The sequence below is a fragment of the Podarcis melisellensis genome, assembly GCF_964234715.1.
Source record: "Podarcis melisellensis genome assembly, chromosome: 9".
Taxonomy (NCBI): domain Eukaryota; kingdom Metazoa; phylum Chordata; class Lepidosauria; order Squamata; family Lacertidae; genus Podarcis; species Podarcis melisellensis.
In genome coordinates this window covers 59,438,107-59,571,557 of record NC_138541.1, presented here as the reverse complement: position 1 = coordinate 59,571,557, position 133,451 = coordinate 59,438,107, and the positions used below count along the sequence as shown (strand labels likewise).

General features: G+C 42.8%; 6 protein-coding genes and 1 long non-coding RNA gene across 12 annotated transcripts in view; 3 read left to right on the top strand and 4 right to left on the bottom strand.

Annotated features, from left to right (window-relative positions):
• The window catches only part of SGCB (sarcoglycan beta), a 9,995-nt gene extending 3,888 nt beyond the window's left edge, over positions 1-6,107 (top strand). The window contains exons 3-6 of the mRNA XM_081924601.1: positions 1,079-1,264; positions 1,726-1,917; positions 2,651-2,782; positions 5,291-6,107. Coding sequence (XP_081780727.1) covers positions 1,079-1,264; positions 1,726-1,917; positions 2,651-2,782; positions 5,291-5,494 — 714 coding nt within the window. The 3' untranslated portion in view covers positions 5,495-6,107. The remainder of the gene's footprint in view (positions 1-1,078; positions 1,265-1,725; positions 1,918-2,650; positions 2,783-5,290) is intronic.
• Positions 6,108-12,774: 6,667 nt separating this feature from the next.
• Positions 12,775-32,788, bottom strand: DCUN1D4 (defective in cullin neddylation 1 domain containing 4). Of its 3 annotated transcripts, none has more exons than XM_081926302.1 (11): positions 32,632-32,788; positions 22,583-22,653; positions 21,903-21,942; positions 19,352-19,466; positions 18,297-18,388; positions 17,625-17,695; positions 16,471-16,562; positions 15,951-16,059; positions 14,875-14,979; positions 13,695-13,797; positions 12,775-13,569 (listed from the first exon to the last, which is right to left on the bottom strand). In XM_081926302.1, the coding sequence occupies exons 1-11, from the start codon at positions 32,654-32,656 to the stop codon at positions 13,514-13,516; spliced, it is 879 nt and encodes a 292-aa protein (XP_081782428.1). In that variant the 5' UTR covers positions 32,657-32,788; the 3' UTR covers positions 12,775-13,513. The 3 variants fall into 3 exon arrangements, with proteins under 3 accessions (XP_081782428.1, XP_081782429.1, XP_081782430.1); XM_081926303.1 differs by having other exon boundaries at positions 12,775-13,088; XM_081926304.1 differs by lacking the exon at positions 32,632-32,788 and adding an exon at positions 32,019-32,145.
• Positions 32,789-35,441: 2,653 nt separating this feature from the next.
• CWH43 (cell wall biogenesis 43 C-terminal homolog) lies at positions 35,442-70,694 on the bottom strand. 3 transcript variants are annotated; one of them, XM_081924487.1, is made up of 18 exons: positions 67,978-70,694; positions 66,962-67,011; positions 63,156-63,250; positions 57,082-57,273; positions 54,161-54,281; positions 53,823-53,977; positions 52,647-52,848; positions 51,102-51,190; positions 49,546-49,800; positions 48,773-48,898; positions 47,170-47,249; positions 44,889-44,994; positions 43,112-43,247; positions 42,113-42,262; positions 40,400-40,544; positions 38,839-38,900; positions 36,833-36,988; positions 35,442-35,648 (listed from the first exon to the last, which is right to left on the bottom strand). In XM_081924487.1, exons 4-18 carry the CDS (start codon positions 57,233-57,235, stop codon positions 35,558-35,560), a joined length of 2,028 nt encoding a protein of 675 aa, XP_081780613.1. In that variant the 5' UTR covers positions 57,236-57,273; positions 63,156-63,250; positions 66,962-67,011; positions 67,978-70,694; the 3' UTR covers positions 35,442-35,557. The 3 variants fall into 3 exon arrangements, 2 of the variants coding, with proteins under 2 accessions (XP_081780613.1, XP_081780614.1); XM_081924488.1 differs by lacking the exon at positions 67,978-70,694 and having other exon boundaries at positions 49,717-49,800; positions 66,962-67,607; XR_014171514.1 differs by lacking the exons at positions 35,442-35,648; positions 67,978-70,694 and having other exon boundaries at positions 36,935-36,988; positions 40,400-40,464; positions 66,962-67,607.
• OCIAD2 (OCIA domain containing 2) lies at positions 64,580-76,513 on the top strand. The gene is made up of 8 exons (XM_081924661.1): positions 64,580-64,797; positions 66,543-66,654; positions 67,700-67,790; positions 70,810-70,863; positions 72,355-72,402; positions 74,448-74,553; positions 75,017-75,103; positions 76,377-76,513. The coding sequence occupies exons 2-7, from the start codon at positions 66,595-66,597 to the stop codon at positions 75,096-75,098; spliced, it is 441 nt and encodes a 146-aa protein (XP_081780787.1). The 5' UTR covers positions 64,580-64,797; positions 66,543-66,594; the 3' UTR covers positions 75,099-75,103; positions 76,377-76,513.
• Positions 76,514-78,998: 2,485 nt separating this feature from the next.
• On the bottom strand, positions 78,999-90,473 carry OCIAD1 (OCIA domain containing 1). The gene is made up of 8 exons (XM_081924629.1): positions 90,273-90,473; positions 88,505-88,589; positions 87,321-87,374; positions 85,855-85,902; positions 84,052-84,178; positions 81,802-82,010; positions 80,421-80,573; positions 78,999-79,165 (listed from the first exon to the last, which is right to left on the bottom strand). The coding sequence occupies exons 1-8, from the start codon at positions 90,333-90,335 to the stop codon at positions 79,128-79,130; spliced, it is 777 nt and encodes a 258-aa protein (XP_081780755.1). The 5' UTR covers positions 90,336-90,473; the 3' UTR covers positions 78,999-79,127.
• A 13,772-nt stretch (positions 90,474-104,245) lies between these two features.
• Positions 104,246-133,451, top strand: part of FRYL (FRY like transcription coactivator) — a 146,581-nt gene continuing 117,375 nt past the window's right edge. For both annotated transcript variants that reach the window (XM_081924280.1, XM_081924279.1), the window contains exon 1: positions 104,246-104,546. The gene's annotated coding sequence lies outside the window, so the exon portion shown is untranslated. The remainder of the gene's footprint in view (positions 104,547-133,451) is intronic.
• On the bottom strand, positions 106,102-113,021 carry LOC309377450. Its single transcript, XR_014171584.1, has 3 exons — positions 112,380-113,021; positions 110,159-110,413; positions 106,102-106,655 (listed from the first exon to the last, which is right to left on the bottom strand). It is a non-coding gene; the product is annotated as an uncharacterized lncRNA (long non-coding RNA).

Below are 133,451 nucleotides of genomic sequence, written 5' to 3'. Positions count from 1 at the left end.
ATATAGCCAAAGGCCTTTACAACGACACAGAATAAAAGGAAACTTTCATCTAAAATCATACATGCAACCTGTAGTAGTTTACAACATAAAAAGAAATTTACAACATTCAGACTTAAGATTGGAGTGCATTCACATAGCTGGAACAGAGCTTCTTGGCTGCCAGCACAAATTTGGCTACCTGGTATGTAATATAGAGATGCTTATCTGCTAGGAATTCAACTGTCACTTCCTGTGCGATTGACCTGGAAGCCAGTTAAGAATTGGTGATAGAAATTTTCCTCTGGGTGTTATATACAGGGGGCAAATCAGCAGATAGCATGTGACGTCCTCTACCTGATTGCATCCATATATACATTTGCGATCCATATGGAACATTCCCCGATGTTTCCCCTCTAAATATTCTGAGGGCATCTGTTGGAATCTTAGTTCTACAAAGGCCCTGCATAGTTGTGGGAAGGTCAGAGTCTCAAAGTAACAGGGCCTTGAGTGATTGGTCTTAATTTTGGGGTACCAAGTGGAGTAGCGGGCAACAATGATGGATGCTCTGTCTTGGTTGGCATCCTGATCAAAAATCCAATTTCTAAGGTCACGCGGGCTAAGAGTTAAGACTGGGCTGCTCTTTTTTTCCTATCCTAAAGAAGTACAAGTATTGTTTTTAAATATAAATTATTTACAGCCTGATCATATATACTTATAAAGAGCACTGAGTTCAATTAGGATTGGTGAATTAATTTTGGTTGTCGAATTTCCTTTCACACACATGCATGAAGATGCCCTCTTTTTAAGTTAGAACCACGCAGTTTGTGAGCCACCAAATTGAACACAATCCAACAGTTAAATATTGTGGCCTGCCAGGAATCTGACAACCAGAATTTTGTTTTGAGTCCCAGGCAAACCAGAGATTGATTGAGCATCTAGTGGGTTGGCATACATGACTGGTGGGCTGTTTTCAGCTTTGTGAAAGTTTTGTGGGCCTGTTTTCAAGAACATGTTCTTCTCAAAGGTATCTGATCCAAGCACTGGCATGACAATTTCAGAATTTACTTACATTAAAAAAAAAATTAATTTACTCTTTTAGATCACACTCATCATCTGGACTGTAATTCGCATTGGACCCAGCGGCTGTGACAGCATGGAGTTTCATGATAGCGGCTTATTGCGATTTAAACAAGACTCTGACATGGGAATTATACATCCATTGTATAAGAGCACAGTCGGAGGTCGGCGTAATGAGGATTTGGTGATTGTTGGAGAGAACCAGCCAGTAAGTATATCTTCTATTGTGTATTGCTTTCAACATCTGAGCTTCTACTTTGGATATCCGTCAGGTATACCAGAAACAGAACTTTCATAGTAGAAGTGCATACATACTCTCCCTTTGCCAGGGAGGCCCACCTGGCTCCAACACCGTTATGTTTTCAGACCCTAGGTTAAAAGCCTGGCTTGTTTTATTTTTGATTGGTGGGAAATGTTCTCAGGGTGGTAATTTGATTTTGTGTTGCTGGCTGCTATTGCTTTCTCCATTGTGGTAGTATTTTTTGTATTGCTGATCCTGTAAATTGTTGCTTTGTTTTTATTTGTTGCAAGCTACTTATTCATTGATTAAAAAAAGATATTTAGTCTTAAGTTGTTTGTTGACAGGAAGCCACAGTGCTACCAAGCACTGTAAAAGTAGCAGATTACCTTTGTTACATTTAACACAACACATCTCATTTGTTTCTGCAGATTGTGTTTCAGCAAGGGGAAACAAAACTTAGTGTTGCAAAGAATGGAACCTCAATTACAAGTGATATTGGTATGGAATTTGTTGACCCACGGACTCAGAATACTTTGTTTAGCACTGACTATAATACTCACGAGTTTCATTTGCCAACCGGAGTAAAAATTTTGAATGTTCAAAAAGCATCTACGGAGAGGGTATGATCTCTGTTTACTTTTCTCTGCAAGTTACATGATGCATGCTGTAAATCTTAAGCTCAAACCTTTATTTGCATTATAGCTAACATTCCATATAAAAATATGAAGCATATGACTAAGTTATTTATTTTAAGCATTTAAAAATGGCCTGTGTTTGTACATATTCAGTAGAGACTGAAGGTCTACTAGTATATTATAAACCAGAGATAGGGAACTGGTTCTGGTCAGTGGCCTGATTCAGTAGTGACCAACCCTCTATGGCCACTTTGAAAAGTGGGTGGAGCCACCCACCCATCAATCACCTGCTGTCATATGATGCCAGGTCATTGAAAATTCAGTATTCTTCCTTTGCAACAACAGCTTAAAAGTCCAGTGTGTATGTGGTGTTGGGAGGGAAAGTATATATGTGCTTTGCCCACAACCACTCCTCACACCCCGTGGGGAACACAGTCCTCAGAGAAGTAGTGGTAAGAAGATCCCCTACCCCTGCAATATATATAACTGCTGTCTAAATGAGGCCACAAATACAGATTGCAGTTAACTGTTATCAGTCAATAACATTGATATGTGGTCAGTCTCTGCAGAATCGCAGCCTCCGTCCAACAAATGTTTTAACAGTTGAGCAGTGGTGTTTAAAAAGCAAGGCCAATTTTGTAGGAAGGTGAGTTTTTGTGTATAAAACAAAACTATTTTTTAGAAAATGCTTTGCACGGCTGTTCTCTTTTTTTCTCAGATTACCAGCAATGCTACCAGTGATCTGAATATAAAGGTTGATGGACGTGCCATTGTCCGTGGAAATGAAGGTGTTTTCATCATGGGCAAAACCATCGAGTTTCATATGGGGGGCAATATGGAACTGAAAGCAGTGAGTAATTCCAGGATATTCAGTTTGTATAAATGGATTCAGTGAGCTATATATATGGCTGCAACCAAGTTAAAGAAATCAGATTTGATTTGGTTCATCTACTCATCTATAGATTTAAAATGGCATATTTTTTAAAAGCCTTATATTATAGCTCACTGTTACGGGTCTCAAATTTGACCTATAGGTATACATACACCTTCTAGGTTAAAACACATAACTGCTTTGTCAGCTTAATACAGTTACTTCTGGCAAGTTAAACACGACTATTAGATAAAGCTATGTGCACATACTCCATATCCCATGTTTTAAAACAAAAACTTGTATTGGAATATTCCTATTCCAAAACTAAAACAAAACAGCTCCTTCTCTTTCTTTTAGACATATTTGCCTGGAAAGAAAAAAAGGAGGAAAATGTGTTGTTTTTTAGGCTAACATTTTGTTAGCGGAACAAAATTTAATTTACACATGAGAAACCTCATAAAACAGTCTCTCTAGGTGTTATGCAGAAAAGCAAATGCATAACAACAAACAATGCTACAATAATTACAACTCTTCCTTTCCATAAAGGACCTTGTTTGACCAAAACAAGTTATGCAGAGTTGCCCGTTGCCAACAATAGCTGGCAAGACGCAGCACACCATTAATTGCTGCCCTTTTGCTAAGATGCAGAGGAGACAGTGCATGGCAAGCTCAACCTTGCATGGCTCTACAAAGCTACTCCCAGTCTCCACTAAGCAGATATTGCAGCAACCACCATTCAAGGAAGTGCAGACTGTCCTCTTTTAAAGAGAAGAAATGTTCTGTCTCATGTCTGGCAACAGCAGCATAGAGAAAGAGCCTAGTAAAGAGAGAGGCAGGTGCACAGCCTCAGAAAAGAGGTTGGTTGGGTGCGGAAACATGATGAATAAGGACTGTAAGTTAGATACGGGAACAAAAATTTAAAGGATTCATTGGATTGGTTATAGTTGCAGCTCTAGTTATTCAAAATATGTCTATCCCACCTGTCCAACATTACAGGTGGCTTAGAATGAAGATTGAATGATTTAAAAAAAAACACTGAAAAAATGAAAATAAAATAATGCAACAGCAACAAATCCTTATTAAAATTCAGTGGCCCAAAGGCCTTTGGAACAGTCACTGAAAGGCTAAAAGATAACAACTCCGAACATCATCCAAGACTTCATTCCAGAGCCTTGGAGAAAACAGAGTAAAGGTCCATGTTCCTTGCCACACCGAGTATAAATTTAGCCAGAGTATTCAAAGTGCAACACTGTCATATATTTGTGCAGTAGGTGAGTTTACTTTTGGCTTTCTCCCTCTGAGATCCCAGCCACAGAGAATAAGTTTAGGCACACAGCTTACCAAAGCAAGAATCGCTGCTGCTTCTGCTGCTGCAGCTGTACTTTCTCCGGTACGGAAGCACAGTGCAAATAATTGAGAGTGAAGGATATGTGTATAACTACCCTATATTCTAGTTATCCCAAAGGATCTAGAACTGTCCCACCAGGACAAGGCTGCAGGAGTGGGTTTATTAAAGACAGACCAATGGGGAAGAAATGAATGCTGTAGCAGTTGAGTATAGATCAAAGGCCAGTTATTCAAAACTGCTGCAATGGAGCCTTGACAGGGATGGGTAACAGGCTAGTTCTAGTCCTTGCCCTCTTTCACATGTATTCACTAATAAATCATATCATCCTATTCCACATTAATCTATTTTTTGAAATTCACATGAGAATTCATATTAAAATATGTATTTTCTCTCAAAATATGCAGCTGCTTTTTTGAACTGAAAACTATACCAGAACAATCAGAAGAGGGGAGGGCTGGTGGATAACTTAAGTTTTGTGATGCACATTAAGCCAGAAGGTACAACGATCCAGTGTTCGAAACTCCCAATGTTTTAGGCGGTCTGGGTGCAGCCTGTGATTTCAGATTAAAACTGCAGAGTGGAAGGAAAGGAGGCCCTTTTTCTGCCTCCCCACTTCCAGCTACTCTCTGAAGACTGGATAAGAGACCCTCTTAAGAATACTAGGGGGGCGGGCAAGGGAAGGACTGAACCATGCGAAAAATGAACATAATATTTTAACTGCAGTTCATTCATTTTCAGCTTGTATTCTTGTTATGAAAAACTGTGCCTAGACATTCCATTGTTGTGCCCATAACCTAGGCTTAAGGTGCCATGTAGCTCCTAGCTTTCATATCTGTTTCTAACACAGCAAAGATCCCTTAGCTATCCCACAGCTGAATGGTAGAGCCTGTCCTTTTCACGCAGAAGGGTCCTTGGTTTAATCCCTGGCATCCCCAGTTAATGAGTAGTAGGACTAGGAATGTCATTTGTCAGATACAAGGGCCACTGCCTGTCAAGAGTAGACCACATTAAGCTGAGTGGTCAAACTCCAAACAAGGAAGCTTCTTATAGTCAGTTTCTTTAACGTTAAGATATTAAAATAGATACATTTATTCAATTGGAAATACTGTTGCTAACTTCTGCAAATGTTTCTTTGGTAGGATAAGAGCATTGTTCTAAATGGAAGTGTGATGGTCAACACAGCTCGACTGCCGAGTCCTTCACATGGGGAGAAATTAAACAATGGTGACTGGGAACGCTACAAGCTTTGCATGTGCTCCGACGGGACTCTATTCCGCATTCCAGTGAAGAGCCGCAACATGGGTTGCCAAACCTCAGTTAATCCCTGCGGTAATACATATTAAAAGCAAAACAGGGCACTATCAAACGAGGAGGAGCTTAGGTTTAAAACAGTTGCATGTTTGCAAGCTTTTTTGTTGTTGTTTTCACCATGCTTGTAAAAGAACTACATGAAGCACTTTTTTTAACCCAGGACACTGCATTGAACAGATTCTTTTAAACATGAGTCGTATCATCAGACCATTTGTGCTACATATTACAGTATTTCAGTAAGGTACTTAAGTACATTCATCACTCCAGAAGTACTTTAGGATATAGCTGAATCGGAGTCACTGAAATCTTTGTGAAAGGTCTAATGGTACAAATCTCTGGCTTCTCTCACCTTTGCAAGAGTACTTTCTGCAAGTGGTGAGAACCTTTGGATGTGCACAGATCAGTATATGCATGTGAGAATAGGATGGCCTCATCCATTACTGGCATGTGGGCTTCTGAAAATTGGCTAAGTGGTAAACATGGCCTTGGGCCAAAAATGGCTAGCCATGTCTTGGCTAAAGGTTGTGTGCCTACATGGCAGTCTTCATTCATGTGCCCCCTAGCGGTGCATGATCTACTCACATACCCCACCCTTTGTTTTCATATATTGCCTCAACAGAATATGCTGAGCAGTATTTGTGGGGGGGAAACACGTCTGAACTGTGGTGCTTTGAATCCTTTAGGATTATGCAGAGACTCTTCACCAACAGCGCAAGTGTCTGTATAAATAGGTTGGCATTTCATCTGGGCAAATATCACAAATGAGATTAGTTTTTTAAAAGACTTCGGGTGCTTCAGGGTGTTGAGTACATTCTGTTTGATCTCCCTTTTTAGCCCCTCCTGTGGGTTGTCTCTGTGCAAAATATTTATAAGAAAGGAGAGGCTCTACAGGAACAAAATTCAGGAACAGTTATGAAATATTTTGAAGTACAGGGCGCCATCAATGTATTGGCTTCCCTCTGCTGTCTTCATAGGTTCGTCATTTTATTTGAGTATTATAAATTATTTTTAAAGCCTGCTTTTAGCAATAGTAACAAACAGCTTATTTTCCCACAGAGAAAAATAACATTCTTGAGATAAATAATTTTAATTTAAACTGCTTTTTAAATAAGAAAAAAATTGGAAGGCAGTTTTGAGACTAATTGGGAGATTTTAAAAAAATAAACCCTCATGTTGGCAGGGTATAAGTGCAAACCTGAATGCACATTCTGTAGAGAAAGAAAATGGTGATACATTTATCTGCGTGAACAGCATTCAAAGCTGTACTGAAAAATACGATAGGGGCTATTCTATAACTACCCTCTACAACTAATTCCAATGCAAATTTGTTATCCTGTGACCAATCACTTCATAGTGCATACACATAAAATACAGTTAATTCACTGTAGCACTTCATTGGTACGGGTTGGATATATTTAACTGTCATTATGAAATGGAGTATTAAAACTACTAAACCAAATTAGAACAGCTCCTGTTAATGGGTTGTGTTTATATTAGTTACTTTGTTACTTTTGAACTTTAAATTATTACTTTTAATTCCTCTTTTAACGTGCTATTTATGTATTAGCCCTATACAGTGATAACAATACTGATTTACATTATCTCAGGACTCACAGCAGTGACATAAGGTACGTGAAATGCTTTGAACACATGACATGTGTTATATAAGTGGTAAATATTAGTACAGCTTCAGCCTCTTCATGCCCTGGAAGAATGGGGTTAAAAGCAAAAACCCTCAGGTAGCTAAATGGTGCCATCAAAATTCGCAGGATAATTTGTATGCTAATCATATGCTAGAGTTTTGATGCATTTTATCAGAGTTGAATGAGTCAAGCAACCAGGCAATGGTTCATTTTGGTTCTGACTCATGGCAGTAGATAGCCTCCTAACAGCATAGTTTAGGCCACTTTGACTACAAAATAGCAGGAACCGTAACATGAAATGCAAAGGTTGGCAAAGGACTTACTTTAAATATTAACAAAAGCAAACATAGTATCAACAGATTAAAGTCAGTGAAATATCTTCCTTTTAGTAGAATTTTAGGACTGACAATATTTGGAAGGCAAGAGTTGTTCTGGCTTGAATCCAAAGAAGTCCATGCATGCATCTGAAGTACTTTTGAACACACAGGGCCTTCGCTAATGTTTATTTCCCATGGCAGCCCTTCAGGAGAGCATCAGGTGTTACTCTGGAAGCTGACACAACTTTCAGCATCTGCCATTGGGGGATAAGGGTAGAGCGGAATGAAAGGTCCAACATATATGTAAGAGACATGGGAACAATGAAGAAAGCTCATTTATAAGAGGCATTTGGCTCAGAGCATCCCTTCACAGGATACCAGTCTGCTTAAAACTGTTGATCCTATGGTTAAGCCAGTTAACCTGCAAGTGCTACAATGTGCCAAAACTAAATTTAGAGAGCAAGGTCCTAAAGGAAAACCCAAATAGTAGCAATAAACCTTAAAGAGTTTTTAATTGAACACTCCTAAACCATCTCTGCGAATGTATTTTTTCACTGTGGTGCTGTTGCTATTTATTTGCACATTTTTTTACTAAAAAGTTACTTTATACAAAATGAAAGTGTTATTATTGGTTTTTAACTTGCTGTGCTGCTTTCTGTGTGTGGCTGTTGTTGTTTTTTAGGACAGGACTTTTCTAATCCTTTTATGCCTTCGATTCTGATGAGCTGTATACAAACTATACCTCTGCAATGAGGAGCAGTTTGGACATCTAACAATTGCTAAGAGATGTTCTCCTGTACACCTTTGTAAACTTTGTTTCAAAATAAAAACTATATGGGATAGTATATTTGAAACGGTAACATAAATCTACCCTCATAAATCTTAAGTTGGGTATTATAGCAGCTGTGTATAAGCCACACACACTTTGGGTAGTCTTTGACAAGCCATTCTCGCATATCCTTCCCGCCAACGATGCAAAATAATAATAGTGGACTGCCTAGTTCAGGGATAGGCAGCCTAAGGCCCAGGGGCCAGATGTGGCCCAATCGCCTTCTAAATCTGGCCCGTGGATGGTCCGGGAATCAGCGTGTTTTAACATGAGTAGAATGTGTCCTTTTATTTAAAATGCACCTCTGGGTTATTTGTGGGGCATAGGAATTTCCCCCCCCCCAAAATATAGTCCGGCCCACCACATGTTCTGAGGGATGATGGACTGGCCGCTGCTGAAAACAGTTGCTGACCCCTGGCCTAGTTGATAGATTTTAAGGATTGCTGAATGGTTGTGCAAAAGACTGCAAACACTAAACAGACTTGTGCAATTTGCAACCTTACAAAAGTTGAAACATAGCAACATATTGTAGTTTACTTAAATGATCAACTAATTTCCCCAAGGCAAGAACAGACAATAAGTTGTAGTGGGACTGTCGGTCACAAGATTTGTTTGTTCTTATATGCTGTATAGATACTAAATATTGTACACCTGTATAAAATTATACTCTTTTTGCACATACGATCAAAAGTGCGGATAGCCACAGAAATCAACTTCTGAAACCAAAAAACACAAATACTGTTTTATTTGTGGGATGTTGGTTTTACACAAAAATTGCAGAGTACCAAACTCAGGTTAGGTAGTATAACAGTACTTCAGTCAATTTGAGCCACAGGACTTTTAAATAAGCACACCTCAAGTTTGCAATATGGAAATGGCTAAGACATAAAAAGCTGTCAGTGTCGTCGGGTAAACTACTGTCTCTGCCAAAACAGTGCGTCACAAAAAGAATTGTAACACCACCATTTCCCCTCCCCGCCCCCATTCCTGTTGGTGGACTCTATGCATTTACACAACTATATGAAATGACAAAGTCTAAGGCTTTCAAGAGGTATTAGCAGTTGTAATTAGCCCGGGCATAAAGCAGATCCTTACAGAGTATTTAAGCACTGTTTGATTCATGATTCAGGGAAGAGAAATCCTAATAAGTTAATGACATTCTAGTACCTCTAAAGGGGGACAGAGAAACCCCCCACCAATGCTCAGTAACTAGAATACAGATACTTACAGATTATTTTTTTAAAAAATCTGTATGTAGATACTTTAAAAAGGTATAAATTAGTTATGCAACACAATGCACCTGCTACTTGAGAGACAGATGTGTACTGATTAAAATTACATATACATCGTATGTTTTTATGATGCATTTATACTATTGTAGATTCTAATAGGCAACACTTTCCAAGTTTAGTTTCCTTTAAGTTACAAAAGAAGAAATGGATTTGCACTACACTAATCAAAATCACTTCAGATTACGAGGACCAAATTCCATATTCAGTATTCAATCTATTTGGCAAAAAAAGGAAAATTATACTGGTATGTGGTACAGTATTGCCCAAGAATTTTATTTATTTATTTATTTTAATTCTTAAAGTCAGTCATGTGTGCCAACAAATTACATCTTTGGTATTACATAAGGATCCTATCTGACAGCATCTGGAGTCCAATTTCACTTTGGACCAGTTTCCCACTCATGTATTAGTTTACATACTAGGTCTTTAAAAAAAAAAACTTACATCAATCATTTTTATTTTACATCAGAATAATGCACATACAACATCTTGCCAGAATGATTTTTGTAGAAAAGGCAGGGACATTTTCTGCAGACATTTGAACAGCCACTCTTAAAAAAAAAAGCATACCAAACATACTACTTAGGAATTTCAATGATTTAAGCTTATGAAAAATGAACAGCTTGTCTGAAAGCTGCTGTTTACTTGAAAAATGTTACACAAGCAACATGGAAAAGTTTTAAGCTCCAACAGAGCTCACTTTTCTGTTGGAGAAAGAAGTCAATACTGTCACATGATAGAAGGCTGTGTGCCATTTAAAGCCATCCAAGAAGCAGACATATGAAAATCTGTTAAATTATGTCAGTACATTAAATCATAAACTGGACTATGAGCAATGGATCTTGCTTTTCATTTTCCTCTAATTTGGTTACGTATACAGTGGTGCCCTGCAAGACGAACGCCTCGCAAGACGGAAAACCCGCTAGACGAAAGGGTTTTCCGTTTTGGAGGCGCTTCGCAAAACGAATTTCCCTATGGGGTTGCTTCGCAAGGCAAAAAAATCTTGCGAGTCCCCGCGGTTTTTCCCCGCTTCCCCCCCCTTTCCTAAGCCGCTAAACAGCTGATCCGCTGATAAGCCGCTTAACAGCTGATCGCTAGAAGCCGTTAGACCGCTGTAGCACTAATCCACTAAGCTGTCAATGGGCTTGCTTCGCAAGACGAAAAAACCGCTAGACGAAGAGAATCGCGGAACGGATTCTTTTCGTCTTGCGAGGCACCACTGTATCAATAAGAAAGCTTTTGTTCTAAATTGATGCTTAGCTACATTTAGGGAAACAGGTTAACCTGTGCCACTCCAGAATTTGCTGGACTCCCATCAGCTCTAGCATGCAAAGCAAGCGATCAGGGGATGATGCTGGCAGCCGCATTGCAGCAATATCCGGGAGAGCAAAAGGTTGACCCAACCCTGTTTCAGAGCCTGCCTTTCACTGCAAAATTCAAGGGCAAGTTCTCACTTTTTCTTCTTGGGATATTTCTAGCAGAGTATAAGATACAAAAGCAGCTTGTTGAACTAGGTCTGGCATATAAAATTATATGCACCCCTGCACTTCACAGGGCCTCCAAAGCAACATTATGCGAGAAAGGAAGCGCTTGCGATGAAAATTGGGGTGGAAAGAAGATTGCAGCATAGTACTACTTCACACAGAGAGAGAAATGCTTTGCACATGTACCTTGAATCCTGGCTTGTGACTTGTAGCAAAACTGACTGTTTGGAGGCAATAAATTTTAATCCACCCAATGCCTGTACATGTTGCACCAGTAACTTCAGAATCCAGAACCCATCTATTCCCATTTGCTGTTTCAGCTGTAAAGGAAAGACAGATTTTACAGCGTGGTCTCTTCACAATTTGATGAGGTGCTTTTGTTTTGTACTCTAGTAGTCATATCCAAGCATAAAAATTTAAAGTGAGACTCTGTCCCAAAAGCCCGTTATCTGATACTTTTATGGACCTTATTTATAATACTTTTTATCTTTAAACTAGATTGCACAAATGGCTGGATCACGGCATCTCAGCAAAATGGCTTGCAATAAAGCCTGCATTCCCCCACACCTTCCCTTGAGAGCTTCACAAGCTTTTCTTTATGGCTATGCCAACTGTAATACATGTTAGCACATTTTTAAAACAACATGATTTAATAAGCAACTTGACTACTGCACGTTGCCTTGTGGAAATATCGCAACCTGCAGATAACACTGCATGTTTTATACAAGCAAGCAACTATAGGATCCGTTCCTTTTTTGTATTTGTTTTCAATAGAACAAGTTAAACAAAAGGGTAAGATTTTACTAACACTGTATTTTATTTATATCCATAATGGCTGATTTTGTGAATAGCTTTCAAACGTCTAAATTCTAATACAACCATCACAGCAGGGATACAGAGAGCTGTACACAGTGAGAGTTTTCAACCTCACTATTCTGGTGGTAGACCTCCAAACACCTTCTGCCCTCCCAAAAGTTAAGGGTCATAATATTCCATGTTGTGATACCACTGGAAACAGATAAATTTCAGCACCCTCTTCAGCTCAGAATTATACTGGACTGGGATCTAAATAGGCTGAATTCAATGAAACACTGATTTACAAGTACCTAGTCCTAAAAGGTTGCTGCTTACCAATAATTTAAGCAATTTAATGATAAAATAAAGGAATTTGCATTGATTTTACATTTAGGCTGAGCTCTGAGAGTTCAAAACAACACGTTTACTTATGGTTCAACTTCCTCTAACAACAAAAAGAAAGCCTGCTAATGTTTTATTGCAAACTCCATTTTTAGCACTCTGTCCATTAATTTAACATTCACCATTGGATTTTTGGAAGTATTTCCGCAGTCTGCTACCCACTAAGTAAACTTTGTCAAAAATTCAGTATTAAACTTTATAATGAAGGCTGAGGCAGAGATAACATGAAAAGACATTTCTTAGCACATTAATTCGGCTTCCTCAAGCAAGCAATGGCTTGAACTTTCATGTACAGACAGATAAGAGTGGTCCCAAATGAGTGACAATGCTGGTGATTAGTGAGCCCATTGCCTGCAACAGGCATTCTGCTAGGAAATCCAATCCCTGGAATAAAAGATGCCATTGCCTTCTTTAGATTCCCATGTTTGCAAGGCTTTTCGGTTCAGATTTAACAAGAAATTCAGACCTTGAAACTCAGGCTTCATTTTGCTTTCATCATCAATACAGTCAAAACACTAGAACAGCAAAACTGAAATAAAGAAATATGCCATTTTACAAGTCTAAAACCCTTTTTTAATCAGATTTAATCTGCACCTATTTGCGAACTACAAGGAGTCTGAATATTAGGACGTCAGCAGTATCACCAAGTGGAATTCCTTGTGGCACGTACGACTCTAGTCAAGCTATTACACTTTTAACAGGTTTTCAATAAAAAGACAGCCAATACTTGCTTACTAAACAAAACTGAAGTTGGGCATCTGCATGTGAAGAAATCATACTGCAGGATATCCTCTCAAAAATTGGCATCTTGTCGCTAACTGGCAATAGTTCCACGTGGTAACAGTCTCAACAATCACTTTTTTCCTGAAATGTTACATCCGAGACCAAATTAAAATTAAAAATTAAGTTACATGGTTATTTAATGCAACTAGAAATATGCCACAAAATTATTTTTACAATACACTTCTGGAGTAACTCCTAGGTGAAGCTTTTTTTATACACATATACAAAATTTAGACAGCAATATACACATAAATCACAGTGAGGATGCTGGTTAAGTTCACCATCTGTAGTGTAGATACAAAAATGCAAAGCAGCCTTCGAAGAGAACAATGCTACACAGCAAGCAGAGCTGGCCTCTTAAACAGCAAAACACCAAAAGGTCCCCAAAAACGGGATGCAGTGCAGGAAAAGCAGCATGCGCTTTTATACAAATAGCAGTTTATGGCTAATGGTCGACATAACTGTAGTAACAGGGACTCTTGAGCGGCTGTGCATAGTTAAAATTCCTATGTCATTTGTTTCTCTTTATACCACTCCACAAATTCATCCAGCAACACTGGCCCTGCAAGAAATAAAGCCACAAATAAAAAAAAACCTTTTACACAGAAAAAGAAAAGTCTGGAATGAACAGCTTCTGGAAAGTAAGATATGGTACAATAGATTGTAGCTTTTCATGCAAATACGTACATGCTCCATCTTCATCATAATTGCTGAGGTCAAGATTAATGGTTCGGCTGAACTCCAGAACATTGCACCATTGGTCCTTGTTGATGACCTTGTATTTAGATTGCTGATTAAAAAAAGAGGAGCAGTTACTGAAATCGGAAATGACTGACTTTTAAACTACTGTATATTGTTTGGCTTTGTGGTCACTTCAGAGATTCAAAATGCCTTTTGGATGAAACGGTCGGCACTCAAGGATGTTACGAAAGCCCATTTTAAGACTATAACAAGCAAGCTTAAAACACTGGAACCTAAGTACCAGAGCTGTAATGTGGTGTCAGGAATAACGCTCCTCAAGAGCGTTAGAGCTGAGAGCCAGCGTGGTGTAGTGGTTAAGAGCGGTGGACTCGTAATCTGGTGAATCGGGTTTGATTCCCCACTCCTCCACATGCAGCTGCTGGATAACCTTGGGCCAGTCACACTTTTCTGAAGTCTCTCAGAAGTCTCACAGAGTGTTTGTTGTGGGGGAGGAAGGGAAAGAGGATTGTTAGCCGCTTTGAGACTCCTTAGGTTAGTGATAAAGCGGGATATTAAATCCAAACTCCTCCTCAAAAATCAGGTATCAGAAAACATTATTTGCAAAAAAAAAAAAGCTTTGTCACTTTCAAAGACTATGCACGACACACATCTATTTATTTTGTAGAGCTAAAAATGAAATGTGTGCTAGTGAGCTTTTGCTTGATTTCGGAAAGTTACAGGCAATATTTTTAGCTTCTTATTGAGAGTATGTCTGTCTATGAGTGTGCAGTGGCACTGCTGAACATCAAAAGGGGTGATAAAGTAAACATCTCCAAGACACCTTAATAATTTACATCATACTTCGGAAAAGTCACATACAATACTAGATGTCCAAAACAGTTTGTGTACACCATCAGTCATCCTTACCCTACAAGGTAAATCACTCTTGCCCATATATTAAAGAAGGGCAGCAGAGGCCGACTCAAACTCAAAAGTTGATTACAACTTCAGCTATTTCAGAAATTACGCACACACACACACACAAAATTTGCCTGTAAGCTTGCAAAACAATTCAAATATTCAACTCAGGTAGTAAAACTAAAACTGCTAATTCCCAGTTTTAACTCTTGGTATAGCATCTTTTAAAAACAGTATAAAAAACATAAAAAGGTGTTTCTACTTGTACCTCTAGGAACTGATGAAATACTGGAAAGAGAGGCCATGTTTTTCCTAAGAGAAGTCCTAACATACACTTGGCAGTGTTTATATCTAGACTTCGCTGGTCCTTTTCCTGTCAAAGAGAGAGAGAGAAATAAGCTAGGTTTATGTACAATGTTCTTCATTTGAACTAGAAACCATGTCAGTTTATGCTTTACAAAATGTAACTATATTTCAATTCTCTTCATTTGGTTCCCTCTTGCTTTTTGCTTGTTTAAAATACACACAGTGAAGCCATACCTCCTGGGGAACTGCTGTTAGCATTTAATGCATATATCCATTCTGTCTGCAAATCAGAGCATCAACTTCCTAACCTGGGTAGCCAATTAAACAATGTATTCACCTTTGATGAGTTACTATTTTGGAATACTGTCCACTCTATAATGGTACATTCCTTTTCCTCTCCTGCAAAATTCAGCTGGTGATAGCAATTACTCAACCTGTGCTTGGCATTTCTCGGTGTCTGGGAGCTTAAGAAGGGTCAATATGTTGGGACTCCAACCCTGTCAGCCTCAAGACACTTTAGTCAATGGTCCAGATGCCCTCTAGCAGTGGCAAAGGTCTGGAATGTGGAAATAGTTTGAGTCCACTGGGTTCTCATTTTTGGACTGTGAAATGGATTGGGCCAATGTGGTAGTTAAGAGGGAAACAGATTGCAGGAACGACTCTTGACCAACTGTATTATTCCTGTAGAGAACCAGGCCAGGGAGATTTGTGATGGGTTTAGGTGGTCTGCTACTCTGAAAAAATGAAGATTTCAGTACTAAGAGCTCTAGAAAGAAAGCAAATATGCTTAGGCATCAAAGTGAGAACCCATAAAAATTAAGACAAGAGCCAAGAGCGGTAACACCAATTTGGAAATGATTCAAATGAGTGACTTGGAAGATTAATATAAAACTGTAAAAATGCAAATGGAATTTTGCACACTGAAGGAAACTTGACTGGAAATCATTAACACGGGTGTATAAACGTCTCTTCATGAAAGAAACCATACAAGAATTCATAAAAATGGGGTGATCAGAATGTGAACTCCAAGCTACTCACACGTGCAAAGTCAAATGCATATCTGTAAATAAGTTTAAAATTTGTAGGCTCATTTAATAAAGATCTCAAATAATCCAAAGAATTTCTTAGCTTCTCTGTTGTATCACATCTGTAAAAATAAAAATAAAATACCAATTTAAATTCCGCACTGCTAACCATCAAGCTGTTTTCTGGCCCTGAACCCAATAGTACTTTGAATTTATAAACTGCCTTTCAAAAAAAAAGCAATACAGTTACAGCAAAAATATAGTCTGTATTATAGCAGGTAAATCAGTCTGTAACCGAGAACGATGATGGTTCTTTCACATACAGTTCATTAGCATTCAGTAAAGCAGCTACGAACATTTGAAACCATTTAAGACATATATAAGTATAATTTAAGAGGCCCAAAAGGCATACGGAGAATTGCTGGATTATAAGACAGCACAGTTTCTATTTCTGCGCAGGGTGAAGTTAAAGTTCACAAAATGACAATGCACCACTGCTCAATTTATTTCACATTTGCTGATGAAATACTTACTGCAGGGATGTCATTCCTTTTAACCATTCTTGCAACGTAAAGTAACCCATGTTCTGAGCATCCAGCTTCCAGGCTAAAACAAGCATAACTACCTGGTTGAAAAACAAAACACAAAACTTGTATTACAATTTCCTGAATTGTAATTCACCCTTTTTGCCAACCCCAGCAACCTGTATACTAGGCCAAAGATGCCACCTGCTTTATCTATACCAAAGGCGATGCTCTACTCAGCTCCTACCCCCATCCAGCTCTCCCACCCAAGAAAAACGAAAGGGATCCAATATCTAACTCCTTTTAAGATAGCAAATATGTGAACGTGCAAATGAAGAATGACACCTGAAGCAAAGAAAAGCCTCTGCGGTACAACATTTGGCAGCAGCTAAATGTTGTACAATTGCTGTATTTTCAGTGGAATAAAGGCCAACAATCAAACAGATCCAGCACTTCCACTTGCAAAATTTAGACAAGTGGGAAGGAGCAGCTAAGATGCAAAGAAGGGGAGAATGATCCAAGCATCTCAAAGGCTTCACTGCTAAACTTCCCAAAAGAAGGAGTGAAAGAACCCTCCTCCTGTGTTTCAGAATGAGGTGTATAATAATAGCTGCTCTGTCCTAGGCCTCTGTTGCTGTTCGGAAGAGGAAGAAGAAGGGGTTGAACACTTAACCTGTCCCACAGGCAAAAGGCTGAGCTGCAAAGTAAGGGCAGGTCTAGGGAATCGAGACTATATTGGGAGCCAGATAGAAAGTTCCTGGGTACAGAATGTTGTCTAATCCTTATTGTCTAAATTTGTGTCATTTGTTAAGCCATGACTATTTTTGCCATTGGTCTCAACTTTTTGGAGATTTATTTTCAAACAAAACAAGGCAAAAACATTTTATATTCAAAACCAAATAAGAATATAATGCATGGTGAGCTGGCCAAAGAAAGAAAGGCTTCTGGAAAGTTGCCTCTTCTAACAGGAACACAACCCTTCTCTTTACTGTAACATTTGAAATAGTTGCAATGCATAAGTTGCTCATGGTCTGGAAATAACCTGAGTGAGTAAACGAATGAATGAAAAACCCAAATCCTGTATTACAAGGACTATGCTTCCTCCCTTCTCATCATCTGAAAGCAAGCAAGCTCTCTGCCATCTGTAATAACTCTGAACGTACATTTTCTGGTTCAACCCCAATGTCCTCACAGAATTTCTCCATTCCTTCAGGACCCACAATATCATCTGTTCCTATAAGTAAATGAGATTGTGTTACTTCCATTTGTAATCACAGACCTGTAATTTTTTAATAGACCATATTATAAGGTTGGAGACAGTGCAGTGCCACAAGTATGTGACAGTTCAAATACTGTTCCACGTATGCATGCATGTATATGTATGTATGCTTATTTGAAAGGCTGTCTCCTACCAAGTAGTGTCTCAATCAAAATCAAGCCCTATCCTTTCAACTTTGCAGATTTATATTCATTAACAGAGAAGCAGCTAGCCAAAGGTTAACCAGGCAACTTAAATTTGACTTCAAATTTGCAGCCTTGTATATCCTGTGATTAACCTCTTTAATGCAGCGAGCAAATGTATTTTTAAAAACTTTATACAATTTAAAGTCAACATTCTAGTTGCATTGGCATTGAAAATATGTGTTCACTAACTTCTTTATTCTTTCAGGAGGCTGAGTGCATCTGAACTATTTTAATGGATGCTTTTCATAATCTACAATTTTTTTGTTACAAAACATATTTATATTCAAATTGGAGTTGATATTTGAATATTTTTCTTGAAGTTTCAACATTATCTGGGCAACCAGCAATAAGCAATATATATATTCGCTAACCTGCATATTCATAGAACCATTCTAAGCACCTCTTGCTCGAGAACATGTCATCTTCCGTCTTTATTCTAGTAGAATCATATTTTCTGTACATTCTAGTGCAGGGGAAGAGGTAAATAACGTAATATATAAATTCTATAATATATATAGATTTATATAAGAATGTATTACCAAGCTGGCCTCTTCCTCCTATCTAATCCACTAATTTTCAGAACTTTGAGGCAATTAAAAGAATCACAAAATAATCTACAACTAAACAGAACATTCCTACAGAACATATATGGATGCCTATATCAGAACTTAAAGCCCTAACACTTGACATATTTGTTGAAGGAGGAAGGGCGTAAGTGGAACTGATTTACCCCCCTCTCACCTCCAAAGATATTCCAAACCCCTCTGAGTTTTCAACTTCTAAGTCTCTCATTGGAGATATAAGGGAACACATGCAGAATTATCCTAGACTGATAGCTGATACATACAAGTCAACAGCCTTACACATTTAGAAACTATGTTGTTCAAAACCATGACCCAAAGATTCATGTCCTTCCTCCACACAAGCAAGAGGAGCAGTGAAATCTCTTGTGCCGCTGTCACCAATGTCCATATACATAAAGGCAAACTATGGTTTGTTGCTGCATCTAAATGTTTTTATTCTGGCCTATATAATTTCAGTAGACTAACTTTTCAAGAAACAGGGACAGGGGTGAAGCGGAAAGAAAGTAATCGGACTCGTATGTAAATTCAAAATCTAGCCGTCATATTTGCATTCCATAGGACACTATCGTTTTCCATAATAATCAAATGTGTGTCAAATCTACAAATTGAATCCTTAAAAATGCTTCATCCTAAATAGTTTCCTTTGAGAGAAAGAACTGTCTCCCCATTGAGTTATTACAAAATCATGCCTCAAAGAAAATAGGCATACTAAAATAAAATAAAACCTACTACCTCCGCTTAGTAAACCAGAGTTGAGTTAAATACGAGTCCACACCTCCTGACTTACTGTCCATACAAAAGTAATGACTCCTGAATCAAATAATCCAAGTAAGATCACGTACCCATCATGTCTACTTTTTTTAGCTGATAGGTCATCTCCAGCTGCAGGTCGCCTCTTTTTTCTTGGAGGCATCACTTTGCTAAAGCAGTCTGATGAACTGCACGACCTGAGACTTCCTGTGGAATAATTGAGGAAAGCAAGACAAGGGTTCAAACAGATGCAAAGCCTACTGGAAAAGCATATGAGGCAACAGACACATTGAAAACACAAACTGTAAAACAATAAATCATCACACGATAAGCAGAACAGCAACAAAGGTCAAAGCACGCTAAATTCTCAACTCTTTCAATACGGCAAGAGATAAACAGATTGGAAATTAAAAAGCACAGGTAAATAAAATTTTAAAACATATGGGGCAGGCATACAGCGATGATGCAAAAGCTGGGCATCACCACTGAGAAGGCCTGGTTTATAGTCACCGAGCATTACAAATCCGCAGGAGGGGAACCAAAGATATCAGAGAACAGGCAGGTTCAATGAGGCCTTGAGGTAACCTATAAAATCCTGCATAGTTTGGGACAGGAGTACCACCAGCACTTTGCACTGGAGTCCGTGAAACTCTTATAACCAGCAAGATATAACTTTTGTAGGTCACAATCCAGCTATTCAGTTTTTAATTACCTTAAGTTTCCAAGGGATCTACAAAGGTACTTCCACATATAACAAATCACAGTAGCCTGTGCTGGATGTTACTAGGATACACATGCCAAGACTACATCTGCCTACAAGGGTTGCCACTTGGGGATTCAGAATAGGGGCCAGATCCAACAGAACTTCCAAGCTGGACTCCTGGTGTTAGCTGCCCATGTGGGGCAGGTTTAACCACACTTCTTCAGTCACACAGACCACTGATCTAAAGCACCCCTATCTTCTGTATTTCATTCTATTAGCCCTCATCTAGTCTGTTACCAATCCCAGGCACCTATTCTGTACTTCTACCAGAGTCTAATGGAAAAGAGAAATAGACCCGGGAGTATTCCTAGAGCTTACTCTTGTACAGCCACAAGAGGTGTTGTGTGGTATTTAGAATTTAAAATACAAAACACATCTAGTTTTTATAAAACTGGTATATTTGTGCAGCTGCATCTTATCTTCAGGCGCAAAGACCAAAGCAAAAGTAGAATCAGCAAAGCAACCATATTCAGGCATCATCAGAACACCAGGCAGGTGGTGTTCTTATTCATTCCTAATGATTTAATTTAGCCATTTTAAAAAAAAACACCAAATCCTATGCAACCTACTGAAATACGGGACTTGCCTCCTTTCTCTTTCCAACTTGAATGTTGCTTCATGAAGGTAAGACACTTTCCCAGCTGCCCCCAGCCTTGCATCACCTCTACATCCTGCATCTACCAACTCCTGACTCATTATTAACACATATCATCCCTTCCAACATACCGTATTTTTCGTCCCATAGGACGCTCCGTCCCATAGGACGCACCTACTTTTTGGGGGGGGAAATAAAGGGGGGGAAATCCTTTATTTCCCCCCAAAACCAGGTCGGGGAACAGTGGGATGGCGGCGCTGCGCCTCCCCGCTGTCCCCCGAGCTTGTGGGGCTGGCCGATGTCTGCCCGGCGCAAGGGGTGCTCTGCTTCAGGGTGCCCCACGCGCCGGGCAGCAGGCTGCTATCCGCAGCATGGGGAGCCCTGCGGGGAACTCGCACACACATTTCCCCTTCATTTTTGGAGGGGAAAAAGTGCGTCCTGTAAATAAAAGTATAGAGGGAAAGGGGGGTCAGCACACAGTTATGTTGCCCTTGCCCCTGCAATGCCCTCAGCTTGTGTTTCCCTCCCTCTGTTCCAAAACAGTGGAAAATCATGGAAAAGCTTGGGCGTATACAACTTAACCTGTAAGCAAGCACAAGGTGCAAGAGCACCACAGATCATCTTTACTGCTTACAAGTTAAAACAAGTGCCTTAAAGGTGAATCGTAATGCTTTTTGATGCATGAGTGAAAAAGCTGAAAGGCTTTTTGATCCTAACTTTAAAATTATAATAAGCCATCTAAGTGAAGGGGCATAGTTCAGTAACAGAAGTCATGCTCTGCATAAAGAAGGTGCAAAGATCTCTGCCAGATGACTGGGAGAACCACAGCCAAATACTATCAAGCCAAGGAAACCAATGGACCGGCTTAGTACAATACAGCTTAATATGCTCATAACACTCATTCACACAATCCATTTGTCTACACTAATGCTATAAAATACAGGTATTAAGGTAATTTCCACAATCTTCCACTGTAGTGCAAGCACCTTCCACTATAAAAGGTGCTATTCTGAGATGTCACGTTTTAAAATTCAACAACAGTTTTCAAAGTAACTTTTCCCCCCAAAGACTGGATTTTTTTTGGAAAAGGGGTTGCTAGGAATGGCCAACTCTTGAACCTGAATCCTTACATAGCCTAGCAAATCTTACAAGCTAACTGACTGTCCCTCGTTTTTAATGTTAATGCTCCTTCCTCGTTGGTGTTAATTTCTACATTCAGGAAGGTTCCCCCTATACCTAAGATTCCTAAAACACACGACAGTATAATTTGTATAAAACTCTCTACCTGTTTGGTGATCGTCTTGACCAACGTCTTCTGTCAAATTCTGTAAAATATTAAATCAATGCAGTTAACTAGGAGTTTAGCTATTTTCAAATTGCACCAGCTATCCAATTTCTTCTTACAATTTCCCATCCCATCCCATCCTATCCATCTTGTCACATGCTACCCCTCACCTGCACAATTACTCTGGGAAGATAAAACAGACACACCTCATCTTACTCAGGAGGAAAGGGGAGGATGTGCATGCCACAGGATCCTGCAGCCATTAGGTAAAGGTCATCTGAAATAAAATCCATGGTGCATCTAGCAATGTGGTCAGGAGGAAATCTGAGTGGGAAGGAGGTTTCATCTTCCCTACTTGTGGATATGTGCTTTGAATAAAGTCTCCCTTCAATCCTTGTCCTTTGTACAAATTTCAGCAATTTGTCTTTCCATTGTGTTGAAAAAATTCCTAGGGTTTATAGCAAGAAGCTGTCATGGCTTCATCTCCAAATGCTGAGTATACATAAAGAAAATTAAGAGGGATAGATGTTTGAAAAATCATTTTCAATATTTTTTTGCATGTCTACTTGATGTACATCTATTTACAAAGGTACAGCCAGCTCTGGATAATCATGTCAGGACACTTTCTAGTCAGACAGAACTATATATAAGTAGTAGATTTAAAAAATGCAAGTGATTACCAGCCTATTAAGAGTGTGGTAAATCTTATGAATATTTGCCAGTGTTGATAGATGAGAGTTCAGCTGAAAATCTAGAGAGAAATAAAAACATTTTTTCTTATTTTGGTTATGTCACCTTTTAGAATGCTTAATAAACACATTTCAAAAGTACTGCAGATAAAGCTAAAAGTCTTAATTTTGAAATGCCTTTCTCCTGTCATACAATACAGTCAAGGTGTGTGTGTGTGTGTGTGTGTGTATGGCTTTTTTGAATTCCATTAAATGACATATCGGAATGTTATTTGAGTTCCCTATCTCCTTCTGCAATAGCAATACTAATACTACATCTCAAACCAGTGTTCAAAATTCACCAGGCGCATTTTGCACCTGTCTAGTGGCACTTGCGACCAAGTACAGATGCCTGGGTGCCAGGATGGTGCCTGTCACCTCCACCGTCTGGAGCTGCATGCCTTGGGATCATAGGATCTTGACTGATTTCACACACTAATACCCCATCCTGTAGAATTCTATCAGTTATATTTTATCCACACAATCAGAATGAATTTCAGGAACCAAACGTCGTACTGGTCCATTCAAGGAAAGTGAAACTACTATGAGCATTGCCTGCAATACCACTGTAATCATTCACAACACAGATTTGCCTCAGTGTAATTGACGTTTTGGTGACAAATGTCTCTAGGTATGTGTAGAGCATGGGTAGGCAAACTAAGGCCCAGGGGCCGGATCTGATCCAATCACCTTCTAAATCCGGCCCGCGGACGGTCTGGGAATCAGCATGTTTCTACATGAGTAGAATGTGCCCTTTTATTTAAAATGCATCTCTGGGTTGTTTGTGGGGCCTGCCTAGTGTTTTTACATGAGCAGAATGTGTGCTTTTATTTAAAATGCATCTCTGAAAAGGTCTGCTGACCCCTGGTGTAGAGGCAAGTCATCAGAAGGTATCACCTTAAAAGTTTTATAGTAATGTGAAGCATCTGGCAATGATAGTCCTTTCTGGAAGAGCAGCACTACAGAATGTCTTACAGCAGGAAAAAATTCTGACTTGCTTAAGAGCAGCCACACTGCCTTCCAAATTAAATTATTTGCAGGTAGGTTCTTCATAGGATTGTATAACTAATTTATTTTAACATTAGCTTTTGGTCAGATCATTATTATTACTTTTTACATTAGAACATAATGTCACACACCCCACAGCCCCCGAAAAAGCTATTACATTACCCTATGCAGTTGTACCTTGGTTCTTGAACACCTTGGTACTCATACGTTTTGGCTTCCAAATGCCGCAAACCCGGAAGTGAGTGTTCCAGTTTGCGAGCGTTTTTTTGGAAGCCGAACGTCTGACATGGGTTCCAATTGAGTGCAGGAAGCTCCTGCAGCCAATCAGAAGCCACACCTTGGTTTTTGAAAGTTGAATGGACTTCCGGAATGGATTACATTTGAGAACCAAGGTATGAATATTTCACTTGGCTTGCTTCAACTCTCAAAACATACAAAATGTAGAACGTGATGGGGAAAAGTTTTCCATCTTCAAGAGCATAAAGTTATTCTTAGCTCTGCAAAACATATCTGGAATAAAAGGTTTGCTATGTATCCATATGAATTTGAACACCTATCTAGGCCATCTATGCACTTACGTTAGAACTGAATTAGAATGGTCAATCAAATTATTGCTGATGTCACAAAAGACACGCTATAAGGTTCTAACCTGATGTACAGAAACAGTGTTGTCTTTCATCATGAACAACCTGAGCCTAGTATGGCTCTATGAGTAAAAAGCGACAGTTTATACAAGTCATAGCCATAGATAGCAGAAGTTGTGGATTGTTAGGCACTGGGTAATTCTTTGAACCAAAGAAACATCATAATCAGAGGGAAGGTGTCCTGTATCTAGCAGCTGCTTTGATATCCCAATCTTTGTATCTTGTGAACTGCTTTGTTCCAGCTGGGAAGAGATTTCTGCAACCCTCCCATTATTTTATTAAAGGCAGACCAACAAAACATAGCAACACATTACTCCTAATTTTATACCATATTGTTTCTCAAATAAGTCCCTTGATGTGCTCATTCTTGAAGACGATGGGCTGTATCCAACTAAGTTTTACTCAGAGTAGACACAATGAAATTAATGGACCCAAGTTAGTTATGAATTCTACGATTCTATGATTTCATGGTGACATATTTTAGTTCAAAATCAACACTGCCTAATTTAAGAACTGGAGTAAGCACAACAGATATTTTCAAGATGAGAGAATCTGAAACTTCACAAGGAAGTTGTAGAATGCAACTATAAAATAAGTTCAAGTCATTCATGCAACAAAGCATCTATGCTACATTTCAACTGAGTCCCCACAAGGGGCTGCCTTTAAAGACTTTTCAGAAACATTAACTGATTAAAAATATAACCATCAAATGATTACCTGGGAGGATCAGGTTAGACTGTAGCATTTTTGTATTAAGCCATCTTCATTGTCTGAGGTGTGAAAGGGGGAAACGGGAATTTTCTATGTGCCACCAAAGCTTATGAATGCTCTCTGAAGGGGAGATCTGCCTAGCCCTATTCGTGTTCCAGTGGATGGTGAGAACCCTTTTATTCAAATAAACCTTTGGCTCTTTTTTATTGAAGGATTTTAAAGGCTGAGTTGTATGGAAGCTTTCATTTTACAGATTTTTTTAGATGTAAAAGCAACAATTTTATTACAGTTAAAAGCCATCAGTACATCTCTAGAGGTTTTGAGGTTTTTATTTATTGTGTTTATTGTAATTGGTTTAATATTTCTATTATCTGTAAATGGCTTTGAGTTATTTCTATGAGTAAAGCAACTAATACAAATAATAAAAGCAGCAACATGATGTGACCATGTTGTTTACCATGTCAGGCCTACTATTTATATCACAAAACGGTGGAAGAAAAAAACATGAACTTAAAACACTTCTTCTGCTTTCCTATTCTCTTCCTGATGCTCATAATGTTCCTTCCGTGTTCCACAGTTGGGGATTCAACACATGAAGTGACTGACATTTTAAATATGAAACCTGAAGTAATTTTTCAAAGCCATTGCGTTGCACTAATACAAATTATTTTCATCATGTTATTCCCAATGAGGCTTGCTATATCTACAGTGGTACCTCGCAAGACGAACGCCTCGCAAGACGGAAAACCCGCTAGACGAAAGGGTTTTCCGTTTTGGAGGCGCTTCGCAAAACGAATTTCCCTATGGGCTTGCTTCGCAAGACGACAGCCCATAGGGAAATCTCCGGGACAGCGGGGAAGCGCAGCGCGTCTTCCCCGCTGTCCTCGGACCTCCTCCGAAGGCTGGCGGCGGGGCGGGGACAGCTCCTCCCGCCGCCGCCGGGCTTCGGAACGATGCCCCAATGCCGGGCGGCGGGCGGGAACGCCTCCCCCCGCCGCCCGCCATCGGGACCATGCCCCGATGCCGGGCGGCGGGGACGAGGCGGGGCATGGTCACCGCCGCCGGCGTTTAAAAGCACTCTGGGGAAAGCAGCGAAGCGCGCTGCTTTCCCCGAGCATCGGGAAGTCCGGCGGGGGTCCTTGGGATTCCCTCCCAGCCCCCGCCTTTAAAAGCACTCCGGGGAAAGCAGCAAAGCGCGGCGTGCTTTGTTGCTTTCCCCGGAGTGCTTTTAAACGCGGGCGGCTGGGGGGGGGGAATCCCTAGGACCCTCGCCGGACTTCAAAAGAGCTGCGGGAAGTCCGGGGGGTCCAAGGGATTCCCTCCCCACCGCCCACCTTTAGAAGCGCTCGGGGAAAGCAGCAAAGCGCGGCGCGCTTTGTTGCTTTCCCCGGAGTGCTTTTAAACGCGGGCGGCTGGGGGGGGAATCCCTAGGACCCTCGCCGGACTTCAAAAGAGCTGCGGGAAGTCCGGGGGGTCCAAGGGATTCCCTCCCCACCGCCCACCTTTAGAAGCGCTCGGGGAAAGCAGCAAAGCGCGGCGCGCTTTGTTGCTTTCCCCGGAGTGCTTTTAAACGCGGGCGGCTGGGGGGGGGGAATCCCTAGGACCCTCGCCGGACTTCAAAAGAGCTGCGGGAAGTCCGGGGGGTCCAAGGGATTCCCTCCCCAACGCCCACCTTTAGAAGCGCTCGGGGAAAGCAGCAAAGCGCGGCGCGCTTTGTTGCTTTCCCCGGAGTGCTTTTAAACGCGGGCGGCTGGGGGGGGGAATCCCTTGGACCCTCGCCGGACTTCAAAAGAGCTTCGGGAAGTCCGGCGGGGGTCCAAGGGATTCCCTCACCGCCGCCCACCTTTAGAAGCGCTCGGGGAAAGCAGCAAAGCGCGGCGCGCTTTGTTGCTTTCCCCGGAGTGCTTTTAAACGCGGGCGGCTGGGGGGGGGAATCCCTTGGACCCTCGCCGGACTTCAAAAGAGCTTCGGGAAGTCCGGCGGGGGTCCAAGGGATTCCCTCACCGCCGCCCACCTTTAGAAGCGCTCGGGGAAAGCAGCGCGCTTCGCTGCTTTCCCCAGAGTCCTTTTAAACGCAGGCGGCAGTGAGGGAATCCCTTGGACCCCCTCCGGACTTCCCACAGCTCTTTTGAAGTCCGGTGGGGGGAGAAGGGCTTTTCTTCCTACCCCCAGCCTTCAGAACAGCCTACTGAAGGCTGGCGGTGGGAAGAAAAGCCCTTGTCCCCCCCACCCAGCCTTCAGAAGAGGTCGGGGGACAGACTGTCCCCGGACCTGGTCTGAAGGCGGTTTCCCTAGGAACGCATTAATTGATTTTCAATGCATTCCTATGGGAAACCGTGCTTCGCAAGAAGAAAAACTCGCAAGAAGAAAAAACTCGTGGAACGAATTAATTTCGTCTTGCGAGGCACCACTGTACTTAACAGCTCACTTGTGCAAAGTCTTCCAGTTTGGGCTCATATCAAATCATAACAAACTCCAGCAAATATTAGGTAACTGGATCAACTCTATGGTGGCCTCTATTCCTATAAGGGCAGGAACATAACCTTCCAGAATTGAAGAATGTAAGTCAGAGGCCAACAAATTTACCGGGGGCGGGGATTTACATGTACAGTTATTTCAACAATTATTCAATCAAATTAGATAAAATGCCTTTTAAGTTTGTTAAAGTTAAAAACCTGTATGTTACATACTACAATATTTAAAACTCACATGAGTGTTTCCAGAAGTTACATAAGTGGATGACTACTCAGGGCATTGCCTCCCCTTTGCTCCCCACTGCAGACCCCTACCCCCCCCAAAGCATCCCAGAATGTTAGGATACCTTTAGAAAAGGTCTGGAATATGGAGTGAAGGGGGAATCTTGCACAAGCTGTCTCTTCCTGATTTTCAGAGAGCTGTCCTGCAGGCCTCCTAACTGCTGCACAGTGGCGTACCATGGGTTGCTAGTGCCCAGGGCCACGCCAAGGGGACGTGGGAGGGAAACGGGCGGAGTACGCTTGCACATTCAACTGCCTAATAGCATCTGTGCCAACCAAGAGATTGCAGTTGCAGTTGCAGATATAAGAAGAGAAGAGCCAGTCCGTTGTCTGGAGAGGCCACTTCCTGGTTCGCATCAAGAAGCATTCAGCTGCATTGAAGAAGCACCAGGTGTTGCAATATTGTGCCCCTAACAATTTTGCGCGTGGGGAAACTGCCCCTGTGCCCTGCATGCTACACTACTAGTCCTGCAAGAAACCTTTTATGGTACAGGGGGCTTACATGGGGAGAAAGGGGGCAAGAAACTTCACTAGTGCCCTCCTGAGCGTAGAATTTTTGGACACAACTTGCAGTATTTCAAAATTCTAATTTAAAATAATATACAGTGGTGCCCCGGAAGACGAATGCCTCGCTAAACGGAAAAACCCCAAGACGAAAGGGTTTTCCGTTTTTTAGCGGCTTCGCAAGACGAATTTCCCTATGGGCTTGCTTCGCAAGACGAAAGCCCATAGGGAAATCTCCGGGGACAGCGGGGAAGCGCAGCGCGCCTTCTCCTCTGTTCCCGGACCTGTCCTAAGGCTTGCGGTGGGAGGTCCGGGAACAGAGGACAAGGCACGAAGGGCTTCTCCTCTGTTCCCGGGACTTGCGGTGGGAAGAGGGTTTTTCCTCCCCACCGCAAGCCTTCAGGACAGGTCCGGGAACAGAGGGGAAGGTTGCTCCCCCCCGCCTGCCTTCAAAAGCCGTCCGGGAGCATTTTAAAATCGCCCCGGGGCAGCGATTTCTTTGTCCCCCCTGCCTGCCTTCCCGGGGGCTTTTAAATCACCCCAGGACATCGGAGAATTCCTCCGCTGTCCCGGGGCGATTTTAAAATGCTGTCCCGGGGTTTTTAAAATGCTGGCGGGTGGCAGCGAAGGATTCGCTGCCGCCCGCCAGCATTTTAAGTCCCGGGAAGGCAGGCGGGGGGGGAGCAAAGACTTTCGCCCCCCGCCGGCCTTCAGAAGAGGTCGGGGGACAGACTGTCCCGGACCTGGTCTGAAGGCGGTTTCCATAGGAACGCATTGATTGATTTTCAATGCATTCCTATGGGAAACCGTGCTTCGCAAGACGAAAAACTCGCAAGACAAAAAGACTTGCGGAACGAATTAATTTCGTCTTGCGAGGCACCACTGTAATACAATAGAAAACAAGGATACGTGTGAGGCTTTCTTTTTTAACGAAAGTTTACTTGAATGTGACAGAAACTGATTCAATAGCTGCTATTTTCTTAAAGTTCTCTTTACTAACTTTCCAAATATATGGGGTTCTAAATTTGTATTACAGTGGGACCTTAAGAATCAAACCCCTAATACAAAATATGATTACTTAAAATCAAGTTCAATGGGAATTACTTCCTCGCATGTACGCTTGAGAGAATATACATGTTTACTTGAAACTAAGCGCCTCTACCTTCAATAGAACTTACTCTCCAATAAGTGCTTATAAGATGACAAGCCCAAGAAGCCTCCAGCAGAATCTTCAAAGAACATGCTGGGAATTTAAGAGAGCCAATTCCAGCCAAACATGTTTCGACTACTTTGTTTTAGACTACAGTACAACATTGCTCCCCTATTTCCAGATAAAGTTTGTGATACAATCAAACCTCGCCTCCGTTATCGTACGTTTCGGCTCCCGAATGCCAAAAACCCGGAAGTAAATGCTCCGGTTTTTGAACATCTGCGGAACCGGAACGTCTGACATTGCTTCCCCTTGAGTGCAAGAAGCTCTTGCCACCAATCAGAAGCCGCGTCTCTGTTGTCGAATGTTTCAGAAGTTGAACGGTCTTCCGGAACGGAATACGTTCGACAACCAATGTTTGACTGTACTTGTTTCAAAACTGACTTGGTCAGAGCCATGGTGCTTCATGTATAAAATTTCCCTCACAACCATTTCCACATATCCAAATATTCCCCTTATTGTTGAGCAGGGGCTTTGAGGACAATGAATGTAGTTCAACATAAAGACAAGGGATCTAGTTTTACATAAAACAGTGAAATTATACAAATACATATCTGAGCATTCACTGAAAGAATGAGGAATGATTAACACTATCACACGAGCTTCAGAATCAGCTCTCTGTACTAGAAATTGGAATATTTCAAAGTCCTTCATCCTCTCCTACCTTAGACACAATCAGGCATGTATTTCAACAGTTTGAAAAAAAGGGCTGAAAGAGAATTTTATTTCTGATAAATTCAGCAATTTAGACTTCATGGGCCAAAGAATATCTAATATGAATGAAAAGTGTGAATAAGATACTTCATAACCTGAACGCTGCATGTGCAACACTAGAACAGAAAATTTTAGTATCTCCATCTGAAAAAATCACTGAGTGATAAGTCTGAAAGTATAGTTTAAGAGTTACTTTACAAAAAACATTTTTGTTCATATTTCAAGTAAAACTCAATTAAAGGCTTTTAAAATATTAGAAGAGGGAGATGCTTTAGAGAAAACACTGACACCAAATCCTCTTGCTAGGCCAGCAATTACAGTTCTTTGGTTTATAATATTACTAAGCATGTTTACTCAGAAGCAACTTCTAGTGAATTCAACTAGGCTTACATATACTTCCATGTACATAGGACTGTATCCCAATTTATATGTGGGGTGATCCTCACCAAACTCAATGAGATTTGCCTCTTAGTAGATATGTACAGGACTGTAGTGTAAAACTGTTAAGCTTTTGAAATGACTGAGTTAGCAAAAAGGGCACTGAAGAATTATGGTTTTCTTGCCCATGGACACTGTCCAGTCTAAAAATATTTTGCTTGTTCTGCTAAATATGTAGCTTCAGTAGCTGTTAAAACAAAAACCTGAGGTGGCTTCTTCCACTTCTGCCAGAAGGCATAGGAGATTGACTATGACTATGCTTCTATGTTATTTATAATTTTGGCTTAACTGCCGTACAGTTCTGAAAAGCATGTGGGAATACTGAAAATGTATAACCCTTTAAAATGTATAAAAATAATGGAGGGCATCACAAAAGCTTTTTACAAAGCTATTCCTCAGCAACCGGAACAGATCTTGGAAATGCATTTTGAAAAGCTTGCTTTATTTTTGCTTTTAAGTACCCTAATCTAAGCTTTCATCATACAGCAGATTTTAAAGGAAATTTAGTTTCAATTTCATATAAGCAGCGAGATGCATTATGGACTGGAGTATTTATTACCTGCCTTACTTCCAAAGAGTAGGGAAAAAACTGCAGGAAGACAACAAGCCTCTCCAGCAAGACTGTTATGTTCCACATTACCTTTGGAAATAAAGAGTTTAGGTTCCAAAAATCATTCACATAATTTAACCTTTACACAAAATTCAACTGTGCCTGAACATTATGCCAGCTAAATCTGCTTTGACTGGCTGCCTTTGTTTGCCTTAGTGATTTTGTAGATGGGTGTTCTCCTGAAGACCTGTGAGCAATATTTTAAGACTGGGGTATTACTGTGTTGGATCATGTAGGGGATACAGCGATGGGAGACTTGAAAGAAAAACTCAAAAAAATAAGGAAAAACAGAAAGAAGGAAAGAAAAACTGGTCTATAACAGTCTATAGAAGCAATCAATTGTTAAAGAGACAGATAAATTATTTGTCTCCGGGAAACAATACTTTGCAGCAATGTAAATTGTGCAGATCAACTGCAAGAACAAATTTACTTGAAGGGAGTTAGTGGCTTTAACAGAACCGCCTTCCAAAGCAACATGCCTAGGAAGAGGGCCAAGGGCTCACGGCCACCCCCACCACTTCTCCAGAATGCAGACAATGACAATCTGTCAAGAGGGAACTTTGCCCAGCGCAAGCGAAACACTGGAGAAATAGAGAGGTTTGGACAAGTTAAAGAGCAAAATGTCATCGGGATGCAAGGGACTGGCCCTTCTGCTCCTCCAACGCCGCTTATTCCTTCCCCAAGGGAGCAGGTAGACACACACACACACATCCCTCCAAGCCCCAGCCCCCGATTCCCGAAGCATGCACGACCCACCAAGACAGAATCCACGCCCCCCCCCTGGCCAACCTACCGACTCTTTCCTCCAGGGCAGAGAGTTCTGGGTCGCTCTCAGGCTGCAACCCACTGACCCAAAAAGAGGGGTGAGCGGAGGAGGAAAGAAGGGGGTGGACAAGGAGAGAGAGGAGAAAGACCGTTGGCAGCGCGCTTGGCTCTGGGAGTTGTAGTGCGCAGCTCGCGCCGTGCAGCGCAGAGGCCGGGAGGCGAGGACTCCAACTCCCACAATGCAACGCGGGATAAAGAGAAGGGGAGAGGAGGGGTGGGGGAGGGGGCGCTTGCTCCTTCTGCCCCCTTTCACGACGGGGCCCCCCAAGAAGCAGGCCCCTCCGCTCCTCCTCCTCCTCTCTTTCGGTCGGGGCGGCTGAGGGGAGACCACCGGGCGCGGAGAACAATCGCCGTCCGGAAGAACGAACTGCGTCACAGCCATTTCCTCCCCCCTCCCCGTATTTCCCCCCCCCACCCGCCGCCGCCCGTTAAGATTCCCTTCCCTTTTCCCCTCAGCCTTTAAACGCGCCCGCCCCACCCCCCGTGAGAACATTCCCCTCACGCAACCGTCGCTCAGCGGTCGCCTAGCAACCCCGCCCCCCCTCGGCCCCCACACCGAGCGAAACCTCCACGCTACTTACTGACAGCGGCGGCATCCGAGTGCATTTTTGTGCAGCGCCGGCACACGCGCTGCCCCGAGCGGGCGGTCCGACCGGCCTCCTCCTCACTCGCTACTCCGTGCGACTCTCCCCGAAGGCAAGAGGCCCCGCCCTCTCGCCCCGCCCACGCCCACACCCCATTGGCTCTCAGTCTCCTCGCTCGCGGCCGCCGACGCCATGCCGATGGGCCGACCCGCTTGCCACTCCAGCCCGGCCCGGCGTTGCGCCCCCCGACGGCTCCGCCCAACCCCGGCCGCCGCGCCTCCTCATTGGCCGGTGTGTCTGCGAAAGAGCCGCCCCCGCCCCTCTGCTGCTATTGGTCCGCCGCTGCCGCCCCTGGAGAAGTACGGAGGGCGAGCCTCCGGTTCTGATTGGGCGGGACGGGCCCACAGGCCGCGCCTACCTCGCGAATTGATTGACTGAGCGGAGTGGAACGCGAGCCATTGAAGGCATGGGGAGTTTGGGGAGCGGCTTCTAGCTGTCATGGTTGAGGATGGTTTGGGCGCTTCGGAATAATAAGAGGCGCTGCATCAGAATATGGATAAGGGGCTTGAAGCCTTATAAAGCCTTTTTTTTAAAAAAAGACGCATTTGTGGAAACTCATTTTTGTGCAATCATTTTGGATTGCATTCTTTTCCCAATAATAATAATAATCAGTGCTTTTTTCCTAAAAAAATCTTTTTCCAATAATAATAATAATAATCAGTGCTTTTTTTCTTTAAAAAATGTTTAGGGGTACTCTCATTTTCCCACTCACATTGCCTCTCATTGAGGCCAAACTTAGAATCACAAAATGTTTAGTAATGTGTGTACCCCTGTGTCCCCCCAGAAAAAAGCACTGTTGATAATAATAATAATAATAATAATAATAATAATAATAATAATAATAATGGGCTTAATAAAGGAAAGGAAAATAGACACTAACAATCCCAAGTGTTGTGTGTGAATGTCAAGGGCCAGTGCTACATGCCCTGCAGATGGCACTCATGGCGTTTGCCATTGAAACAGAGATGAAAGGAATTGAACACTGCACCACACACACACACAGTGCCTTTGTTAGACCAACTTCACTCTGAGTATGATTAAACAAGCTTTCAAAATTCACAGATCCTTTCGCCAGGGATGAAAGCAAGCCATCTGCAGTCTATGCACAAAGAAACGTCACACCCGCAGTTGCTTAGCTTCTTCAACTCAACCCATCTGAATGATTTCTAGTACGTCAAACTCTGTTATTGCATGTGTGTTTGCAGTATTTAAAAAAGTGACGTGAACCGTCTATCAGCTATATTGAACAGCTAAATAAATTTCCTCATTATTCATTCTCTCTCTGAAATAACTCTCTCTCTGGTTGTGTTTATGTTTTATGTCTGAAAGCACGCAAATAAAGTGTAAAAAATAATTGCAGCTTTACCTGCTTTACCTTTACTCTCACAAGGGTAAAAGATGCTGGCAATTTCAAAACAAAACAAAACAAAACAAGGATTTCTCTCTAATCTTTGTAACAACTTCTGCTGTGAACTAAAAGTTTCCTATTATTTTTAAAAAATGAGATTTTGTGTCAGTTGGTTTCAACATATTCCTTAGCACAATAGCAGCAAAATGCAATACCTGCAACAGATATGTGCAGGACACCTCTACTATTCAGTATATGTTTTCAGAGTCCCAAAGTTGTAAAAAGTCCAACCAACTCCATTTAGGATACTTGCAGGGACAATAGGATAAAAACTAATGACTCCTGTGGGTAGGGCAATGTCATACAAGGTGCACCAATACTGTAAATGGATAAAGCAAAGGTTTAGAATGTATAACAGAGAACAGAGCCAGAACAAAAAAGACCTTCACTAGCTACAGTGGCTGTACTGGGACAGAAAATGCCATTTTAGGAAAATGCCATTTCAGTCACTAAAGAGTGACTGAATAGTTGAGTTTGGGAAGCAATTTCCAGATGACCGTTGCCAGCTGGAGAAGCTTCAGAAGATGTTTTGAAGTTGCATGCCATAGCACCAATTCCATGCTTCAACTAGCATAAACAGAGTAAAATAGGCAACACAGTGTATATACTGTCCAACTTAAAGTAGGGAGTTATGAAGAGAGCCAGCCCCACTTGCACCCACTCCTAGGAAACGAGAGTCTTACTATGACCTAGCTTTCAAAGTATGCAGCAAGTTTCTAAGCAGCACAGAGATGCATTGTCTCCACTATTCATTAGAGGACCATACTTCTGATATATACTTGGCCCCTAGAGGACAAAGAGATGCATTGCACTAAAGCCCAGCCTGGCAACAAATTGAATACAGTGCTACCTCAGTTTAAGAACAGTCCGGTTTAAGAACAATTTGGTTTACAAACTCTGCAAAACTGGAAATAGTGTCCCAGTTTGAGAACTTTACCTCATCTAAGAACAGAATCCGAATGGTGGACGGGCACCGGTGGCAGGAATGCCTCATTAGGGAAAGCACGCCTCGGTTTAAGAACAGTTTTGGTTTAAGAACGGACTTCCGAAACGGATTAAGTTAGTAAACCGAGGTACCACTGTACAGTATAGGAAATTCTCTTCTACAAATATAATCACCATTTTCATATGCAAACTCTACTTTTCTGAATGCATTAAGTAGTTAGCGGTGGCATTGAACACAAACAGACAGACACACAAAACAACACACATTTGCTGCCAAATCAAACCAAACGGTATACTGTGAAAAGCTGGATGCTGTGGCCTGAATTACACACATTTACACATGTTGCTTATTTCACATGGTTTACTTTGTTTCTCGTGTGCAAGGCAAGGATGATCCATTTGGTTTAAGTCCATGAGACATGAATGTAGACGTGGCTCAGTCCTGAGTCATTGGTTTTCACAGTGCAGTGGGTGTCCTCCTTTTTGCCAACCTGTTGGCGCGCCATTCTTCTAGCAGCTAGCTTGCTTAAAGTACTTTGGTGTGCTCATGTGAAAACGATGGTTCATCTCATAATTGTGGCCATCTTGATAGCATCCAAACCTGTACAAAAATAATGCGTGAGACTTTCACTGTATAAGCATCTTTCTCCTTCCCTAATTGTGCAGCTTTATAGCAAAAAAGAAAAATGTCATTAGTAATATCAGGGTAGAAAATAAATTGAAATTAGGTTATTTAATTTTACTTTCCTCCCTCACTGCCCCAGTACACAGGTTTCCTTCTGCCTTTGGACACATATCTGGTGGAATTAAGCCCCACTGAATTCACTGAGACTTACTTCTGAGTAAATATGCATATACTGTGGTTGTGCTACATGATTCTTTGATTTCATTGAGACCTGGTGCATAAAGAACTATCCATAATGATAGAACAAGTATCATTCAAATGAGACCTGCAGCAAAATGCTGCAGTGTTGAATACTTTTGTTGGCACTGTGATCTAAACCACAGAGCCTAGGGCTTGCCAAGCAGAAGGTTGGTGGTTTGAATCCCCGCAACAGGGTGAGCTCCCGTTGCTTGGTCCCTGCTCCTGCCACCCTAGCAGTTCGAAAGCACGTCAAAGTGCAAGTAGATAAAAAGGTACCGCTCCAGCGGGAAGGTAAACAGCGTTTCCATGCACTGCTCTGGTTCGCCAGAAGCGGCTTAGTCATGCTGGCCACATGACCCGGAAGCTGTCTGCGGACAAACGCCGGCTCCCTCAGCCTATACAGCGAGATGAGCATCGCAACCCCAGAGTCGGCCACAACTGGACCTAACGGTCAGGCGTACCTTTACCTTTTACTAGCCAGCCATTTTCTCTTCCAGGATACTCAATTTCAGTTTCTTCACATGCACAAGCCACTTTTCTCTATTTTATGCCCAACATAAATTCTGAGTATTCACTATTCTCTTTGGGAGTGAGGTGCTCCCTTAGGCATTTTTTTTGTCTCATATATATATATATATATATATATATATAATTTGGCAAACTAAATATGCTGACTCTGGTTTCTCAGTGGCCCCATGTTGGCTACAATCCTGCCCATACTTGCCAGCTGAATTCATTCTCTGAGAGAGCGATTCTCAAAAAAAGAATTACGTACAAAAAAGGAATCTCTTTACTGCAAGTCATAAGTACAGGCTGCTAAACGTACGGATTCCCATATTTCATGTTCACAAAACTGATGGCAATTTCAAAGCCACTCACTTGAAAACATTGTGGCACATTTTAATTGTAAATGCACTAACCTTGTGGCAAAATGTGTTTCCTTCGATACTTCACTGGGGTCAATGGTGAGTTTGTCATTGTCCATATAATTATCTGGGTCATCTGGGATTCTAAATTTTGCCATTTGAAGTTCAGAGTCACTCAGATGAGCATGAGAAATTCGAGCATAGCCCAGCCTGCCATAAATGCAAATAATTTTTTTCAATGAAGTAAAACATCTCATTCATTTTAAATTTTTACTCATACAAGATTTCCAAATAGCCTTTGTGACTGTTTGCCATTCGATAATATAAATGGCAGGTTTCGGTATCTAATTAACTGCTTCTCAAGCTATTAATAGAATAAAATTATGGAATTGTAGAGTTGGAGGAGACCCCAAGGGTCATCTAGTCCAACCCCCTGCAATGCAGGAATCCAGCCCATAGCAGTTCTTGGGTGAGCTTGAAGCACTACACAAATCGCCTGGTTAACAGCCGGACACACTGACCCATTGCACCACTTGTTGTTGTTGTTTAGTCGTTTAGTCGTGTCCGACTCTTCCTAACCCCATGGACCAGAGCACGCCAGGCACTCCTCTCTTCCATTGCCTCCCGCAGTTTGGTCAGGCTCATGTTTGTAGCTTTGACAACACTGTCCAACCACCTCGTCCTCTGTCGTCCCCTTCTCCTTGTGCCCTCCATCTTTCCCAACATCAGGGTCTTTTCCAGGGAGTCTTCTCTTCTCATGAGGTGGCCAAAGTATTGGAGCCTCAGCTTCACGCCACTAGCTGCTCAGCACAACATTGCACCACTAGCTGCTCTAAAAGCACAACTCAGGCCCCATCTGTGCTATACACACCACTTTAAACAGCCGTAGTTCCCTCCTCGCCAAATAATAATGGGAATAGTAGCTTGTTGAGGGTGCTGACTCCCACAGAGCTACAATTCCCAGAGTTCCCTGGGAAGAGGGACTGATGGTTAACCACTCTGGCAATTGTAGCTCAAAGGGGGGGAGGATAGGAGTCTCCTGACAAGTCTCAGCACTCTTAACAAACTAACTTTCCCAGGATTCTTTGGGGGAAGCCATGACTGTTTAAAATGGTATGATACTGCTTTAAATTTATAGTGCAGATGAGGGCTCAGTTTGCACCAGTAAGGAATAATTTGACCTGCAGACAAAATTAATACCATTTTAAGAAAGTTGCATCCACTTTCAACAAATACAAATGAATGGTAATCATTCATTTCTATAGGAAAAGGTTAAAGAGATGGAGACATTCCCATTTACTGTGTACTCACTGCGTTTCCAGTACAGTCGTACCTTGGTTTTCGGACAGAATCCATTCCAAAAGTCCATTCGACTTCCAAAAACATTCAGAAACCAAGGCGCGGCTTCCGATTGGCTGCAGGAGCTTCCTGCACTCAACTGGAAGCCACGGAAGCAATGTCGGACGTTCAGCTTCCAAAGAACATTCGCAAACTGAAACACTCACTTCTGAGTTTGCAGCGTTCAGGAGCCAAAACGTTTGAGTTGCAAGTTGTTCGACAACCAAGGTATGACTGTACTGTGTTCTTAATGCATGTTCGCACAATGCTATCCAAAAGACGTGTATCCTGTACCTGATTATAAGATACAGCTTCACACCTTCCAAATTCATCTCTAGTCAAGGTTTGAACACCCTTGCATAGAGTAAATCTATCCCTACCCCATAAACACCCCCACCCCAGTGTGTACACAAACAGAAATGAATTAAAGCTGTACTGATGTTGAACAGCTGGAAGGGGAGAACAACTTCCATTTTCTGCAAGGTGGTACGTGAGATAAGAGTCGCACCCCATAAACATCCTTGAATGGACTTAACCGTCAAGGGGTCCTTTACCTTTTAATGTGAACACACCCTGTGTCACAGTCTGATGATACAATACCTGCCCCTCAAACTGGTCACTCAAAAATACAGAGCACGATACATGAAATGGCAGCTGAGTGTATGAGACAAGAAGAGAGCGAGGATCCGTAGGCAAATAACCAAGGTATCTATTTAACGTACCTTATTAATCCACGATACATTATATAACTGCACCATCTATCTTGATCTGTGTTGTCGATATCCTAAGCAGCAGTAAAACAAATGCAAGAGGAAATGGTTCGTGAAAAAGGTTTCAGCAGATGCAAACAAAGTCACTGTGTTTATATGTTTCAGATGATGAAGCTATGAATTTGCAAAACCAGACAAACTACTAGTATTGAACTATTTTATTTTAAAATATTAGCCTGTGGGGATTGGGCAAATCATTGTAAGATTGAGGCAACTCTTCCTGTGCTCATGCTTTCCTAGCTATAATCACAGCGTCCACATACTAGAGAGTGATATCAGCAGACTCTTAGTAACCCAAGTGTTTGCAGATGCTTAAATACAGTAATCAAAATAGCCCCATAGGAACTCAGGGGCATGGAATACTGAGAGATTGAGGGTGCAGTGGGGGGAACTTAGATAGTGAACATTGGGCCCCTGGAGAAATTGGTTGACAGAGCATTGCATAAGCGGTCAGAACAGAAGTCGATCTATGATATGGCTCTAGTATCAGATGATACAGTATTTGAAAAAGGCTAAATGACAGAAGCAATAATTGATGAGTGATTAGTTGCAACCTCGTCACATGAGAGGAGAGGTGGTTGTAAACAGTAGTTAAGGATGCTCTAAGCCTGAATGCTTCTTTGCTGACACCTCAGTTTGTTAACCTGGAAGGAAATCTGGATGTGGTTGAGTGTTTGTAGCTGTAAGTAAGTAAGCAAGTGGGGGGGGGACCCCCCTTTATGGACTTCTGACACACCTATTGAAAAACCCAAAGTGTGAACCAGAAGCATGTGCTTTGGGCTGCTTAAGAATATGCGGGAGGGGTGGGGAAGAAAAACAATATAGACCAATTCTACTTATAAAGGCTTGGTCTTTAAATATGTAGTGAACTATGATAGTGTTTGGAGTACAGTGGTACCTCGGGTTACAGACGCTTCAGGTTACAGATGCTTCAGGATACAGACTCCGCTAACCCAGAAATAGTACGTTGGGTTAAGAACTTCGCTGCAGGATGAGAACAGAAACCGCGCAGCGGCAACGGGAGGCCCCATTAGCTAAAGTGGTGCTTCAGGTTAAGAACAGTTTCAGGTTAAGAACGGACCTCTGGAACAAATTAAGTACTTAACTCGAGGTACCACTGTATTGAATGTTAAATAAGTGGGAGAGCTGAAGGGAGCATGGAACAGCAGCTATGGAGGGTAGGGATTTTTTTGTGGTTAGGTGAGAAAGCAGATGACGTGGATGAAATTGGGTTTAGGAGATGATTTGTTCTAATCACTTTCATTTCAGTCTTCCATTGACTATGCATTTCTCTTCATTGTTCTTTAGATGAGCACTCTGCTATCCAGCCTGGGTAATTGTCCACACAGTGCTTTTTGCACATTAAGATTCTGACCATCTTTTTTAAAACTAATGCATGCACAGTTTCATTTTAATTTACTATTATGCCATAAATATGCACCCAGACCACCAAACGGTATTGTTACCGATCTTGTATTGTTACAAAAATGATTTAGGATCATAACTGTAATACCTTAACGTTGCCATTTTCAATTATTTGCAAGTAATCTCTGGAACCAGGAGCTGAAGTGATGTATCCTAGAAACACAACCTGGTTAGAGCTCATCTTCAATAAATTCGAAACAGCTATTGCTTGAAGCTCTCTATCTGAGTCTTCTCTGGGGGTGGGAAATAAGATACGATTCTTATTTGAAGGAAATGGTAAGAATTGCAATCATAAAATACGATTCATCTTTCTAGGGAAATTGCAATTTCTAGGGAGAGTGGAGGAATCACAAATATTTCTGCTAACAACTGCTATCCATTATATTTGTTGCTGATCACATTTGTGACCTATCCATTCTCAAAAATGTTCAAGGGGGAATACATGTAGTTACCCCATTTTATCTTCACAGCAGCCATGTGAGGTTGGTTAGGCTGAGAACTAGCAACATGCCCAAGACATGGTCTATATGGTTGAGCACAGATTTGAGTCCAGGTCTTCTCCCATCCAGCACCCCGCCATTTTAATCATGAGCAAGCTCCATTAAAGATTGAAACTAATGCAAACAACTCCAGGGCTCCAATATCAGCCAAGTTATTTTCCCGTTCCCACCCTTGGTTTGCTTTCCATCTAGCTTGATTAAGCATTCCGGAAAACTCAAAGCTTGTACACTATTTTGTAACATTTTGCCTGGCCTAATAATCATAATAACCCAGCCACTCTGAGCGGCTTCCAACAAAATATTAAAATACAATAGTCTATTAAACATTAAAAGCTTCCCTAAACAGGGCTGCCTTCAGATGTCTTCTAAAAGTCTGGTAGTTTATTTCCTTGACATCTGGTGGGAGAGACCTCAGACACTGAGGTCCAGTGCCAAAGACCTTCTGGCAGTTCCCTCGCTGTGAGAAGGCAAGTTACAGGGAACCAGGCAGAGGGCCTTCTCAGTAGTGGCACCCGCCCTGTGGAACACCCTCCCACCAGATGTCAAGGAAATAAACTACCAGACTTTTAAAAGACATCTGAAGGCAGCCCTGTTTAGGGAAGCTTTTAATGTTTAATGCTGTATTGTGTTTTTAATATTTGGTTGGAAGCCACCCAGAAAGAATCTTGTTTATTTGTTTTTTATACATGACTTTGAATGTAAACACTAATTTGTAAAGACAAATAAATTTTCTGTTTTAAAAAAACTACTCAAAAGAACATGACCCGGTTGATTCTAATCTTCAGTACTGGATGACATCCATCCATTACCGATATCAGTACCGTATTTTCCGCTCTATAAGACGCACTTTTCCCCTCCTAAAAAGTAAGGGGAAATGTGTGTGCGTCTTATGGAGCAAATGCAGGCTCCATGGCTTCACGATGCTTTCGCTGAAGCCAGGAGAGCAAGAGGGATTAGTGCGCACCGATCCCTCTTGTTCTCCTGGCTTCGCTTTGCTGGAGAGGTGCCGCACAGCTTTCCCTCTCTGCGCAGCGCCCCTTCAGCGAAGCGGGAGGAGAAATGGAAGGGGCTCAGTTTCTCCTGCCGCTTCGCTGAAGGGGCACTGCACAGGTAGGGAGAGATTTTTTCCCCCTTGTTCTCCTCCTCTAAAACTAGAAAATATGGTTGGGTGCGTCTTATAGAGTGAAAAATGCGGTATTTTTCTCAGATGTAGCTGGAATAATAATAATAAAATAGTAGTAGTAGTAGTATCTTAAATAGTTGGCTTATTTTCTGTTCACACAAGCAATTTTCATACATACTCCTCATTTCCAAAATGAGCAACCACAAAATCCACCAGTTTCCCTGTGAAGTTCACAGTCATGGAGATGGCTGGTGCTATCTCTCCCTCGGGAGAAGGGAGAAGGTGGTGTCTGGACTTCACAACTGGGTATCTTGACAGAACCATCATCCTGCATTACAATAAAGTAAAATTATTGAACAGAGCTAGTTCCAAAGCACAATGCAAACTAAAACCAGCACCTGCAGTTCATTGACCCAAGGCAGTCGTCCAAGGTATCACCACTGGGTAGGAGACTTAATGAGCTAGGATGGGAGAACAGGGCAAAAGAGGCTGACTCAGGAAACTGGGTAATCATCTCATAGCTAAATAGGATTGAAAGCCTGTGCAGGATTCAATAAAAGATAAGGGTGAAAATTATGGGATGTTGTGGCTTTAGGTCCAGGAACAGATAATGTTCTATGGCATGGCGGGGAAATCATGTAAGCCAACAAGTTCCTCTTTCACTTCCATATCATCATACTAAGAAGTTATAGATGAGAATTCAAGGTACATCTTCTCCACATCTCACCCAATTTAATACCAAGACTGCAGCTTGAATAAAATGAGAAGTTGTGGTTAAGCAAAATATGAAGCAAAATCTCATAGCCACACTGGAGGAAGAGACGGGCAGGGGGGTGGGATCTTGCAAGCCTGGAATTCACAGAGACTGCTTCGTGTCATGTAAAATTATGGTTTAGCGAAATCCAAACTAGACCTGTAGAGGACTGAGAGTTGGCTAAAGGCATGTTCAGGATGCAGGACATGCCCTATGGGATATGGGATAATGAAGGCATGTTATGAAATGCCATAATTCACGAGTATCTGCATCCAAAAAAGAAAGAAAGAAAGAAACCCAGAAAAATGATATAACTTGATATCACACTTGATATAAACACAATAGCATCCTCATTACAATGCATCAAATAGCTATGTCTTTAATCACCTATTGCACCTCTGTAATCAAATACAGTTCACTCACCCCCAAGTATGATCTCGAGTACTTGGGCCAAAATCTGTGTAAAAACCAAGTTTCTCTCCCAACCACATGGTTGGATCATTGTTCCCAATGAATAGCTTAGAAGCATCACTCTCCACAATAGTAATAAAATCTGCCCCTGGGAAACAAAACAATGGGTTGAGAAGTGTAGCTATATTAATATACCTTCAGTATTGATTGATTGATTGAAAAGAGAGGCAAGGAAACAGTGGGAAACTGGGTTGTAATCTCTTAAAATCAACCGTTTCAATTTTTTCTGTCAAAATGCAAAGAACGAAACATATTATTGATTCTGCCATCTCTGCATTGTCTCATTGACTCTTTTGGTAAAAGGCTTTAGTATGCAAGGGGGGGGGATAAAATGATCTCATCTTCTCACTCCACAGGAGCAATACTGGTTTTTGTGAAAGACAATATCTAATACAAATATCTAATAGAAAAAACTATGTCTCCTTGTGTTACTCACCTGAATGACGTTTCTGCTTCCCCCCCCATAACATTAGTATGACATAATAGCAATCATAATTAACAACAAAAATAATTATAGCAACTGAAGGTTGTTCCCATTCTAGCCCAGAGCTCTGATTTCTTGGTTCTATACCCCTCTGCCACAGGTGGAAGAGTCTATCATGGAAGACAAGAGAGGCATAATGCACAAGCTACCGTATTTTTCGCACCATAGGGCGCACCGGACCATAGGGCGCACCCAGTTTTTTGGGGGGGAAATAAAGGGGAAAAAATTATTCCCCCCCCCAGGTGCGGGGCTGGGGCGGGGGAAGCTCGAGCTTCCCCCGACCCCAGCCCCCAAACAGGCAGCTCTCCGCAAGCAGCGGGAGCGCTCCCGCTGCTTGCGGAGAGGTCCGCGAAGCCTGGACGCGCTGAGCTCAGCGCGCCCAGGCTTCGGCATGCAGGCACCTCTCCGCAAGCAGCGGGAGCGTTCCCGCTGCCTGCGGAGAGGTCCGCGAAGCCTGGACGCGCTGAGCTCAGCGCGCCCAGGCTTCGGCATGCAGGCAACTCTCCGCAAGCAGCGGGAGCCCAGCGCTGGGCTCCCGCTGCTTGCGGAGAGGTCCGCGAAGCCTGGACACGCTGAGCTCAGCGCGCCCAGGCTTCGGCATGCAGGCACCTCTCCGCAAGCAGCGGGAGCGCTCCCGCTGCTTGCGGAGAGGTCCGCGAAGCCTGGACGCGCTGAGCTCAGCGCGCCCAGGCTTCGGCATGCAGGCACCTCTCCGCAAGCAGCGGGAGCGTTCCCGCTGCTTGCAGAGAGGTCCGCGAAGCCTGGACGCGCTGAGCTCAGCGCGCCCAGGCTTCGGCATGCAGGCACCTCTCCGCAAGCAGCGGGAGCGTTCCCGCTGCTTGCGGAGAGGTCCGCGAAGCCTGGACGCGCTGAGCTCAGCGCGCCCAGGCTTCGGCATGCAGGCAACTCTCCGCAAGCAGCGGGAGCCCAGCGCTGGGCTCCCGCTGCTTGCGGAGAGGTGTGCGAAGCCTGGACACGCTGAGCTCAGCGCGCCCAGGCTTCGGCATGCAGGCAACTCTCCGCAAGCAGCGGGAGCCCAGCGCTGGGCTCCCGCTGCTTGCGGAGAGGTGTGCGAAGCCTGGAGAGCTGAGGGGTCGGTGCGCACCGACCCCTCTCACTCTCCAGGCTTCAGCGAAAGCCTGCATTCGCACCATAGGACGCACACACATTTCCCCTTCATTTTTGGAGGGGAAAAAGTGCGTCCTATGGTGCGAAAAATACGGTATATGATTTTGTTGAAAGTACCTGTTTGATTCAGAAGGACGACCGATCGCTCTAAGCTGGACCACCCATCATTATCATAGCCAAACCTGAATGGCCAAATCAGGGCTGAAAAGTTTTTCTTTGGAGGCTACAGATAAATCAGAAGGGAAAACAAAAAATTCAGTCTCACTACATTTACAAACACGTTCTTTGACTAGTGTGCGAGCAATACAAAAGTGGCTGATAGGATTACAGAGGTAGGTATAATATACGCATAATAAAAAGGTAAAGGTAAAGGGACCCCTGGCCATTAGGTCCAGTCGTGGCTGACTCGGGGGTTACAGCACTCATCTCACTTTATTGGCCAAGGTAGCCAGCATACAGCTTCTGGGTCATGTGGCCAGCATGACTAAGCCACTTCTGGCGAACCAGAGCAGCACACGGAAACACCGTTTACCTTCCTGCTGGAACGGTACCTATTTATCTACTTGCACTTTGCCGTGCTTTCGAACTTCTAGGTTGGCAGAAGCAGGGACAAGCAACGGGAGCTTACCCCGTCACAGGGATTTGAACCGCTGACATTCTAGAGTCCTAGGCTCTGTGGTATAACCCACAGCGCCACCCGCATCCCTTATACACATAACATTTGCCCGAAAATAGAGAAAATAAAGGAACGCAGGACAAAAGGAAAGAATCTTCCCTAGATGTATCCAAGTCAAAGTACATGTAACATCTTTCTCCTGTATCTCCTTCCCCTATTGCTTTCCTCACTGCAAGCTCTTTGAAACAGGAACCTATCTTGTTTGCTAGTGAAAACTGGTAAGGTGCCATATATAATGATACGTACATCATACAATAAGGACAAAATATGGAGGAGTTGTAAAAATAAGTTCTTCCAAAATTATGACCTAGTATAGGCTAGGGGAATGATCTGATTTAAAATTATTTTCAGTAACTCTTATTTAGGTCCAGTCTAGGATCTGTTGTGGGTGCTGTGACTTTTGCAGGTACGTCTATCATTTTGTAGCTGAATGGGTGACCATACTCCGTCGAAAAGTGCTGAGCGCTGAAGCCCTACAGAAACTTTGAATTGTCATCATTTTGTATAATAATCAAGGCACAGCACATGTTGAGTACTGTGAATTCGTCCTTAAAGATTAGGGGTCAGCAAATTTTTTCAGCCAGGCAGCCGGTCCACTGTCCCTCAGACCTTGTGGGGGGCCGGACTATTTTTTTTTGGGGGGGAAATGAACAAATTCCTATGCCCCACAAATAAACCACTAAAGGTAAAGGTACCTCTGACTGTTAGGTCCAGTCGCGGAAGACTTTGGGGTTGTGTGTTCATCTTGCTCTATAGGCCAAGGGAGCTGGCGTTTGTCCGCAGACAGCTTCTGGGTCATGTGGCCAGCATGACTGAGCTGCTTCTGGAGAACCAGAACAGTGCATGGAAATGCCGTTTACCTTCCCACCGGAGCGGTAACTATTTATCTACTTGCACTTTGACATGCTTTCTAACTGCTAGGTTGGCAGGAGCTGGGACCGAACAATGGGAGCTTACCCCGTTGCAGGGATTCGAACCACTAACCCTCTGATTGGCAAGTCCTAGACTCAGTGGTTTAGACCACAGCGCCACCCACGTCCCTCACAAATAACCCAGAGACGCATTTTAAATAAAAGCACACATTCAACTCATGTAAAAACACGCTGATTCCTGGACAGTCCTTGGGTGGATTTAGAAGGTGATTGGGCCGGATCCGGCCCCCAGACCTTAGTTTGCCTACCCATGCTAAAGATTGTTTCTGCACTAGTATTTCCATGTCAAGATGTAAGTATTATAAATGATAGAGTCATACCTCCATTTACGTAACCCTCTGGTTACGTAAACTTCGGGATTCGAGTGCAGCAAACAGTGGCATAGCGTGGGGGCTGCAGGGGGGACCGGCCGCACCGGGCGCAACATCTGGGGGTTAGGGGGCGCAAATCCACGGGTTAGGGGGTGCAAATTACTTGCCTTGCCCCAGGTGCTGACAACCCACCCTATGCCACTGGCAGCAAACCCAGAAATGTTTATTGGTTTTGCCCCACATGCATGCACAGAAGCAGTCCTCAGGTTGCGGAAACCTCGGGATCCTACCGGACCTCCGGAATGGATCCTGTCCGCAACCGGAGGTACCACTGTATTTCATTCTGATTTTGCAGTTTGAACTGAGTGAGTTGTGTGTGTACCACTTAGAGATTATTGCAATTAAGCAGTATATCTGTCAAAATAAAATAAACAGATAAAATCAAATTTAAATGGATTAAAAGTAAATAAATGACTCACCCCATGTCCTAATTTTTTCTCATAAGCTTTATATCGCAATCCTAATCCCAGCAGGCCTACCCCAACGAACAGCCACAGAGCTAGAAAAAAATCAATAGTGTGTATATTAGTATAAGGGAGCAATAATAAAAATTGATTTGGGGGAATCTACAAATATCAACTATTAATAGCATGTCAGGAATAGTGCCCAACTTATATTGAGCTGGCAAATTCTTACAAAGGCAGTTTTCACAGTCCTTCACTTTATCCTTTGTGAAATATGCTGGCAACATTTGCTCTTGCCCATTTCCCTGGGATCTTTTTTTTAGAGAGTGTGCATTGGTTATGCATGTCCAGTTTGGGGAAAACGTTAAATGGAGACATGGACACACCAGGTGAAAACATCCCATCCTGGACTGCCAACTAGTGTGGATGGGAAACAATGGTTTAGGAATCAGAGACAGAATATTTAAATCCCTCATCTATGGACACCCTTGTATGGACACACACTTAAAAATTTCATCTGAGCTTCCTGTTGTGCAAGATAACATCCTTGGATGGACATAACCTGGTTCTCCTTTGGACCAATTTAGGAGCTTTAGTCCTCCTGATAAGGGATACATTTTAATGGTGAAAATATGTTTCCTCTCACAGATAAGTGGTATGTCAGAACTGTGGATGGATCATAACCATAACTCTTGCTGTTGTTGTTGTTTAGTCGTTTAGTCGTTTAGTCGTGTCCGACTCTTCGTGACCCCATGGACCAGAGCACGCCAGGCACTTCTGTCTTCCACTGCCTCCCGCAGTTTGGTCAAACTCATGCTGGTAGCTTCGAGAACACTATCCAACCATCTCGTCCTCTGTCGTCCCCTTCTCCTTGTGCCCTCCATCTTTCCCAACATCAGGGTCTTTTCCAGGGAGTCTTCTCTTCTCATGAGGTGGCCAAAGTACTGGAGCCTCAGCTTCAGGATCTGTTCTTCCAGTGAGCACTCATGGCTGATTTCCTTTAACTCTTGCTACCAGCTGCCAAATCAATGCATTCCAGGACGACGACCAGGAACAGAACTAGCTGACTAGTAACTTGATTTTTGTTTAGTTTTATTATATACAGCAGAATAAAACACAGCTTTGTTCAAGTTACTATATATACACGGACGAGATTCAAACTCCTATTCCAAACTCAACACTCCAACAACCAAACTGCTGTGTCATAAGGGAGAACTTAGCCAATCACCACCTGTTGCTAGACTTTCCTGTCTCAAAGCAGAAGTTCTCACGTACTCTGTTTAACTTGGCTTGTAGCCAACACACTAATTGTCTACTCAAAAGCTGCACATACTCAATGTCTCAACAAGAACTTGCAAACATATCCACTGAACTCTTGGACTGATGAACAATGTTCAGCAATACAGTGATGTTGCAAAGATACTAATTTGGCAATAATTCAGTTGTTACAGATGACTTTTTAGGCAGGATTCTTGAGTGCATCATCTAAACTCGGATGTGGCCTAACACTTTGTTTATGCCTGAAGCACCCAAACAAACCCTCTAGCCTTGTGCATTTAATGACCTGTAAGTCTATCTGGCAATTTGTTTTTGAGAAATGAAGCAAAGTTATACTTACATAATTTGATGTATTTTTCACTTTCATGGAAGAACGGTTTATCACTACTTTTTACCCTAAACACAGAGTGAAGATCCTTCCTGCATTCAACTAGTGTGCCTATGACAATAAACAGCATGGTGAACCCTGTAATCAAAATATAACAGATGGGGGGAGGGGTTATGACCAGCGGGAAGGGAAACTTGCACAAGAATACTCCAATATGATATTGTCAGTCAGCCAGCTTGTAAGTACATAGAAGGTGAAGAGTTTAGCAATTTGCAAAGCTGATTCCTAATTCATCGCTTATGCATTAAGCCAACACAATAAACAGGACAAGGTGAGCATTTGGAACAGCCAGCATAAAATCTAATGTCCCCATTGGCTGATCCCAACTTTGCTTTCGTGGCCAAAATGACACTACTACACACAGAGAGAGGCAGGAAGGGGAGGGAAGATATCAGCAGGCTTTGGAGAAACTTCAACGTTTGCAGAAGTAAAAAAAAAAAATGGGGGGGACTTATGGGGTGGAATCAGAAAACAGTCCAATGAGGAATAAGCATGCTCAGTGCTCATGGAATGCTGAATATTTTTTGCCAGGGGGCGGGGCAGAAAACCAGGGAGGGAGGGAGAGTGGAATGCAATGGAGTATACTGAACAGGGGCACTCCACGCTGCAACTTTGTCAAAGTACAGAAAGAACTGTGAAACCATTCTCGATTGTATTTTACAGTCTTTAGATACCCAAACCAATGAAATCCGATGACTTTTCTTGGCTAAGAAGAGCAAACATACCCAAAAGAATATGAGAGCTTTCTCTAGCATAGATTCCACCAGGCACAAATTTATAAGCTGTGCACCACACACAGAAGAATGTTTCTAGCACAAGTATGAGCATGGCTGTACTCATGACTTTCCCAGGATGTAAACAGCTAACGAAGCATCCGGTTATGCGAGGCCACACACACATTGTAAAGACAGCTAGGAGGTCGCCAGCAATGGCTGCATACCACGTTCGTAAGCCAAGCAGACCAGCTGCTCCTGCTGCACCTATTAAAAAACAGACAAAAAAATTATGCCAAAGTCATGAAACATTGCTATGTATTGTCATTCTGATCAATATGGCACCACTGTCATTTGGTTGTCGGTTCTACTCAGAGTAGGTCTAGTACTCTAGAACATAAGCTAGTCATGTCTATTAATTTTGATGGTTCTGCTCTGACTAGAACTAATGTTGGCTACAACACACAGTGATAAATATGGCACCATAAAATCTCATGGAAACAACCCCTTTATAAATATAACGCAGTATCAATATCCCCTTTATTATAATAAAACATCCCCATGAATAAAAACCATCACAGACCTTATTATAACGGGGATCGGAGTAAACAGTAAAGGGTTCCCAAGACTAATAATGTCCTCAAACCAGTCTGATAGTTCTCCAGTTATTTAAATACTTTCTGTTGGATTGCTATCTCTTGGAACCCAAAGAGATTCTGAAGCAGTTGACCCAACATTTGGTAATACACTGTTCTGAAAAATTGCTAAGTCAGGAAGGTGGAATTATCCAAGATGAATGGTAACCACTGTGATGACTAAGATGATCTCAGTATAGAAACTACTACTAGGGCAGAAACTGCACAGATGAGGATCAAGGTTTCACCCAGGAATGCCTAGACGCTATCAGCTTACCCAAGTATGGTAAACTAATTATGGATTAGAGTTTCCAAGCAAGCTTGAGTTCTAACACCTAACATGATAAATGTTGTTTCTGTTCCTCCAACCATGAGCTAAAAACACATACATACTTCTTGCCACCTGCTGTATAAGACAGTACAGTGGTACCTCGGGTTACATACACTTCAGGTTACATAAACTTCAGGTTACAGACTCTGCTAACCCAAAAATAGTACCTCGGGTTAAGAACTTTGCTTCAGGATGAGAACAGAAATCGTGCAGTGGCGGTGCGGCAGCAGAGGGAGGCCCCATTAGTGGTGCTTCAGGTTAAGAACAGCTTCAGGTTATGAACGAACTTCCGGAACGAATTAAGTACTTAACCTGAGGTACCACTGTATACGAAAGCCCCCTGGATGGAGAAATAATTACGTAGATCCTTAAACCACTTACTGTGCAGTATCGACTTCAAAATGAAAGAACTATTCCATGACTAACGCATTCATATATCACCTAAAAATGACTCTCAGATGAACTCAAGTTGTGAATTTTACCATGGGCAAGATCCCCAAGTCTATACAGTTCAGCAAATGAAGAACGTATGTCTCCCTTCCCCATTCCTACTAATGACATGTCTTTAAAAGGCTTAGGGACTGCAGAACATTTATTCTTACCTATAAGGCACCAACAACACAGGGCGCAGGTAGACCAAGGCCAGAAAGACAGCATTAGTCCATGAGCCAGTCCTAAGAGAACGGCGCCTCTGTAAAAATGAGAGAACAGAGAATTATTGCATTTTTCGAAAGAAACAACTCAAAGAGAAGGCACAAGCTAAACTTAATTCCTTTCTTTTCCTCTGGCCTGAATCTGAAGAGGATTTGGATAAGCAAGTTGTTATGGATAGACTAGCTAAATATTTCCCAGCCAGTTACAGTCAGTTTTATTGTAACAAGCAGTGCCCGACTTTATAGGAAGGGTGGAGTAGGAAGGAGGTGCAATTTGACAGCCATGTCTGAGATTTTGCCCCCTCTTTCAACTGTATGCTAGACTGCAGACCATTTATGTTACCAGCAGTCCACAAGCTTCACCCAGGTGGTCCATGGCATGTCTGTGGATTTGTGGTTGAGGATGGGAAATGGCAGATCCACTGCATTCAATATTCACATTGATTTTTAACTGCAACCAGTGGAGTGGACATAATCCTATTTTCCCAGCCAGCACAGTTTTCTGTTATCTGAATAGGGCTCCTGAGACACACAGATGCTCTTACGAAGGCTGTATTAGTAATAGTAACAACAACAACAACAATAGCAATTTATTATTTATACCCCTCCCATCTAGCTGGGTTTCCAGAGCCACTCTGGGTGGATCCCAACAGAATATTAGAAACACGATAAAACATCAGACATTAAAAACTTCCCTAAATAGGGCTGCCTTCAGATGTCTTCCAAAGGTCAGGTAGTTGTTTATTTCCTTAACATCTGAGGGGAGGATGTTCCACAGGGCAGGCGCCACTACCAAGAAGGCCCTTGTCTGGTTCCCTGTAACCTCACTTCTCGCAGTGAGGGAACCGCCAGAAGGCCCTCGGAGCTGGACCTCAGTGTCCGGGCAGAACAATGGGGGTGGAAACACTCCTTCAGGTATACTGGACCAAGGCCGTTTAGGGCTTTAAATGTCAGCACCAACACTTTGAATTGTGCTCAGAAACGTGCTGTGAGCCAATGTAGGTCTTTCAGGATCGGTGTTATATAGTCTCGTTGAATTTGTAGGGACTTGCATCTAACTAAAGGTGCTTTGAATTGTGCTACACCCTACCTAAAAACCCCAATAGCTTCGCTATCAAGGAATGTGAGCTGGTAACCATTCCAAATATGAAAGACAAAACATGGAAATGGTTTTATCAACCTTATAACCTGATACCCTCAGGCAGTAAAAAATTAAATAACACAATGATGGTAATAATTTACTTGCCACCCTACACCCAAAATGAGAACTTAGCCCCACCCCTCCCAATTGTATCATGCATCTCTTTAGTCCCAAGGAGATGAGGCACATGTGTGTCATTAAAGCCAATACCAGTTTATATGTAGGGATTACTGTCTAGGGTTGCTTTGGAACTTGTTGTCGTTACCAGAATTTCATGACCTCCAAGCTCCACCTGTTTGGGATTTGATATTTTTAACTTGCTTAATAAAATACTAGGAGAGCACACACTTTACCCATGTGGATTAGGATCTGGCCCAGGTTGCGGGTGTCCACTCACTGCCCATCTAGAAACTAGAGAGACCTCTCCAAAAATCCAGAAGGTGAGGAACATTAGGCTGCCAAAAGCTGTCCCTGACAAAAACCAGTTGGAACCATGAATGGTTTCCTTTGCTGCGTTTCCAATCTTGTTTGCTTCTTGTTTTTGGCTTTTAGTACCTTAAAAAAGTGGAAAACATTGATTCAGCAAATCAAGGACTCAGCTACACAGCTGCAAATAAAATGTTTTAAAAGTGTTGTAAAGTGCAATATACAAATGCAACACTAGATGGCGACAGCAAGCTATGCAAAATTCAATCTATTTTTCAAAACGTTTTTTAACAAGCATTTCACTGCGTTTTTTTTATATGCGTGTAGATTACACCCAAGAGTATGAAGTCATAAGTGTTCAGAAATTTCTAAGAAGATTTTTACATAACACAAACACGGTTAAGAGGGTCTCTAATGGCAATTCTAATAGTATAAACACCGACAACTGCGAAACACTGGCCTGCGAGCATTCCAATTGGAGAACAGCTCTTACCAAAGGTGTCATGGACTTTGAAGACACTCGAATTCAGGACGAAAGGGAGAAACGTGCTAAGAGGAAGGCACACTTGGGAAACCCTCACTGTGATCAACTCCCACCCAGAAACCTATGTCCCCACAGTGGAAGGATGTGTAGATCCAGATTTGGCCTCCCCAGTCACTTACAGACTCACTCTTAAGATCGTGTTCATGGAAGACAATCTTACTCGGCTATGAGAAATCGCCAAAGAATAAAGAAGAAGGAGTGATGGTGATGGGAGGAATCGAGGCAGGTATCAGGGGTGATCCCTTCAGAGGCACAGAGTCCCCAGCAATTGCTTGAGGATGCTTCCTCCTGATGCCAGGCCTGATAATAGAGGAAGTTGGAGGTTAGGGTGCCCGTGAGGCAGCGGAGGAAGGCAAAAGTCCTGAGGAACAGAGAGGAAAATGAAACAGAGGCAAGGGGAATTAAAGATGGGGTTGGACAGGGAGATAAATTAGGATTACCATTCGCCCACTCACTCAGTCGTAGCTCATATTTATGGTCATGCTTTTCCACACATACCACCCCCAAAATTCTGCTGAGGGTATACAAAGAAAGGGATGGCTTCATTTTGAATTGTCACCTGTATATGTTCGCTCAAGTGCTGCTACGAAGCCTAGGACAGTTATAATAACATTGGCAGTTGTACAGTTCCATACTGGGTTTAACGATGTATAGCAAATCCGAAGAACAAGAAGAAGAATTTTTCCTAGTATAAATCCCCAGATTCTGCAGTATCTGTAAAAGCAGAACATTTAAACATATATATTTCTAAGGAATGTGCAAACAAATAAGCTAAACTAGCTGTAGTATTAGGTATAAATCTGCTTTAAGATTAAAGCTTTTTCACGGTTTTCGATTACTGTCAAAGAAGATAGCTTGCTACTTATAATGCAAGACTTGCGCCCTCTTTCACAATACCTTTGTAAAGAATTGCCAGACCACCATGTTACTGTTTGAACTAACAACGATGAAGAAACACCCAGGGCCAAGATCAAGAGTCGAAGGTAAGCATTTGGAGCGTGGTATGAAAGAATGCTCCCTGTAAAGAGAAACACATTAATAAAATTAAAATAAAAATTGTATAATATAGCTACAGTTGAGCACTATTAACACCTATTTGTTCCAATGGGAGAGTAAAGTATGCAACTGTCTCCCTCTTTGAAATCAGTGAACTTAGAGGTTCTTAGATGATGCCCTAAACAAATAAAGGTAATTATCACACACACCCCTTAATAATTTCATTGCCTGATCGTTTGCATGCTTTCTCAAAAGCAGTAAACCTCCACAGAATCCAGCTGTTACAGTGTTGTTGGTTGAGAATTCTATTGGCTGCTCTACCTCAGCTTGAATAAAGACCTGTTCATTGTCCTATTCTCTAAGAGCTGAGGGCCATGTTCAGCAAACTCATGCAGTAGAGTCCATATATATATATATATATATATATATATATATATATATATATATATATAGTTGCATGTAGAAAACTAGTGAATCTGGGAGAGGGTAAATTCCTAAATGAGCGGTTAGCAAATTTCTCTTGACTCAATTCAGAACCATTCCGGTAAGAACAAAGTTTCTCAATGTGCAGTGGGGAAAAGTTTCTCTGTTATCTGAGAGAGCTCCCCTGTCAGGTGTATGTGCATATTCCTCTTAAAGAAGATAAGAGAATTTTAGATACAGGTGTCTCCCCACTTATGCACGGTGCCGGAAAAAAATTAAATAAAATGATTTGAATTGCAAAAAGGCGTGAAATAATAATAATAATAATAATAATAATAATAATAATAATAATAATTTATTATTTATACCCCGCCCATCTGGCTGGGCCTCCCCAGCCACTCTGGGCGGCTTCCATAGAAACCAAAAATACACTAAAATATCAAAAGGGGGGGGGAAACAAAAAACGGGCTGAAAAGAGCAGGAAAACTGCAAAAATGGCACGAGCACCATCAGCAAGTGAAATCTGACCCACAGCCAAGCACTTCAGGGCAGAAGCGGATCTACAGTACTATAAAACCGATGAAGCTTTTAAACTTCAGGACTCCTAATCCTGAAGCGACTTTAGTTCACATTGCTTTAAAATGTTGGGTCTACTCTAGGAGATCCCTTATGAGTTGCCCGACACAAATTGATTAATGTTTTGTTGTATATATTTCAACCATCCCAAAGTTTGAGAGACAGTAGCAATGAAGTTGTAAAGGTGTGCTGATCTGTTGTGGAACAACTCCATTGCAGAAGATAACAGTGGTTACCCAGACCTCATTGCTGGTTGTGAAGGAGGGGGGCATGACAGCTTGAGCTTCAGAGCCCCTGAAATGTAGGTCTGCCACTCCTGTCTACCTCTGAATCACAGCCAGGCACTTTGGGGTACCAGTCTACCCTCCTTTTTGTCATTTCCACATCGTCCTCCAGCGATGAGGAAAACTGAGAGCCACCACTGGAACCGTTCATGCCAGTCTGGGAAACACTGCTGGCTTTTTAAAAGGGTTTCCAGAGGTTTAGAGAGTGTTTACAGGCTTTTTAGATGGTGTTCCCCACTATACGCGATTTCACGTATACAGTGGTACCTCAGATTAAGTACTTAATTCGTTCCAGAGGTCCGTATTTAACCTGAAACTGTTCTTAACCTGAAGCACCACTTTAGCTAATGGGGCCTCCTGCTGCTGCTGCTGCTGCTGCCGCGCCGCCGGAGCCCAATTTCTGTTCTCATCCTGAAGCAAAGTTCTTAACCTGAAGCACTATTTCTGGGTTAGCTGAGTCTGTAACCTGAAGCGTATGTATCCTGAAGCATATGTAACCTGAGGTATCACTGTACACACAATAACCGGGAATGTAACCCCTGTGTAAGTTGGGAGACACTTGCTTAGAAGAAGAACAATGACGTATTTTTATTTTTTGCTAGAAAGAGTAATGTGAGTTGGCCCAACTGGTCAGGTGATCTGAACACAGAAAAAAATTAGTGTTTCACCGGGATATTAAAAGTTCATATGAAATGACTTTTGTTCATATGCCTAAAAGCAACTAGCTATGCAAACACTGATATGACATTTGCATAATCAAATATTACGTTTCAAGTTTAAGGAGAATCTTTAGAAGAAATGGCACTCCATTATTAACATAGCTGAGAATGATTTGTATTCCAAACCAGGCAATTACAGCTTTATGATGGGGAGGCAGAATAGAAAGGTGTTAAATCAATAGATACACTGGCCTGGTCCCATTTTTGTCAGTAAGATTTATTCTGCAGGCCCACACCCTGAAACTTGAAAGTAGGATAAACCCTGATACTTGAAAGTAGTCCCACCGGTAGCTGTGGAATGCCTTAGTGAATGTGCTGAATTTTAACTGTCTCTATTCTCTTTCCTAGAAGGCTGATCGCCACAGAATTGATGCTTTTGAATTATGATGCCGGAGGAGACTCTTGAGAGTCCCATGGACTGCAAGAAGATCAAACCGATCCATTCTTAAGGAAATCAGCCCTGAGTGCTCACTGGAAGGACAGATTGTGAAGCTGAGGCTCCAATACTTTGGCCACCTCATGAGAAGAGAAGACTCCCTGGAAAAGACCCTGATGTTGGGAAAGATGGAGGGCACAAGGACAAGGGGATGACAGAGGACGAGATGGTTGGACAGTGTTCTCAAAGCTACCAGCATGAGTTTGACCAAACTGTGGGAGGAAGTGAAAGACAGGAATGCCTGGCGTGCTCTGGTCCATGGGGTCACGAAGAGATGGACACAACTAAACGACTAAACAACAACATCGTTCGAAAAGTTCGGCCTGACACCTTGTTGTTGCCAAGCTTTTCGAAGACACTTTAGAATTTCAGAAGTGGACTTACCAATCATGGTCAGCCTTAGCAAGGCTAGAATGTGCTTCTTGTTGGCCAACCTCCAGAGTGGACCAATCATCAGAAACATCGGAGAGAGGAAAGCAAGAGCAAAAACCTCTAAGCCAGTAAGTTCCAATGTTTGTAAAGGGAAAAAATATATCATTGGTGGAAGGGCATGATAAAGAGACCAGGAAGCATAACCTGAAAGAAATGAGAAAATTGCAGAGTGAAATTTATCTGATTTTCTAAATACTGTTATGAGTTTGTGCGGAAGCCTTCTAACCCTGGTTCCAGCAAATGTTAAAATATAAGCCAGGTTAGCTTCCTTTGTTGAGGTGATAGCCTGGGTGATGAGCCATTAAGGGTAACAAAGGAAAGGGGTTCTTTGCGAGAGGGGAAATGGGTGAGCCTCCTCCACCAGCTCACAGTAAATTAGAAGGATGAAGCAGGGTTAAGATTAGAGTTTTGCAACGATGTGATTTAGAAAAAAGCAGCAAGCTAGAGAGAGTCGTGGCTGATTTCTGCCTGAATCCAAGGTTGTGGCTAGGGGAGAAACAGAGTTAGCGACTTAGTCCTGCTGGCCACATGACCCGGAAGCTGTACGTGGCTCCCTCGGCCAGTAAAGTGAGATGAATGCCGCAACCCCAGAGTCAGCCACGACTGGACCTAATGGTCAGGGGTCCCTTTACCTTTACCTTACTCTGAAACACAGAGCTTTAAATGCAATGCTTAGAAAGACCTTCACCCCCTGCAACAAGTGTGGATAAGCCCTGAGCCATTATGGGTAGTTGTGAGCCTGACTTTGTCTCCAAATTTACACTGCTATTCTTTTATAACCTTCACCCCCTGCAACACACAAACACTAGTTAGAGATCCCAGTCTTGCAGGTAAATTTTCAATTACACAAAACAAGAAATCATTCATCCAGCAGCAACTATACTACTACTTTTTTGGAGAGCCAATTCTCCAATTCTTATTCATTAGCAATTTAGATTGAAAATATTAATCGAAGCAGATGTGTTTTTTCCCTAACCTGGAACGTAGGATATTTGCTCTAGAAATATTCCCTTTAAAAAAACAACAACAGAGCAATTTGTCAACATAACAACACTTTTAGACTCTGAAATCAACTGGGAGGAGTGTCAAATCAAACTAGGAGATGCTTTTAAAACAACAGTGAATTAAAAAGACGCTTACAATTATTATCTCGGAGCTTTTAAGTATTCAACATAGGCTGGAAATATTACATACCCAGGAATGTTTCCATCAGGATTTCTTTCCAAAGATAAGCCATTCCTTCTCTATATATTTCTCTCCCTTTGCTGTCTACAACTTTTATACCAATCCCAGGCAACTGAGAAAAGACTTTCCTCAAGATGGATTTAGGTTTTTATGGAGGCTAATGTCAGAGCTAGAGTGTTAGACCTGCCCTAGCCAATCCACACCTGTTGTAAAACTGCTTCTTGTGGGACGGAGCCAAAAGCACCTGAGCCCAACAGCAACATCTAGTGTCAAAGAAAGGAGATGCTCCTGACGATTCCCTGTGAATGCCAAGCAGCTGCCACATTTGGCACACTTTAGAACTCGGAACATGAATGGAGCTACACACCTTCTGCGTTTTTTACTGCCGATTCCTTTGAGACGAACTGCCAATTTACTTTATTCTCATGCAGGCCCCACCCATGTATAACCTCAGTCATGTTATTTTATTGCATTGCAGGGGTGAGAGTTGGGGGGGGGGTTGTTTCTCAGCTTGTCAGGCAATGGAATCTTCCCTCTTTTCCTACAACAAGCCGACTTGGCATTGTTTCTATGAGAAACGGAAAGCTCAGAGCCTCCAAGTGTCCTTATTTTCCAGGGACAGTCCTGGATTTACAGAAGCCGTCCCAGTTTCTGATTTGATCCCAGAATGTCCTGCTTTTCCTTAAAGGTAAAGGGACCCCTGACCAATTAAGACATACCCTCCAACATTTCTCCGATGAAAATAGGGACGGCCCATTCCATATGGATAATTTTACTATTTATACCCCACACATCTTACTGGGTTGGCCTAGCCACTCTGGGCAGCTTCCAACATATACTGTATAGAAACAGAATAAAACATTAAACATTTTTTAAAAACCTTCCCTATGCCTTCAGATGGCTCGGAGGTCGGATAACTCCAACCGTCCAACATTTCTCCAATGAAAATAGGGATGTCCCAAGGAAAAATGGGACATTCTGGGATCAAATCAGAAACTGGGACGGCTTCTCTAAATCAGGAACATCCCTGGAAAATAGGGACATTTGGAGGGTCTGTGAGGAGGATAGTTACCATCTAACAGTATCACCCAGGCAGCTCCACCGGCTTCAGCATAAAACATCTGGAGGGCACCAGGTTGAAAAAGGCTGCCCTGTCCAGGATGAAATACAACATGTCTTGCTCCCAGAAATATGTGCCTAGGATTGCTAACTACAAGTTCATTTAATTACCTTGTTTGCTTACTAAAGTATTGTCCTAAGTTTTAGGGGCCACAGTCTCTGGGTGCAAATCACCCATCAATCCTGGATTTAGCAAAAGTTTGATTAAACTGTACCAAACATGGAAATCCATGGTCTCGGCTTAGGCTAACAAGCCAGGCCAGCCGGGCAGATTGTGGGCTGTGTGCAAAAGACCACTTTAAAACATTGCAAGGTCACTTTTTCTCGTTGTGTTTCAAAACAGATTTGCAGTCCACTGTACACATCCACACAGTTTGCTGTGTACTGAAGCTGTCGACCCTGTCTCTGCCTCTGGAAATAAACTTCACATCCTTTGTATATGCACGCAGGTGTTTATTTACTGTTTCAACTATACACACTTTGGATTTACTGCACGTAGAGTAAGCTCATGAAGTTATGAAGTCTGTTTGAAGCTGTTTGAAGCTGGCCTGGGGCAAAGCACATTAAAACGCAGTATTTCCGGAGAAACTGCAAGATGCCTGCGCACTGAGGGCACTGCTGCGTGTACATGGATTGAAAATACAGGGATGGGAGTACACCGGAGGCAGGGTAAAGGGTAATGTGTACACAGACTCAGTGTCAATGTGAACGCATGAAATATGTAGAAGTCATTGTTATGGCAGATACTTATCTGAGCAAGGGAAAAAACGCTTGTTGTAGCATGTTTGAGTAAAGCTGGCAATACGTACAACATCCCCTCGGGATCAGATTTTATAAGTTGATTTATAATCAGATTAAGTCACGTGGCAGTCACAAATGAGGAAAACACAGTGGCAAGCTTTGAGGCTCACCCTGTATCTATCTAGCTGTTCAGGCTGTTATAACAGGCACATTCAGAGCTGATTTCAGTGTTTGACATAGTCTGCTTCTAGTAGCCTTCGAGTACTTATAGCTTGTAAATGTAGCTAAAACAGAAATTAAAGCTTTTTGTAAGATAAAGGAAGTCAAAGTCCACTCTCAATGTCAATAGGTTTGCATTACTTCCTCAATTCTGGCCCATCACTTATTGCCAGAAGAATTAAGTACCGTAATTAGCAAAATGTACTGTGGGGACATTCTTCCTTGCCCTAGTCTGCAATCATTTTGCACCAGAAGCCATGAGGTTTAGTGTCTGGTTGTTGTTGTTGTTTTGCAGTTTTACCAATTGCCTGCTTGCTCCTTATTTTTTTCCCTTTCACCCTGCAGTGACATTGACACTTCACATAATAACCCCTTAAATATGCCACATCATAACAATCTAAGGATTGCTTCGTGATTTTAAGAGCGTACAGCTCACTCAGCTACAAACCTATGTAAACACATTACTGTTACTCAGGAGACAAGGAATTAAAATGAGTTTTCGTTTTAACAAATGTACTGTCGTGAAAATACATATTCTCTGCATAGCTACAATGCATTTCTATATAGGACCTGCCTTCCCAAAATGTGTTCAGATTTCTTACAAATCATGTAAGACACCAAGTCCATCCAAGGGCTTGTGCAAACATTCCAGACCCTCCAAGTGTCCCTATTTTCGGGAGGAACAGTCCCAGATTTACAGATGCCATCCCAATTTCTGATCTGATCCCAGAATGTCCCACTTTTCATCAGAGAAATGTTGGAGGGTGTATGTGACCCCTGAACCAACGAGATAAGTAACTAAACAACCTTTAGAAGACATCTGAAGGTAGCTCTGTATAGGGAATTGTGGGTCATTAGGAGGAAAAATAAGGTGGTGGCCAGTCATTAATCCCATACCCCTCAACTGTTCTGGTAAAACCTGGACATGCTGTTTTTTCACACGAGAGCACAGTGCTCATTTTGGGAGCTGAGAACTCACCCTGAAAAAAGCACTTTTTCAAGGCTGCAATCTCATGCTGCACCCTCAACACAGGGAGTTAGCCTGGCCTATACTTTAACACTTGCTGGATCCAGGGGTTAGGATGATCTTGCATACAGACTACTTCCTCCCCGCCCCCCCCTAAAAAAAATCCACCTCATAACACTACTATAGTTGCCAAATGTCACTTGAAAATATGCAATTTACACACTGTTTCAGCAGGGCGAAATGTGAACTGATCCACAACCTTTTACTCCAGTCTTTTCAACCAACTAATGGCAGGAAGTTCATGTTGGCAATTCTGACATATTTTTATCTATTTAAAAAAATTTGGTTTTATTTTGTTGCTGCTGCTGCTATGTTCTGTTTTTGCTACTGTTTTATTGAGAGGACTACTTGTCATTTTCTTGTATGCTTTTAAATTAAGCTGCCTTGAGTTTGGGTTTTTTTTCCATTCTAAGGTGGGATAAAAATGGGGTGATAAATACATATGTATGCATTATAGTCATTGGCAGCCAGGAGGTGGCAGTAAAGCATAATAGGAATTGCCTTTTCTGAACTGAAAACCAGTGAACCTCCGTTGGTGCTAGTGATAAATCAAATATGAGGAGTGGCATGTGCTTTGCTCGGCGGTGAAGAAAAGAGCTCTGTCTGTTATTCCCAGCATCACGATGCTATTGCTAAGAATTAGGCTTGCTAATTATAGTTTCCTATAGAGGTATTTATGCTTGTGTGCATGTCATGAGAAGAAAAATGTCGCACGGGGAGAGAAGAAAAAAAGTGAAGGGGAAAACAATCGCAGGCCAAAAATATAGGACTATGTAATTCAAGGATGGCAAACTTGTGGTCTTCCAGACTTTGTTTGACTCCAAGCCCCGTCAGCCCCAGCTGGCACAGACAATGGTCAGGGATGATAGGATTTGTAGTTGAGCAATGTCCAGAGCCTATAGATTCTCCATCCCTGATGTGTTTTGTTGAAACCAAGCCTAACGAGGAACAGTTGAGGGAGTTGGGTATGTTTGTCCAGGCATCCCCAACCTGCGGTCCTCCAGATGTTTTCGCCTACAACTCCCATGATCCCTAGCTGACAGGACCAGTGGTCAGGGATGATGGGAATTGTAGTCCAAAACATCTGGAGGACTGAAGGTTAGGGATGCATGGTTTAGACTGTAAAAGAGTAGGCCAAGAGGAGATATGATAGGCATTGTCAAATATCTCAAGGGCTGTCACATGTGCAAGAAGGAGCAAGCTTGTTTTTTCCTGCTCCAGAGGGTAGGACCTGTATCAATGGATTCAATTTACAAGGAGATTCTGACTAAACACCAGGAAGAACTTTCCAACAGCAGGAGCTGTTAAGACAGTGAAATGGACTTCCTTGGAAGGTGGTAGACTCTCCTTCCTTGGAGGTTTCCAAACAGACTGGATGGCCATCTGTCATGGATGTTTTCGTTGAGATTTCTGCATTTCAGGGGGTTGGACTAGATGACCCTTAGAACCCCCCAACTCTACAATTCTATGATTCCACAAAATCAGCATTTAATAAGTTTGTGTCTCTGCTAGCTAAATGCACCCAAGTACTTACTTATCTGCAATAGTATACTTTTTTTGGCAGTGCTCCAGCAGCTATAAAGCTCTTTCCCAGACAAGAGCTCTTCATGGCACAGGGCACTAGAAAACACCTTTCACACCCTTTCAGACTGCAGTGAAAACATCAAAGTTTATTTCTGAGTAAATATGCATAGGATCAGGCAGCAAATCTATTAACGGGAAGACAGTACTATACCTTTGCAAGATTTGCTTCAGGGAGTGGAGCACAAGGCCAGCAGCTGCGCCAGTATTTGCTCTCTTGGATTATTAGCACTCCAGATTTGCCTGTAACTAAGGGAGAAATCAGGCTAAAGGCAAAACCAAACAAGTCAGGCGGACTAAGGTGTGTTTTTGTTTTCAAAAGGTTTGCACGCACTAAAGTTTGGAAGCCTTTCTCTGTATGTTTGCATAACTCCCCACCCGACATCAAATTTCCTTTTGGCTGCCTACGAATTTCCCCTTCTGGAATAAGATTCCCTTCCCTATTTGTCATCAAAAAAATGAGTTTAAATCTTTAAAACACAAAATGATCAATGCAATCATCAGGATTAAAACACAGCTACACAGCCTCAGAAGTCCTCCCAACTAGACAACAGCAGGAAGAAATTTCTGTCAGTAAGAGCTGTTGGTCACTGGAACAGACTCCCACAAGATGGCAGACTCTCCTTCCTTGGAGGTGTTTAAGCAGAGATTTGATGACCATCTACCATGGATACTTTAGCTGAGATTCCTGCATTGCAGGGGGTTGGACTAGATGACCCTCAGAGTCCCTTCCAACTCTACAATTATATTATTCCATTAAATCAGCATCTAATAAGTTTGTGTAGCTACCTATTTTTGGTTTCTTCTTTGGTGTAGCTCTGGCGGGAAGGTAAACGGCATTTCCGTGCGCTGCTCTGGTTCGCCAGAAGCAGCTTAGTCATGCTGGCCACATGACCTGGAAGCTGTAGGCCGGCTCCCTCAGCCAATAAAGCGAGATGAGCGCGCAACCCCAGAGTCGGCCACGACTGGACCTAATGGTCAGGGGTCCCTTTACCTTTACCTTGTCCTAAATGTGACCATTCCTTGATTCGAAGGTAAAGCTTTGCTAGGGCAGGCAGGCATCACACATGCAATTTGGCCATCTTTGAAAAGTTTGGGCACCCTTGTGCTAGGGAGTAAGTCCCAATGAACTTAACAGGGCATACCTCAGGAAAATTCTAAAAAAAACGCTCAACAGCTAATTAAGTTTCCTTAATAAAAGCTCAACATTTGTGGTGGTTTCCTTACATTGCTTGCGCAAAGAACGATTCTTCAGACACTTAATTTTGGTTTCTTCTTAAAAAGAAGCTTGACAACTCTGTGATGTTTTGAAAAGTGGCAACCAGTGGCCAATTTTGGTTGGTTTCTGTGAGGGGGGGAGAAAGCGCTCAACAATTGTGGCGGTTTCCTTAAAAAAAACAAACCTAAAAACTCGACAACTTTACTTTTTGCAATATGAACGCGCTATTCTGAGCAGGCTCTGAGAGAAGCGTTGCGCGTGGCCATTTGAGGGGAGCCTGTCGCAGGAGCCGGGCGATGGCGTTGCAGACGCGTCGTGAGAGGAACGAGGCGCGGAGAGAAGCGGCCCCACGCAGTTTTTCCTTCGGACCGGTCCGCTTTTCTCCTCCGGGCGCGGAGAAGGTAAAAGCTCCGCCTTCGGACGACATGGTTACCTAACAGGCGGGCGCCTCGCTTCGCCAAAGAGCGCGCGGGGGGGCCGGACGAGGGAGGCGCCTGGGCCGGGAAGGACGGAGCAGCCCCGGGGCAGAGGCGCGGCGAGGAAGAGGGCGAAGGGGGCGAGCGAAGGGCCTTGGCGGGTAAGGCTGCTGGGGGCGCGGGAGAGAAGCGGCTGGGCGGTGGGCTGCAGCGCTGGGCTTCCGAGTCCCCCCCCCCCCGGCTAGGCTCTTTTGGATAATAATTTGTTTATTCGTTTTCAGTTACAATCCAATCATAGCCTCATTAGAACAACACCAGTTTTTATAACGCAATTATTCACGCCAGTCGTTCAAATGCCGAATTACAGAATTTAGATAGGGGGGGGGGCACGTGCTATAATTTTTTAAAAAATCTTTACTGAAAGTTGCAAAAAGTACACAATTCTGTGTGCGCTAAACATGGCGAGACGTAAATAAAAGAGAAAGAGAACCCGTGCAGAAGGGAAAATAAAGGGAGGGGGGAGCAGGGGAAACCCTAAACTTCATATTTTATAAGGTGGTTTTTGTACTTCACCAGATCTTAACCTATTACAGTATTTGGAAGAACGGATTCCAAATATCATTGAATTTGTCCATGGCAAGTCTGCGTTTATGTGCAAGTTGTTCATATGTTGCGAGTTTGTATAACTTTTTTTTTATAATAATATTTTATTAAGTTTTACAGTTTGTATAAGTTTTCTATTCAATCGTAGAAGGCAGCCACATTTTTATTTTTCCAATTCCCCGAATGTCCCACTTTTCTTTAGGATGTCCCTATTTTCACCAGAGAAGTGTTGGATGCTATAATTAAATTTAAAAAGAAAAAGTTTTTTAAATTTTGTAATATACGTTGTGCTGGGGCAACCCAGTAAGATATGTTGGGTATAAAAGTACCATTATCCTTATGGAATGGAACTGTCCCTATTTTCATCGGAGAAATGTCGAAGGGTATGCATCTTGTAATTTCTTGTTATTTTCATTACTTAATTTCTGAAACAAGAGGTGCACAGCTGCAAATTTGTCACATTGATACCACATCCAACTTCATGGAACTTGGAGTTGTTAGTGTGCATTGCATAATGTACACATTAACTGGAAACAGGGTTGCAAATATTTTCCGACACCCCCCCCCAATTATTATTCTGCATGTTCCAGGCTGCATTAAAATGTAGCATTATAATGTTTGGGGGCAGGGCATGATCCTTGGCTCGAATTAAGCTTTATTGTACAGGATGAGTTTTCGATGAATTATAACTCATCATTTCTATTACGTAAGCAGGTGGGGGTAAGATTGTATGCATTTACTATTTGCGAAAATTCAGCCACGTTCCCACGGAGCAGTTGAATTGCAGAGTTGGAAGGGACCCAGGGGAACATCTAGTTCAACCCCCTGCAATGCAGGATTATGCAGCCATCCCATTCGAGAATCAAACCTGCAACCTTTGCGTTATCAGGTCCACACTCTAACCAACTGGCTCACGTTGGCTTACAAAATCAAAATGTGCTACAGTTACGCTTTCCAATTTCTAAAGGTGCAATAATGGGGGATACATTTTTCATTGGCTATAACTGTCTCTTACTTCTGATTTCCTTTGATAGCCATTGCTGAGGGGTCAAAAACACACGCCTTGCGTGCGGATGGTCCTAGATTTAACACCTTTCATTTCCAGTTAAAAATGGATCTCATACAATGGAGCTGGGAAGGGAAATTATGGAATGCCGCTGTCAATAAGAGTAGACTGTACTAAACTGATGGACCAATAGTCTCTAAGACAGCTTAACATGCCAATATGGTAAAAATTAAACGTTTGTGAGGTTGCTTTTGAAATTCACATTGCATTCTTCTTATAACTGTCCTTTTGTTTTAGGAAACTCACATTTTACCGGGGGTCATACTTGCTGGCAACATTATCAGGAGCTATGACTTCTGCCCCAGGTGATGATAAAGTTCAGGCCTCTTCGGTAGGACAAAAGAACCAGGTTTGTTCTTTCTGTTTGGAATTATTATTATTATTACTATTTTACATTCTAGCAGAGGGAAATCTGATGTAGTCTTGATTATCACGTGAAAACAGAAGGGGCTCTGCACTTCAACCTTTCCCTTTTCTAGTGCAAAAAGTGCTCTATATGATCTAATGCAGGTCTAAGGATAAGGAGGAGGCAGGATAGCTTTGCCTCTCATGGAAAGTCGAAGATCCCACAAACCCTGGGGAGATTAAATAGGATACAGCTTAATTTTATGCTGCTAGCAGTTAAAGAACCGTAGATAATGATGCTCATATCTTACCTTGCACGTATTTTTGGCTCAAAGTAAATACATGGAAACATAATCTGCATCTGCTAGGGGAAAGGGGAAGATGGAATTATGTAGCATCTGAACAAAAAGGGACTTTAAAAAGAAACCCTTTAAAGCAGGGGTGACTGTGGGAGTCTGTGGGTTTCCTGATGTTGTTGAACTGTCAGCCCCAGCTAGCATTGTCAGTGCTAAAGGATGATCATAGAATTGTAGAGTTGGGGATCCCAGGGGTCATCTAGTCCAGCCCCCTGCAGTGAGGGAATCTGAACTGAAGCATAGATGACAGGCGGCCATCCAACCTCTGCTTAGAAACCTCCAAGAAAGGACGCCTGAAGGACCACACATTTCCCCTCCATTATTAGCACCATTCATTTCTGCCGCATTTTAAACTTCATAGCACCTGTGAATTGCACATTAATCACAAACAAGTACATTATAGTCAGAGTGCACCATCGAGTATTAAAGCTTGATCGTTTCATTTTGACATTGCATGCTTGATAGTATTGCTAACGACAATGGTAGGATATTTCTAACATTTTTGTGCTATCTGGAAAAGCAAAATATTTTCCTCTCTGTCTATTTTTAAACTTTTTTTGTTGAATTAAAAAAAATTATGGAAGCCAAAGATAATGAAATAAACAGCAGACAATAGATGCTTTATACTCTTAAGGAGTGAGAGGAGGGTAAACCATATTTTTCTTATAAAAGTGTTCATCTTTTTATTTTAAGAGCCAGCTCCCTTGTCCGATCTCAAATCTTAATTCTGATGAATTTGTAGAGATTCGTCGTCAATGTAAAGAGGAAAGCTTCTGGTACAGAGGTAGGTCTATTTGTTTTTAATGCAATGCAAAATATAATTGCATTGGTTTTTTGTTGCAGGGTGTTGTCTACCTTACAGCATTTGTTTCAATGTTTTATATCTTGTTTGAGAAATACCACTACTAGGCCTGCTTGGAACATCCTTCTGTTTCACAGCATTTGAATCCAAAACCTGCTGGTTTTCTTACCGGTAACATTAAGCAGACGTGAGAAAGATCATTTTCAATAGCTGCATTCAGAAGTAGTAATAAATGATGTCTTATTGTCATTAGAATAAGCCTAGGCTAGCCTTGGGCTTGTGCACTCCTGTTCCACTATCATTTTAAGCACTGCAGATACACCATTCAAAAATTTGCAGCCATTTTTGACTAACCACTATTTAGCATTACATATGAAGCCTAAATTGTAGTTAACCTTCACTGTGGTTTATCAAAACAAGCCAGCTTCCTAAACCAAGGTTTGAACTTGACTTGTTTCAGTGAACCATAGTTTGTTCATTGCTTCATTTTTTATTTATTAAAAAAGCCCTGAAAATGGTTAATAATAATAATAATATTTATACCCTGCCCATCTGGCTGGGTTTCCCCAGCCACTCTGGGTGGCTTCCAACAAAAGATTAAAAATACATTAAAACATCAGTCATTAAAAAATTCCCTAAATAGGGCTGCCTTCAGATGTCTTCTAAACGTCAGATACTTGTTTATTTCTTTGACATATGATGGGAGGGCGTTCCCCAGGGCAGGCACCACTACGGAGTAGGCCCTCTGCCTGGTTCCCTGTAACTTCACTTCTCGCAGTGAGGGAACCACCAGAAGGCCCTCGGAGCTGGACCTTAGTGTCTGAGCTGAACCATGGAGGTGAAGACACTCCTTCAGGTATACTGGTCCGAGGCCATTTAGGGCTTTAAAGGTCAGCACCAACACTTTGAATTGTGCTCGGAAACGTACTGTGAGCCAATGTGGGTCTTTCAAGACTGGTGTTATGTGGTTTCGGCAGCCGCTCCCAGTCACCAGTCTAGCTGCCGCATTCTGCATTAGTTGAAGTTTCCGGGTCACCTTCAAAGGTAGCCCCATGTAGAGCACATTGCAGTAGTCCAAGTGGGAGATAACTAGAGCGTGCATCACTCTGGTGAGACACTCCGCAGGCAGGTAGGGTCTCAGCCTGCGTACCAGTTGGAGCTGGTAGACAGCTGCCCTGGACACAGAATTGACCTGAACCTCCATGGGCAGCTATGAGTCCAAATTGACTCCCAGGCTGTGCACCTACTTCTTCAGGGGCACAGTTGCCCCATTCAGGACCAGAGAGTCCTCCACACCCACCGCCCCATCCCCCCAAAAGAGTACTTCTGTCTTGTCAGGATTCAGCTTCAATCCGCTAGCTGCCATCCACCCTCCAAACCCTCCAGGCACTCACACAGGACCTTCACTGGTTCCGATTTGAAAGAGAGGTAGAGCTGGGTATCATCCGCATACTGATGAACACCGAGCCCAAACCCCCTGATGATCTCTCCCAGCAGCTTCATGTAGATGTTAAAAAGCATGGGGGAGAGGACGGAACCCTGAGGCACCCCACAAGTGAGAGCTCAGGGGCCTGAACCCTCATCCCCCAAAACCACTTTCTGGACACGGCCCAGGAGGAAGGAGTGGAACCATTGTATAACAGTGCCCCCAGCTCCCAGCCCCTCTATACGGTCCAGAAGGATGTTACGGTCGATGGTATCAAAGGCCGCTGAGAGATCCAGCAGAACTAGGAAACAGCTTTCACCTTTGTCCCTAGCCCACCGGAGATCATCAACCAGCGTGACCAAGGCAGTTTCAGTATTTACAAAAAAAAGTTAAGAATTACTGCAGTTTGTCCAGGTTCAGACAGAACACTAAATTCCAGTTATTTAAAAGTGGAAATTAAAAACTGCTTCTCCTTGTAGCTGAGCTAGGAGTGCATGAGCTCAAGGTTTATCCTTATATCTGACCACAGTCAATGGCCATGTTTGCATAATTATAATCTCAGTTAAATGACTTGAGATATGATCAAGGCCTTTGGCCATAGTCTGAAGGTTTAAGATCTTGGCTTGTCTTGATGCTGATAAGCCTAGTTTCCTGGTTCAGATGACATGGGAAATTATAATTAATCAGAGCCTTACTACAAAGGGAGGCTGCATGTGTGGGCAAAAGACTTGTTCATTTCTCAGCATAATAAGCTGAGATATGGTGTACGAACTAGACTGAAATCTTTGAGTATATCGGGCTTTTAACATCCGTTTGCTGCATCACTTGTGGTTTGTGAAGAATCTAATCTTAAAAGTTGTTTTTCTTTGGTCCACAAATGTAACATCCGAATGATCTTGTGTGAACATGTATGATGGTAAATGTTTTTATGGGCTATTGATTTTATGGACTTTTTGTTGTTGGTGATTTCTTTGTTCCTTCCTTTGCCCACCCAGGCTACAGCCCACCTAAGTCTGCGCATGGGTGTTTTCTCTATGTGTTAAAGATGAATATCTGGAACCACATGTGTATTGTGCTCATCCAGCCCCTTGAACTAGATCAGGGGTCTCTCACTGTTTTTGGGCTACAACTCCCATCATCCCTAGCTAGCAGGACCAGTGGTCAAAGATGATGGGAATTGTAGTCCCAAACCAGCAGAAGACCCAAGTTTGGGAAACACTGAACTAGATGGATACATGTCACCAGTTTGTTGCACAGTGGTGTTCAAAACTAGAGTTGCGGCAAGCCTATTGTACTTATTTAACAGATATTAAATATATTAAATGTGGAAGCTGCCAGTAAGCACAGAAAATGAAAATATTAACTGTATAGCAGTGCAGAGTATAAAAACCCAGTATTCGGCAAAGTCAGCACCTCAGAATTCCAGCTTCAGATTTTCTAATTTGCTCTTTTCATATTTTTTTTAGAACAAGCGAAATAGTTGTTATACCACATTTTAACGACACCATGTAGGGTGGGTGGGAGATGCATCTGAATTTATGCAAAGGCTATAATTGCTTGTTTCATTGTATGCAGCTCTCCCTCTGTCACTGGGAGGTATGCTGATCACTCAAGGATTACTAGCCAATGGTAAGTGGCTTTTTTTCTTTCTTCAGTGTAAAAACAAACAAACACATGGACAGTTTTCTAGAACCACCAGTCAATCATTGCTAAAAGGTAAAGGGCCCCTGACAGTTAAGCCCAGTTGTGAACAACTCTGGGGTTGTGGCGCTTATCTCGCTTTACTGGCCAAGGGAGCAGTCAATCACTGCTAAAGCTTGGTAAATGCTGAGGGGAAAACCCAGAATAGATCTTGTGTTGGAAACCTCAGTCTGGGTGCTGTTTCAACTCTTAGGTCTCAGTTTATTCAACAGGTGATGTGAAATATATGGTGGCTCTTCACACATTGTGTAGAGGCGAGCCCAGACTTGCCACTGCGTACATTTCTCTGTTGTGTGTTTGTTCAACAATGGCCTCCTGATAAGAGTGCTTTTATGTATTTATCAATGGCTGCTAGTCATGAAACCCTGTTTCCCCGAAAATAAGAGAATGTCTTATATTAATTTTTGCTCCCAAAGATGCGCTAGGTCTTATTTTTCCATGAAGAAGAATACGGTACACATTTATTGTCTAATTGTGAGTCAGCCAGATTTAAAGAGCCCTCGCACTGTCTGAACATCTCCGGCTGCGCTGTGGCCAATCAGTGAGCTGCACCGCTACAGTCCAGAGGAGTCAGGCGCCTTACGGTAGCTTCGGGGGCCTTATATTCCGGGGAGGCCTTAGGTTCAGGGGAGGCTTTGTTATCGGGGAGGTCTTATTTTGGGGGGGGATGCCTTATATTACAACGAGAGGCAAAACTGGAAGTAGGTCTTATTTTGGGGGGGGGATGCCTTATATTACAACGAGAGGCAAAACTGGAAGTAGGTCTTATTTTGGGGGGATGTCTTACTTTCGGGGAAAGACGGTAGCTGTGCTCTGCCATCATGGTCAGGAGCAGTAATAACAATTGCTGGAAACTGCCGAGTGGGAGAGTGTTATTGTACTCAGGTTCTGCTTGTGGGTTTCTTAACAAGCATTGCCATTGTGAGAATAGGGTGCTGGAGTAGATGGGCCATTGGCTTGATACAGCCAGCTGTTCTTACATTTAGGCGTTCCCCTAAAATATAATGTGGGGTTGTTGTTGGTTGGTTGGGGTTTTGTTTTTGCAAGACTTGTGAAATGTGCTGCCTTGGCTGAGCATGGTGGCATGGTTAATTTAATGCTATGGAAAACAGGTTAGGAAGTAAGCTTTCTTAGGGGGTAAAAATAGTCTTCACATTTTTGTTTTTATTTTGCTCACAGTCTTCTAGATATTAGTTATTTCAGATGGGATTACCTGAGAATCAAAGTTATAACTTGAAATTATACTGGGAGCACTTGGTATGTTTCAAGCAGGAAATATATTAATAATAATAATAATAATAATAATAATAATAATAATAATAATAATGCTTCAATATCTTTCACGGAATAGCTGCACAACTGTTGTGTCATCAAATGACGGTCTAAAAGGCTTTTCCTAATAACTGCATTTTATTCCAGGTGTTCTCAAACCAAGCCCTAAATTTGGATCACTCCCTAAATTGGCAAGTAAGTCCAAAAACTCTTTTTCTTTAAGCAGAAAAAGTGAGAACTGGCCATTGTAATTATGCTGGAATGTTGCCATGCTCGCATGATAAGTTTGGGCATGTGTGGAATCTAGTATAGCTTCTGGCTTCCCGAGTGTCAATTTTCAGCATTTAAATTAAAGCCGTTTTGTAGACCTCATGACTGCAGAGAGAGCTTTGGAATCATGCGGTTGTTTCTGAAGGTTCTGTATTAGGCTGTAACTTTATTCTGATCACTTTTATATAGTACGTAATCATTAATTACTATAGTTAGGGTTTTATCAAAACAATAGAACAGGAAGGATATTCAAGTCCAATCCTGCTGCAACTCGGGAACATCTGCTTAAGTAAACCTGTGCAGACCACACCTTGATACACAACTGAAATGTTACTGTGGAGCTAGAGTGTCACTCCTAGAAGCTGTCAGCATGCAATGGCTTCAACTGGCTGGATGGTGAGTTAGGGACTTTCCCCTGCATGTGAACACAGGCTCCGGTGAATTGAGAAGCATACCTTCTGGAGAAGAAAAAGCCAAGGAAAAAATCCTATGCAATCCAAAATGGTTGGATGGCACCTGTTATGCCACCTCCTGGCAACTCCTACAGCCAAGCTGGTGGCAAACATATTGTTCTGCTTTCCTTTGGACCACATCAGTGAGGCCAAGAGGCAGCCTAGGGCCTCCATACACACTGCCCATGCTTGCACCCCAGAGGCTACTTCGGTGCTGGCAATGCAGTGATTTGGCTTCACCCGCAGAGGCGCACTCCATTGTATCCTGAGCCATATGGATGCCAACAGAGTAGGGAGCCCCAGGCCTGTGGGCTAAATGCAGGCCTCCGGGACTATCGCCAGGCCATTCCCCTCATTGGACCCTGCTCTACACCCTCCTCTTGCTTGGCTGGAAAGTGTCTGTGGGGAGGTGTGGGGTTATGTAGGTCTGGATTTGTGTGGCTGGAATATGGCTTGCGGAACAAATCTTAAGTGTCATGCCCATTGCCTTGCCCACTTGGTTGCCTGTGGACCCATGTGACCTCTGGAAAGTTGCCTAGGAGAGAAAGTGGCTCAGGTTGAAAAAGAATCCTTGCTTCTGCTGGAGGGTCACTCTCTTTAGGTGACTGAAGCAAGCAAGCAGAGTGAAGTGGAAGCCAGTGCTACTGCAGTGGAAAACAAATAACATGTCGTGGACTGGCTGGACACAGAGTAATGGTGGGGAGGAAGCAGCTGGGGAGCCACCAAGGGAAGAAGGCTCAGAGCCCAGGGATTGGTGGTGGAACAATGAGTGTCAAGAGGGAGAAGACTGGGAGGAGGAGGTATCAGAAGGGGAAGGGGTAATAGGACTTAGTGAGCTGGGTGAGTCGGTGGCCAAGACAAGTCCAGAATTGGAGGCAGAAGCTGATGCAGGAGTTTCTGTACAAGTAAACTAAATCTCTCTGCCATTTGGTGTCACCAACTTGGTACCAACCATCTGGTCTATGGGTGAACATATTGAGATCCTCCTTTGTAGCAGAACGTGTGCTGCCTGCTGCTGCCTGTAAGGAGCCATGGATTGTGACTTTAATCATTCACTGATATTAGAAAAGTAATAGAGTAGACTATTTTAAACTCGCCACCAAACACAAGAGAGCATCCTCAGTGAAGCGATATCTCTTTCTGGGTTTCCTGCTTTCCCAGATCAGTGTGGATTAGTAAGGCAAAATATCTGATCTGGATAATACAGTGGTACCTCTGGTTAAGTACTTAATTTGTTCCGGAGGTCCGTTCTTAACCTGAAACTGTTCTTAACCTGAAGCACCACTTTAGCTAATGGGGCCTCTTGCTGCTGCCGTCACACAATTTCTGTTCTCATCCTGAAGCAAAGTTCTTAACCCGAGGTATTATTTCTGGGTTAGCGGAGTCTGTAACCTGAAGCATATGTAACCTGAAGCGTATGTAACCCAAGGTTCCATTGTACTTTTCAAAGCCTGTATTACTTGTGAATACCTTTATATCTGATTTCTACATCTGACAACATTTGATCTCTCTCTGCAGTTGCTGGTGCCCTGGGCTATGGTATTGGGACAATGTCATACATAAGAACCTGTCAGAAGAAGTTTGAAAGCGCTGGTCTTAAACCGTTTGGTCCCGGATGGAAAAGGTCTGTTTGGAATAAATATAGACAAGTGACTCTTGGGTTGTATCAAGGAACCTTGTGATAAGAACACTGTTGAAAAACCACTCTTCTAGGTCACAAGGGCTCTACAAAAATCTCAATGATTCCTCATTTCCTCTGCACAACTGAACTGGAGGGGGTGGGACGCCTCCAGAACAGCTTTGAAAGTGCAGAGTGAGAAATATTGCCTGCTGTCTCCCCTCCTATTAGTGGGAGTATCCATTGGATCAAAGGCCCTTCCTTTCACAGAAGGGAATAGAACTGCCTATCTGCACCACGCTAGAATTGTGACCATGTCTTATCAATTTATATCAAGCACTTTATCCTTCTGCATGTAGCTAGATCATGTGCAAATTACTGTGTGGATAACAGGGCAAATCAATCTCTTGATTTGGGAAGAATCTTGTGTAACGTTGACTCCCCCCCCCCCTTTCTCCTAATGTTTTAGGCACTGTCCTCATGTCTGCAACGAATGCAAAGCTAAGTTTGAATCAAGTGCATCAGAAAAACCAGAGCCTTCTGCTTCTTAAAACAGGTACACACATCTTTGTAGTTTTAACAAGATTTTGGCCACTTTTTGAAATATATCAGTATTTTGGAAATCAGTCACTATAAACAATGGAAAAAGTTATGATCTTGCTTACTGCTACATCAGGTTTAGTAAGAGGTAAAAAAAACTTGACTATTGTTGGCATCTTGGTTGTACAGGGTGGTGGGCAGGTCAGAAATAGCACTTTCTTCTCCTTCGCAGATTATTAACTGTGTTTATTTTCATCTCTCTGTTTTATTCCCTCCCCATTCTGCTTGCCTATTTGTATTTTCTTGGCTAGCTCTGAGGGATTATGACTCACTATGTTAATGATAAAATAAAAACAGAGAGGTAAACTCCTCCTTGGCTTTCACTGCCAAGTATTCTCTCTGACTTTAGTCTCAGTTTAACAGCAGATTTAGACAAAATGGAAGAGAGGCTGGTAGGTGCTGTCACTTCCATGCTCATTAGTATGGTGGAGTTTTTATCATTAAAAGAGAATTGTGCTGCATCTGTGGCCAGTGTTTCAAGTCTCTTCCAAAACCGCATTCTACATGTGGCACTTCTTTAGCAACATCTGCAGCTGCTGCTTTAACACAATACATGAAGATTAGCTTAGAATATGGCCCAGGGTATTTGGTCTGAAGGGACATGACTCTACCATCTTGCTAGAGCTAAGTCAATCTAGGTCTGGTTGGTGCCTTCACGGGAGACCACCTGGGGAACTAAATATAGGATACCTTGGGTTCCAGGATGAAAGAGAGGTGGTAGATAAATGTAAAAAGGATTTAAATAATTTAATATCGAAAACCAAGGTGCAGCTTCCAATTGGCTACAGGAGCTTCCTGCACTCAATCGGAAGCCGTGTCAGACGTTCGACTTCTGAAAAGCGTTTACAAACTGGAACGCTCACTTCCGGGTTTGCGGCATTTAGGAGCCAAGCCATTCCGACTACCAAGGAACCACTGTACATTGTTTGCTTCACCAGTCATGTAGGTAGTTTTCAAAACCAAGAGTGTTGTATGGCAGCTTGGTCTGTTAATTTAAGTCACCAGAAGTACATTTAGCAAAATGCTACATTTATTAGATTAACCATTTATGTATTTTTGAACCAAAGGCTGTACGGTGTTTTACTACTTCAAGTCCATTAGATCAACTACTACTGCTTGACTGTGGGGGGGGGATCCCCAACATTAAGCTAGGTCACACCTTGTCCTCCAAACCTGTATTCTCACCTCAAAGGGGCTGAATCCCTTTAACCAATACTTTTTTATTTCAGATAATGTGGAAGAAAGCGTTTTGTAATGGTACCTGTTCTACACGACGACTGCACTTCTGAAAAACCTGCTTTCATTCAAAACTCTTTGTACGTTTAACATGACTTTTTCTAAAAAAAATAAAAGTTACTTTGATGTTCCGTTTGTCACAAGTTCTGGAACACTAAACTGAAGATGAAAGCTAGAGGCCGTGACAACTTGCAACAGCATTACTGTCACTGCAGTGCTTAAAGATAGTTACTCTGCTTTCAGGTTTGCACCTTAGCAGTGCAGTTCAGAGTATTTGTCAAACAGCAAAACTTGATAAGAGGTTTGAGCTTATTCAGCATATGTTCTGTAATGGAAGTATATGAGTTGTCAAATTGAATCCATTACAGTGGTACCTTGGTTCTCAAACTTAATCCATTCTAGGAGTCCGTTCCAAAACCAAGGCACACTTTCCCATAGAAAGTAATGCAAAACGGATTAATCAGTTCCAGACTTTTAAAAACAACCCCTAAAACAGCAATTCAACATGAATTTTACTATCTAACGAGACCATTGATCCATAAAATGAAAGCAATAATCAATGTACTGTACTATAAAATAAATAAGACAGTATTGTAGATAAAAATTAAAATTATTTTTTTTTCTTACATGCACTGATGATAGTCATTGTTTGGACGGGGGGCTTTTATCCATTTCCATAGTCACACAATCAATCAGTAGCTGAACTGGGTTCCACACAGTTACAAAAACAAATTAACCGAAAAAGCCTCAAAAATAAAAACGCAACATAAATAGCAAAAACAAAAGCATCAAACTTAATCCATTCTGGAAGTCCATTTGACTTCTGAAATGTTCAAAAACCAAGCCACAGCTTCTGATTGGTGCAGGCACCCTGGAAACAATAGCTGATAGCTGCATCAGATGTTCGGCTTCCAAAAACGTTTGAAAACCGTAACACTCACTTCCGGGTTTTCGATGTTTGGGAACCAAGTACCAAGGCGTTTTGAGAACCAAGGTACCACTGTGGTATACTGCTAATATAAATACTGTATTTTTTGCTCTATAAGACTCACTTTTTCCCTCCTAAAAAGTAAGGGGAAATGTGTATGCGTCTTATGGAACGAATGCAGGCTGAGCAGCTATCCCAGAAGCCAGAACAGCAAGAGGGATCGCTGCTTTCGCTGCACAGAGATCCCTCTTGTTGTTCTGGCTTCTGAGATTCAGAATATTTTTTCCCTTGTTTTCCTCCTCCCAAAACTAGGTGCGTCTTATGGAGCGAAAAATACGGTATCCTTAGGGCAAGACTGCAAATGAAGAGATTGCTTTTGCATATCCAGTGTAGATATGCTCAGTTGACAGTTGTTCATAGTGGAGAAAACTAGAAAATTATATTATTAGTAAACTATGCACTGATTTAGGAGAGGATATTACCTCTGATAGTTACTGCCAACCCAGCAGTCTGAAAGCATGCCAAAAAGTGCAAGTAGATAAATAGGTTCGGCTCCGGCGGGAAGGTAAACAGCGTTTCCGTGTGCTGCTCTGGTTTGGGTGTTCCGTTGCACCAGAAGCGGATTACTCGTGGCCACATGACCCGGAAAAACTGTCTGCAGACAAACGCCGGCTCCCTTGGCCTGTAAAGCAAGATGAACGCCGCAACCCCAGAGTCGTCTGCAATTGGACTTAACTGTCAGGGGTTCTTTACCTTTTTTATTACCTCTGATACAAGGGGGATCATGGTATATAATCATCATCATCATCATCATTCCACATTGCCTTTGTGAATCACTACAGCCTTGAAAACATGTTCTAAGAGACAGCAAGGCAGCCTAGAAGTATTTAAAATAAATAAATATGTAACATCAACACATTTCAAAATCTCTTTTACTTAATTTCTGGACCTTGTATTCTCAAACGTAAATTTTGATTCATTTAGCTTTAGGTACATGATTTAGCTTACTATAAGGTCTTCCTCTCCTGTATGGATATTGCGTTTGAATCCGATATAGAATATAATGGAAATGAATATATTTATGCTAGACTTGCTGGTGGCTTTTACCAGGACTGCAGTATTTAAATGTAAGGGTTTAATAAACTCTGCTTATAAAGCCTCTCACATACAGGAGTTATGCTTTTTCTAAGACAGCCGCCTCCAGATTGATGCTCCAGATGTTTTAGACAACAACGCCATCAGTCCTAGCTATCATGACCAGAGCTGTAGTCAAAACATCTAGAGGACACAAGTTTGGTGAAGGCTGCTTGATTTCTGGCTTTAGGAACATGTAACTTGTACACATGCACAAAGTTTAATGACAGACTTAAATTTATGCTCCATCAACATTTCTGGAATTGGATTGCAGCTCTAGTTTCACCACCTGAATAGGTAAATTAGAAACATGCAAGGAAGAAATAAAAGTTAACGCTACAGTGAATTCCCTTTTAAAGTGAGGAGGGATAGACTTAAATTATTTTGGTTCTCTATTCCATTTCAGCAGCAGTACAATCCAAGTAGACTATAGGCACAAGATAATTGCTTCTGTGAATTCCAGTTAGTCGCCTCCTTTCTTCCTTTTTGTTACTATTTGGTCAAAACACGTTTAGACCAACAATCCAGTCTGATAGTTTGCCAAAACAAAAAGGAAGACCCAAGTATTTTTATTGTAAAGCAAGTGCATTTCAGAATACAGAAAAACATTCAGGTATTGGACCAACACTGATGAAGCTGAAATTTTTGATTGAAGAAATGTCTTCAGAAGGTGTAAAGATTTTCAGTCTTCCCAAGCATCTCCATATTTATTGACTTTAACTATAAAAGAAGAGGCCAGGAGAAGAGAAACATTGTAATGAAGATTAGGAGAAGCAAGGTCTACTGCACTAACAAATGTTTAGAACACTACAGAACCATGTGACAGCAGATCATATGACCTGACAATTGGCTCAAGCCAACTGAAGATGATCAAAACAGTGCAAACTTCCACTGCCGCCATTGTGAGATGAAATGTGCAAGTAGCAATTCTGGACAGTTACTTTAACTATGGTTTTCTCAGATTTTTAAAGGCAGCATGGTCAGTACAAAACATCTACGTCACCATTATGGTACTGTAGCTATCTGTATATCACAGGATGCAGATGCACTTCTGTCAGAACATTTATTTACATGGTTGAGCTAAGCCAACACAGAAGACTACTGTCACTGTCAAGGTGACCACATAAGCTAATGCAGCTGAGAAAGGGATAGTTTTATCAATCCCAGTCAATTCACTAGTCAACTTCCTTCCACCATATCAGACTAAAAATTCCACCTTCCATAACATTAACAATTGTGACTTCTTTTGAATTTACGCATTGTTTCATATTATTATTTTCCTGCATGAAAATACAATGCCTGGATGTTCAAAAACTGACCTAGCAAAGTACACTGAAAGAGAGAATAAACTCTTGTTCTTGCATAATGCATTTTCTCCTAAAGGAAAGGTAATTTCACTTCCATTTCATAGCTTTCCCTGTACAGTATTGTTTTTTATCCAAAAAAACACAGTCTGGAGGTTGGTGCCAAGGGCAGTTTCCTTCCAGTAGAATAGTAAACAGAAAAAACAATGGCATATCCTTCAGAGTTATACTCTGCATGCTTAAGTTAGTTTTTTAAAAAATAATCCTGAGAAGCCTTTCCAAAAATCCTGGCTATGTTCAAACATCTGGTCTAGATGTTATTCTGGCTTCTTAAGGGCCCGCAGATCAGAAAGAGACCTGTAGGCTCACTCCTTTCAACAGAAAGGTTCCCTAGGCTGATGTTCAACTAGTTTTCTCCTAACAGAAGAAATGAAATTTTCCTTGGCTACTGATTCAACAAACAAACTGGAGAGTTGTAGTAATTTTATGCTACAGAGATTTCAAATAAAAATACATGGGCAAAAACTTGTCAACTTGCTTGAAAACTGACCCACCCATCAAAGAAAAATGATGGACATGAAAATAAAAGAACATTGCTTCTTGTTTACTACTCCTTAGAATATTGGGAGTCCCTAATGGAAAGGCAAAATTAAAGTTATTTAATAATTTACCATCTCTCTTTATTGGTTTTTCCTGTGAAGACTTCGATGGAAATTCTGACTTCTGTGTTATTCCTGCCTCATACATCTCTCTATTGCGACTCCTTAATTCATCATACGTGATTCCTTTTCTTTTTGGACGTTCTTCCAGAAACAAAGCAGGTTCTTAAAGGGAAAAGAGGGGAAATCAATGGATAACAAACAATACATGTAGATGGAAATGTATATTTTAAGGGAATGCTTTTGTTTGAAGCAGTCCTCCTGACATTTAACTATGGAATAGTCAGTTTTAGATGCACTTTACATACCATTATGTTTTGTGCACATTCAGATTGTCAAAAGTCATCCTCAAAACACTGTGTTAGATGAGCCATGAATTAGATGAAGTGCCTATTGCTGTACTCTTTTTTTGTTATTGTCGGTTTATAACCTTGAACTTACATCAACTATGGCTTAGCATTACATGCAAATGCAGTGGTACCTCGGGTTAAGTACTTAATTCATTCTGGAGGTCCGTTCTTAACCTGAAGCACCGCTTTAGCTAATGGGGCCTCCTGCTGCCACCGTGCCACCAGAGCGCAATTTCTTTTCTCATCCTGAAGCAAAGTTATTAACCCGAGGTACTATTTCTGGGTTAGCGGAATCTGTAACCTGAAGCATAGGTAACCCAAGGTACCACTGTATATAATCTATACCCAAAAACTGTATGTGTGCTTGCCCCACCCAAAAGCTACAGAGCTGTGTGTTAAAAGCATGGATTGAAACTGAAAGCGCTCACAAGGCCAAGCGGCTCATGCTGGCACATTTTTCCAAAGAGCACCCTTTTTCCAACTCTGCCTGGCAACAGGTTATCTACAAAAGGTGCTCTCCTGCTTTGTAAAGCAGCTGTTGCACAGAGAGGGGAGGGAAATTAAAAATGGTGAAGCCAGAGGAAACTCTGGTGGAGGCCTGTAGCAAATCAAGTTCTCAGACTCGGGTACAGGAGCAAAAAACTAATGCTTCTAGTAGCTCGTTCCCTCTGAAGTTTTCCCTCGGGATCGCTAGCACTTCATCACTTCTGCAGTTTTATCTGCTAAAGGGACAGATTAGAGATCTTGGGGCCAAAACAGTCTTAATCTATTCTCAAAATTTAAAGGGGTAAAGTTTGATTCCTGCATTGCAGGTCCCTTCCAACTCTACAATTCTATGAAATCTTCTCCCCCCACCCCCTGACCAGTATTCTCAATGGCAGGCATGTTTTCAGGAAACACGATTGCCAGTTTAACATGAGGCTCCAGCCTTTAAAAAGAACCGGAACTTTCACATCTATAAGTCTGAAAAACACCGAATCCATTCCATTTTTTTTTATTAGAGTACAGCTCACTGTATTAATAGAACTCAAGACAAACACTACCTTGAGGGGAACCATCTGTTATTCCAGAAGGAGAAGATTCATTCATGGTAGAACTAAATGGGACTGGATCATCACTAGAGGGAAAGTCTGTCGCTCCGTAATTATCAACATGGTATTTGGAAGTATGTGCTTGTGGTGCTGCTGCTGCTGTTGGAGTACTTTCAAAAGGTAAAGGCACATCTGAAGCTTCTGGTTTTTTAGAGTAATACCTGGAGAGACAAAGACAGCATTTCAAAATAACTGCACTTTAGTTCTTTTTTCAATTTTACACACACACACACACACACACACACACACACACACACAATATTGTGGGTTCCTCTCACCCTATCCAGAATAATAATAAAAAATCTATTATAGTTGGGGCAAACTATTATTAGGATAAACTAACCAGTTATAGCAAAGGAAGAAGGGAAGAAGGGAAGGGAAACAGGAGAATAGCCTAGAATTAGGGGAGCAGAGGGGTTCACATCATTGTTATAGCAGGTGGAAATCTTTATTTAACATTGGGACTCAAAAATAAAAATTATCGTTATGTAGCTTCTGCTACATTTATTATAAAGACGAATTCTTCTTTGGAAAAATATTTAAAATCCCACATTAATTTCCTGCCTTAACCCAAGGTTCTCTGCTCTTCTCCTTTTCTTCTCTGCTCTTTGACTTTTAACAGCCATTAAGTAGATGATTTTAAATTAATGTGATACACAGGATTCATTTGGTTTAACACAGGGACGGAGAATCGTTTTCACACAGTATAGGCCATATCTTCATCTCTTCCAACCTCTGCAGGCCAACACTGACAGGTGAGCAGGACCACACATTTGTCAATCAGGTGTGATCGCGCAAGGGTGGGAGGAGATAGTAACCAAGCAGAATTGAACCTCCACCCATCAACTGACATCACCTAATTGACAGGCAAGGTGTCGTTTTGAAAAATAGTCTTGCGGGTCAAACAGGCAATGATCAGTCCCATGGCTGGTAGATTCCTACCCTTGATTTAACTGAATTTTTAGCACTGCCGTAATCACCGAGACCTCCACTAAGATTTGCCTGATTTATTCAGAGCTCACAATCTCACACATGCCTTTTTGTGGCCCATAAAGTTCAGAAGCTTCTACACTGTAGAGATCCACACCATGCTGGTCTTGCTTCACATACCACGTTTCAGGTTCCATGTGGCTTCCTGGAGATGCAGAGACTCATGGCGGAGGCATACACATAGCAACTAGGTAAAGGTAAAGGGACCCCTGACCATTAGGTCCAGTCGTGACCGACTCTGGGGTTGCGGCACTCATCTCGCTTTATTGGCCAAGGGAGCCGGTGTACAGCTTCCAGGTCATGTGGCCAGCATGACTAAGCCGCTTCTGGCGAACCAGAGCAGTGCACAGAAACGCCGCTTACCTTCCCACCGGAGCGGTACCTATTTATCTACTTGCACTTTGACGTGCTTTCAAACTGCTAGATGGGCAGGAGCAGGGACCGAACAACAGGAGCTCACCTCGTCACGGGGATTCGAACTGCCAACCTTCTGATCGGCAAGTCCTAGGCTCTGTGGTTTAACCCACAGCGCCACGGTAAAGAGCACCTTTAAAATGGGGCGGGGGGGGGGGTAGAGAGAAAGAAAAAATACCCAAATACAAGCTGCTCCATTCCTTGCTGCTCCTGGCTGCATACTTGGGGGGAGGGGCGCCATGCTGTGTTGCCGGGGGCCTTTCCCCTTCCTTGCTCTCTCCCTTCCCGGCCTTGAGGGAGAGATGTGGGGGACTACATGCGGGGTGGGTCCCACCTTGCTGCACTCCTGGCGCTGTTTGTCTCACACTCCCGGCTGCATACCGTAAGGTCACGAATATAAGCCGCACTTTAACATTTCACAGTCGGAATTTTGGGGGAAATTGAGGCTTATATTCAGACCAATACGGTAACACAAGCAAAAGCAATCTGGCCACAAATATTCCCCTTCCCTTTCTCTTGATAAAACATAAGCAGAATGAGCAACCTAACTTGAAGCAATCTGAATTTCAACGAGAGAGTTAGGGACTTCCTTAACACAACTCCCCTTTAAAATCATTAGACCTCTGAAGTGCTTAACATTGGCTGGTTCGTGCTCAAGCAAGTTCTACTTTCCTTTTCTCTGTGTGTTGTTGGAGGCGGGAAAGGAACACCAGTGCTCATGAGTGCTTCAGGTTTTAATATTTAAAGTGAACTTACTTTCCAGAAATTCAGAATTTTGAGCAAATAAAAATTACTTACTCAGGTTGAATAGGTTTATTTTTCCTCAGAGCTTCTCCCAGTGGTGAATTCTCTAGCCTTTTAAGCTTCTCTTGGCATGCCTTCATATAAGAAAACTTTCCACCAATGTAGCCACAAAAGCCAGCAACTTATTATAAAGAAAACCAGAGACTCATTTAAGACATCTGATGCTCTGTCACTTTAAGAAAAATACAGGTATATTTAAATATAAAATATATAAAAACATTCGCAAAGCCAAACAAAGCTTCAGCTTAGTACTAAAAAAAGAAAGTTCTTAAGTCTACAGTTTTTACCTCTTGTGTTTCCATGGCATCAAAACAAAGGCCTTACAAAGTGGTCAGGGTAAGAAAGTCATCACCAAATGCATCAGACAGAAACTGAGAAAAATGAGTTATTGATTTAAAAAGCAGGGCAGGGTGGATAAAAATCTATTATTTAACTTAATTTAATTTTTAAATAATCAGATTTTTTAAATTTAAATTGGATTTTTTAATTTAAATTGGATTTTTAAAATAAAATGCTTTTGGAGGAAAAATCTTTCTAAAGTCCAAAGGCTATTCATCAGGAAATAAGGAAACATACGCTATAATGTTACTGTTTTAGTTAAATAAATTGTTTAAATTGTTATTAAGGGAATGATTATTCTTCTCTTTTCAATAAAGTACTGCAGAAAAGTTGTCCAAATATAAACAGTTAACTTATTAAAGCTCACAATAATTTCATAATTATCTGTCTATGTATTTCTAATAGTATAACCAAATCATTAGTATTTGATATAAGTGTAAAAACTACACTGAAAATCTATTATTCCACAAATGAAACCTTCATCTGGTTGTAAATAATAAGATTATACCAGCAAGAATGAGTCTTTTTGTAAAAAAATGATTTACATCAAAACCACCCTGCAGCAGGGTGACAATTACTTCTGAGGAGCTATTATAAAACCAGGGCTGTAAACCTATAAATACTTCCTGCTGCTGAATTTGGTGACCACAAAACTCAGTGAGGGTTACTTCTGAGTAGAGATGGATAAGAATGTGCCATAGGTTTCCTTTGAAGCAAAACCTGCTCCAACTCCATCACTAATTTGTTTGTTTGGATCTGTATCTTTGCAAGAGGTGTGCTTTCCTTACAGTGGTACCTCGGGTTAAGAACTTAAATTTGTTCTGGAGGTCCGTTCTTAACCTGAAGCACCACTTTAGCTAATGGGGCCTCCTGCTGCCGCCGCGCCACAGGAGCACGATTTCTGTTCTCATCCTGAAGCAAAGTTCTTAACCCGAGTTAATATTTCTGGGTTAGCAGAGTCTGTAACCTGAAGCGTATGTAACCTGAAGCGTATGTAACCCGAGGTACCACTGTACTTTCGAAAACCACATGCTACTTGTCTCTACTTTCATCTCCAGTGAAAGCTTCAATTCCTGCAAAATAAATATTTCCTGCAATATGTGCACAGTTGTTACACATTAACGACAATAGATTTAGAGACCTTTACTTAGTGGCTCTCTAAAGAACTTTTTTGGGGGCAAGGAAACCTTGCTTTGCCAGGACTCAAAGCATCAGAGCCCTTTTCATGAAATATGGTGGCGAACGGAAATCTCAGTTGTAAGCAGGATGATCAGGTAAAAGGAAAACAGGACTCGTGCACCTTTAATGGTTGTGCAGAAAAGGGAATTTCAGTCATGACTGGTATCCCTGCTAAAATTCTCTCGTCCATAAAACTATTAAATATGCAGCAGTCCTGTCTGTTTTTCCAGCTATGAGCCTTTAACTACAGATACAAAGTAGTGAAGGGTTAATACTTACATAAAACTTTTGGTAGAGAGCCAAACTTTGAATGTGTTGTAAGAATTCCTACCAAAAAAAAAAAAATGTAAGGAGCAGTAACCATACAAAAACCTGAACTGAAACCTGAGCTGATAAATGCGTAACCATGAATCGACTCATGGCACTTGGGGTTTCAGTGATTGGTTTAAGTTTTTTTCCAACAGTGGCGCCCCGCAAGACAAACGCCTCGCAAGACGAAAAACCCGCTAGACGAAAGGGTTTTCCGTTTTGGAGGCGCTTCGTAAAACGAATTCCCCTATGGGGTTGCTTCGCAAGACGAAAAAAATCTTGCATCCCCCCGCGGGTTTTTTTCGCTTTTTTCTTCCTTTTTTAAAGCCGCTAAGCCGCTTAGCAGCTGTTCCGCTGATAAGCCGCTTAACAGCTGATTGCTGGAAGCCGCTTGACAGCTGTAGCGCTAATCCGCTAAGCTGTCAATGGGCTTGCTTCGCAAGACGAAAAAACCGCTATACGAAGAGCCTCACAGAACGGATTAATTTCGTCTTGCGAGGCACCACTGTATACCTGTGACCTGAAGGGAATAGTGAAGACCACTAGAAAGCTGTTGTGCGTCAGTTTGAAAACAGTTTTGTAATATTACATTTAAATGCTTTGATTAAAGAAGTTGGGAGACTCCAGTTAAATAACATGGAGAGAGAGTGAAAGAGTGTGTGTGCTTGTGTGTGTACACACACACACACACACACACACACACACACAAAATTCCATTCTTCGCCAGCTTTTAATATAAGGAAGGAGCCAGATATGTAGATGGCTCCATTCATTTCCACAAAAGCGGAAGATCCGTGTATGCAAAGGAATGTGCAATACTGAATCAGGACAACAGTTTTTAATAGTATTCAGGTATATCATAGCCCAAATGAGCTACATGTTGCAGGTGACTTGAAATATTCTACGTACTAAATCAAAGCATAAAGTAACAGATCTCTCTTTTTTTTAAGCATATCCTTCTTTAAAAACTATAAAATCCTGAACCATGGTATAAATTATAGTCTTCCATAAATGCCCAAATATTTCTTTGGAACTATCTCTTTTGACTATTTCTGAAGAAAACTGAGTAGCTCAAGTTTCCCCTTACAAGTCTATTATTTTGCAGTTGTCAATGTATGATCTGTGTTTTCAAACACTGGCTCCATAAGCACATGTTGTTAATCCAGGGTTAGATAATACTTTTTCAGCTTGGGAGCCACATTCTGTCATGGAAAACCTTTTGGGGACCGCAGGCCAAGGGTGGGTGCAGTCAGGGGCCAAAGTGGGTCAAGTAATGGATGCAACTCTTTCCTTTGTACGGTAGGCTACATTCAATAACTCCCCCCCCCCGAAACATATGACCAATCTTTTTCTATAATTAATTCATATATATTATATATGAAAAATATTTCCAAATAGCAGACATCCATATTCAGTCAAAGTTGCTTGAAACTTACCTTTTTTAATTAGTATTTGGGTGACAAGCATGCCAACAGCAGAAAAAGGCAGCGCTGTGAGTGGGAATAGGAGAAAATATGTATTTATATGGAGAAGAGAACTGAATATATTTTCCAGAACAAAAACAAATTGTAAGCAAATTAGGGAGAAATTCCCTTTGAGTGCAGTAGGACTTCCTTCTCAGCAGACATGGTTATGATTTGTACAGCACAGAATCCTTTCTAAAGCACACACTGCCAAAAAAAAAAAAAGCTTTGGGTTTTGTTTCATTTTAAGAGAAAGTGGAGCTCAGAACAAATGTGTTTACAGTCGTATTTTATTTTTTTATTAGCTTTCACAGCATCGAAGATTTATTGAGCAATGTAAACTGAATATTATCCTGGTTCGGGGTTGCGAGAATTAGTACCATATCCACCAATATGCACGCCAGCACAACTGCAATGACAACAGTCACAGTTGCTAGAGACAGCAAAGCAGTACTCAGCAAAGCAACTGGGCAGAAACATTTCTACAGAGGCCCTATCCCAGTACACTCCGTAATGGATAGAATACTGGACGAAAGAAACCAGAGTTCAAATTCCTCCCCAGCCAGGAAGCTTACTAGATGACTTTGGGTTAGTCACTCTCTCTTTCTCTCTTAGGGTTATTTTAAGGATAAACTGAGTAACCCTATTTTGTATTCAACTTCTTTTTAAAAACGTGGGATTCAAGTACAGTTGTATCTTGGATCCCGAATGCCTTGCAAGTCAAACATTTTGGCTCTCGAACGCCGCAAACACAGAAGGGAGTGTTCTGGTTTGCGAACGTTCTTTGGAGCTTCTTGCAGCCAATCAGAAGATGCGCCTTCATTTCCAAACGTTTTGGAAGTTGAACGAACTTCTTGACTTCAAAGGTACCACTGTATGACCTACAAATAAGGTGTGAAAAGTGTACTTCAGGATGCCACAGAGAATAAAATCTGATATTTTGTGGCTTATTAAAGAGTAGCTTTTAAATATTAATGAAAGTGTCTGGGGAGCTGTTTGAAGTTTCTCTCACATGACTTAGTAAATAGCATGAATTTCCCAACGTGAGTTATACTTTCTTTTTTTTTACAGATTTGGACAGTCATTATTTGACACACTTTTTGGCAAAACAACAGTCATGAAAAAGTAAAGATTACTTATTGGAGCATTTCACTTACATCTGTACCAGAGGCTCTCAGTATTGCATTCTTCAAAGACTCTCTTTTCATCCTCTGTGGGTACATAGGAATGGCTAAACTGGCCCTTTAATAGAAAAATACGAAACATAAAGGGTCAGTGTGTGACATACACTAGCAATACTGTCAAATGGGAAATACAAGCATTTACTACCATTTTTACCAAGTGTCCACAATACACATTATTTTAGAAAAACGAAAACCAAGTGAGAATATCCCTTTGTTTACCCACAATAGGTGACTAAAGCATAGGAGTCTAACATTTCCTGTTCACTCTTACATTGTTGCTCTTTTAGACACACTTGCATATGTATTACCTATGTACCCAAATATATACACCTACCAATGTTGTGCTGATCTATTTCAATTGCTGCTTCTTTTTTATTTGCTCATTGCAAACAGCTGAAAGTCTATAAATTTTTATAATAAACCTGATTTGCAATCAGGGTTGAATAATTTCAATTACAACTGTATATATGTGTGTATATATGCATATCTGTAATTCTGGATAACATGAGATAAAGTGCATCTCATGAAGTGAACTGTAACAGAATTATTAGTATTTGAGGTGCAGTTTGTGCTGTATAGTAAAAGGCAGCTTTAAAATGGTAGAGTCTCAAAGCAGCTTGTAATATAACATAGGGCCTAATGCCCCAAGAAAACGAGTATGACATCTGGTTTGACATAACTCTGGACCATGGTCCTATAGATGTTTTGAACACTGATTTATATATGTTATGAGAACTGTTCTAAGAGTTGATATGCATGCCTACAGTCATATAAACACCAGCCCTAATAACACTTGTACAAAGCTTGTAACAATAAAACGCTCTCCAAGAAGGATTGGAAACATTTTACATCTTTTATGCAGAGAAAAGTCAACATGGTGAACAGACTAGGCTCTGGAACACTAGGGTTCAGATCACTACTTAGCCCTGAAACCAGCTGAGTGACGTTGAGGAATCAGAATAAGATCTATTACTAGATTATTGATGCAAATCTCCTCTATCTTCAGCACATTGTATTTTATTTTACTGCTAGGGCTGGGGGCTGGTGTGCAAGTAAAGACTCTTCCGATTCTGAATTTTGGGGTCCTAAAAAAAAATAATCTTGACAACTTTGCGGGTATCAGGAATATGGCAACCCTAAAGCTCAACAATTGTGGTGGTTTCCTTACATTGTATTATATTTTACTGCTAGTGCAAATAATGATTCTTAGGATTCTTCTGATTCTGAATTTTGGGGTCTTCGTAAAAAGATGCTCGACAACTTTGCGGTCATGGGGAATATGGCAACCCTAGGCAAAAAAGCTCAACAATTGTGGCGGTTTCCTTGCATTGTATTTTATTTTATTGCTAGGGTTGGTGCAAATAAAGCTTGACCACTTTGCAGGCATCAGGAATATGGCAATCCTAGGCAAAAGAGCTATGTTTCTCAAAATAAAATAAAAATTATTTTATTGCTAGGGGTTGGTGCGTGTAAATATTCTTCTTCCACTTCTGAATTTTGGGGTCTTCCTAAAAAAAACACAAAAAAACTTGACAACTTCTTGCAAGAAAATGGCAACCTTGGGGCTAGGTTTCTAAAAAAAAGACAAAGCTCAACAATTGTGGTGGTTTTCTTACACTGCATTTTATTTCATTGCTAGGGCTGGTATGCAAAGCTCGACCCCTTTGCGGGCGTCCAGAAAGTGACGTTTTTTGAAAGATGGCGACTCTAGGCCAGAAGGGCACGAAGCGGCAGAGCGTACCTGGCGAGGGCCTCCGGGGTCGGGTCTGTGGGCCCCACCGCGCACTTGCCCGGGGGGCTCCATGTGGGGTGGGAAGGGGCCTGTCAGGAGCGCGGCGGCGGCGGCGGCAAACGAAACGGCGACTTCCTATTGACCGAGAAACAAGGGAGCGTGAGGGGAGTGCGCAGAAACCGGAAGCGCGGTTTCCACCCACCGGAAGGGCATCGAGGGCGCCCGTTCCCATAGACGACATGACGCCTAGAAGGGAAACCCGGAAGCCGGCGGAACGGGGGTCGGAGGAGGCGGGAGAAGACGCAGCCTCCGAGGGCGGCCCTAGGGAATAGAGGTCTCGCTTCCCTCCCGGAACCCCGGGGCCGCGAAACCTTTCCTGCCCCCTCCGCCGGTAGGGAGGCGGCGCTGGCCGTGGGAACGGAACCCTGAGGGAAATGGGGGAGAAGACAGGCAGCGGGTACTGTACGTGAATACGTTGTAGATATTTTCCCACATTTATTATGCCGTTTTTGTGATGTACAAATGACATGAAAAAACCTGGCATGCTTATTTGTATGTTATTCTTTTTCTAATTTTTGTATTGGTTTTACAACATTATAAACAAACAAACATTGGCTTAGGATTTTATTTATGTTAAGGGGTGAATTAATATGTTTAATTCCCTAATGTGAAGATCTAAGAATGTCATTGCTTAAGTTTAAGAATTGTGATTTGGAAAACCGTTAAAAGGATATGCAGTGAAATTCAACCAAGGGGAAGCGAGGAAGTCACTTAACAATGTTAATAAGTGTAATTTTCAATAAGGCTATGATTTATGTTTGTTTGTCTTATGTATAACGTTATTCTTGTTTATAAAACCCAATTAACAAAACCAAACACCGTGGCTCCGAAAGACAGGCAGCAGATACTTTAATATGCTATAGATATTTTCCCACATTTATTATGCTATTTTTGTGATATACAAATGACATGAGAAAACTTGGCATGCTTGTTTGTATAACGTTATTCTTGTTTATAAAACCCAATTAAAAACAAAACAAAACACCGAGGCTCCCAAAGGGTGCGGCAGCAGGAGAGGATCCAAGAACAAACGAGACATTTAAGTGTAGTGTAGTATAGTATTGAAATACTTGTTTCTGTGCAGAATATGGATGTTGTGGGAATCATTCCTACTATTTTTGTATAAGCTGCACGGTTCTACATTTGCCGGATGCCCCGCAATCGTGTTATAAAGTAGCTGTCTTGTCCGTTTGCTTTCCAGCGTATTTGGAAATTGGTCCGTCAACGAACTGTGAGAAATGCTACGAAATTAAAGTGGAGGCAATGGATGTACCTGTTTGCATTGTGACAGACACAAAAACCCAATAAAAACGAGTAAAAAAAATCAGGGCATTGCGAGCAATTTTTTATTCTGAAAGTATGGCCCAGAGGGGTGGGGGGGAACCACTGAATATTTCTCATACGTGTTTAGTTTGAGCTTGAAGCAAAAGAGAAAAAAATGATTTAAGAGAGTTTTGAGGTTGCAGTCCTACACACGGTTACCTCGGTGAGTGCTCCAGTCAGGGCTGACTTGAGTAACATTTTGACTTGGTAGAGCTGCAGTTTTTAACAACTTACAGTACTGTTTTTGCAGCATTAGGAGTCCCGCAGCACTTTTTAAAGGGAAGGGTGCCCTTGCACATGTGCAGAGTGCCTAGTCTCTCAAAAAAAAACCCAACTCAATAATTCCTCTGCACATCTGTGAACAAGCAAAGTGCTTCTGTGTATGAAGGCATAAGTATGATTTTTACCTCTTACTAAGAAATAAACCACAACATGTCCATGAGCATAGCTGGGGGGGGGGGAGTTGCCAACCAATCAAATAAATCAATAAAAATACTGAGGTTCTGCCCCCCCCCCTTATCATGAAGCCTGCCCCCTCAACATAAATCCTGGCTACATCCAAGACCATGTGAAATAAATTTTTGAATTCATGTATTGTCTGCACCTACATACCTGTTGCCAAAAAAAAACCCTAGACACACAAAAACTTTGTAGAGGTGAGGAAAACTTGCTTCTGGCTTGCATGCAATTTCCTGACAGTATCGGTTTCACTTCCTTATACAAAACACTTTTTCCCATACATTAAAAGAACAAAGTATTCCAACCAATGGGTTGTTTAATGATTGTTTAATTTATTTGTTAAAATGATTGTTTAATTTGAGCCAGGGCACATCAGAACACATTTGCAAGGCATGGCTCAGTCCTCAAAATGTGAAGTAATAATCTCTGTTCATGTGTAGAGTTCATCATACCAGACTAAAATCCATATTCTAATTGCATATGGCCCATAACTACCTGACCTGCCCCAGCCAGTGGCTGTTGCAGCTTTTAAGGAGTAAATGTACGGAAATGGTTAACACAGTTAATTACAACACACATGCAAGTTGTCGACTTATGTCTCCTCCCAGTTCCCCAATTAAAAGCAGCAAAATGATTAATGAAACAATATTTATTATAGAAAGAGACTCACTGTTGTTTCTTTGTTTGCTCACTTGCTCTATTGTAAGGTAACAAAACAAATATTGAACTAAATTGCAAAGTAGGAGACACTGTTGCTTCTCTGGCCTTCGGTGAAACAGATTTGACTATGCTCAAAACCAATGTAGTACAGTATTCTGATAGGCTAATGCTACTTTTTAAGCCGCTCTGACTCTTCCCATATCTGCTACAGTGTGTGTGTGCTAGAAAGTCTCATAACAACAGCTGGAGTAGGAGCTTTCCTACCAGGGCTGACTTTCCAACAGCCCAATCATTCAAATGTTTTTTTCTTGCTTAAAGCACATGGGAAGCACTTCATGGCCAGAGCTATACTTTTGTATTAAGATTGGCTGAGTGGTACAGAGAGCAGAATGGCCAGAGAGCAGGAGAATGACAGAAATGCCTCTAAATTCAAGGAAGTATAAAACATGTGTGAGACAAGAAAGGGCTTGAGCCAAGTAGCGTCAGTGGAGCAGCCGTCATCGGCCTTAATGAAGTTAATGAGATTTACTTTGGCTAGATATGTAGAGGACCGCATTGTGGGACATTTGATGCTTGTTTTTCTTCTCAGTTCAAAATAAAATATCCAACAAGAAGAATTCAAATCATGTTTTCTATATTCAGATTACACGATTTTCTAGAGAAACAGGAAAGAGAAGTTATAATTGGGCAAAATATATACAAAATAAAAAAAAAATTGTCCAGTAGTACCTTAGAGACCAACTAAGTTTGTTCTTGATATAAGCTTTCATGTGCATGTACACTTCTTCAGATACTTCGGCAGATGGTATCTGAAGAAGTGTGCATGCACACAAAAGCTTATACAGTACAAAGAACAAACTTAGTTGGTCTCTAAGGTGCTACTGGACAATTATTTATTTTTTTATATTTATTTCAACTGCATCAGACCAACACAGCTACCTACCTGAATCTTGTTAGAAGGCATAGCAAAAGAGAAACACATTTACCTACTTTATTTTCTATGCAATAATGTTTGGGCAGTGGGTTCTCTTACACTCTGGTGGTTTTAGCTGAGCTTACTTCAAAACAAACATGTTTCACACAGGTAATAAGTGGGGCCTAATATTCAGATCTTTTCTAGTACTGTACATGCAGAGACATCTGGAAAATAATAGCATGGTTAGGTGGAGCTCAAGTACCATGAAGCAATTATTATTATTATTCCAACTGAAAGCAGCTAGAAACTGCAGCACACTAGCTCGTTCAACATAGGACACATTAATGGAGTCAGAACAGGGTCAGGCAGTTTCAGAGGGCTAGGACTGGCAAATTTGCAATCTAGATGGGGTCAACTTTATAGGAAACAACCTGACTACACACCAGTTGTTGACCCCTCTGATTTTTCACTGAGGCTCTTTTATCACAGATTCCTGAAACACTGGTTTTGCCTGTGCACACGCTTCTTGCCCACTTGAGACTAGAAGCCAGTTCTCCCTAGTCCAATAACCTAACCATCTTGTGGCTGAGACTTGTGAAGGCCGGACACGAACTTCCACAGGTTTTCTATTGTTATGTACTAACCTTGGATCCTAGAACAATAGGCAAGCAGGATCGTAGAATGCAACAATTGATTCGCTTGCAAGAGAAGACCAATCAGGCTCCAGGAAGAAGTTAATCAGCCTATTAGGCTGTTAGGATCGTAGAATGCAACAACTGATTGGCCTGCAGAAAAAGACCATTCAGGCTCCAGGAGGGAAGCAGAATCAGCCAATCAGGCAGGACTCATTGTGTAAATAATGTACATAAAAGCTTGAGGTTTGGGGGGCAATTCAATCACTGTTTTACAAGCTGCAATAAAGAGCATGAAATCACTACAGGACTCCGAGTACATTTCAGATAGTATGCAGATGAGGTAGGTCAAGGAAATGAGACAATCTACTGACTACAGATCACGTCACCTATGTGGATCAGAGTCACATACACCCTATAATATATTTACTCATTGTATAGATGAAGAATACCATCAGATTACTTATGCAAACCAACAGGTACATACATGGCTGTTGCAGCTCGGTCAGGCAAGAAGGTCCAGTGAGGAATTATTTATTGTCAAGAATACACCTACAAGTTTGAAGAAGGCATGTCTGTCAGCCCTATGTCTCTTGGCTATGTCTAGGTGTGCACCCGATGAGGCAGTTGCCTCAACGGGGAGGCTCCACCCCAAATCTCAGCTTCCCCATCCGACCTGCGCGCAAGCAGGCAAACACTACACCTGCATGTAACTGGTTTCTGCTCCTCCCACTTCAATCCTCTCCTGGTCCTGGGAGACAGTGGAGCAGGAGAGGTGGAGGCAGGAGGAAGAGGTGTGGAAGCCCTTGACTCTACAACTGCCTGACCTCTCTCTCCCACCTCCTGCACCTGTTCTTCACTCTCCAATCCTGCAGCTTCTCCTGCCACTGGCTCTCATCTCCCAGCTGTCCCAGGTTTCCCTGGATCACTGATCCCTTCTTCCAAGCCAAACTCCCTGTGCTCCCTCTGCAGTATCCAGCTAGTCCCTGGCAATGGCAGAGCCCACAAGCGCCATGAACATTAGTGTTATGTACTGAAGTTCTCACCCTGGACCAGCAGGGGGATACTGTAGATAGTTTTCACTCAGTCCACATATGCAAATAAGGGATTGAAAGTGACATTCAGTGATTAGATAGTTACAGGAAGTTGTTACAGTTGCGTTGTAGTAGAGCTCTATATAAGCAGGCTGGCTGAACCCTTCAGTTCAGTTCTGTTCTGGCCTGTGAATAAACAAGAGCTGTTTGAAGAATCGCTGTGTTGTCTGATATGTTCACCCACAACTTTACAATTAGTGTGGGTCAGGGGAAAGACATCTTATAGCAGATGAAGAAAAAAGTAGACAGCAGATAGCACAGAGAAATGCACAAGAACTCAGCATCACTGGCTGAAGCTGGTACCCGCTGTGCTGCTGCTAGGCCACCAGCCAACGGGAGGCTAGATGGCACAGGACATGGAAACAGCCCTGAAGATTACCCAGCTCCTTCTACAGTTGCCCTAGCCATTGATGAAAGTGCCTGGAGCAAGAACTGCTGCCAACCTGGCTGCTTTTCCTGCTCACCTCCACCGCTACCATCCCAATTTAAGCCAAGTGGCCTAGAGGACTGCTCACTGCTCCCATCTTGCATCTTATGGTCCTACCCATCCCACCCCCACCCCCACTCTAGTCTGGCAGCCAGCCCATATAGCTCCCCAAATTCCCCAAGACAAAACTAAGATACAGAAACTGCAAAAGGCATGCAGTTACAAAAGCTGAAAGCGTCATGGCTTTGGTAAAAGTGCATGATTGCGAAAGTCATGCAGGTCCATTAATCCTGCAGGTTGTAGAACTCTGATTTGTGGGCAAAAGACTTGAATGCATAAGTGGATTTGTCCCTACAAGTGACTGACAACCAGCTTGGGATTCCACCCTTGGCGTGGCATGTTCACGATGAGGACAGCAGCAGTACATTCTGTGCTCAGCTTAGTCCATTGTCCAAGTCACACTATTGGCAAAACAACAGCCCATTCCACTTTTGAGCGAGCTGTGTTGATTCTGAGTTCCACAATGTACCCCACCCATGAAAAAATGTGAAAAATACCCAATATTATGTTATTATGTTATATATCCCTCTTGCCATCCTGAATTTTGGCTGCTGCCTCTGGGTAAATGCAAGGGGGACACTTAACTGCTCCATAAGATATTTTATTTTAAAATGTTGATCTGGTCACTGTGGGGGCAGCAGCCTCCTGTGGCCTTTGTGGTGAATACAATAGGCATGCTGTTCTAAGACCAAAACACCACATAGTAGGATTCAGATCACTCACAAGGCAACCAAATTAGTACACTGGTTATGACTGCCAGATTTTCCTGATTTACAAGTGCCAAGTTTTCCTCCACAGCAATTGAAAAGCTCTCCTTTCAGAATTTTGTGAAGACTTTGAACATTTCCTCCAGCATGAATGCCATTTTGTTTGCTAGTAGGAAAATAATTCTACATTATGGTGCAGAACACAATAAACTTTCCAAACAATAAATTAATGGATTCATTGATATAAAGGCATATCAATCCAGCTGGATTCTTAAATATAATTGGAAAGCAGTGGGGGGTGCAGGGGGGGCCGGCCAGGGCGCACCGGGCGCAACATCTGAGGGTTAGGGGGCGCAAATCCATGGGTTAGGGGGCACAAATTACTTGCCTTTTTTATAATATTTATTAAAGTTTTTCAATATGCATACATAGTTGGTTCACAATAGAATATCTGTCATAACATATTTTCACAACTTCTCTGGACTTCCTCTCATCTCCCGCTCCCATTTTCATCATAAGAAAATAAATTTTCCAGCAAATTATCCTCTTATTCACATTATATGCCCTCAAACTTAATTTATAATCTGATAGTTCCCAAATGGTTCACATTTTCTTAATCTCACTTGTCTTCCTAATTCTATCTAATTTAGTGGTGCCCAATTCTTTATGATTTAGCAACCTGCTTAACATTCAGTCAAATTACAATATTTTTGTAAATAAATCTTAAATTTCTTCCAGTCTTCTTCCATCCTCTCTTCTCCCAGGTCTCGAATTCTGCCTGTCATCTCGGCCAGTTCCATGTAGTCTTTCAGTTGCATCTGCCAGTCTTCCAGTGTGGGGAAATCTTGAGTTTTCCAATGCTTCGCTAGGAGTATCCTTGCTGCTGTTGTTGCATACATAAAAAAGGTTCGGTCCTTCTTTACCACCCCTTGGCCGACAATGCCCAGGAGGAAGGCCTCTGGTTTCTTAGTGAAGGTATACTTAAATACATTTTCAATTCATTATATATCATTTCCCAGAAGGCCTTCACTTTAGGGCATGTCCACCAGAGGTGAAAGAATGTTCCTTCACTTTCTTTACACTTCCAACATTTATTATCAGACAGGTGGTATATTTTTGCCAGTTTGACTGGGGTCATGTACCATCTGTAAATCATTTTCATTATATTTTCTTTCAAAGCATTACATGCAGTAAAGTTCAACCCAGTAGTCCACAGCCTTTCCCAGTCCTCAAACATGATGTTATACCCAATATCCTGCGCCCACCTTATCATAGCAGATTTAACCATTTCATCTTGAGTGTTCCATTTTAGCAGCAAGTTATACATTCTAGAAAGTACCTTAGTCTTTGGTTCTAACAGTTCTGTTTCTAATTTCGATTTCTCCACCTGGAACCCTAACTTCTTGTCATTTTTAAAAATTTATTTGATCTGAGCGTAATGTAACCAGTCTCACACTTTATCCTTCAATTTCTCCTGACTGCAATTTCCAATTGTCTCCATCTTTTTCTAGTATCTCCCAATATTTTGGCCAATTGGCCTCCATATTGGGTGTTTTCAAATTACTTGCCTTGCCCCGGGTGCTGACAACCCACGCTACGCCACTGTTGGAATGTTTTCTCCTAGCATGGAAACTGGAACATATATGGAAGATATAAAGTCAAAGGAAGTCATATAACTCATGATATAGTTTATTCTATGGTGGTAAAGGCAATGTAGAAGCAGTATTTTTCTGCCAATATTGCATTGTCATCAATGCTGTCCAGGAGAGCATTTCTTTTACAGGAAGTCCCTGGCCTTCTCCAGTCTGACCAACAAAATGATAAAAGGGACCAGTGTGGCTTGTTCATCAACTATTTTGTGGATACTGGAAATTTACATCAATACAGTTGCTCACATCTGTAGGAACCTGGACTCCATTGCATGTAGTTAACATGCTCAGAGCACCTAGTCCTATATTGTGGGATGGCTTTCATTTGTTGAGGCTTGATGGCATGTATCAGGAACTTAGAAAAGTGTAGCCAACTACTTATTTGCTCTCCTGGGTATTATTATCAAGAAGGGGAGGAATAAAAAAATTATTTAAAAAATAATAATATCAAGAAGGGGAGGATTGATTGGCTAGGTCCAGCAAATTATAAATGTCCCTTTCAAAGCAAGCAAATCTACTCCTTCTCATAGTAAAACAGTTTTGGATCTAATGCAATAAGGAACTAGTTATAATATCCAATGTCAGATTTTACAGAGCACCTATAAATAGTATGAGAAAGAAAACTGCAGGCAGATGTGGTTGATATGAACATGACTCAAGAATTTCCAAAATAGTTTTAACATGCTAATTGTGAAACAAGCATCCATTGCTAAGATCCTTCTGTTATGTTTTATTAAGTGGAAGTCTTCTGCTGCAAGTCTGAAAGCACTAAGTCAAGAGTGGATCTGTTTAAGTAAATGGTGTTACTGACCATACTGATTCCATTGTATGTGATGACTGTAGCACTATAAGGGTTAAAGCAGCATGGTGAAATTATTTCTTCTATGCAGCTATCAAAAGAACTTTAAGGGTCTGGACTTTGTAGCCCTAGGAACATCTGGATATTTTGGAATCAGAAAACTGATTTGTTGGAAAGATCAGTCCCCTGTACATTCCAATAATACTATATACTATAAATAGTTTTGATAAGAGCATGAAAAGCACCCACATGGTAGCAAATCATGATGAAAAAGTACAAAACTTGTGAGGTTCCCTTGTGAGAAATTGTATAAGAAAAATATTTCAAAAGCATTTTCTCAAAACCCCGAAGTTCCTGCAAACCTACAGCTGAAGCCTGGGAAATTCAGTAGTTTATCTCAGTGAAACAATGTGAATAATTTCTGGCAAAGGACAATATCTGCATATTTGACATTATCTTGGCAAAACACGCAGAAAAAGAAGCAACCCCCCTGCTTTTATTTAAGGAAAGGAAATGTTTCCATACTTTGAAGTATATGGCAGTCTTTATTGTAATTATAGCAGGGGCAGAGAGATGCTTGGAGAACAACCAATATGTGCTTAGCTCAAGACTAGAGGGGGAACAAAGTGAACAGAAACAATTTAAACATAATCACAGGAATGCAAGCTGCACCTTAGCATTCTTGATGACCCCGCCATGCAGTGCCAGCACCCCCTCCTTGCCCAGAAATGGAAGGAACTGGCCAATCTGGAGCACAGGCATGATGCTGACAAACTTTCCTCAATATTTGTTTATTTAATTGCATTTATATCCCACCTTTCTCCCAAAGAGATGAATGTGGCATACATGGTTCTCTTCCTCCCCACTGCACCCTCACAAGAAGCCTGTGGGGTAGGTTAGTGTCAGGAATGAGCCAGCTCAAAGTGAGGGTTTGCAGCCAAATGCAGAAAGCAGCAAACAACAGGGAGGCTTTGATGTTAGTCAGGCAGGAGATAGCCAGCAGTTGCAGACTTTGGCTTTTCCTGACCTTGATGAGCCGGATGGTAAGGCAGTAGCTGAGAGCAGGCTGGAACACAGCCAAAGCTTGATGGAAGCACAATCAGACGCAAACAAACCCCTCTTAGACCTGGAAGAGGTTGGATCTGATCTAATAAGTCCATAGAGTCGGTGAATGGGGGTGTTGTTAGATCAGAAGCAAAACAAGAAACATCAGAGTCGTAAGTTCAATATCTGTTGGAGATGCCGGAAGAACTTTTTAGAAGGGTCATCTTGAGTAATGGCGCCGGAGGCTTCGTTAGAGCCGTCTGGAGCTATCTGTTTGTTTCTGCAATAAATCCTCCTTTTTCATTATCTACGCTTACTGTGTTATCAAGCTGGGAACCTGACAGTTAGGCTCAGAGACAGTGACTGGCTCAAGGTCACCCAGTGAGTTTAATAGCTGAGCAGGGATTTGAACCATGGCCTCCCAGGTCCTAGTCCAACACTCTAACCACTACACCACACTGGCTCTCAAAATTCAAATTTTAAGTTCTACCTTGATTTGAACTCAGATCGCTGGATTCAGAGTCCAGAGTGCTAACCGCTATACCATAGGACCACATGCACAAGAGATACATCTCACCCTCAGCACCACCCGTTCTCCCAAAATGTGAGCCCCATTCTTAGAAATGGCCCTGCAATGAACCACCTTGAGTCTCTTGCATTTTTTTTGTGGGGGGTTTTGCCACCTGCACCTTAGTTAGAAAAAGGATATTTCCTTTCGAGCATGTAATTCCATCAATAAATATAGCTTTATTATTTTCCTAACCTCACTTATACCAGCCTCCAGGTATACTCCTCCAACAGGGATCCAATGTTCTGTTTAGCTTCTGTGAGCATGTTAACTCCGAACACCAATAGGAGATCTACGTAGATCCTGATTTCTAAAAAATTTAACACCAAATAATGAATGTTGGGTACTCTTAAGTTTTGATGCATAAGTTCTCAGAGCAAAACCGGTCATTTGAATTATTACTTACTATAGTGGTACCTCGGGTTACAGACGCTTCAGGTTACAGACGTTTCAGGTTACAGACTCTGCTAACCCAGAAATAGTAACTCGGGTTAATAACTTTGCTTCAGGATGAGAATAGAAATTGTGCGGTGGCAGCGCGAGGCACCATTAGCTAAAGTGGTACCTCAGGTTAAGAACAGTTTCAGGTTAAGAACGGACCTCCAGAACGAATTAAGTTCTTAACCCGAGGTACCACTGTGCTTTGTTATTTGATTTGAACACCATACATTCAAATCAAGCTCAACATTATTTACTCTAAGTCCCACTAAAGTCAACTGGGCTTGCTTCTGAAAAGACATGTATAATTGCACTACACTGTAATGATTACTGTCTAGTTATTTGGGCTACAAAAAAACAATTATTTGAGTACAGTAATGGAGCCACTTTTGAAACCTGCTCACTGTCGTCTGTGCAAAAGAACAATTCCTATCCAAAAATGAGCTCAGAGAAAACTGGTTCTGCAAGTTTGCTGCACAATCTCTCTGCACCGTGTTGATGTGTTGAGACACCATGCAGTCATCTCCCACCTGATCCCTGAAGCATTAACAACTTTGGAAAAAAATTGCAATAAAATTGTACAAACATTTGAGCTAATGTCTGCACATCTGATGGGCTACTAAAAATTATAATGAAGGTGACACCCTGCAGCACTGACATTATCATCGGATGGGATATAAACAGCTATAATAATTATGACAGTTACTTTTCTAGGCAAATAAAATGGCCGATATGTAACTGCCATCAATTCTAGATCTGGGGAGCAATATGTGTAAGCTATTTTGTTGTTAACACACCAACCATTGTGTATGTAAATACAAACTCCTCCACCCAGTGGCGTAGCCTGGGTTGTCAGCACCCGGGGCAAGGCAAGTAATTTGCGCCCCCTAACCCGTGGATTTGCGCCCCCTAATCCTAACCCCCAGATGTTGCGCCCGGTGCGGCCGGCCCCCCTGCACCCCCACGCTACGCCACTGCCTCCACCCCTAGCTTTACCAGAATCACTGTTTCTATCAGAGTGATAAATTATTCGATTTATCAGCTCAACTGCCACATCCGGTACTGCTGAATGTAGCCAAGTATCTGTAATAATTACCACACAGCTCTCACAAAGAAGCTTGTTTGCTGCCATCAGCAACTGTAATTCGTCAATTTTGTGGATGAGAGATCTGATGTTGGCCAGGAAGACGCTTGGCAGTGCTGGTCTGGTGGGTCTTTTTCGAAGCCGGGTTAACAGACCAGCTCTGCAACCACGTTTTTGCTTTCGCTCTTTTCTCTTTCGCTTCTTTCAGCACTTCCCCCTCCCGTCGACAATCCATAGAGATCCTGGAGGTCTTACTGTGCAGTTTGGTATACAGTGGGACCTTTGAAACTCTCTAGTTATCTCTATTTTTCTTGTGAGCCCGATGTTTACCAGTTTTGTGCGTGAGTAGGTGAGGTATTGGGAGCTCAGAGCCACAGCGTATGAACGCGCCGCCATCTAGGAACTGAATGCCTGAAACTTGGGATGAGAAAGTAAGATTGATGACTGAAATCTGTGTTGAATTGCTGGCAAGTACATCAGTCAATTCTGTGGCAGGCAGACACAAATCACCCCACATGAAAAGGTATGTTACAACTGTTGCAAATGTTTTGTGTGTGCAGTCTTACATACAATACTAGGTGAGTAGCATCCCAGATGGAAGAAGGGGTGTGACAATCAGCAGCATCTAGCAAAACATCACCATACATGTAAGAAAATTCCCCACCCACACAATGCGCTACCATTGCACATTTTCCAGTGAATTCCAGAATGTGAACCACTGATATTGGGTCTACACTTAACTGTTGCCACTCCAATTGAGGCCTTCTCCAGCAGAATTACAGCCTGAAGCTGTATGGTGGACTTGAATTTACTTTCCCTTCAGCAATGGGAATTTCCGCTACCTTCCCCAATGTAATTCAGGCAGCATTTTTTGATACTCTGCAGAACTTCACAGCTGCCTAATGACACACCCAAAAGTATTTAAAATGGTTTGTCTTCCCACTTGCCAAAGGCAGAGAAATAGAAGACCAGTAATGAAAATGGTGGATAACTTGCAGGTCAGCAAGCGCATCCACCAACAATTATGAAGGAAAAGTTGAAATGGGAAAATAGAAAAACTTTTTTTTTCAGGCTTAAGTCACTCCTAGCATGCTACAGCACACCACAATCACCAGTACACGGACAGCAGAATAACCTCAGCTCTGGAAAAGCATGAGACGAACAGGCAGAAATAATAGGTGGGGTACAGATTAGCCTTTGTGGGTGCTTCTAGATGGATTATAGGATTTGTGTTCCTCATGCATGGACATTTTCTGCACATGGGATCATAGTCCTAAGAGTGACAGACTGATATTTATTTATACCAACCAATATTTACTGATGCTATTGTACTATTATTTTTAAAAATAATACTACATGGTCTTGTGTGTGTGTGTGTTTTAATGAGAGTGCAGCGTAGCAATATTTAAATGAATAGTTTTAAATATTAAGGTCTTGTCTGCAAGCAACTTGCATCAAGAGGTACACGCAAAAAACCAATGTTGCTCAGCTGCAAGAGAAAAGCAGAGTGTGTGTGCAGACGGGTCCAAGGCACAATCAACAAGTGGGATATAAATCCCTAAATCTAAATTATGTGAAATTTAAAGCATTTTAAACCCCCTGAAGGAACAGCGCCACCTTTCTCATTTAAAATGGAACAGAGATTTGGCCCACGAGGAAAAACCCCACGAGGGGAGATTTAAAGGGCCCAAAAAAACCCCTGAATTCTCCGCATCAACGTTGAACAGCTGGGCGGTCTTTCTCAGCCCTCTCGGGGCTCCCGAGGACAGAACCAAGATTGATGTCCACCTTGACCACTCCCAGAGAGAGGAAGCGACTTCTTCGCACCAATAAGCGTGTGGGGAGGGCGGAGCTTTGACCACCTCGGCGTGCCGATTGGCCGGACAGGTCGCCCGCCTTGGCGCATAGGCTCGGAGCCGGGGCCTTACCGCCGAGGTAGCCACTGAGGATGAAGGCGGGAGGCGGGCACGGAAGAGCGACGCTTCGCCCGGCCAACGAGCCGCCGGGATGCCTGTTCCTGTTTGAGAGGAACGTGCCAATGAGGGTGGCGTGAGGGCGGGGAGAAGAAGGAGCTGGGCTTTGCGAGTTATCGAGAGAGAGAGAGAAAAGAGTCGAGATAATAAAGGCGGCGGGAGGCGGCGGCGATTGGAGCCGTTCTGAGCGGCCCCTGTCGGGCGGAATCCTTTTCAAAGCGGCCGCGCGGAGGGCGGAGCGGGCGCCGTGACGGGAGGGCGGTGATGGTCGCCGACAGGATGAAGTAGTGCTGCTTCGGGGCGGCGGCGAAAACGTCCGGGCTGCTTCTGAAACCTCCGCCAACCGGGGCGAGGAGAAAGCGCCTCAGGAGCGTCGCCACCACTAAGCAGGTATGGAAACCTGAGGAGCCGAGAGAGAGAGAGATTGTGGTTTGAGCGCCATTCGCGAGGGGTTCTGTGGCGGCGGCGGCGGCGGTTTCCCGGTCCCAACGGAAACGGAGCCGCCGGCGCGAGACCCTCTCTGGAAACGAGGCCGGGCGGGCGCGCGCGAGAGCAACGGCTTCTTTCCCTCAGGCTGCTGCTGCTGTGAGGCGCTTTTGTTTATAGCCGAGGGGCGTGTGCGCGTGTGTGTGTGTGTGCGCGCGGGCGCGCGCGTTCTGAGCGGCGGTTCTCCTCCCACCCACCCGCGGGAAACCGAGGAAGAAGGGAGACCGCGGGTTCTCGATCTCCCGCCCTTTCTTTCGCAGCGCAGGTAGCGGGTTCGCCGGGCGTTTCGCGGAGCGGAAAGCGCAGCTGCTCGGAGGAGAGCGGGGAGGCTGGGCCGGGGGAAGGGGGGTCGACCGCAGCGAGGCTTCGGGAGTCGCCTGCCTGCCCGGGAGGGAGCTCCTTTCTTTCTTTCTTTTTCTTTCTTCCTCCCTTCCCCTCCCGCGAGGGAGGCACCCACGCAGCCAACTTTCTCGTAACTGTCGCTCGGCGGGGCGCTTCTAGCCCTGCTTCCTTCAAGACGCAGAGAGAGAAAGAGTGACGCGCTCGCAGGCAAAAAAACCCCCTGTAAACCTGAGGATGTGGGTGTCTTCTTTGGCGATCTCTCGTCGCCGATTGTCTTCCACGAACACGGTCTTAACAGCGAGTCCGTAAGTGACCGTGGAGGCCAATTCTGGATCCACACGTCCTTCCACAGTGGCGACATAGGTTTCTGGGCAGGAGTTGATCACGGTGAGGGTTTGCCACGCGTGCCTTCCTCTTAGCACGTTTCCATTTTTAAGTTCGGAATAGAGTACAGTAGTTGTTTTGGAAGATGATCATCAGGCATCTGCACGACCAGTCCAACGCAGTTGATGTAGAAGAATCATCGCTTCAACACGGGGGATCTTTGCTTCTTCCAGTACGCTGGCATTATTTCACCTGTCTTCCCAAGTGACGTGTAGAATTTTTTGGAGACACTGTTGATGGAATCTTTTGAGGAGTTGGAGATGATGTTTATATGTGGTCCACGTTTCACAAGCGTACAGTAAGGTTGGTAGTACAGTAGCTTTGTGAACATACATTTTGGTTTCCCTGCGAATATCCTCAAACACTCTGTGCTTCAGTCAGGAGAAAGCTGCACTTGTAGAGCTCAGGCAATGCTAGATTTCGGCATCAGTGTCGGCCCTTGTGGAAAGATAACTGCCTAGGTAGAAGAAGTGGTTGACACTTTCCAATGTTACACCACTGGGTTGGGTTTGTGGCGCTGCAGAGGGGTTAGCTTGTGCCTAAGGATGTGGGTGTAACCACTCTGTTTGCCCCTGCGGAGTTCAACACCTGAGCCCAGCTGCTCCCCTTTGGTGCCTCGAAGGAGGCTATGTACCATAATAGGGTTGCCATAGTTCACACAGTGACAATCTGGACAGAAAAGCTGGAGGTGGGGGGGGGCAAAGTTGTTGAGCTTTCTTTCATTTTGCCCAAAGCTGTTGAGGTGTGGTGTTTTTGGTTTGTTTTTTGAAAAATCACTAAAAATAAATAAATGCTGTTTTTGAGCTATTTTTGTGGGGAAGCGGCACTGCCGACATGGGCTGACGTACAGTCAGATTTTTTGCGGATTTCTGCCCAGACTGCTGCCGACCTCAGTATTCTGAAGGTATCCAGGAAAATCCAGACTTACGACAACTGTACTACTTTTTTCCAAATCATTAAAATTAATTTTCCAAATTATTACAAATCAAACCAATTGAATTAATTTAATTCAATTTCTTAAAATCAGGTTTCCTGCTCTTGTTCCAAGCATATGATCATTATTTCCTTGCATAGCCGCATCGTTTCTTACTTAGACTGAGTCCAGTTGACATCCTTCACTTGCTGTTAAACCATTCTTCCAGCTGGCCGCTTTTTCCACTTTACAAACAGCACCTCTGTTACATCTTATATGACAACCCACTACATGATAGCTGTGGGAGTTACACTTCGGCTTGCTAGTGGGTGTGAAGCCCAAGGGGGTGACAGGTGGCAGGCAGGTCACTGTTGCTGAAAGGAAGGGTGCAGAGTGTGAGCATATGCCTATGCCAGCACAAGATGCCTTTGGTTCAGTCCCTGGTGCCCCAGATAGTGCAGGGAGAATTTTCCCTCTGAAACCCAAGCTACCCTTTGCCCATATAAAATGAAAACTGGCTTCAGGATCTGCCATGGTGGAGCATTGCTGCTTTCTCAGTGGGTTCCTGGAAAAGAAACATTCTGTTGTGCTAGCAAGCCTCATGACAGTTAAATGAAATGTAAGGCACCTTTAGGGATGTTTGAAGATTTCCAAATATGGGCTTGAGAAGCTTGTTTTGAATTGGAATTAACTAATCCCTGATCTCATGGCTGTGACATGGCTGTGTAGTGGACAGTGGGGGCTAGTTTCTTGATCTTAATTCAACTTGTACACAAATAGGAATAGCAAGCAATATGTTGATATTTGTGTCAGAAGTTCTCTTGGGCGATCTTATGTGATCTTCAAATAATACATGGTACATAGTTAGATAAACACAAATCAAAGGAGTTGAAGTTTGGCTAGAAAAGCAAGTGTTTTCTTGAGACTGCTGATTTTTGTTTTTTCTAGGATCTATTGTAAAGCGCCCTCATCTTGGGAATACAAATTACACATTCCAGATGCAAACTTTTTGTACTGATGCCCATTGTTTTCAGGTCACATAAGTAGCACATTTTCTTTTCCTCCCCTTGTATTTTGCAAGCTTCACATGTTTGTGTTGGAGAGCTTAATCCCTTCTCCTGCCCCCTTTGCTTTGCTCAGTTTGCTGGGACTGCCAGGGCTGTGATCAAAAGTTCAGAAGGAAGTGATACATGGCCTCAGAGGTTGAAGAAAGTTAATTTGTCTGTGAGATACTGCAGATGAACTATTGAAACAGGAAGAGTTATTACCCAATAATACACTATTTAACGCTGAGCATTTTGTACTACAAGCAGTGGCAAATGGCATAGGAATAATCCATGTTATTTGTTACTTCTGTACTTGTAAACAAACACATCTGAAACAAAGTATCCAGACAATAAGCGCTACAGTAAGCACAACCTGGTTTGTACTCTGGTGGACTTCCATTTTTCCCAAGTATGCTACTATATTGCAATACTTCATTACTATTGTAACTTACATAGGTTTATGTAGAAAAACTTCAGAATCTCCATAGATGGTTAGAGAGCACCAAGTGTTGGAAAACTGCAGAGATACTTATATTCTCCTGCTGTTGTTGTTTTTGGATGCAGGGTATGTGGAGATGGGGAAGAAACTACTGGAGATAAAAACTACAAATTGCTCTTCTCTAATGTCATCTGATATAGATATGTAGTTGCTTTAATATAATTTTCTTCCTCTTCTGTTAAATTAAGGCCATTGAGGAGAGGGAGAAAAGAAGCCTTGTTTAGACCAATTATTTTAAAGAATTTTTGAGTCATTAAAGCCCTAAATGGCTTCAGCCTGAAGGAGTGTCTCCCCGCCCCGCCCTGCCCCCCATTGTTCAGCCCAGATACTGAGGTTCAGCTTCTGGCGGTTCCCTCATTGTGAGGTTACAGGGAACCAGGTACAGGGCCTTCTCAGTAGTGGCACCCGCCCTGTGGAATGCACTCCCATCAGATGTCAAGGAAATAAACAACTATCCAACTTTTAGAAGACATCTGAAGATAGCCCTGTATCAGGGATTTTTTTTTATGTCTGATGTTTTACTATTTTTTATATATGCTGTAAGCTACCCAGAATGTCTGGGGAAACTCAGCCAGATGGGTGGGGTATAAATAATAAAATTATTGTTGTTGTTGTTGTTGTTGTTGTTGTTAATTAAAAGATGATAGTACATTGTTAATAAGGTTTAAATGAAAGAATACATATAAAAACACATCCAATGCATATAACAACCCTTTTCTATGGTCTTCTGATTTCAAGCCAGTAGTCTACAGTCATACCTTGGATCCCAAACGCCTTGTGAGTCAAACGTTTGGACTCTTGAATGCCGCAAACCTGGAAAGGAGTGTTCTGGTTTGCAAACATTCTTTGGAATCCAAAAATCTGACGTGACATCCGTGGCTTCTGATTGGCTGCAGGAGCCATGCCTTGGTTTCCGAAAGTTTTGGAAGTCAAACAGAATTCCGGAATGGATTCCGTTCAACTTTCAAGGTACCACTGTAATTGTAAACTTTAGAAATAAACTTAAATAGATTTAAAATCTAAAAGCCATGATGGGTAAAGGAATTGGGCCTGGGACAGTGCAAATCCACCCAGAATACATAATCTTCATAGTCCATTCTATCACCTGCCAAAAACAGTCTTGTATGGCCTAAGTTTCAGGTGGTTTCTCTTGATCCAGTCATTATTTTACTGAACACCTACAGACCTGGTTTTCATGTCAGATTAACCATAGTTAGTGCTTCTGGATGCTGCTCAAAAGTATCAGCACAGCGTGGCCATGAGTGGGAGAGGAGTGAAACGGAGGTGTTACAGCAGCATGCACATGCTGCTTGTTTAAGTTTAAACCATAGTTAATATTAACTATGATTTAATGTGGCTTGTAGACAGAGCTATTGTCACATCTGAAGTTGATGGAAAGTTGGAATTTGAGCTGCTGCATTGTGATGAAACTTCACATTCATTCAAAACCTGCAAATGAGTTATTACACAGTTTCATGTAACAATTAGAGGACAAATAATAAATATAATGAAGGACCTAAGTGGATCCCTCTGACACTTGCAGCAAAAATACCCTGACGTGCCACAGTAGTTCTCCCAACCATCTAGAATTGTTTTGTCAGATAGGATCAGAACCACTAGAGTATGGCAGAAGAATTGATGAGAGGTCTAGGACAAGTTAACACTTCCGTTTCTTCTTTCCCATAAAGGAGCTTGCCCACTAGTATGACTAAAGCTGGACTAGTGATGAGGTTGAAACGGTTTCGAGATTTTTGTTTGTTTGTTCCAGGAGTGTCTAGAATTGCATTGGGGCCCAATGAGTTCCCCAAAGGTTTCAGTATAAACTTCATAAACTGGCTGGATATAGTAGTGAAAATGTTAGGCTATTGATGGGTATGTTACAACTGGTTACCATAGCTGTTATATATGAACCCCTACAGTGTACGTTGCATGTAAGCCCTATATGTAGTCTGCTATGTGATTTTCATGGTTTATTTGTGATTTCCTTCTGCCCACATTGTTCTCTGCCTTTTGGCATAGTTGGTAGCGACTATCTTGAGCGAGCAGTCCTTACAGTCAGCTTGTCATATGCTTAACCTGTGAGAATGTTCTCAGAAGGGAAAATGTCAGGGTGGGGATGGTGGTTTTTCTACTCACAACACTTTGAATGCTCCCAATTCTGTGTTACAGTCTCAGCAGTACAGTGTTTTTCTTTGTTTCCTTCCTGTGGCCCCACACCCCGTCCTACCAGTAGAAAGGTAGCTTTTAAAATGTTTTGTTTGTAAACAGAACATGCTTATAAATGGAACCAAGCAGTTCAAAAGCATACCCGTGCAAGTAGATAAATAGGTACCTCTGGGGTGGGAAGGTAAATGGCATATCTGTGTGCTCTGGCTTCTGTCACCATCCTCCATTTGCCAGAAGTGGTTTAGTCATTCTGGCCATGTGTCCTGGGAAACTGTCTGTGGACAAACGCCGCCTTCCTCGGCCTGAAAAGCGAGATGAACGCTGCACCCCATAGTCACATTTGGATCCTTTCCAGTTGGGATTCAGGCATCATCATTGAACTGAAACTCCTTGGTTGCGCTGGTCGATGATCTCCGGTGGGCTAGGGACAAAGGCGAAAGCTGTTTCCTAGTTCTGCTGGATCTCTCAGTAGCCTTTGATACAATCAACCATGGCATCCTTCTGGACTGTCTAGAGGGGCTGGGAGCTGGGGGCACTGTTATACAGTGGTTCTGCTCCTTCCTCCTGGGCTGTGTCCAGAAAGTGGTGTGGGGAGATGAGTGTTTGGACCCCTGGGCTCTCATTTGTGGGGTGCCTCAGGGTTCCATCCTCTTCCCCATGCTTTTTAACATCCATAAGCTTCTGGGAGAGATCATCAGGGAGTTTGGGCTGCGTGTTCATCAGTATGCGGATGATACCCAGCTCTACCTCTCTTTCAAATCGGAACCAGTGAAGGTCCTGTGTGAGTGTCTGCAGGTGGTTGGAGGATGGATGTCGGCTAACAGATTGAGGTTGAATCCTGACAAGACAGAAGTACTGTTTTTGGGGGACAGGGGCGGGCGGGTGTAGAGGACTCCCTGGTCCTGAATGGGGTAACTGTGCCCCTGAAGGAGCAGGTGCGCAGCCTGGGAGTCATTTGGACTCACAGTTTTCCATGGAGGTGCAGATCAATTCTGTGTCTAGGGCAGCTGTCTACCAGCTCCATCTGGTACACAGGCTGAGACCCTACCTGCCCGTGGACTGCCTCGCCAGAGTGGTGTATGCTCTGGTTATCTCCTGCTTGGACTAATGCAATGAGTTCTACGTGGGGCTACCTTTGAAGGTGACCCGGAACCTATAATTAATCCAAAATGCAGCAGCTAGACTGGTGCCTGGGAATGGCCACCAGGACCATATAACGCCTACATTGGCTCCCAGTACATTTCAGAGCACAATTCAAAGTGTTGGTGCTGACCTTTAAAACCCTAAACAGCCTTGGCCCAGTATACATGAACGAGCGTCTCCACCCCCCACCATAGAGCCTAGACACTGAAGTCCAGCTCTGAGGGCCTTATGGCAGTTCCCTCCAAGTGAGAAGTGAGGTTACAGGGAACCAGGCAGAGGGCCTTCTCGGTAGTGGCACATGCCCTGTGGAACTCCCTCCCATCAGATGTCAAGGAAATAAACAATTATCTGACTTTTAGAAGACATCTGAAGGCAACCCTGTTGAGGGAAGTTTTTAGTGTTTGATATTTTATCATGTTTTTAATATTCTGTTGGAATCCGCCCAGAGTGGCTGGGGAGGCCTGGCCAGATGGGTAGCATATAAATAATAAATTATTAGTAAAAAATAATAATATTATTTGTCTGGACTTAACCGTCCAGGAGTTCTTTACCTTTTTAACCTAGAACATGTTTTATTTATAATTTTTATAATTTATACAAAATGCAATTACATAAAGTCATAGGAACATAATGAAATATTGTTGAAGCAGAAAAACATGTAATCATAGAATCACAGAGCTGGAAGGGTCATCTTTTAGTGCAACCCCCTGCAATGTAGGAAACTCAGCTAAAACATCCATGACAGATGGCCACCCAATCTCTGCTTGGAAACCTCCAAGGTAGGAGAGTACAGAACCTTCCAAGGGAGATCCGTCTTCCATGTTTTATAAAATGTAAACAACTCTTATTTGACCCCAGTTATCTGACACAGATACCGTCCAAAAGGAGCACAGGGAATTGTGTATATATGGGAGAATTTTAAGAAGCAAGTGATCCCTCACTAACTTGGTGCAAAAAGATCTTGTCATCTGGAGGAGGCCTCACTGCCTAGGTCAGTGGTGTCCAGACTTTTTTTAAAGAGGGCCAAATTTGATGAAGTGGAGGGCTATTTAAAAAATTGAAGTTGCTGAGCTTTTTCATGATTCTCCCCCCCCAAAGTTGTTGAGCTTTTTTACAATTTAACCCCAGGAAATAAACTCCCACTGGGGCTGGATTGTACCAATCAGCGGGCTGGATTAGGCCCCTGAAATGGACTTTGGACATGCCTGGCTTAGATAAAACACTATAGCGCCGCACACCCTTACTTAGTAGTAAGACCCACTGAACTCAGTACAGCTTTCTTCTAATCAGGAAAAAATTCCACTGCCCAGCTTGTCAGGCTGCCACTTCCTGCGGGTCCCTCTGGTCAGCAAAAGGAGTCTCCAGCCAAGTTACAGAAGCAAATCGGCAGACAGTAGACCGGATATTTATTTGTTGCAGCAAAGGTTCAAACACCAAAGAGGAAGAACCCTGAGCATGGAGTTGCATGAACTTTTAAGACTTTCCCCCTTTCCCCATAATACATTTCCATCAATACATCACAGATATGTCACAGTAGAGGCATGGTTGGCATGGAGAAACATGTGTCACCCATCCTAGTTCCCAACACCTTTAAAGTATCTGCTTTCCCAAGAATAATAAAATTATTTACACATTTCTCTGGCCTCCAGGCTTTCCTGTTTGTGAGCTTTCAAAGGATCTAGTCTCAATCCACTCTACCAATGGATTTCTATCTGGAACATTGTTGCTCATGAACACCTTCTGCCCCCCACTGTGGGGTTTGATTTCACACCTTGTGGAGGAGTAAGGAGCATTTGACCATATGCTCAGGGGGTTATGGAGGAAGGCAGTAGCTTGGATCCGCCTTCCCTTTAGGAGTAATACACCATTAGAATTGAGAGAATCGGACAAACCATTGATTTCATATGAATTTTTCATATGAAGTTTTGGTATGTTTTAGGGAATAGTCAGGCTCATTGTCCTGGCCTTAGTTTGAGGCTGTGATGGGCATTTTGAATTTTCAAGGTATCACAACTGCCCCCCCCTTTGGTTTTAATACTTTTGAGTAGACACTTAGTTATTTACTAGATGCAAGTCAGCAGCACCAGATGACCCCACTCGGCTAGGCACTGGGGTGGATTTCACCCTGTGCCTTGGAGAGCTGGGCCGACGCTGCCAATGGGCCCTGTGCCCCTCAGCAATATCCAAAGGCCCTGATCCACTAGGTGCTGGGGTGGATTGTGCTCTGAACCTTCCAGAATAGGGCCCAGGCTGCCACTGGGCCCAGCACTGATCTAGCAGGTCCTAATGCTAGCAGAGGCAATGGCATACTTGGGAGGGCAGGTTTAAGGAGCACTTTTGGGCCTTCAGGGTAACGAAAGCACTTGGGCACATGATAGACTAATTCAGCAGTCATGTGTATTAGCCAATAAAAGTTATGACATATGTAAATGATAATGAATGATAGCCAGTATTTGAGTATTTGGATAACACCCACAGATTCCAGAAGGATCACTATGTTAGTCTAGCAGCAACAAGAACAGAGAGCCTTAAAAGTGCTTTTTAAGACCACCACTATTTATTGGGGCATTGTTACAAACTAGAGTCAATGTCATTAGATGCATGAAATGCTATCTTCAGTTGATGAGTGTATACAGATGGGGGGCTTAAATGATGCATAGGGTATTGGTGTTTTTAATAGCACTCTTAAAGAATTTGGAAATTGGGATGGTAGTGAGATTCTATGAAGAGAGTGAGCACGATTTTTAATCCTCTATTTAATCCAAGCATTGCATTTATTTCCCTTTTCATGAAACAAGTGTGGCCACAACTGGCCAATAGCTGCATATATAAAGCATACCGTATTTTTCACCCTATAGGACACACTTTTCCCCCTCCAAAAATGAACGGGAAATCTGTGTGCGTCCTGTGGAGTGAATGCAGGCTTTCGCTGAAGCTTGGCGAGCGAGAGGGGTCGGTGCGCATCGACCCCCCTCGCTCTCCAGGTTTCAGGAAGCTATCAGCAAGCCTGGGGAGCTCGCAGGAGTTCCCGCAGGGCTCCCTAGGCTGTGGATAGCAGCCTGCTGCCCGGAGCACGGGGTGCGCTGAAGCAGAGTGCCCCGCGCTTCAGGCAGATATCCTTTTCTCCTCTAAAAACTACAGTAGGTGCGTTTTTAAAAGCTCTGGCTTCTCCAGTCCCATGGCTGGGGGGGGGGAATAATTTTTTTCTTTATTTCCCCCCCAAAAAACTAGGTGCGTCCTATGGGCCGGTGTGTCCTATAGGGCGAAAAATACGGTATATCTTTTAGGCTGGGGTAGTATCCTCTCAAGTTTAGGAAAGTGCACACATCAGTTAAGTTATAGAGTAGCCATTCCAACCTTGGGTCCGTAGGGTTGGTTATACTACAACTCGCATCATCCCTGGCCACTGCCCTGATGGCTAGGGATGTGAGTTGAAGTCCAGCGCCATATGGGGACCTAAGGTTGAGAAGGTCTGCTCTGCAGTGTTTCACAACTGGGGGGCCATCATGGATGCCTTAGCTGAGTTTCCTACATTGCAGGGGGTTGCACTAGAAAGATGACCCTTGGGGTCCCTTCCAGCTCCATGATTCTGTTTTTCTGCTTCAACAATATTCATTATGTTCCTATCATTTTATGTAATTGCATTTTATATAAATTATGAATAAAACATGTTCTATTTACAAGCAAAACATTTAAATTCTATTTACAAACAAAACATTTAAACAAAACCTTTCTAACTGGTAGGATGGGTGGGGGCATGGGTGTAGCCAGGCTTTTTGTTAGGGGGGCAGGCTTTTGTTAGAGGGGCAGAACCTCTGATTTGTTTTGATTTGTATTGATTTTTTACTTACTTGGGAGGCAGCTGCCCCCCTGAGGGACAGTGGAGCGGCCCACTGCTGAAATTTTTTTGCTGACCCCTGATCTAGTCGTTCCCCTGCTGTCCCCGTTAATATTCTTAAGAGGGTCTCTTCTCCAGTCTTCAGAGAGTAGCTGGAAGTGGGGAGGCAGAAAAAGGTCCTCCTTTCCTTCCACTCTGCACTCCAGAGCTCAGAAACTGCTTGCACTAATGACATTCCCAGTTGCAAAATGCGCCTAGAACAATGGGAGTTTTGAACACTGGAAACACTGCTCTAGAGGACTCAAGTTGGTACCTAGAGTTCTTTCTTAATTTCTATGAGTTACAGTGGTGCCTCGCAAGACGAAATTAATCCGTTCCGTGAGGCTCTTCGTATAGCGGTTTTTTCGTCTTGCGAAGCAAGCCCATTGACAGCTTAGCGGATTAGCGCTACAGCTGTCAAGCGGCTTCCAGCGATCAGCTGTTAAGCGGCTTATCAGCGGAACAGCTGATAAGCGGCTTAGCGGCTTAAGAAAAGGGCGAAAAAACACACGCGGGGGGGATGCAAGATTTTTTTCATCTTGCGAAGCAACCCCATAGGGAAATTCGTTTTGCGAAGCGCCTCCAAAACGGAAAACCCTTTCGTCTAGCGGGTTTTTCGTCTTGCGAGGCGTTCGTCTTGCGGGGCACCACTGTATATCATTACTGCTTGAGAGATATTGGAGGGGAAACACTGTAGCAACATTTGCAGGGGAAATTTGATTATTCCTTGCAACTTTAAATAAGCTGCATAACTTTCATAGGATTTTGTCTGAATTAATCCAAACAAAAGATGGCAAAAATGCTCATCCTATTGTGGTATTTTCAGTGGAAAGCACTCTCTCAAGTCACTTTGAAAGTGTATTACCATTTACAATAACTAGTTTAGAATAGCCCCATTCAGTGCTACAAAAAGCATATTACTAAAGTTTTGTGAACTCTGTTTCTGCTCTTGCTATTGCCTATCTTGTGTGTTCTGAAAACAGATTTTTATCTTGTTCTTCTGGACAACTCTAATCAGGAAGTAGAATCAATTGTGCATAAAATGTGGAGGATGATTAAGAGGGAGTGGGCTTCCCATGTTTGACTGGTTTCCCATTGTTTACTTCTAAAAGGAAACCAGTAAATTCTTGCATCAGAACACTGATAAAACTTGTTCTGAATACAGCTTTGTTTACATCTGTAGACTTTCAGACTATGATAACTAACAATATTTTGTTTTTTAGAAATACCCTTTTATTGCATGCTGAGACTTGAATTTTTGTGAGTAGTTAAAATGCATTCGAGTCGCCTCCAGTGTGAAATTAATAAGTCTTAAACATTTAAAACACTTGCTGTGGCTCCTAGTAGGGAAGAGGAACAGGAGGAAGCCCTGAAGCTTAAGCAAGTTAAAACAAGTTTGTAACTGACATGGAGTCTGAAATATGCTCTCTTGAACCTTTCCAGTGATTCACTAGTGAGGCATGGTTTTAAAAATGTAGGTGTTACTTGTAGTGTCATAAGCACCAGCTCCCTAGGCCTGAAGCAAGATGAGCGCCACACTCCATAGTTGCCTTTGACTGGACTTAACCATCCAGGGGTCCGTTACCTTTCACCATTGATTGCTTTTCTTGAATGCTTTATGTATAGCATTTAACCTTAAAATATATAAAATTAAATGCCTTTTCTAAGAGGCTGCAGGAAAAAATATTTTCCAAGTTACCTCTATTATTAAAATAACATGCTTTCTTAGTAATTTTGAAGCCAGTTGTGAGCTATACATTCCACAATGTATAACGTCTTGAATGAAATAGATATACATTCTCTTCAGCCTGTTTTAAGGACTATCTCCATAGAGGGATTTATACAGTCTACTGTGGTTTTGTGGTCCTCTGTGAATTGAGTAAATGGAAAGAAAACAGATGAGGTCATTGCTAGGTAGAATATAACTAGACAGAGGACAGACTGTTTGCTGCTTGGGAAAATGGCAAGTGGAATAAAACATATCTGTCTATGTCAAACCCGCTGACCAATCAAGTTAAGCTGAAACTACCTTGAGAGTACAGTGGTACCTCGGGTTACATACGCTTCAGGTTACAGACTCTGCTAACCCATAAATAGTACCTCGGGTTAAGAACCTTGCTTCAGGATGAGAACAGAAATTGTGTAGCAGCGGCGCAGTGGCAGCAGGAGGCCCCATTAGCTAAAGTGGTCCTTCAGGTTAAGTACAATTTCAGGTTAAGAATGGACCTCCAGAACGAATTAAGTTCTTAACCTGAGGTACCACTGTAGTAGTATTAGGACAAGAAGACAGGATATAAAGAAATTCAGAGGAACCTTTTACTATTTTTTTAAAAAAAATATTTCCCCTCTTTCTTTCTAGCCCTGAATATATTAGTTTCTTGTAACCTGTATTTGTCCAGCAAGGGACCAAGAATATTTCATCTTTTTACCTGCTCTTACATAGTGAATGTACAAGCTTGGCTCCTAGAAAAATATCATGATAGGTCCATTCCAGGTGGCTTGCATCATTTGTTGTTGATCACAAATGGTTTTACATTGGTAAGACTTTATCCCCCTGAAAAATCTTCTGTAACTATAGCTACTTTGTATTAATCTCTGCTTTCCCCTTATATTGGTGTGGCCCACTAGATGTGCTGAACTACAACTCCCATCATTGATGAACATTGGCTGTGGTAGCTAGAGTAGAGATCAGAAAAGCCACAGGTTAACTACTTGTGTTCTAAAAGCTTTCATTTTATTTATGTATTTATTTCATAAAATTCATATACCACTTGATTGTAAGCAACCACCACCACCCCTAAATTAATAAATGTCTTTTCCAGTTATACCTACTACTGTATAGTTTTACATGTGATCTTAAAACTTCTAAACTGGAACTTCAGCAACTGTTCTTCAGCTATCATTAAAGGCTACCAAAGCATTAACTGTACACACTGTTTTCCTCTAAGCAATGAATTGGAATGTTCTCTTTGATCTACAGTCCTGCTCTTGAAAACTGAAATGGGGTGGGAGTGAGAGTGTCATTGGTTTTCAGACTCTTAAATAATTCATTTTAATCTTGACTGAAGCAGAAATGGCTCATTTCTGAAGCAGAGGAAATAACACTAGAAGGAGAGGTGATGAGAATCTGTCATAACCCATGCTTATCCTAGTATTTATTGTCAGGCTGAGTATGATTTGCTCATATGGGTATTTGTTACCTTATTGACCGGGTTAGAGAACCTCTGGGCCAAAGCACAACACAGCCCAGCACGCCTCCCAGTTTGGCCAGTTTGGGCAAGCCATGCTCACCCTACAGCAGATGTCATACATGGTGTGCAGTGGGGCAGTTATGGGCAGGTCTTCAAAGGGGTAATTGGGAGCTTAAAGTGAGCTCCCAGTTGTTCCTCTGCTCCAGGAGGGGGTGAGTAACAAAAAGGGAAAAGGTGGCTAACAAGTATTCACACTTGATGTTTTAATGTGTTAAACTACTTTGAGATTTTTTTCCTTTAAAATGTAAAGCGATATAGAAATGAAATGGATGCTAATAATAAATAATAATTATTATTCACTTCTCCCTCCCAGTGCTGCTTCTTGAACCTTTGAAAATCACAGGTTCGAAAAGCAGCATGGGACTTCTTGCAACAAGATTTTCCAATAGCCCATCCTCCAAAGTCCCTTTGTCATAGTAACGCCAGGTGATTATATGTTAAATTTTGCCCTTCACAGGTGTGGGGATAAAGATCTGGCCTGCTGGTCAGGAAAAAAACAAACCCACCCCTGAGATATGAGTACTGTTATACCTCGTGTTGTGTTAGGTTCATGTTGCGTCTTTTCGGCTTGCAAACATGGCAAACCTGGAAGTGTATACTTCTAGGTTTTGCCGCGCATGCATGCGCAGAAGCGGTCTATTGTGCTCTGCGCTTGCGCAGAGCAGTGCCGCTCTAGTTGCAGACTTTTTGGGGTGCGAATGGCACCCCGGAATGGATCGTGTCCGCAACTAGAGGTACCACTGTATATGAATATAAGTATTCATATAGGAAATCCTGTCATAGTTTTCTTATCTGTGCTGTCAGATGGGATACAGTGCATTCCAGAGAAACCATTGTGGTACACCACAAATAGTGACCATGAAAGGCAACAGAATATACTGTAGTTCCATTTTCTCCTGAGACACAGTTGCCAACTGGTTGTGGAATATTTTCCCAGCTGGCTTCAGAGCCTGAAACTTCCTCATGTAAACTGGAGTCATTGTCCATCAATTTAGTGCATGGTGTTGTGTTTTTGGATGTAGTCACCATATTTTTCACATGCAATAATTTGTAGGCTACTAGGCCTTCTCTTTCAATCAAGTGAAAATGGTTAAATCACTCTCTCTGCCTCTGAAAATGTTCTCTGTATGTAAAGTCATTGAGATACACTCACCATTGACTGCCTGTTTGAGGGATTACAGAGCTCAGAGATTATGCAATCATTTTGTGGCATGTTTCTTTAATTTCCCCCATTTTATAATACACAATAATCATAAGTATATATACAGCTGTACTTACTATATCTATAATTACTGTTTGTTTTGATTCCAGTGTCACAAAATGGTAGGCATTTTTTTTCCTTTAAAGAGTCTCCACTGATAGCATAGTTCCCTCCTATAGCTGCTTATATCATTATTTTATTCATAATCATTACATTCCAAATCTTCTCCTTCCAGAGGTCTGTTGGTGGTACAGTATCTATTTCCCACATGTTTGCTATTAAAACTGAGCATCTATCACGATATGAACAACCAGGACAAAAGTCCCTTGGCCAATGTGGTATTCTTCATTGCCCAATAACATTCTCAGAACCTACTATTTCTGTAATTTCTTGCATATTTCCCCTCAAATACCTTTCAGTCATCCACAGTTCCACCATAGATGTGCAAAAGTGCATGAGAGAATGAATGAATATGAAATACATGCTAAAAATGACCGTGAAGCTCATTAGATAGCCCTGAGCAAATCATAATATCTTGCGCTAACAAGCTTGCTGTGAACTTTTCAGATACTTTCCAGATACTTTATTGAGTGTATTTAGAAGACATTTTTTGAGGGTTTTTTAAATTTTGAGGGGTGGAACTGTCTTTTTCTGGAATCTAAGAACAGTAAGATGTGTCAAAATGTTTTAAGCTAGTCAGATTGGCACTCGCAGTTGGAACATGTCAATTGTACTCATGTTGCTTTTGAAGTGATATGTTAAAACATTGTTCTGTGATTGTGGTTTCACATGTGCAAGGCATCCTTCAATGATGTCCTTACGTGTGCATCCTTAGGCTCAACTCATTAGGTAGGAATGGACTGGAATGATTCAAGTGGGATGATGGACTGTGGACAGAGGGGCCACTTTTCAAAAAACACACCCCCTTGTTAAAACACAAACTAATACAGCAGAGTTTGGAAGAGTTTGGATTTGATAATCCTGCTTTATCACTACCCGAAGGAGTCTCAAAGCGGCTAACATTCTCCTTTCCTTTCCTCCCCCACAACAAACACTCTGTGAGGTGAGTGGGGCTGAGAGACTTCAGAGAAGTGTGACTAGCCCAGGGTCACCCAGCAGCTGCATGTGGAGGAGCGGAGACCCGAACCCAGTTCACTAGATTACAAGTCTATCGCTCTTAACCACTACACCACACTGGCTACAGCCTTCTTCGCAATGTGTTTTTCCTATGTCTAGGAAGTTTCTACATGAGGAAACTTTCAAGAAAGGCACCCCTTATTTACAGTCTGACATATACAGTCTTCTTAGCATCTCTTTTTGGTGCATTTATAATGATCTCAGAGGCTTGGCTGCATTAACTAACATTTGTCATTAACAAGGATTACAGCTCAGTAGATCAAAACAAAGGCCTTTTTGTTGGACACTTCTATCTGCTAATTGTAATCTTGATTTTTAAAAATAAAGTTGTCACAAGAGCTGTGCTGTGTCAGAGCAAAGGCCTATCTGTCCAGCATTCCCTTTTCACAGAGGCCAACCAGATCCCTATGGAAGGTCTGCAAAGCAGTACACGAGCTCAACAGCATTCTTCCCAACTTGTGTTCCCCAGCAACTTGCATTCAGAGACATAATGCCTCCCATTCTATAAGTAGCATCTTGCAAATAGCCATTGATAGCCTTAACTTTCATAAGTTTTATCTAATCTGCTTCTAAAGCTGTCCAAGTTGGTGGTCATTGCTACTTCCGGTAGTGAATTCTATTTTCCCCCACTATGTGCTATGTGAAGAAGTATTTTGCTTGTCCTGAAGGTTATAGCATTCAGCTTCATTGGATGATTCTAGTCCAGTATTGTGTGAGAAAGCATTTCTCTTACACTGTTTTTGTGAATTACTTTAGTATTCAGGGAAGCACTGGCTCCAAAACAGGGGCAACGTTTGAAAGGGGAACATATAGTGATCGGAAAAACTTGGTTTTTGCTTTGGACAACAAACAGCAGCACACGTAGGGGGCCTTCATACTGGGGTAGGGAGGGAATCGGCATGTATGCTACACTTTGTTTAGTGGGAGTAGCCCAATTCAATAACTGTATTGTTCTTGGTTTCATAGGAATGCTGTATTTAATGCCATGTGAATTTTATTTATTCTAGTCGTATTTTAGAACTATCCTTTCTTTAGCTTTTGGTTACTATAATTTTTTGTTAAACCAGAATGTCCAAGATACTACAATTATAGAAACAAAATATTTTGTGTATTTAAACTTCTTTAATAAAAAAACCCCCGTTGCTTTAGGTTTTTTTTGTTTTTGTTTTTATTGGTAGCTATAGTTAGATCTTTGCAAACATCTCTTACTTGTGTTGTGTCTAACCAGCAAAAGAGCTGTTTCTACCTTGCCCTATTCAGATGTCATATGGAATGTGCCTTGTATGAACAATAGTCAGAAAGAATATTGTTGTTGTTTAGTCGTCTTAGTCGTGTTTGACTCTCCTTGATCCCATGAACCAGAGAATGCCTTGGAAACGCTCACTTTCTTCTCAAAGCTTCTCCTTTTTTTATGTCCATGGAGTTTTCTTGGCAAAATACTGGAGTGGTTTGCCAGTTCCTTCTCCAGGTGGATCACATTTAGACTAAACTCTCGGCTATAACCTGTCCATCTTGGGTGGCCCTGCACGGCATAGCTCATAGCTTCTCTGAGTTCTTCAAGCCCCTTCGCCACGACAAGGCAGTGATCCATGAAGGGGAAGAGTGAATATTGGGACTGCAGAATTGAAAAGAGGAGACCAATAACTAGGGAGAAAAGATAGGACAGCCATGGGTGGAGTCAGAGAGTTGAATAGGATGGAGGCATCCCTTCTTGTGATGAGCACACTTGCTTTCTTTTGCTCTACAGTCATATCTGATTGCAGGTTTATGAAGACTTGTGAACAGAGCTGGTGGTAGGGTGAGTGTGTTCACAGTGGGTAACAATTTTACTGTAGTACTATCTTCAGGTTCCGTAGCTGCAAGCAGATGTTTGCATTCTTGTATTTTCGTCTCACTGTAAATGCACCAATCTTCATAGGGCTGATTTGGTTACAAGACATCTGTTGTGTTTGGCTGCCTGTCCAAACAGTGTGACTGCATCCAGGTGACAGCAAGCATGCGGCCAAGCAGTTAGGTAAACTTACCGTACCTTCCTCCCTTTTCTCTTTTCCCTCTACCCCAACCCAGGGTAGAATCAATTTTCTTTACTGTATGGCAGCTAAGAACTTGTCCTGTTGGAAAAGCAGGATGTAAAATTGCAGACATAATGTAGATGGTTTTAGGAGCTAACTAGAATTTCTGTCTTTGGGTATATAATACAGATGTATTCTGCCCTTTCTTGAAGGAGCTCATTGCAGCACACAGAGCTTTTCAGCTCACAGGAGTATGTGCAGATTTGCCTGAGAGAGGTCACCAACTGAGCAGGCCAAATGGGATTTTTGTCTTTGTGGCTTTATATACTGCACCACAAGTTCTTTGTTAGTACTTGGAATGCAGCTGAATTTGAGGAAAATGCTATATTTGTGAAGCTTTTTGCTATATCCATATTCCAAGTCTGCTTCTTTATCTGAAATGAAGTGATTATATCCCCATGTCTTCTCCATTTTTCATTTTTGTTGCATAACTAGTAAAATTCAGGGATTTGGAATAAAAATCTGGGTTTTAGGGGGGTAAGTACAAATACTAAAACGTAGGGCTGATAGTGGATTAAATTAGCTTTTGACTCATCCTACAAGTTTCAGTTTATATAAACATGTAATGTAATGCAAATAAATAAAAGTAGTAGTTCTGAAGGAAAAAAGGAATGCTTAATTCCTATTATGGCATCTGTATACATAGTCTTATACGTACTGTTTTCTGTGTGTGAGAAACAGAAAGACTTTCTGTAAGTTGCCACCAGTTGTCTACATCTCTTGTAAATATTTTTGTATATATCTGTGATGGGACGATGAGCTGCTTGTGCGTAAAATGCAAGTCCCTCAGAGTTTGATCAGGTTTTCAAACCTCTGCCTGTGACGGAGCCCCTCCAGCATGGCTGCGTCAATCACTAGTAGAATCCGAAAGTGGCTGCTTTCGGAATCGTTTCCAACATAAAAGCTCTTTAACGGAAACACGTCGTCTGGCCTCTCGGCGTGACAGTTTCCGGCGAGGTGTGGGTGTCCCTATAGGAGGTCCTGAGACCTCCCCACTGTTTTCGCTGGAAGCGTCTCTGAGCCATCCCTCCGACTCACTTTCCCTTGGAGTTCTTGCTCGCCCTCTACTGGTTCCCTCTTCCGCTGCTACTCCTCTCTCAACCTCAGTGAGCCTTTGCGCCCCCGGCGCTTTAGATGGCAGTTCCCTGACATCCACCTCCCCTCCAGGGCCCCCTTCACCCCCTCCCGTCTCCTCCCCTACTGGCGGTGAGGAGGTAAAACCCCTGAAAGAACCTCCTTCGTCTTCCGACGTCGCGAACACTTCCCTCCACTTGTTGCTGTTCCTACTCTCTCGGTAATCTTCGTCATCGGAGTCCACTCCCTCTTCCAACTCCGACTCCGCGAACCCTTCCATTTCCTCTTCCTCATCGGTGGTGCCGAAATACTCCCTCCTAAACCTTGCTATCGGCTGAGGTTTCCTCGGGAACCTTTGGTGGAACGTTTCTGTTAAAACCTCGTCATTGACTTCCTCTGCATTCACCCAGGTGTTTTCTGACTCCGGTTCCCCTTCCCACGCCACCAAATACTCCACCTGATTTCCCTTCCACCTGGAATCGAGGATTTCCGCTACATGGTTGCGGCGTTCCCTCTCTTCCAAGGCTGGTCCCCTGACGTACTCCCCTTCACGTCCCCCCCTGTATGGTGACAGTAACGACCTGTGGAACACTGGGTGCAATTTCATGTGGTTGGGTAATCGGAGTTTGAAAGCTACCGGGTTGACCTGCTGAATGACCTCAAAGGGTCCCAATCTTCTGGGCCTCAATTTCTTACAACCCCCTTTGAACGGCAACCCTTGGGTTGACAACCACACTTGATCCCCCACCCTTATGGTTTCACCTTCCCTTCTGTTCTTGTCTGCCTGCTTCTTATATTGTGCCTTAGCCCTTTCTAAGTTGAGCTGGAGCTGATGATGGATCGCTTCCATCTCTTCTACAAAATGTTCAGCCGCTGGGACGCTCCATCTCTCCCCTCCTTCCCCTGGAAATGCCCTGGGGTGACACCCGTAATTAGCCAAAAAGGGACTCATCCCTGTGGACACATTCTCCGCATTATTGTAGGCAAATTCTGCCAACGCCAACTTTTCGACCCAATCGTTCTCTCTGTCATTGACATAACACCTCAGATATTGTTGAAGAATGCCATTTGCTCTTTCCGCCTGCCCGTTGGTTTCAGGGTGCCGGGCAGTTGAAAAATTGACTTCCACGTGCAGCAAGCTCATGAGCTTCCTCCAGAACCTGGAAGTAAATTGTTTGCCGCGATCTGAGATCACCCTCAAGGGAGCCCCGTGCAACCTAAAGATGTGTTCTACAAACAACTTCGCTGTTTCTTCCGCTGTGACTGCATGTGAGCATGCTACAAAGTGGCACATCTTAGTTAACAGGTCTACTACTACCATGATGGCTGTTTTCCCCTTGGACTTTGGCAGATCCGTCATAAAATCTATTGATATCGCTTCCCAAGGCCGTTCTGGTGTGGGTAATGGTTCTAATAACCCTGCCGGCGCCCTTCTTTCCCCTTTGGCTCGCTGACATTGGTCACACCCTCTTACATACTCCCTTACATCTTCCCTCACCTTCGGCCACCAAAATTCCCTGGTAACCAACCACATGGTCTTGTGTTGTCCAAAATGTCCCGCCGTGGGGCTATCATGCAACTGCTTGAGTACTCTCCCCCTCAATTCACCTTCGGGTATATACAGTGCCCCTTTGTAATACAATGCCCCATTTCTTTCCTCAAAACCTCCGGGGCTCTCGCCCTCCCCCCTGAGACCTCTGAGCTTATCCTGGGCATATTCATCATTTTCCGTTTCCTCTACCAGTTCTCGTTGCCCCACCAGCGCCGCCCCACACACCCAGCGGTCCTCAGGGATGACATGTCTCTCTTCGATCACCCCCTCCCCTTCCCAATACTCTGGTTTGCGTGAGAGCGCGCCCGCCCTGACGTTTTCTGGGCCTGGCACATAACAAATTTCAAAGTTGAATTTGGAGAATTCCTGTGCCCATCTCACTTGTCGTTGGTTGAGCACTCGAGCTGTTCTCCAATACTCTAAATTCTTGTGGTCGGTGCACACTTGCACCTTGTGTTGTGCCCCAATTAATAAATGTCTCCACCTCCGGAATGCTTCGTGAATGGCAAGTAGTTCCCTGTCATACACCGTGTAATTCCTCTCGGATTTATTCAGCTTCCGCGAGAAGAAGGCACACGGTCTCCACTCCGACGCACTCCTCCCCGGTTGAAGAAGGACCGCCCCTACCGCCCGGTCGGATGCATCGGTTTCCACTCTCATGGGTTTTCGTAAATCCACATGCAGAAGTTGTTCTTCCGAGGCGAAAGCCCTTTTCAGTTCTTCAAAGGCTCGATCCGCCTCTACCGTCCAAACAAATTTCTTCTTGCTGCTGAGGCAGTCGGTGATGGGCGCCGTCAAGTGGGCAAAGTTCTTGATGAACTTCCGATAAAAGTTCCCAAACCCCAAGAATCTTTGCACGTCCTTCTTGGTCTTCGGTGTCTTCCATTCCAGTACCGCTTGGACCTTGCCTGGATCCATGGCCAATCCCTTGTCTGACAAGCGGTACCCCAGGAATTCCACCTCCTTGGTATGAAACTGGCACTTCTCCAGTTTCACCCACAGCTGGTTGGCTTGCAGCCTGCCCAACACTTCTCGAACGTCCCTCACATGCTGTTCCTCATCTTCCGAATACACCAACACGTCGTCTAAAAAGGCCACACAATTCTTGTAGAGCAAAGGTCCCAGAACGTGGTTTATAAAAGCTTGAAAACACGCGGAGCCCCCTTGTAGACCGAAGGGCATAACGAGGTATTCAAAGGCTCCCAAAGGGGTAAACATGGTGGTCTTCCATTCATCTCCCTTCCTTATGCGTATCAGATTGTACGCCCCCCGCAGGTCCAGCTTTGTAAAAATCTTTCCCTTCCTTACTCTGGTCAAAATGTCATCAATTCGGGGCATAGGGAAAGCCAGGGGCTCCGACACTGCATTGAGGGCCCTAAAGTCACACACCAGTCTCGGTTTGTCTGTGTTCTTTTTGTCCACAAAAAACACTGGGCTGCCCCCCACCGCTCGGGACTCTCTGATGAAACCTCGCTTCAGGTTTTTGTCAATGAACTCCCTCAGCTCCTGCATCTCCCTGTCTGACATGGCGTACAGCTTGCCTACTGGGAGTTGGGCCCCAGGGAGTAGGTTGATTTGACAGTCAAAGGGTCTATGCGGTGGCAGTTTGTCTGCTTCCCTTTCGCTGAATACGTTGCTCAGATCTGCGTATTGCGGGGGCACCTTCCCTTTGTCCATTACTTCCATCCCGGCTAGGGTGACTCTGTCTCCTCCCGAAACCTTCCCCTCCTTGCAGTGTTCTAGGCAATGCGCTGACCCAAAGGAGACCACCCTCTGATGCCAGCCCACTAGCGGATCGTGTAGCGCCAGCCAGCTCATCCCCAAAATGATGGGCGCTCCTCCCAGGATGGCCACATTAAACGCTATCTGTTCGGTGTGCCTTGCCACCCTCATTATCATCGGGACAGTCTGTTGGCTAACTTCTCCCCCCAACAGCTCTCTGCCGTCAATCGTAGTCACCTGCAAGGGGTTACTTAAAGGGATGGTCTGTATCTGGTGCTCAGCTGCAAACTCCTTACTCATGAAATTACAGGAGCTGCCTGAATCCAAAAGCGCCTTGATCTTTAGTGGGTGTCCGTTTGGCAGTTCTAGTAACACCTCTATCACTAAAGCGGGTCTGGGAGGTTCCGGCATGGGCACTTTCACTGCTCTTTGGCCTGGCTGCTGTGCCCCGACGGTGGCAGCCAGGCGTTGGCTTTTACTTGCTCCTTGCCTTCCTCTTCCTTTCCCCCAACAGCTCCTGCCATCCCTTGCCATTCCTTTCTTTGTGGGCAGACTCTGGCAAAGTGCCCTGGCTGTTGGCAGAGATAACATCTCTTGGCGCTCCTTCCCTCCTTCTTCCGCCCTTCACTGGGATTTGAAACTGCGCGCGCCCGCGCTGTTCCAACTTCCATCGGCTCTGCCGGCGGGAAAGGTGGCTCTGGAATGTCTGGAATGCGGAACTCCCTCCAACGGTCTCCTTTCCCTTCCCGCTTTTCCAAAGCCCTCGCCTCCTGGCGCGCTCCTATGCACAGCGCAGATTTGGTTAACTGATCCATAGACTCCGCCCTGGGCCCCCGGGAAAGCTCATCTTTGACGGTTGAAGAAAGCCCCTCTTCGAAAAGCATTTGGATGGGCTCCGCCGATAGGTCCCACCCCAATTTATGAATCAGCATAGTAAACTCAGTCCAGTACTCACGGACAGATCTGCTTCCTTGCTGGCAAGCCATTAACTGCCTTCGCACCACCCCCTGCTCAATATCGCTGGAAAACATCAGGTCCATGGCACGAAAAAACTTCCTCGTGTCCTTTAGGATCTCATTATTCGCTGCCATCAGGGGTCTAACCCAATCTTTCGCCCCGGATTCGAGATGGCCAATCACAAAAGCCACTCGCGATTCCTCGTCGGGGAAGTCATCAAACTGCAAGTTTAGAGCGTATTGCATCTCTGTTCTAAAGGCATGATAGTTCCTGGGATCCCCCCCGAATTTCTGCACCAATCCTGGCACCTTTCTGGCGAGCGGGGTGGTTTTCTCCTTTCCCTTTTCTGCATCCTGAGCCCTCCTCTCCTCAAGCCTCGCCGTTTGCAGCGCCAACTGGATCTCCAACGCCCTGTACCTTTCTTCCAGGCTTGGACCCCCTCCAGCTGCTCCTGCTCCTCCGGTTCCGGCTGGGTTGCTCATGATGCTTCTCCCTGCACAAGCTGGCTTTCGGTGACTTTCGGATTGCTGTGATGGGACGATGAGCTGCTTGTGCGTAAAATGCAAGTCCCTCAGAGTTTGATCAGGTTTTCAAACCTCTGCCTGTGACGGAGCCCCTCCAGCATGGCTGCGTCAATCACTAGTAGAATCCGAAAGTGGCTGCTTTCGGAATCGTTTCCAACATAAAAGCTCTTTAACGGAAACACGTCGTCTGGCCTCTCGGCGTGACAGTTTCCGGCGAGGTGTGGGTGTCCCTATAGGAGGTCCTGAGACCTCCCCACTGTTTTCGCTGGAAGCGTCTCTGAGCCATCCCTCCGACTCACTTTCCCTTGGAGTTCTTGCTCGCCCTCTACTGGTTCCCTCTTCCGCTGCTACTCCTCTCTCAACCTCAGTGAGCCTTTGCGCCCCCGGCGCTTTAGATGGCAGTTCCCTGACAATATCCTTGTCTAATCAAAGATTGTAAGACTTTTTAAAAAGTGGATATCAAACTGACTAAATGTTGCAGCTCTGATATAGATTTTAGCAGTAGCAAAGTTTGCTGTGATCAAAATCGTACTCTTATACACTTGTTTTCAGGGTGCTTAGTTTTTTGTATTCCCTTCTCCTTGGAAAAAGAGAGAACATTTGGCTTCTCTGTTGCCTGGCAAAAACATCAGAATGCATAACAGAGAAGAGAACTTTCCTTAATAGGAAGGGATGGATGAGGGAAGAAAATTAGAAGTATCTCTGAGACCTTGATCTAAGGACACATCCAAACATTATTTATGATTCTATGATTTACTTGAGTGAAACTGAAGTACTTAAAAATAAAAGTCTTGGTCTCTTTAAAATTGATCTCTCATTTAAAAGATTACTCTAATTCTATTTTTGTTCTCTCCCTTTTGAATTTAGTTGCTGTTGCTTTTGGGCTTATTCTTGTGTTCCTGAAAATTGGTAATTGGTGGTAATTATACCTGTTAGTCATGGTTTATCCCATAAGAGTTCTCTTAAGCATTTCACATTTCATGAAACAAGGATCAAACGATAGGTGACGCTGTCTCACTTCTTGAGCAAGCACATTCTGTGGAATTGCTTGCTCATAGCAGGTGCAGCACAAGCAATAAGAGGAAACTCTTAAGAAACTCAAGACGGTATTAGTGAGAAACCTTTAAAAACATTTATTGTGGAACAAAAAACATTCTGCAGCAGAACCTATCATTCTTGAGTAGGGCAATTCCATGGAAATTGTAGCCTTTAGTTAGGGGTGGAAAAATAATCTAGATATTTCAGAAGCATGTGGGCAAATACTGAAAACATTTTGTAGTGTAGTTAAAACAGGAAATAAAAAGTGGTAGATTTGCAATTATAGCTGGATGTAGTTTGGTATTGTCTATTACATGGGTAGGCAAACTAAGTGCCAGGGGCCGAATCTGGCCCAGTCGCCTTCTAAATCTGGCCCGCAGATGGTCCAGGAATCAGCATGTTTTTACATGAGTAGAATGTGTCCTTTTATTTAAAATGCATCTCTGGGTTATTTGTGGGGCATAGGAATTCATTCATATTTTTTTTCCCTTCAAAATATAGTCTGACCCCCTACAAGGTCTGAGGGACAGTGGACTGGCCCCCTGCTGAAAAAGTTTGCTGACCCCTGGTCTGTTAACTAAGGCAGCAGCTCTCCAGGGTTTCAGGCCGAGCTGGAGATTCAACCTTCTGCATGCAAAACATGTGCACTACCATTGAAGACTTTGTCTTCAAATCATAAACCTAATTTCAGAGAGTGTATTTTAGTCTAGGCTTTTAGGGGCTCAAAGTAAATAATTATTAAACATAAGGTAACACTTGAAGTACATTGACAGATCTACCGTTCATTCATGGAGTATTTTGCACTGCCATCTGGTGGCCAAATAAAAATAGATGTAAATTTATTGTTTTTTCCCTTTTAAAGAAGATGGTCATGATATTAAAGAGTAAGAGGCTTGGAACTATTGTAGTTTGTACAGAGAAACATAAATGGCTCATCATGCGAGGATTTCAGAGTACCAAACAGGCATTATTACTGTCTGACTGGATGTTGAAGGGATGAGTGCAGAAAGCTTGTTCTGTTGCAATGGGTAGAAATGTTAGCTGGGTGTCTGGCCACTTTTTCAAGTCACATGCTTGTATTTAAGAAATGCTTGCTTCCAAATTTCTCCATGGCTTCTGCAGTTGCATTAACGCAGGTGTGGAAAGGCAACTGAGTGCTGCTTTTGTCTACTTTTTATCAAGGCCAGAGTGAGAAAGATGGCTTTATCCATCAGACTGCCTCAGGACTTTTGCCCCCCCGGACCTCTTCTGAAGGCCGGCGGGGGGCGAAAGTCTTTGCTCCCCCCCGCCTGCCTTCAAAAGCCGTCCGGGGGCTTTTAAATCGCCCCGGACAGTCCCGGGGCGATTTAAAAGCCCCCGGTTAGGCAGGCAGGGGGGACAAAGACTTTTGCCCCCTGCCCGCCTTCAGAAGAGGTCCTGGACCGCTTCTGAAGGTTGGCGGGGGGCAAAAGTCTTTGCTCCCCCCCGCCTGCCTTCAAAAGCCGTCCGGGATAGCGGGAAGCGCTTCCCTGCTATCCCGAACCGCTTTTAAAATGCTGGCGGTGGGGAGCAAAGCCTTTCGCCCCCGCCGGCCTTCCTGGATCTCTTCTGAAGTCCGGAGGGGGGGGGAAGGCTTTGCTCCCCACCGCCAGCATTTAAAAGAGGTCCCCGGAGATTTCCCTATGGGCTTTCGTCTTGCAAAGCAAGCCCATAGGGAAAATCGTCTAGCGAAGCGTCGCAAAATCCTAAAAACCCTTTCGTCTTGCGGGTTTTTCGTCTTGCGAGGCATTCGTCTTGCGGGGCACCACTGTATTATTATTATTATTATTATTATTATTATTACTCGGGAGTTGCAGCCTCTACTGGATAAAGTGAGACTTGTGGCCATTTTCTCTTGCAGTTGCCTTAGGCAGCAGACTGGGGAACAAGTGGGAAGGGTGGCAGCCGAGCACGGGTGGAGGAACAGGGGTGCGGGGGGAGCGCACCGCCCTCGGCAGCACGATCCTGGTGAGTTGCCATCACGCCATGCTCCCAGGACATGAGCCACGCCCCTGCAGGCGGCGTGCCACACCCCCAGGATGACACCAGCCACGCCCACGCCTGCTCTCCATCTCCCCCCCCCCGCCAGAGCTTGAAGCTCCATCATGCAGCTGAGGAGCCTCAGCAACTACTGACCCCCTGAGACTTGCCTCCTCCTCCACTTCCCAGTGTGACTCTGAAGCCCCCAGAGGAGTGCACCGTTCACCATCACCTAGGAAGGGTGGAGCTGCCACTTCTTTCTGTCCTGGTTTTTCTCTCCTTCACCATGTTGGTGCTTCCCCAGGCTGCCTCCAGTTGCCTCAGGTGGGATAGGGGGCACAATTTTCTATACGTATTGGCCGGCCCGGATCTCTCATAACCTCCAGACAAACACTGAAAAATCCTAGAATTCTCCTTTTAACTGTGTGTCTTTGAAACTTGGGTCCTGTAAAACTAGAAATCAATAAATTTTAACTTGAAATTAGTGTATTCCCTGAGCCTTGTAACTGAATTCACTTTCTCAGTGTGAAAAATGTAGTGATTATAGTCAAACCTAGTAAATCCACATCACTTTATAAATTTGGGGTGGACATTTCCAGATCTCAGCTTCCATTTCTTCTCCTAGCCTCCCACCCTGGGAGTTTTTCTCTTCTCTGCCTCTCATGCAGGGTCCTTCATCAGTCATCCATCATCTATCCTCATCAGCCCAGCTTAGAGGACTGGTAGTTCTTTGTTTTTACACTTTGTTCAGTTACAAATCAAAAGTGAACACTGGTGAGAGTTTGGTTTATTAGTTACACTAAAACTTTCCCATCCATCAGTTTTCCATACAAAAACCTTGCACGTTTGGTGGTCAGCCCTGCAAAATCGTGCCTTTCTACTCTGGCTCAGAGCAGCTAGGAGCCCAGCTGCCCATCCTGAGCACTTGCTGCACTGCTCGTCTGCTGCTCTGGGTGGCCGAGCGAGGCTCACAGGCTCCTTTGGCAAGAGCACAAGGAATTAGGGGGCGCGGTGCTGGCACAGCTCCTTGCCAAGGATGCCAGCGAGCCCACATGCTCCTCTGCTGGTGATGGTACAGTTCGGAGAGTATAGCTCAAGGAGTTGCACACTTAAAAAAAATAGGAGGCTTTATTTTGGAAACAAAATTAGTATTAGAATACAAAGTATTACAGTGGTACCTCAGGTTACATACGCTTCAGGTTACACATGCTTCAGGTTACAGACTCTGCTAACCCAGAAATAGTTCCCTCGGGTTAAGAACTTTGCTTCAGGATGAGAACAGAAATCGTGCTCCAGCGGCATGGCAGCATCAGGAGGCCCCATTAGCTAAAGTGGTGCTTCAGGTTAAGAACAGTTTCAGGTTAAGAACGGACCTCCGGAACGAATTAAGTACTTAACCCGAGGTACCACTGTACTATAGAGATTGCAGACGGGGTTGATAAAAAATTACAGGATGCTAAGAATAGAAAATTCTTAATGCTGTGTGCATGGACAAGCATTACTCTCCATGGACAAGGAAAGTGGGAAGAAATCTGCAGTAATTTATATTTCATTATATTTTAGGTTCTGATATGGACCATCAAGAGTGTCTTATTTCCCCTTCTTAAGTCTTAGCATGCATTTAAATATTCACCACTATTGTGCTGCTATTCTCTGTTTACTAGGCCACATGATATTGCATTTTCTTCTTAATTTGGAGCACTAAATGGAGTTGCAGTTCTTGTTAAAAATGTATAATCAGCACAATGCTGGCCAATCTGACTACAGATAAGGAGCATTGCTTTATCAGCACAAAGATCCAGATTTTTATCAGGTGAAGCTTGGCTGAGATACTTATTTTTCAGTACTGTTTATAAAGCCCTTTATAGCAGATGGCATACTGTAATCCGTAATTACAATCATCAGCATAATAC

Bases quoted from the DNA above. Each gene is read 5' to 3' on its own strand.
- OCIAD1 (XM_081924629.1), bottom strand. From the start codon at position 90,335: ATGGAGCCCCCCGGGCAAGTGCGCGGTGGGGCCCACAGACCCGACCCC. The intron at 85,903-87,320 runs GTAAGTTTCAAG...TTTTTTTGGTAG, and splicing joins CCAAATACTAATTAAAAAAG to GAATTCTTACAACACATTCA. The intron at 79,166-80,420 runs GTAAATTATTAA...CTTCTTTTATAG, and splicing joins AAAACCAATAAAGAGAGATG to TTAAAGTCAATAAATATGGA.
- OCIAD2 (XM_081924661.1), top strand. From the start codon at position 66,595: ATGACTTCTGCCCCAGGTGATGATAAAGTTCAGGCCTCTTCGGTAGGA. The intron at 66,655-67,699 runs GTTTGTTCTTTC...TTTTATTTTAAG, and splicing joins CGGTAGGACAAAAGAACCAG to AGCCAGCTCCCTTGTCCGAT. The intron at 74,554-75,016 runs GTCTGTTTGGAA...CTAATGTTTTAG, and splicing joins TTTGGTCCCGGATGGAAAAG to GCACTGTCCTCATGTCTGCA.
- CWH43 (XM_081924487.1), bottom strand. From the start codon at position 57,235: ATGATATATTTTTTCCCTTTACAAACATTGGAACTTACTGGCTTAGAG. The intron at 43,248-44,888 runs GTACTTTCAACA...TTTGTTTCCCAG, and splicing joins CGTCCTTCTGAATCAAACAG to GGGCAGATTTTATTACTATT. The intron at 35,649-36,832 runs GTTAGTGCATTT...ATTTTTGTACAG, and splicing joins GAAACACATTTTGCCACAAG to GTTTGGATGCTATCAAGATG.
- DCUN1D4 (XM_081926302.1), bottom strand. From the start codon at position 32,656: ATGCACTCGGATGCCGCCGCTGTCA. The intron at 21,943-22,582 runs GTAATCACTTGC...AATATTTTACAG, and splicing joins ACCACACTCTTAATAGGCTG to AATTTGACAGAAGACGTTGG. The intron at 13,798-14,874 runs GTACAAGTAGAA...TTTTTTAATCAG, and splicing joins TATTTCATCAGTTCCTAGAG to CAATCTAAATACAAGGTCAT.